Source organism: Musa acuminata, chromosome BXJ2-11 (genome assembly GCF_036884655.1).
Source record: "Musa acuminata AAA Group cultivar baxijiao chromosome BXJ2-11, Cavendish_Baxijiao_AAA, whole genome shotgun sequence".
NCBI classification, from domain to species: Eukaryota; Viridiplantae; Streptophyta; class Magnoliopsida; order Zingiberales; family Musaceae; genus Musa; species Musa acuminata.
The window spans coordinates 24,017,890-24,162,068 of record NC_088348.1 but is presented as its reverse complement, the minus strand read 5'-3'; the positions used below and the strand labels follow the sequence as shown (position 1 = coordinate 24,162,068).

The following is a 144,179-nucleotide window of genomic DNA, read 5'->3' as shown; positions in this document are numbered from 1 at the left end:
GCTAAAAAAATTAAAATCATGCTTATCATTCTAGTAATTTTGAAAATGATCATGAAAATTGCATGTCTTATGATAAATGAATAAAATATTAGAATTAAATCTAGTGATTAATTTCTTGTATGGTATAAATAATTATGTGTATTGTGATGATCTTGTATTGCTTTTTGAGTTTTGTTGGATGGCTTTCACATGAAAATTTTAAGCATAATTGTATAAAATCAATCACATAAAAAGATAAATCAAATCTTTTGTCAAAAGAAACAATAATCTGCGTCATATTGATTTCTGTATTGATTTCCGATTTTGATTGAAAATGATTTATGTCTAACGAAACTATGCATGATGTCTTAACGAAAATGTTAAGAGGTTTGATATCATGCTTAATATGAAATTATGCATACCTTGAAAACTTAAAACCATGTTTTGATGTTATGCCCAAAGTAGTAATACATAATGATCATGCTTAATAAATTTATATTTCAAAATTATGCATGATGATTTTAGTGATTTATGGACTATCAATTTTTATCATAATAAAAGTGGCTTTTTTGATTTTAAATAAGATGGAAGGTTTTCATACAAAAACTTGAGCATATTAATTTGAAATTATGTTTAATGGTTTTATATTTTAAAATTATGAATGATGATTTCTAAGTGATTTATGCCTTATTGAACTTTGTCATAATAAATCTTGTACTTTCGGTTTTAAACATGATACATGTTTTTATTTGGCATGAATGAAATCAATCATATGAATTGAAACACTAAAAAAAGGAAAGCTTTCTCCTTGAAAATTTTCTTTTTCTCTACTCTATCGATTTTCAAAAAGGAGAGATTAATGAATCTATCTATATTTTTTTTTTGAATCTCTTGAAAATGATTTTGATGTGATGATTTGAATTTGAATAAGCTTTATCTTGATTTTTCAAGATTTATGACATGAAATCTTTTATGAATCAAGATCTCTTATTTGATCTCCCATGTTTCTTCTTGTAGTTTACTAAAGAAGAAAATTTCCTAAATGAATCATGATTTTTTTGAATTATAATTTTTATGATTCATAATGAATTGAGAGATTTTATATGCATGAATTAATATTTTGTTTTCCTACAAGATTGAATGAATTCTATCTATATCATGATCTTCGAAGAATTCTTTTCGTTATTTATTTAAGAGAAGATTTGTTAAAATGAATGATGCTTTCTCTTGAATTCTCAGAATTTTAACTTAAAAATTCATTTTATTAATCAAGATTGTCTACTATGATTTTTTTTATTTTCACTATTTCAGTTATTGAAAAAGAATCATAATATGTCTATTGATACTCATGATTTATCTTCACGACCCTTGATATTTTATCTTTCATGATATGATTTTTATGTACAATTCCTTGTATTCATGAAATATTTATCTCATCACCCAATTAATCCTTCTTGATATTCTTTATGTGATGATATGAATGCATGAAATATTCATGAATTTATTTTGATACATACAAATGATAAAAGAGGGAAAAGTTATGATCATGCATGGTAGGATGAAATTTGACAAATTGATATCATCATGATGTGAAATATTTATGATTTGGAATGATGCATGCAATATTTATGCTTTTTATTATAATGATGTATGTGATGTATTGTATATAATGTGTATCATGAATGTTCTAAATGATGAATGTTTGGTATCATGATCAAAATGCTGATAAATACTTAAAAATTTTAATGTTTTAATATCATGTATGATATGTTCATAATGATGATTGATTTATATTTCGGTATCGAGCATGAAAAATGAAATGTAAAGTTTTAAAATTATGTATATTGTAAATTGAAACTATAATAATGCACAAACATATTGAAATAAGGTTGATACTTAACCCTTATCATGATTTGAAGATTATAGTAAAGGAAAATGAATTACACTATTGTATTGTTATTTCCTTCTATTTGACAATGACATAGTGGGAGCAAATTTTGCTAATTTGCTAGCTAGTTTGCATACTTCAAGAAGAAGCAAAAAGCTTGCTCATATCAAAAGATACAAAAATCTTGCCAACTTTCATATGTGTAAAATTTGCTAGCTTACAAATTGCAAGGAGAAGAACTTGATATCTTGAACATCACCAAAAATTTTGCTACTTTGCATGGTGTAAAATTTGCTAGAATTACTTGCTTGTAATCTAAAGAGAAGTAAAAAGTTGCTATCTCAAAAGAAGCAAAAGTGCTATCTTGCCTATCCCAAGAAGCAAAACATGCTAAACTTACACATCTTTAATTTTTGCTAGCTTGCATGATGTAGCACTTGCTAAATTTTCAAGCTTACAAATTATATGATGATAAATGCAATGTTTGACATTGTATCTCGAACACTTGATAGTTGGACTTCTCCTTTTTGTTGATGATAAAGAGGGAGAAGTATGTTGATGTTATGCATGATTTTATCATGACATGTTTGCTTGGATTTTTGAATCCAAGAGTTCTATAGCATATTGATAGGGGGAGTTTGTTTAAACTCCGGGAGTTAAGGTTAATTTTGTCATCAATTGGTTGTCATCATAAAAAAGGGAGAGATTGTTGAATCTCGTATTTTGATGATGAAACCAATTAATAACTATTTATGATTTTAATTTATGTTTTGAGTGATGTAGGATGCTTCGATCAGGATGAGACAATTAAAGCAAGAAAAATCATGTTGGGCCGGAGGAACATATCAGAAGATTAGACATCGGGCCGGTGGATTGGTCGACGTGTCGACAGAAGGCTTCGAGCTATGGATTCGGGCATCGGGCCAAGAAGAGTGGATATTACGCCAAGGATATCGGAGTTGTGGACTCAATTGGCTAATTGGGTAATAGGCCGCAAGAGAGGACAATACGCCGAAGAATCTAACGAAGTGTCGAGGGACCAATGACATGCCAGACAACTTGATTAATGCTTAGTATTAATTATCTAGATTGAAGTGTTTTTTTACATGTGTAGGATTAACTATGATAGCAAGGCATAAAGCAAAATGAAGTCTCAGAGTCAATGACATGATTACGTTGGGAGTTCAAGAGTTCGTCGGAAGTTCTGGAGGAACCAGCCGAGAAGTCTCAGAGCTTGCCAGAGAAGCTTGTCAGAACTCGCCAAGAAGATCATCGTGAAGTCCAGGAGCTTGCCGGGAGTCCACCAGAATATTTCCAAGAGATCGTCGGAAGTTCGCCGAAAGATCGCCGAAAGCTCGCCAGAAGAATAGACATAGGGACTTGTTTAGCTTAGCAAATGTCTTAGGATTTCGTAGTTAGCACATAATTGGGCTTGGATTTGGGCCAACCCAATTAGGGGTCAACTAGGCCCATGTAAGAACTGTGTTGGGACCAATAAGAGGCCCAAACAATGCCCCAAGAAGTCTCACCGTCGTGGCATAGTCTTCGAGACTATGTCAAGCGGTGGTACCGCCAGTAGTTGTACCGCCCTTGGCAGGGTGCTAGGCGGTGGTACCACCCAACACAAGCGGTGGTACCGCCTGTGGCCGGGAAACCCGGGATGAGATGTTTTTAGGCTCCAAGTTTGAATCAACTTGAAGCCTATAAATACCCCTCTTATCCCTAATTAAAAGACACAAGCACAGAAATTCCCTTCTCCACTCTAAATTTAGAATTCTATAAGAGGAGTGTGAGTGCTTGTAATGGTTGTCTCCTAAACCCGTGAAAATGAGAAGAAGGGTGTAAAAGGTGGTTAGTCTTCGCCTATTAAAGGAAGACCGATAATGGATGCTGGTGGCCTCGACGGAAGAGGAATCGGCGAAGTGGATGTAGATCACGACGACCGAACCACTCTAAAATCTGGTTTGCATTTCTTTTAGTAATTTACTTTAACTGCAAACCTCCTTAATTGCTTACTGCCTTCAATTCATTTACGAACATATTTCAAGTTAGGTTTCCGAAGAATTGGTTTTCAACGTACGAAGGTTTTTGAAGACGTAATTTTTACCGCTACTTTAATTCACCCCCCCTCTTAGTGCTGACCCTGATCCTAACAAAATGGACATATAAGACATTATGTTATAATGACATATTCTTCTGCATGAAAATAAGATGAAATTTTTTTTAAAGATTTCTCTCTTTTTTTTTTTTTATGGAGAAGTCCCTTTTCATATTTCTTATTTGGTGTCCTCTTAATCCCCTAACGCTCCTGATTTGACCCTCCAGCAACTCCCAACCGACCTCAATGACTTTATGCTTGGATTTATGATTATTTTTTTGATGCATTCCAAAAAAAATCTTTAAATCATCACTGAATATGGAGATTACTTAGTGATACAAAACTTTTGGAAGATGTACATATTTTATTTGGATATAATTGTTTGGTTATTTTTCTATGCAAGAGATTGAGGATTTGAAAGATTTGGGTGCGTGATGCCTATGTTTAAGTTGGTCTTAGATGACTACAAAATCTTTAGATTACCATCTAATCAGAGAATTATGTCTATTGCACGAGATTGCTGTAGAAACTGCCTTGATCAGTGTCTAACCTATTCGTATTGAAGATCAACAAATCTTGTTTTTCATTTTCTGACAAGTTTTAAGTTAGACTAAATATTGATAAGGCAATTTATATATATATATATTTATATATATATATATATATATATATAGAAGTTTATCCTATGATTTCAAAGATTGTTCATAATTATGACTTAAAATAATTTTATGAATCTATTTTACACTTTTTATTCATTTGGAAAAAAGTATGTAGTCTCTTTACAATTGAGGTGTGATAATTTTGACTCCCTCACTTTTGGTTTGTACTTGTTGTGAATATTTATAGATAACATGTCTAATTTTGACAAGCTTTAAGTGCTAACTTTGCATAGCATTCCGTATGTTTCATGGTTTGACAAAGGTAATTGTCTTGATCAACTTTGATACGAAATATTCTTTTTGAAGTTGGGATAATTATTGCAGAGTATTATAATCCTTTGCATCTATAAAGTTTAATCATGTGAATGAATTCAATGATGCATGACTAAGATACGTGGCAATTAGGCATTTAGATCTAATTGTACATATAATTAGCCCATGACTAAAATAAATCATGGGATATTATTAGCCTAATGTAATGGTGAGATTTTAATTAGCCTTAAACATGATACAGAAAGTTGAGCTACTTGGATATGTTGGATGGATCCTTGATCAATTGAAATGCTATATCTGTAATATATTTATTTTATATATACAAAAAACAGTTTTCCGAGTTTTGAATTTCTAATGTAATATTGAAAATATGTTAAAGGAATTAAGTTTTGAGATACTTCTTGATTTAATTGGGTTATCTAAGGCCAGATTTATTGAATAAGAATTTGGTTAGAATATATTCTATACTCAAATATGTCAAGCTTAGAGCTAGACTTATCCTTTGACTTAGTCAAAGGGTAACATTTAAATTGAGAGCTAAATAAATAATCAATAGAACTTAATCTATACATATTTAGTATCAGAGGAATTAAATAAGTATCGGTTAGTTTGGCTATTTATCTTTTAAAAAAATATATAATTATGAGCAATTTATTCCCAATCAGACTTCTAATCCTGTCAAATTAATTTTTTTTTGCAATAATTTCTTTTTGGCAACAATTGTTTTGTGCAACAATTTTTTACAATGATGCAGACAACAGAGAACAATGACGGTACAAAAGATCAAATCTTGCAAATAATGTTTTCCCGATCCCTTGCAACAAGGTTTTCTGCAACAGTTTTGTTTACAGTGATTCGTACATACTCCATGTCAAATTATATATTTTTAAGCAACAACTTTTCTGGCAACGATTGTTTTGTGCAACAATATCTTTCTTTACAATCATGCGTACGAAAGATCAAGTCTTGCAACATTTTTTCTCCAACGATCTTTTAAAACTATGATGCGTGTAAAACACTATGTTTTGGCGACAATTTGAATGTGACAAGCGTCATTAAAGATAATTCTGGCCAGTTTATTCCCATACCAATCCCCCTCCATGTCATATTGTTGTTTTTTTATCGCAATAATTTTTTTTGGCAACAATATTAGGTGGAAAACACCATGTTGGGAGAATTTTTTTTTAATGTTATGGTAAGTCTAACTAAAGATAATTATGACCAATTAACTATATAATCTCAAATTTTGATGATGAAACCAATTATCAATTGATAAGTGTTTATGATTTAATCTACGTTTTGAGTGACACAAGATGCTTTGATCAGGGAGAGACAACTAAAGTAGGAAGAATCATGTTTGACCGGAGAAACATGTCAGAAGATTGGACGTCAGGCCGAAGGATCGGTCGATGTATTGATAGAAGGCTTCGAGCCATGGATTCGAGCATCGGGCCCAGAAGAGCGGATATTGCACCAAGAATATTGGAGTTGCGGAGGTCAATTGGCCGATTGGGCAATAGGCCGCAAGAGAGGATGATGCGCCGAAGAATCGGACGAAGCGTCGATAGACCAATGATATATCGGACGACATTATTCATGCTTAGTAATAATTGTCTAGATCGAAATGTATTTTTATGTGTGCAGGATTTGTTGAATCTCGTATTTTGAAGATGAAACCACTTGATATGTGTTTATGATTTAAACTGCATTTTGAGCGATGCAGGTCTACTCGATCAGGTTTAGACAGTTGACGCAGGAGGAATTGACGTTGCGTCGGAAGAGATCACGTCAAGATATTGGATGGCTGAATGCTTCGAACGTCGGGCATCGGGCCAAGGAGAGCGAAATTGCGCCAAGGATATCGGGGTTACAGAGGTCAACCGCCGATTGGGCAACAAGCCGCAAGAGAGGACGATGCACCGAAGAATCGGACGAAGCGCCAACCAATGACGTGCCGGGCAACAGAATGTCAATTCGCGTTGTAATAATTGTCTAGATCGGAGTAGAGTTTTAGCTTGTGTGTGCAGGATTAACTACGATAATGACGAAGACATAAAGCAAAACAGAGTGTCGGAGTCAAGCGCGAAGGATTCGTTGGGAGTTCGAGAGTTCGACGGAAGTCCGAAGGTTCATCGGGAATGTTGCCGGAACTAGCCGAGAATGAGTAGGGAGCTTGCCGAAGGGTTTTTCGGAAGCTCACCGGAAGGTTCGTTGGAAGTTCGCGGAGCTCACCGAGAAAGATCGGAGCTTGCCGAAGAAGCTCGTTGGAACTCACCAAGATCAAATCGTGAAGTCTAGGAGCTTGCCGGGAGTCCGCAGAATGATTTTCGAGAGTTTATCGGAAGACCGTCGGAAGTTCGCCGGAAGCTCGCCGGAAGAAGTCTTGACTTACGGACTTTGTAATAGCTTAGAAAATGTCTTTAAATTCGTAGTTAGCATGTTAATTAGGGTTAGGATTAGGTGTTAATCCTATAACCCAAGTAGGGGCCAATTGGGCCCGAGTTCGGATTGGTTTGGGCCAAGTTTGGAGCCCAACCAATGAGCTGATTTGGCCTAGGCGGTGGCACCGCCTAGCACCCGAGAGCTGGGCGGTGACACCTCCTGGGCTGGGCGGTTGCACCGTCCAGCACCTGAGCGCTGGGCGGTGGCACCGCTTGGCTGGGCGGTGGCACCGCCAGCATCGGGAACATAAAAGAATTCAAATTTTTGGAGCCCAAATTTGAATCCTCTTGAGGCCTATAAATACCCCTCAAGTCTCAGCTGAGAATACAACTTTTGTGCAGCAAGTGATTGAGAGAAAAGTCTTAAAAGAGTCTTTGCCTTTCTTGTTTTCAATTTGCTAGAGTTCTCCTCATTCTTTCTTGCTGAAAATTTGTAAGAGGTTGAACTGCTTGTAAAAGGTTGTAAGAGGGGTATTTGCCCTTCCATTTCAAGAGATTTGCTAGTGGAAGGTGGGAGCCTCATCGAAGAGGGGCCTCGCAAGTGGATGTAGGTCATTTGACCGAACCACTCTAAAATCGACATAATCTCTGGTTTGCATTTCATTATTGCTATTTACATTACTGCAAACCTTCTTACATGCTTTAGTTCCTTATTACCTTTGCTGCACAACTTTAAGAATACGCTTTCAAGTTTAGCTTTTCAAGTTCCATTCTTATCGTACGAAAGATTTGTCGAAACCGAAGTTTTAATCCGCTGCACTAATTCACCCCCCCCCCTCTTAGTGCCACTCCGATCCTAACAGTTGGTATCAGAGCCACGTTTTTCTACCTTGGTTTAATACCCAAATAGAAATGGCTCTTTACGACTTTCAAGAGGGTCACTCTCTCATTTGTCCTCCCTTTTTCAATGGGACGGACTACACTTATTGGAAAACTCGAATGAGAGTTTTCTTACTTTCTTTGGATTTGAATTTATGGCACATAGTTGAAAATGGATTTGAAATGTCTTCTCTTCCAATGAACCATTGGAATGATTTGGAGAAGAAGATGTTTTCTTTAAACACAAAGGCTATGAATGCCTTATTTTGTGCTTTGGACAAAAATGAGTTCAATCGGATTTCAACGTGCGAAACGGCTTTTGATATTTGGCGAACACTTGAAATCACGCACGAGGGAACTAGTAGAGTCAAAGACTCGAAAGTTAACATTTTAATATATGATTTCGAGCTTTTTCGAATGAAGCCGAGCGAAACCATTGTTGACATGTACACCCGTTTTACGGATGTCGTCAATGGTTTACAAGCTCTTGGCAAATGTTTCTCAAATTTTGAACTTGTTAGTAAAGTTTTACGATCACTTTCTAAAGCTTGGGAATCAAAAGTAATGGCAATACAAAAAACAAAAGATTTAAATATTTTTCCACTTGAAGAACTTATCAGCTCATTGATGACATATGAAATTGTGCGCAATGCACATGATGAACACAATGAACACTTGAACCACCTTCCAAAAAATAGGAAGGATTTGGAACTCCGGACAAATGAATACCACTTGAGCGATGACTCAAGTGATGAGGACAATGATGAACTTGAACTTCGAACACTAAATATTAATAAGTTTATTAAACAAAAATCTAAAATAAACAATGAACTTGAACGGAGGAAGAGGCCAAAGAAGAGGAAGGCAACCAAGGATGAATCAAAAACTTCCAAAGATGAAACGGCAAATTGGGCTTTGACGAGCTTCGACTACAAGGTAAGTAACTCAACTCTCTTGAATTATTTTGAAATTACTTGATATCTTTCATGAGTGCTTACTTTAGAATAGGAAATAAAAAAATTATTTTTCAAAAATTATATCATGTTTTTCTTTTTAGCATCTTTGAAAAATTAAAAAATTTGATCATGAAAAGTATATTGCTAAGGTTTCATGCATGTTATGTTTTTGAAATGTTGAATGATGTATGCAACATTATGGATGATAGTTATATGATATGTGTTAATGCTTAGGATTAATCCATGCATGTGTATTTTGATGATTTTATGTCATGCATGAGTTTTTGAAGTAAATGTTGATTTGATACTCTCATTTTGGATTAACATGTTTTTGGTCTAATCATTTTTATGATAAATTAAGATGACATTCTGATGATATATTAAGATGACATAGTGCATGTACATCTATATATGAATTTCTTGATAGTCTTTTGATGATAGATGTGATATTATGATGTGTTCGGTCTTGACGGCTTCATGACGAAACTTTTATTTTGATTTTAAAATGATATATGTTTTCACGAAAGACTTGAATACCCTCACATGAAATCAATTGTATGAAATGGAAATGAATTTTCTATCCTATTGAAATTAATGAATTTATTTTACCAATCTTGTGAATTTCATGAAAATAAACATGATGAATATTTTAAAAATAAATGAGTGTATCATGTATTTGGTCTTAATGATTTCTCTTAAACATATTTTTTTGAAATCATACTTGATGATGAATATCAAGATATTAAAAGGATGTTATCATGGAATCATACTTGATGATTTGTTTTATGAAATTTACCTTTCCGTCTTAAATGTCGACACTTGTTTTATTAAAGGTAAAGGAATGCTTATAAGAAGCAAATCACATAAATAGAAATTTATAAAAATGAAATACGATCCTCTATCTTATCGACTTTTCAATAAATCTATGCTTGTCATGTATGAATTTATTGAATGTGATTTTGAGGATGATTTCGGATTTCACAAATGCTTGATTCATACTTATGACATGAGACACATTTTAAATATGAAGCATGTTCAATGCTTCAATCATATTATATCTCCCTTAATTCATTTTGTTCTCCTAGATTTATTTACCAAAGAGGAGAATCTTCCAAAAATAAAATGATGCAAATGAATCACTTATCGATACGTCTTTTTGAAATATCTTTTTAATGTGATGTTGATAATTTGAGATGCCTATTGGAATTCATGGCATAAGATAATTGAATCATTGACTTACTCTAGCTTGAAAATAAATGTTTAAAATCTTGCTTGATTAGCTGTTTTATAAGATTTTGCCTTTATGTCTTGAACTTTCATGCTTAACTTGATTTGGCATATAATGACTAAGGCATACTTAGATGAAAAAGAATCAATTCAAAAATGCTTTTCCCATCGGATCAAGATTAATGATTTCATGATATTTTGTGAATCTCGAAATTGATTTTGATGACTTGATTATGAGTTTCAAGTTACCGATTTGATTTGAATAAGTTTTATTTAAATCATAATCTTGATCTTGTAAAATTGGAATCACAAATAATATCTTTTGGTATTCATGAATTGATACTCACAATATGAAAGTATTGGTATTCATGACTTGAATTTAATTGAAACATTGCATGCTTAAATTAATCATTCTCCTATGTTTCAAAAATTCCTTAAAAGCCTTATGAGATGATTGAAAATTAATTTGCTTTATGATGAATCACGAATCATGACTTGATCTATGATATTGATATATTTTAATCATGATCCTTGGTTGTATAATCCTTTTGCTCTATTAAAAGGATTTATTGAATGAATCATGTCCTTCTTGAATTTTCTTGATATCATGACATGATTTTGTAAGTTGGCTTGTATAATGATTAAAATCTTTTGGCCATCGATTTCTCCCTTCTTTTCGGTAATGACAAAGGGGGAGAAATATATGAATTGATACTATGAGTGCCATATTTGAATGATAAATATATGAATTAATAAGTGCCATATTTAAATTTGAATTATGTTGAGATATCAAAAGAAGCTTGCATCGAAATATATGGAAAATTGATAATCGAAATGCTATGATTGCCATATGCCATGTTTGCATCATATTAAGATATCAAGAACTAGCATTGTAATTTTACTTGCTGATATCTTGTCATATGATGAAATGCTACGAATTGTTGCTAAAATGATGCATGCAACACTTATGCTTTTTATGTGATGTATTGCATATGATGTGTATCATGAATGCTTTAAATGATGAATGTTTGGTATCATGATCAACATGTTGATAAATGCTTGAAAATTTTAATGTTTGAGTATCATGTATGATATGCTTATTAATGATGATTGATTTATTTTTCGGTATCGTGCATGAAAAATAAGGTTATTGAAATTGTGTATGTTTTAATTTGAATATATAATGATGCACAAATAAGAATGATACTTACCTTTGTCATAATGTGAAAATTGATATAAGGGTCTTCCCTTCTTTTTGACAATGACAAAAGGGAGCAAGAATTTCTAGCGTGGACATCATGAAAAGAGGCAAACTAACTAGCTTGCACAATTCAAGATGAAAGCAAAAATTGCACTTCTCAAAAGAGAAGATGCAAATGTAACATGTAAAACATTATCTCTTGCTAGTTTGACATTTTTTGCTAGCTTGTATGTTGCAAAACTTGATCACTTTTTCAAACATTTTGCTAGCTTGCATGATGTAGAACTTGCTATCTTGAACATTACCAAAAGTGCTATCTTGTATGCTATAAAACTTGCATATCTAAAACTTGATAGCTTGAATGTCCTAAGCATGATGCAATACTTGCTAAATTTTCTAGCTTCAAAACTGCATGATGATAAAACTTGATATTATGTTTTTCATGCAATGAGTTGAACTTATATTAAAAACACAAAGAATAGTTGTACTTCTCCTTTTTGTTGATGACAAAGGGGGAGAAGTATGTTGATGACATGATATGCATAAGTTTATGCATATGTTCATGATGATGTGTTGCAAGTATTCATGATGAAAATTGCAATGACTTGAATTCAGTTTGAATTCAGTTTGAATTCAAGGTTCTATCAATATGGCATATTGATAGGGGGAGTTTGTTTAAACTCCCGGAGTTAAGGTTAACTCCGTCATCAAGTGATTGTCATCATCAAAAAGGGGGAGATTGTTGAATCTCGTATTTTGATGATGAAACCACTTGATATGTGTTTATGATTTAAACTGCATTTTGAGCGATGTAGGTCTACTCGATCAGGTTTAGATAGTTGACGCAGGAGGAATTGACGTTGCGCCGGAAGAGATCACGTCAGGATATTGGATGGCTGAATGCTTCGAACGTCGGGCATCGGGCCAAGGAGAGCGAAATTGCGCCAAGGATATCGGGGTTGCAGAGGTCAACCGCCGATTGGGCAACAAGCCGCAAGAGAGGACGATACACCAAAGAATCAGACGAAGCGCCAACCAATGACGTGCCGGGCAATAGAATGTCAATTCGCGTTGTAATAATTGTCTAGATCGGAGTAGAGTTTTAGCTTGTGTGTGCAGGATTAACTACGATAATGACGAAGACATAAAGCAAAACAAAGTGTCGGAGTCAAGCGCGAAGGATTCGTTGGGAGTTCGAGAGTTCGACGGAAGTCCGAAGGTTCGTCGGGAATGTTGCCGGAACTAGCCGAGAATGAGTAGGGAGCTTGCCGAAGGGTTTTTCGGAAGCTCACCGGAAGGTTCGTTGGAAGTTCGCGGAGCTCACCGAGAAAGATCGGAGCTTGCCGAATAAGCTCGTTGGAACTCGCCAAGATCAAATCGTGAAGTCTAGGAGCTTGCCGGGAGTCCGCAGAATGATTTTCAAGAGTTTATCGGAAGACCGTCGGAAGTTCGTCGGAAGCTCGCCGGAAGAAGTCTTGACTTACGGACTTTGTAATAGCTTAGAAAATGTCTTTAAATTCGTAGTTAGTACGTTAATTAGGGTTAGGATTAGGTGTTAATCCTATAACCCAAGTAGGGGCCAATTGGGCCCGAGTTCGGATTGGTTTGGGCCAAGTTTGGAGCCCAACCAGTGAGCTGATTTGGCCTAGGCGGTGGCACCGCCTAGCACCCGAGAGCTAGGCGGTGACACCTCCTGGGCTGGGCGGTTGCACCGTCCAGCACCCGAGCGCTGGGCGGTGGCACCGCCAGCATCGGGAACATAAGAGAATTCAAATTTTTGGAGCCCAAATTTGAATCCTCTTGAGGCCTATATATACCCCTCAAGTCTCAGCTGAGAATACAACTTTTGTGCAGCAAGTGATTGAGAGAAAAGTCTTAGAAGAGTCTTTGCCTTTCTTGTTTTCAATTTGCTAGAGTTCTCCTCATTCTTTCTTGCTGAAAATTTGTAAGAGGTTGAACTGCTTGTAAAAGATTGTAAGAGGGGTATTTGCCCTTCCATTTCAAGAGATTTGCTAGTGGAAGGTGGGAGCCTCATCGAAGAGGGGCCTCGCAAGTGGATGTAGGTCATTTGACCGAACTACTCTAAAATCGACGTAATCTCTGGTTTGCATTTCATTATTGCTATTTACATTACTGCAAACCTTCTTACATGCTTTAGTTCCTTATTACCTTTGCTGCACAACTTTAAGAATACGCTTTCAAGTTTAGCTTTTCAAGTTCCATTCTTATCGTACGAAAGATATGTCGAAACTGAAGTTTTAATCCGCTGCACTAATTCACCCCCCCCCCCCCCCTCTTAGTGCCACTCCGATCCTAGCAGGATTAACTACGATAGCAAGGTATAAAGCAAAATGAAGTCCCGGAGTCAAGAACGCGATTTCGTTGGGAGTTCGAGAGTTCGTCGGAAGTCTGGACGTTCATCGGAAGTTCTACCAGAATTGACCGAGAAGTCCTGGAGCTTGCTAAAGAAGCTCGTCAAAACTTGCCAAGAAGATCGTCGTGAAGTCCAGGAGCTTGCCGAGAGTCCGCCGGAACATTACCAAGAGATCATCGGAAATTCGCTAGAAGATCGCCAGAAGAAACCGGACTTATCTTGCTTAGATTATGTCTTAGGAATCATAGTTATTACATAATTAGACTTATGATTTGGAGGTAATCCCATCAACTCTGTTAGGGGCCAACTGGGCCCGAAAGTGGGCTGGTTTGGGTCAGATTCAAGGTCCAACCAGGGTGCTAAAACCCTAGCTGGCGGTGGCACCGCCTGGGGAACATCACCCCAGGAAATCTGGGCGGTGGTACCACCGGCAGCAATGCTACCAGTAGTGGTACCACCCCTGTTCGGTAGTGGTACCACCCAGTAGCAAATCTTACCGTGGTAGTACCACCCAAGAACGACGGTGGTACCGCCAGTACCCAGGAAACCTGGGATGAGACCTTTTTAGACTCCAAGTTTGAATCAACTTAAAGCCTATAAATACCCCTCTCATCCCTAGTTAACAAACACAAGCATAGAGAGTTTTAAAGTGAGAAAACGCTGTAGAAATCACTTAAGAAATCCCTCATCTAGATCTAACTTTAGAATTCTATTTAGAGAGGAGTGTGTGTGCTTGTAAGGGTTGTCTCCTAAACCCGGTAAAAAGAGAAGAGGGGTGTAAGAAGGAGGTTGATCTTCGCCGATTAAAGGAAGATCGATAGTGGATGTCGATGGCCTCAACGGAAGAGGAATCAGTGAAGTGGATATAGGTCACAATGACCGAACCACTATAAAAAGGTTTGCCTTTACTTCTTGCAATTTACTTTTATAAGCAAACTACCTCTTTTTCTTACTGTGTTTTTACTACACCTACACTCCGTGCACTTTCAAAGTTATTACCTTTACGAAACGATTTTCATAGAAATCAGATTTTATTGTACGAAGGTTTTTCGAACCGACGTAATTTTTATCACTGCACTAATTCACCCCCCCTCTTAGTGCCGACTCGTTCCTAACATAAACTTCTAATTATATTCTCAAAGTCGGCTAATTACATATTAGCTCTTGTCCTTTGACCCTCTTAGCATCGTGGTCCTTGTACCTTAAAAATTTATATTAGATCCTTATAATTATGAAAATAAAATAATACATTTCATTTTTCCTAATATCATTAACTGCACCGACGAAAGATACAACAAGAAACATCACGTGTTGGATTATCGCCGATCGATGGACAAAATAATTATTTTAAATTTTTTATTTCCTTTCATTAATCAACTCTAATTTGATCAAAAATTTAGAGCAACTAGAGGGCCTTGTTGGCCTCTACTGATCTACTATAACGAGTTCTCCTTGGTGGCCAATAAAGTCGACATGTACCCCTCCTTTGTTCCCCCACCCTTTGTCATCGTGATCACTATCCATTGTTGTTCTCTTGACCCTCTTGTTGACAGGGTCTGCACCCAAAGCAATGTCGTAAACGCCTCCTAGACCCTTCACTAGTTAGCCACTAATGCTAAACTTTTGCTCGGCTCTAGTACCCTCCTTGACCCATCACTAAAGGTGGTAGGTTGGAGCTCCTGCCATGAGTCTATCAGGGTGAAGGCCATAAGCCTCATGACTAGCTTCCAAATTGAGAGCTCCACTTTAGGTTTGCGAGGATGATAAGAACATCGTATTTGTCATTGCCAACGAGTTGGTACTTGTGCTAGTCTCCTCAACTCCAATACTAGTACCACCTCTTGTCATGAGATGAGGGAGAAGGCCGCAACAACAATCGCGAGGATCTCAGCTGTGGAGAGTTGCCACCACCTCCTGCTAGTAGAGGGTCTGCCCTTCCTCAACCACCTCTTATGTGTCAAGGAGGTGCAGCAGAGGAGAAGGCCTGAGTGACCCTTCAAACCCTAACACTAATCAAGGAAAACATAATAATCATCGGGTTTTATGGCGGGATCATAGCCCTTCTTGAAATCTATGGCACAAGAATGCTTTCCGTCAAGCCATCATCACTATAATGCTTAAGAACCTCCCAATGGTTCAAGAAATTCGATAAAACTTTCTAGAAAATAATGGTGTTCTTGTCCAAGAAGAATTTGTTGTAGTCGACTAGCAAAATTTAATTTGAATAAAATAAAAAATAAAAAAATAAAAATCAATCATTTTGCCTATCGATTTAGTGTTAATATCATGTGCAACGTTTTCTATCAGTATAATAAATGATGTTAACAAAATAAAATAAATTATTTTACTTTCATAAATCCCCGTCTAAATGTCTGAAGTACATATATGGCAGTCTTAAAAAGGTCAATGATCCCACCCGATGTCATAATTACGAATCCCCTCTCCATCTCAGACGATAAATTGGCCCTCCCCCAAGATATCAAGCAATTCCCGCGATCGAGCGCTTCTCCTCTTCAGCCATTTTTAGCGTTCTGGACTTCCCCTAGGGTTTCCTTCTTCCACCCTCCTCTTCAGAAGGATGATCTAGATCCAGGAGCACTTCGAGGTCCCTCTTATCATCTATCTATCATCTTCTTATTCTTCTTCTGTTGATCTAAAGATACGCATCTTCTCTTATCTTATTCGTCAATATTTCTTTTCGTTATCTCCCTATATGGAAATAATGCAGGTATAATGCTTGTAGTAATGTTTATGGGGGGAAGAAACAGCACGACACTTCAAAAAATTGATCATGGATTTCTTAATTATTGACTTTAATGGAAACAATAGGGGGTAGATCGGTTGCAAAGGTTACAAAGTGGTTCAAGATGTACCAAATTATGTTAACTGATGATCTCCTGAGATTTACATTAGTGATAATGTTAGGATTTTCGTTTGCTTCTTTATGTTATAATTCCTATGTGGAAGGATGTTCCTTAATTGTTGGGTAGTACGTAATGCTTGTACTGATGCATTTTGGGGAAAAAAGTTCAGGCACTTTGAAGAATTGATCATGGATTTCATAGATACTGACTTCATGGAAACATTAGGGAGTAGATTGGTTGCAAGGGTCATGAAGTGTTTCAAGATATACCAAATAATGTTAATAGATGTTCTGCTGAAATTTTCAGGTTCTGGATGTTCGGATTTGCAACATGCTTCATCCTAGGGTTCGTTCACTTAAGATACAATGCTATGCTTAATCACCTATTATGTGCAGTGCCCCCAGAATTATGATGAAACAGCAGATATTTGCAGTTTTAGACATAAAAACAAACTAAATAGGGTCATTCCTATTTATACTGATTTGATTAAGCAACATCAGGAAGAATAAGGGAACATCACGGCTATAAGTTATTATGTATGTGTTTGCGGTGATTAAGATTTTCCATTTTGACTATTAGTTAGTAGTGTCCAGAAGGAATGCAGTGAATATCTATGAAGTACATGTTAGTTAAGTATTCTGTAGATTAGTGTTTTCAAAAGGCATTGGGGTACTCGCTTAGGCGTTTATGTGAGGCGTTTCAATCAAGTGCTGCTTGGGTGCTCGCTTGAGCCCATTCGTCAGGTGCCTTAGGCGAATGCCTGAGCCAAACCGGTTCGACTTCAAGCCTGGGTTGATTGGATGCGTAAGTTGGTTCAATCAAACCATCTAATGTAGTTACCCTAACACCCCCTCTCGTGCCTAACCCAGCGAAAGAAACCAAAAGTGAAAGTGAAACCCTATGTTTGTCGCCTTCGTATGCTCCATTCACCATTGTCGGCAACCTTGTCTGTCGCCTTCATCCGCTTTATTCGTCACCTTCGTATGCTTTGTCCACTACCTGTGTCTATTCACCATTGTAGCTTTGTCCACTACCCCCTTCTTCTGGCATCTTCCTCCACGATCGTTAGTTCTCTTCCTTCTTTGTCCACTCTTTCTCATTTCAATTAACTTGCCCATATTGAGGTGGTGCATTATTACTCTGTTATGAGTTAAAATTGTTTAGCACCATATTGAAAACACTATTAGGAGTTTAATTTGGTAATTTCAATTTTGTGTCATTTTTTTATCATATTTATCAATCGTAATATATATTTTAAATTTTAATATTCGAGTGTGTCTCGCTTCGTTTGAGCTCGCTTAGCGTCTCAGGTGTTTTGGGACCTAGCCCTTCTAAAAACAATGTTGTAGATGATTATTAGGAGCTATAACTAGGGATTGTGGAATATAGAAGTCATCCCAAAAGAACGATCGTTAGCGTTGTGCCATGGGTGAAGATATAATAATGTTTGGCTGGGAGGATGTGGAAATCTGTCTTTGATATTTAGTTGATTTTCATGAGCAGGTGTAATGGGGTTTCTCTGCCTAGATATTAGAAGCAAGTGCATGGTTTTGATGTTGAAACCTTGTTCTTTGTCTCTGCATAGATTTAAATATCTTAAAGATGCTTAACCAACAAAATCAATAGAAAAGCCTGATCATTTCTCTTGGATGCATTTTGCAGTTTTCTTGAGATGGTGCCGTAGATTTACCTTAAGTAGATAATCTCACATAATTGAAATTATTAATGTTTTGGATACTTACTGCATGTTTCTTATGACAAAAGCATTCTGTGGCATCAAGTGGTAATGATCAAGGACATATCTTGCTATTTTTTGTATAGTTTCTGCTGGTTTCACTTTTTTATCATTTGTTGGTACCTGTGATCTTAATGAAGTTTTTTGTTGGCAGAATTTTTATCAGGGTATTTTTGAGGAGCTAAGCAAGTTCAGAAAAATTGAAAGCCTAAATGTTTGTGACAATCTGGCTGATCATTTGGTATTCAACATCCAAGATAATGATGATTGTTTTGGTTTATATTATTTTTACCTTTTTTCTGTGTGTTGTCTGACACGCTTCAGCCTCATTTACAGGTTGGTAATGTATATGCTAAATTCAGGGATGAGGATGATGCTGCAAATATACTAGTCAACCTGAAAGGAAGATATTATGATGGTGGTTTAATATTTAGGTGTTTTATCTCATGCTTAATGCATTTTGTCTCTTGTTTGTTAGTCTATTACTTGTATATCATATAATCTTTTTCCCTTTTTCTCAAATGGGGATTCTATTTGCAGGACATCCTATTATTGTTGATTTCTCCCCCATTATGGATTTCCGTGAAGCTACATGTAGGCAACACAAGGATAATGCGTGTAACTGAGGTGGATTCTGCAATTTTATTCACTTAAAACAAATTAGCTGGTATCTTCTGTACCTATCATCCACTACTTTTTGCTTGGACAATTCTTTAGTTTCTTTTCTGATAATTGTCGTACTATTTCCAGGGAGTTGAGGCAGAAATTATTTGAAAGATATAGAAGGCAGAAAAGAAGCCGAAGTCCTTATGGCTGCCACAACCATGGAGACTATCACCAAGGTGGTGGCAGCCGCCACAGTGAAAGGGATCAGTACTATGAAGGGCAAGGCTGAGGGCCTCGAACCATGTTCACAAGAGGAACCACAACAGAAGCCCTGTCACAGAAGGAAGTGCCGAGTGGAGGGCTAGAATTGAACAGTGGAACAGGGAAAGGGAGCAGGCAGATGATGCTAGGAAGAACACTGAGTCCATCCAGAGTGGTCGGCCGCATCATGACCAGCATCAGCAGGATAAAGATGAAGAGGGTCATCAACCTCTATGGTTTTCTGGTTAGTCTTGTGCTGCTTTGCCCACCATATTCATTCAGTCATACAGAAGTTAGTTTTTATTTATACGACTACTCACCACTTTCCACTGTGCAGGTGGTGTACAGGTCCAAAGTCCTGTTCAGTGGAATATAAAACCTAATTTCTTCGGAGAAATTGAAAACACAGACTGCTGTTTGCCTGCATCATTTGCTTTTAATTTGATTAAACATTGCTTTTTAGTTATTTTGCAATTACAGGGAATAATCAGGATCATATTCATCATTTATGCATATTCTACATATGTTTCCTGTTTAGCCATACTTAGGATCATATTCATCATTCTATTTTAGCAGCATTTGTTATGATCCAAACAAGGACCTACAGCCCTGTATAAAGTAAATGCATGATCAAAAACCAACTTCAAGTGTCGAGGTAAGAAAACGAGTTCGCATAAATATTTGGCTTCTAGTTTTTTTTTTTTGACACAAAAAGAAATCATCCTCAAGCAGGACACTGGAATAATCAATGGACATGCATGTTTATGGAAACTTCTGCCACTTTGACTGGTTTCTCTTTACATTTCAGATTCACTCAGCTTATCTTTTTTCACAAGTTTTGCAGGTCCAGGTATTCCTGTGCATTCTGCGCATCAATCTAGTCTCTTTGTTGTTTATATGAACTCTATTTATAGGACAGGGGCCTACCCGATCGGTGAACTGCATCAGTGGAGGGGCGTGTGAAGGGAGCTCCTCAGTTTCAGTTGGAGATGTTCTTTGTTTCTTTTCCAGAATGCAGGGAGTCGCTTTTTGACTTTTGTTGCAGGAGAATGATTTCTGGTTTTAATCTGATGTTAAAACTAGAGGTACTTGCTATACTTTGTCTAGGGCTTGGTTTCTTTCGAGTATTAAATGTGTTGGACAAAGTTTCATATACCATCTAGAAACAGTTAATAGAAATATTTTGGTGCGTCATCAGATTGATATAGTATCTCTTCTACATTTCTTAAGCTCTGGAAAATAAAGCTACTACGCTTGAAAAGTTTTTAAGAAGCAATTTTTTAGAAAAACTTTAAGCAGCATGAGAAATGTTAAAAGATGATACTTCAATTTACGACTCCTGTTGTCTATATTTCATACTGAGACAAAACCTTCTCCTGTTGGTGCAGAGCTATTTCGTAATGTATATCGGTTAGATATGATTCTAGCGCATGAACGTATACACCCTCGACCTGCAAATTCAATAGCAGGTCAACGATCCTTAAAATTGTTTTTAGTTTTGGCAGAAACTAGTCATATATAAATACCTATAACACTCGATAGATTAAAATCTTAATATATAAATTATTATAATATATAAATATTATAATACTTTTATAAGTTCGGAAATTTGTCAACGTACTCGACACCCGATGAGCAATCGTTTGTAAACTTATGATTGTTTGTTTATCTTCTAAAGTCATTGTTTCTTTTTTCTTATTTTTCTTTCTTGTACACCAATTATTTGCTGAATCGCTTATAAAGATATGCTCTTTGCGAGACATTGGGACTTATCCATTAGCTCATTTTCAAACTACTCAATTTACTTTTTTTACATATCTTTCGGGACCTAAGCGAGGTTATAATTAGGTTGATCCTTTGTGGGCTGATAATGCAATGATGTCTCATGACTTAGACAATTCTAACTAAGTTTGTGATATTGTGGTATTAGAGTAGACAAGCAATTTGAGCAACTAATGAAATTTTGTAATCTCACCATAGTGAAGCACCGTGGCGAATCAAGTAAGATAGGACAAGCAGAACCATTAACCCAAGCAACCATAGGTGGGCTACAAATGCAAATGACGAGCTGCTCAGGAGGAGCATGGTAGCGAAAATGACGGGCTAGAAATTAGATATTCTCCGCGAGCGAAGTATAATCCGGAGTGTCAATCAGGAAAAGAAGCTATAAGAAGAGGCTTATAGCTGTGAAAACCCGCCTTGAAGTAAGTCTAGATGACCTCTACCAAAGCCAACGAAAGCTTCTTGAGGTAGAGAATTTGCAAGAATCTCAAATCGATAAAATCGAGTCTTGAGTAGATCGATTAACGAAAGGCATTAAAGACTCCGTGCAACACCTACATGAAGTCATGATAGAACTCACATCCAGGATTACATTGCTCATAAGGGCTCTTAATGTGGGAGGGCACAACACTGTTGCTCTACCATAAAACTTGAGGGCACCTAAGCCACACTACTATAGGGGTGCCAAGGATACGAAGGAGCTTAAGAATTTTCTATTCAACATGGAATAGTGTTTTCGAGCTATGAGGCTTGATTATGTTGAAACCAAAATTTCAATAGCAACCATGTACCTAAATGAGGATGCAAAACTTTGGTAGCGAACATGTTGGGAAGAGATCTAACAAAGTCGGTGTTTAGTGAACATATAAGAGGACTTGAAGCAGGAGTTGAGAACTCAGTTCCTACCTAGGAACACAAAGTTCGTCACAAGAAGAAAGTTGAGACAACTCTGCCAATCCACTTCCATTTGGGACTACCTAAAGCAATTTTCTGTACTAGTGTTGGACATATAATATATGTTTGAGAAGGACAAGTTGTTCAACTTTCTCTCTCGATGGCTTGAAGTTGTAAGCATAATAGGAACTGCATTGAAGGATTGTCACCTATGTGATTGTGGCAATCATAGCTATGGAAAGACTCACCGACTTTGTTTTATCGGAGGACTCGAGGAAAAAGAAATAATCTTTGAAAAATCACCCATCGAAGTATTCCCAAGAGGAGTCTGAAAGCGAGCAAAAGAAATAGAGTTCCCACAAAGGACCAAGTTTAAATGGCAAGGCTACAAAACCTAATAAATGCTTTTTATGTGGAGGATCGCACATGATGAGGGAGTGCCTACAAAAGCAAGCACTCAATGCATTGATAGCATCAATCCATCCCCACTAGGTCAGATAAGAGTAAGGTCATCACCCTTAGTTTGAGTAGTTCGAAATCTAATAGCGACAATGATGAGTCATAAGGACCCTGGATGAAAGCAATGTGTTTATTGAATGTGTTGTTGGGTCAAGTCGGGGAGAACATAAAGATGAAGCAACAAAAAACAAGAAGTAGTGAATTGATGTACATGGATGTTAAGCTAAATAGCCAAACAACTTGTGCAATTATAGACATGAGCGTTACTCACAATTTCATTATCGATCGAGAAGCAAAACAACTTGGGTTGAACTTAGAGAAGAGCCTAAGTGAAGGTAGTAAACTCGAAAGCTAAGCAGATATTTGATATATCAAAGAGGGTCTTCATCAAAATTGGGACATATAGCGGAAGCCCAAATATGATGGTGGTGTCATTGGATGAGTTCCAAGTGATCCACAGAATGGAGTTTATGCACACAATAAAGTTGGTGTTGATGTCGTTTCTAAACTCCTTATGCTTGATGGGAGGTGATGACCCCTACGTAATTTCTATTTCTCGAGGAGGAACCAAGAACTCATAATAAATATTTATTTTATAATTGAAGAAAGGGATGCAAAAAGGTGAATTAATTTTCATGACCACAGTAAAACTAGTCACTTAATGTGGAGGCCACCCATGAACCTGCTATAGTGGCGAACGTTTTGAAGGAGTTCATTGATGTTATGCCACCCAAGTTGTCGAAAACTCCATTGCCACGAGAAGGCGTGAATCATCGCATCGAGTTGGAGTCGGTAGTGAAGCTTCTGCTAGTCATGAAACTTTATGTAAATCAAGATCGTTCACCATGACTTCTTGCATTTTATTAAAGAAATTATTTATCAAAATGAATCATGTCTCTTGGTGTTCATATGATCTCGTCTTTCATGATATGCTTTTTTTATATATATTTCCTTGTATTCATGAAGTATATCTCATCATCTAATTTTTCTTAATATATTTCATGTGATGATTTGAAAAATGATGTAATGGGAAAAGTTTTGCACATTAAGGGAGTTAGTTTTGCTACCTTGGATAAATTGGTGTAAAACTTACTTGATATGCTTTCAAACACTTGCATTGTTGAATTATTCTCCTTTTTGCCTATGACAAAGGAAAAAAAATTAAATGATGAATGTTTGGTACCAACAATCATGAAGTGATAAATGCTTAAAAATATTAATTTAATGTTTGGTATCATTAATGCTTTAAATGATAAATATTTGGTATCATGATCAAAATGTTAATAAATGCTTAAAAATTTTAATGTCCTAGTATTATGATATGCTCATAGTGATGATTGATTTATTTTTTGGTATTATGCATGAAAAATGAAATGTAAGGTTTTGAAATTATGCATGTTTTAATGATGCACAAACATATTGAATTAAGAATAATACTTTACCTTTGTCATGATTTGAAAATTGATATAAAGGGAAAAAAATTATAACATTGTATTCTTTCCTTCTTTTTGACAATGACAAAGGGGGAGAAAAATTGCTAGCTCAAACATTGCAAAGGAAGCAAAAATTTGCTAGCTTGTAAATTGCATGTAGAAAGAAGTGCTATCTTGCCTATCTCAAAAAGCAAAATATGCTAACTTGCACGTCTAGCAAAATTTACAAACTTGCAAAACTCAAATTTATTGCTAGCTTGCATGTAAAATGATGTAAAATTTTGCTAGCTTGCACTTTGCCGAGGAAGAAAAAAATTGTATTTCTCAAAAGAGAACAAAAAAAATTACTTGCTTGCATGATGATAAAACTTGATATTATGTTTATAATGCAATGATTTGAAATTGCATATATCAAATACTTGATAGTTGCACTTCTCCTTTTGTTGATAACAAAGGGGAAGAAGTATGATGATGCTATGCATGATTTTATGATGACATGTTGCAAATACTCATGATTAAATTTGCTTTGACTAGAATTCAGCTTGAATTCAAGGTTCTATCAATATGACATATTGATAGGGGGAGTTAAGGTTAACTCGATCATCAATTGGTTGTCATCATAAAAAATGGGGAGATTGTTGAATCTCGGATTTTGATAATAAAACCAATTGATATTATTTATGATTTGATCTGTGTTTTGTGTAACGTAAGAAGCTTCGATCAAGGAGAGACAATTAAAGCAGGAAGAATCATATTGGGCCGGAGAAAAATATGTTAGAAGATTAGACGTCGAGCCGAAGGATCGGTCGACGTATCGACAAAAGGCTTTGGGCCATGGATTCGGGCATCGGGCCAAGAAGAGTAGAAATTGTGCCAAGGAAATCGGAGTTACGAAGGTCAACTGGTTGATTGGGCAATAGGCCGTAAGAGATGACAATGCACCGAAGAATCGGACGAAGCATCGATAAACCAATGACATGCTAGACAACACTTGATTAGATTTATAATAATTGTCTAGATCAAAGTGGGTTTTAAGTATGCAGGATTAACTACGATAGCGATCAAGGCATAAAGCAAAATAAGGTCTTAGAGTCAAGAACAAGATTTCGTTGGGAGTTCGAGAGTTCGTCGGAAGCTCGCCAGAAGATCGTCGGAAGAAACCTAGACTTACGGACTTCATTTAGCTTAGTGAATGTCTTAGAATTCATAGTTAGCACATAATTGGGTTGAAATTGAGCCAACTCAATTAGGGGTCAATTGGGCCCAAGATTACGCTATGTCGGGCCAAGTGAAAGGCCCAAATAGTGACCCAACAAGTGGCACAGTCTCCGAGACTATATCAAACAGTGGTACCGCCCAGTGGTAGGGTGTCAAGCGGTGGTACCACCAAGGAGATCGAAAGTTGCGGGAGTCAACATATCGATTACGCAATATATCGAAGGAGAGGATGATACGCCGAAGGACCGGACGAAGCGCCGAAAGAACCAATGACATGCCAGACAACATATGATTCGTGCTTTGTAATAATTTGTCTAGATTGAGTTAGTTTATGTCTCATTGAGTCAGTATTAGGGTGAAACAATGCCAACTCAATTAGGAGGGCCATTGGGCCTAAGTTAGGGTTGAGTTGGGCCGAGTGCAATGCCCACTCGGCCACTTGGAGCCATGCTAGGCGGTGGCACCACCTAAGGTGGGTGGTGGAACCGCTTGAGGCTCAACCTCTCAAGTGGTCCGGGCAGTGGTACCGCCCAGTGTCAGTGTGTCAGGTGGTAGTACTGCTAGACTGGACGGTGGTACCGCCTAGTGTTAGAAAGTATTGGCGATGGTACTGCCAATACCCCGAAAACTGAGGATTAGACACTTTTAGACTCTAAGTTTGAATCCATTTGGAACCTATAAATACCCCTCTCATCTCTGCTCAGAATACACAACAATTGAGAGCAAAACGAAAGGAAAACCCTGTTGTAATCTTGTGATAACTCCTCTCAAACTCTAAGTGTTGGTGAAGTTTAAGAGAGGAGGTAGTGGGGGTGTAAAGGTTCTCTCCTGAGCCTGTCAAAAGGAGAATAGAGTTGTAAGAAGGTGGTTGGTTTTCACCTATTGAAGGAAGACCGTTAATGGATGTTGATGGCCTCAACGGAAGAGGAATCGAGAGTGGATGTATGTCACAACGACTGAACCACTATAAAACTCAATTTGCATTTCTATTTATACAATTTACTTTTACTGCAAACTACTTTACTTTCTCATTACATTCTTACAAACGCTTTCAAGTTAAACACATTTCCGATATCGATTTTCATCGAATGAAAGTTTTTCAAAATCGACGTTTTTATCGTAAGCACTAATTCACCCCCCCTCTTAGGTCGAGTCGATCCTAACAGTCGGTATCAGAGCCTCGTTTCTCTCATTTTGGTTTAACACCCAAGAGAGATAACTTTTTCGACTTTCAAGAGGGTCTTTCAATCGCTTCTATGTTCAATGGGATGGACTACAATTATTGAAAAACTCGGATGAGAGTTTTCTTACTTTCCTTGGACTTTGATTTATGGAATATCATTGAAAACGGATTTCAAATGTCTTCTCTTCCGATGAACGATTAGAATGATTTGGAGAAGAAGACTTTCGTTGAATGCTAAAGCGATGAATGCTTTGTTTTGTGTCTTAGACAAAAACGAATTTAATCGGGTTTCTATTTACGAAACTGTGCATGACATTTAACACACTCTTGAAATCACACACGAAGGCTCTAGTAGAGTTAAAGAATATAAGATAAATCTTTTAATGCATGATTTTAAATTGTTTCGAATGAAGCCAAGCAAAACTATTGTTGACATGTACATCCGTTTTACGGATGTCGTCAATAGTCTAAAAGCACTTGGTAAAAGTTTTCCTAATTTTGAACTTGTTAACAAGATATTAAGATCCTTTCCAAAGAGTGTGATCCTAAAGTAACGACAATTCAAGAAGCCAAGAACTTGAATAACTTTTCGCTCGAAGAACTTATTAGGTTCTTGATGACTTACGAAATGACTTGCAATGCATACGAAGAACTTGAGAACATTCCAAAGAACAAGAAGGATTTGACACTTCGAATAATAGAATACCACTTGAGTGATAACTTAAGTGATCAGATGATGACTTTGAACTTCTCACTATAAAATTTAAAAAGTTCATGAAACAATAATTAAAAAATAAATTTAAATTTAAATTGGATAAAATAACTTGCTATGGACAAGAAGGATTTGACACTTCGAACAATAGAATACCACTTGAGTGATAACTCAAGTGATGATGATGATGATTTTGAACTTCTCACTATAAAATTTAAAAAGTTCATGAAACAATAATTAAAAAATAAAAATAAACTTAAATTGGACAAAACAACTTGCTATGGATGCAATCGACCAAGGCACTTCAAAAGCGAATGTCCACAAATAAAGAAGTTATAAAAGAAGAAAAAAACACTCAATGTAGCTTAGGATGAATCGAGTACATCCGAAGACGAGGAGAAAACCGATGAAGATAAAGTGGCAAACTTCTCTTTGATGGCTCTCGGCAATGAGGTAAATGACTCAACCGAAATGTCTTTACCTTATTATGAAATTACTTGATGCATTTCATGAGTTATTTTTAAATTATTAAAAAAATTATAATTATTAATATAAAAAAAAGATACTTATGCAAACAAACTATGATCTTGATAATGGTTTGTAATGGTTTAAAATTGTGCATGTTATACCTTGAAGACTTGAAACCATGTTTTGGTATCATGCATACCCAAGTAATGATGTTTTAAAAAAATTTTGTTTGGTATCATGCCCAAAGTAATGATGATTTTTGTGATTTATAGCTTATTGATTTTTGTCGTGATGAAATTTACTTTTTCGATTTTAAACGTTGATGCATGTTTTTATTTAGCATAAAAAACTTGGGCATGCTTGTATGAAATCAATCATTTGAATTGAAATAAAATGGGAGAATACATTTTTTCTTGAAAATATCTCTAAAGCTTTTCGATTTTCAATAAGTGATTCTTAGTAATGAATCTATTTTATGTTATCTCTTAAATTAAAAAAGTAATTTTGATGATTTTGATGATTGGATAATTTGAATTTGAATAAGTTTTATCTATATCATGATCTTGAATTCTTAGAATCAAAACTTGATAGTTTCTTTATATTAATCAAAATCCCTCACTTTTTATTCTCGAATAATTTCTTATATTTTATTAAAGAGAATATTTATCAAAATAAATCATGTCTTTTGGTATTCACATGATCTTATCTTTCATGATATGGTTTTTTTTATGTATAATTCCTTGTATTCATGAAGTATATTTCATCACCAAATTTTTCTTGATATCTTTCGTATGATGTCTTGAATATTTACACCCTTATGCTATTCCCCTCTTTTTGCCTATGACAAAGGGAGAGAAAGAATTGCTAGCGTGCACATCTCAAGAAAAACATATTACTAGCTTGTAAAGAAATGCAAAACTTGCAACTTGTACATTTGAAGGGAGAAAGTCTTGCTAGCTTGTGCATCACAAAAATTAGTAAAAAAGTACTAAATTGTACATTGTAAAGAGAAGCAAAAACTTTGCTAAAGTTCATATTCTCAAAAATTTCTAGCTTGAACATTGCAAATGATGTAAAATTTGCCAGCTTCTTACTAGCTTGCATATAGAAAATTGCTAGCTTACTCATCTCAAAAGAGCAACAAAGTTTGCTAGCTTACACATTTTAAGAAGATGCAAAAGTACTATCTTGTCCATCTCAAGAAACAAAGAATTGCTAAACCTGCACATCTCTAGAATTTGCTAACTTGCATGCTCTAAAATGATGCAAAACTTGCTAATTTTCTAGCTTGAATATCACAAAAACTTGCTAGTTATACTTCTTTTTGTTAATGACAAAAGGGGAGAAGATATGATGATGAGTTGGATCATGCATGGAATGATGTATTGAAATTTTGATTATGCAAAATTTTATGATGATATTTCTAAATTTATGTTTCTATCAATATGGCATATTGATAGGGGGAGTTTAGTTTAAACTCCATCATCAATTGGTTGTCATCATCAAAAAGAGGGAGATTGTTGAATCTCGGATTTTGATGATGAAATCAATTGATGAGTTTGTGATCTAATCTGCATTTTGAGTGATGTAGGACTAGCTTCGACTAAGGAGAGGCAAATTGATTGAAGTGGGAGGAATCAGATGTTGGGCCGGAGTGAACATGTCCGAAGATTGGACGTCGGGCCGGAGGATCGATCGACGTGTCGGCAGAAGGTTTCGTGCCGTGAATTCGGGCATCGGGCCGAAGGATCGGACATTGTGCTAAGGAGATCGGAAGTTGTGGGAGTCAACATGTCAATTGGGTAATACCCCGAAGGAGAGGATGATGCGCCGAAGGATCGGACGAAGTGCCGGAAGAACCAATGACATGTCGGACAACATATGATTCGTGCTTTGTAATAATTTGCCTAGATCAAGTTAGTTTAGGTCTAATTGAGTCGGTATTAGGGTGAAACGATACCAACTCAATTTAGGGGTCATTGGGCCTAAGTTAAGGCTGAGTTGGTCCAAATAGAAGACCTACTCGGCCACTTGGAGCCATGCCAAGCGGTGGCACCGCTTAAGGCTCAGCCTCCCAAGTGGTCTGGACGGTGGTACTACCCAAACTGGGCAGTGGTACCGTCGGCCATAAAGGTTGTCGGGTGGTGGTATCGCCAGACTAGGTGGTGGTACCGCCCAATGTTAAAAAGTACTAGCGGTAGTACCGTTGCTAGTCATACGTGCCCTACAAGCCAATGAGTAATGACAGATGACACGCATTCTTTTTGCTTATTATATTTTGACATTTTATCACTTTATATTACTTGTTGTATATATATATATATATATATATATATATATATATATATATATATATATATATATATATATATATATATATATATATATATATATATATATATTGTGATGTTCATGGATCTGTGCAATAGGAATCGGATCGTGATGAGATCACGATAATGAGACAGATTCACCTTCAAACACATACCCTAAATAATCCTAGTCATAGGTTACTCAAAAGAGACATTGAGATAATTGGATAGACTGGTGTGTTGTATATTCGTTCATATGATGGAGGCAGTTGGTCTCATAGCTACTTATGTGGGGACACTAAGGATATAGTGCAGGTGCTAATTATAGAATGAGTTTACTAATTGATCTGCTCACGAAATACTAGATGGTTGACGATGTCTTATTGTCAGACAACGACTCTGTAGTCCTAGTAGTGTATTTGGTCCTTAGACTTAAGACACCAAGGATGTCCTGTATGAGTACTCCACTCTTTGTTGGACTTATAGGTTTGAAGTTCCAAATCTAGTATAACCGGTTATTGGGAGTGGCAGCCAACCTTACGAGGGCTATTGAGTGTCGATAGAGGATCATCCGCTCTCAGTATTATGAGAGAAATATCCTGTGTGTTCTTGCTCAAACAAATCCTTGGTCAAGGTCATTCGGATTGATAGAGAAAGAGTTTTTAGGGAGAATCCGATTAGAGCAAGGCTCGAGGAGAAACCATATGGGCCTGATAGCACCATGCCCAATATATGGTCTCTGGGATATTAGATGGATGAGGGACTATAAATACATGATAAATGAGGACAGATATGTCCAAAGGATTAGATTCCCCTATATCATTTGGGGACTGCGGCGTAGTAGCCTAGTACGTCCACAGTCAATGAGTCGAGTGAATTATTATGGAGATAATAATTCACTGAGCGAGTTCTGATAAGTATGACTCACAGCTAGCTCGATATTGGGCCTAGGGGGTCACACACATATGGTAAGTGTTGCGACGAGTAGAGGTTCGGATATGAGATATCCGCTGGATCCCCTATCTTATTGGATATTCAATAAGCTCTTGAATGAATTATTAGATCTTATATATGAGATACAATAAGAGCTAATAAGAGATTATTGGATAGAGACCCACTAATCTAAGAGGCTTGGGTAATTAGATGGAAATCTAATACCCAATAGGGTAAGATTCATCAGGGTTAACTAGTGGCCTCCATAAATAGGAGGGAACTAAAAGCCCATAGGCTGGGGCTTCTTAGTCGCCATCTCTTATTCTCCTCTCCCCTTCTCCTCCTTAAATAGCAGGCCTAGAGATTTGAGGAGCATCGTTGCAGTCCTGTTATGTGGACCACCGCTATAGAAGAGGACGCTTGACCTCCTTCATCCACTCCTACAGATCTATAAGGATTCAGGGATATACGATCTCCCGATATAACACAACAATCTCACGTGTGGTTTTCTATGTCATGGGTTTTGCGCACCAATCTACGCACGATGACGAACACATATTGGAAAATTTGGGGTTTTTGTTTTATGTTCTTCTGCTACGCATGTGATGTCACTCTTAGATTTCCCAACAACCACCAATACCTCGAAAACCGAGGATGAGACATTTTTTGCTCCAAGTTTGAATTCATTTAGAGCCTATAAATATCCCTCTTATCCCTGCTCAGAATACACAACAACTAAGAGGAAAAAGAAAGGAAAACACAATTGTAATATTGTGAGAACTCTTCTCAAACTCTAAGTGTTAGTGAAGTTTAAGAGAGGAGGTAGTGGGGGTATAAAGGTTCTCTCCTGAGCTTGTCAAAAGGAGAATAGAGTTGTAAGAAGGTGGTCTTCGTCTATTGAAGGAAGACCGTTAGTGGATGACAGTGGCCTCAACGGAAGAGGAATCGGGAGTAATGTAGGTCACGACGACCAAACCACTATAAAACTCGGTTTGTATTTTTATTTGTGCAATTTACCTTTACTGCAAACTGCTTTACTTTCTCATTACATTCTTATGAATGCTTTCAAGTTAAACACATTTTCAATATCGATTTTCATCGAACAAAAGTTTTTCAAAATTGACGTTTTTATCATAAGCATTAATTCACCCCCCGTCTTAGTGCCGACTCGATCCTAACATATATTCAGATATGTCTTACTTACCAACAAGATAAGGATAAGCAATGGTAGCCGATGGGACTTTTAGAGTCGTTGCCCATACTAGAAAGGTCTTGGGAGAGTATTTCCTTGAACTTCATATCAAGCTTGTCGGTAGTACGGGGACTCAAATCACTACTCGTGGTCGATCGATTTTCAAAATATATAACATTCATTGCTACACCTATACACTACTCAATAGAGGAGGCGATCAAGATAATGATAAAGAATGTGGTGAGGTATTGGGAAGTCTCGCATAATATCATCAGCGATTGACACGCGTGGTTCTTGGGACGATTTTGGATTGAGCTATTCAAATTACTATGGTCTAAGTTATACTTCTCCATAAGCCTCCACCCCTATAGTCAAACTAAAAGAATAAATATGCTCCTTAAGTAATATCTTCGGCACTACATGAGTGCCAACCAACATGATTGAATGAAGCTATTGGACATAGCTCAATTCTCCTACAACTTGTTATGGAGCTTTACATCCAATAAGAGCACCTTCAAGATTATTACAGGACAGTAGTCGTAGACTCCTTACACCTTGACGATCGTTTATACTAGGAGTAGCCCTTTAGTATATTACTTTAAAAAGGAATGATATCAAAACACATATATTGTCCGGGCTTACTTGGAGAAAGCAATAAAATAGATGATGAAGTAGACAGATCTGGGAAGCCGACCATCGGAGTTTAAGTTGATGACTTGGTGTCAATGAAGCTCTAACCAGTATCATTCTAATTTTTTAGGCATAAAGTACACAAAGGACCAGTACAAAAGTACGAAGAACCCTTTAATTTTTTGATCAACAACAAGTTTTGTCTTTTCTCCCACCTTTAGAAGCATGATTGCCCACCCAATTATAGTAGGGTAGGCAATGTCTCCTACAAGTTGTAGCTGCCTACGTGGCTCAAAATTTACAATATCTTCCATGTGAGCAACCTGAAAGCCTACCACTTGGATTCGTAAGATTCTTTCCGAAGTGTTTCAACTCATTAACTCTCCCATTAGAGCCTCCTACGAAAAGTGGGCTAAAGTCATTTTAGTTGATTGTAAGACAAAGCTGCCCAATGGAGCAGAGAAGATCAAGTACATGGTAAAGTGGCAAAAACTTCATTGAACAGAAGCTAGTTGGGAGCCTAAAGACACCTTGCAACATGAAGAAGCAATGATCAAAGCCTACCAGCAAGCATCGATAAGAGTGTAAACAGTTTAAGTGGAAGAGAATGTCATGGATGATCGTCGCGCACCCGCAACACCCTTATCAACGAACCGTTCGTCGTATTTTTTTGCTTGTACATATGCTTGACAACATGTTTTGCTTTGTTTTGTGTGTTTTTGTTTGAAAATTATGAACATGAATAGTTTGCAAGGTTATAAAGCGATCGCTCACCAGAATATGTAAAACTACCCAAAAATGGTCTAGTTTTCATGTGTCATGACTTATTTACTATAGGCTTTAATACGAAGAAAAACGTCAAGCACTTCAGCACCCAAAACCCCTTAGGTGGCACCTTGCTAGATGGGGATCTGGAATAGTACTGAGCGTGAATTAGATTCACAAGTTCATAAGTTAAACCTATGGAAACTTGCCAACGCGCCCGACACCCGGTGAGCAATCATTTATAAATTTGTGATTGCTTGTTTGCCTTCTAAAGTTCTTATTTTCTTCTTTCTCTCTTGCACACCAAGTGTTTACTAAATTACTTGTAAAACTGTTCTCTTCATGAGACGTTGAGATTTGTTTGTCATTTGTTTTCAAACTAATCAATTTGTTCTTTTACAAGTCAGTATAGCGAGATTGTAACTAGACTAACCCTTTCTAAATGAATAATGTAAAAGTATCTCGTAACTTAAGAAATTCTAGCTAGTCACGTGATAATATAGCCATGACATTATTCATAAATGTTACACTGACTTACTTCGTACATCATGATGATTACAATTCATATTTAGAAATAAAAATTAGGAAAACTAGTACATGCTAGTATATTCATAAGAGTCCTTGAAGAGATCCAATTAAGAAAACTAGCACAGGCTAGTATATTCATATAGAGTCCTTGAAGAGATCCATTTAGTCAATCAAAGTCATTAGGCATTGTGGCATTGACACCCGTAAGTTCAGAGCCTTGCATATGTCAATTATAAAAATATCAAAAAAATTATAATTTTAAATTTTGATACAATAATAATAATAAAAAAATTATAAATCTTAACTATTTAAGATTAACTGCATGAATCTTTTATTGTTATTATGTAAAAAACTATAAACTTAATTAAATTTAAAATACTTAAATTTTTATTTATAATTTTTATTAAAATATTTTTAGATCTTCCTTGTACCATTAACATTAATCATTTTTATCTTATTTGATTGTCACATCCAAAAATTTCCTAAGCACATATTTATGTCATTTTAAATATTTTTTATCTTATTCTTTATTAAAACGATACCTAATTATTCATGAATAAAAATATTTATTTTTTTATTTTTCCTATTAACTTCACACATCCTTTTCAACATTCTTATCTCATAACATACATTTTTTTTATATATTATTTCTTAACTACCCAATACTTAGATCATAGTTTTAAATTTTGATACATCCTATAAATGAAAGATATACATGAGAACTTAGTGGTGAATGATGATAAAAAAGAATCAATGCCACAACTATAAAATACACCCAGCAGGATATTCAAAATTGAACCAAAGTTCTATGCATGAACTATGTTGAAGAAAATTATGTGTACATTGTGATATCATCTAATCATTGGATGGACCAAGGACAAGAAAAGAGTTATATCTGTTGTAAAACATGAAATAGAATTGAACTTTAAACTGAAGAGTAAAGACGCTAATTCAAAATTTGTTGAATGCAAATGCAAGATCACCTGTAATTGATACAATTGAAGCAGACTTATGTACATGTGGGATCACAAAACGTACACCAGCCGTTTCAAAAATATGCAACTAGCCTTCTATTTGGCACTCGGCATATCAGTATGTAATGGTTGAGGTGGCAGAGGCTTGAGCAGAGATTTTAAGGACTCCATGATACTAGAAAAAGCCGGTCTTTTCCATGGCTCACTGCAGTTCAACAGATCATTTAAGAACAGAAGCAGAATGAAGTATAAGAAGATTAATTGCCAAGGAATTGCACTGTCCACATACTTGGCCCAACAGGACTCAATTATAGCAGCCACCTGTGGATTTACATCACTTGGAATCTCAAGCCTTCTTCCTTTAAAACCAACCGCAGCAACCACCTGTCACATGACAATTTATTTCATATATTGGTAATTTTAATGATGGCACATCTATGTGTCTCAGCACATGTAGAAAAACAGACTTGTATTAAATAAATGCATTTGCTAATCGGCAAGACATTGACAAAGTTCAAATGATTCCAAATTCATCAAACTAAAGCCCTCTAATCGTCAATACCAATGGAATAAAAACAGCTAACCTGAGCAGGATTTAAATTACTCCATGGTTGTTGCAATGTCATAAACTCCCACAAAATCACGCCAAAGCTGTAAACATCAGACTTCTCATTTGATGGTTCATCTCGAAGTACTTCCGGTGCCATCCACTCAGGCTAATGTGAACAAAGACAATCAAAGTTGAAAACCAAAACAACTCAATTAACCTATTGTAAATCAGCCAAATGGATTCAGTTGAAAGCATGTACAACACGAGCAACTTACGGTTCCTGCAAGAGACTTAGATGAGAGAAATGTGTTTGCCTTCAGTCTTGAAAGACCAAAATCACAGACCTGCAGTTCAACAGAAAGCTATCACTGCAGTAGTGGTATACAGAAAAACTAGGTATATACAGTCAATTACAGTAGGATAAACCAAAAAGGAATCCGAGTTTGACAAATTGCATCTGCTTGACATGGCTGTAAAACAAAGAATATGAGATACTGACATAGACAACCTGATAGATGACATGGCACGTATACAAAAATGAGCACATATATTTGCTATTTAATATTAGACCTTATGTAATATCGATGTTCTATGATCATCACACATGAAACTTTATAAGAATCATAACAACCATTTATACAATTAGCAAACATTTACAAAATACCTTAAACATGTATACATAATACCAGTCAAAAGTCAGAATCACATGTATATTGCCAATATTTGACATGTTTTGTAGCCCTTTAAAGATGATACAAGAGCCCTACAAGACACAACTCATTACTTTAGAGAGTAGATGATACAATTCGTCTTAACATGCTTCAAGTACCAACACATGGTGGAAAGTTGCCAACGTGTATAGGCGTAACACTGATATGACGACCATTTTGCAGGATCTCTTAGTATGAAGCAATAAAAGTTTTAAGATAGAAATACCATCTTGGGAAGGAAAAAAGAGATGTCAACAAGCCATAAGCATTCATGACAGAGAATACTAAATAAATAATTTCACAACTGGGTAAAGGCATAATTGTCTATTCTTTTTATCAATGCTAGACAGAGTTTATAGGTAAATTGTTCAAATAGTTTGTCAACACAGACACAGAGTTCAGCAGTCTACCTGTATCATGCACCCATTGGTGCAAATACACATCTTTTGCCAAATGCCAAAAAGGAACATCTATATATTGTTAGCTTCTACCAGCAGGCACATACTATACTGGCACATGAAGCAAGCCTGCAAAATTAAATCCTTCTCTTTCAAGACCTTACACATTCAGATTTGCTGCTCTTACATTTTCTCCACTATCAATTTGATTCATTCTCACAGTTGGTTTTTGCAAGAGATCAAACCTGTTCGAAACTTATCAGAACTACAAGGCCTTTGGAACACCTTTCAGGAGGAAACCTACACCACATTCAGTAATTGATTCATCAAAGAAAGAAAAAAAGAAAAAAGGAGTACCCAGTGCACAAGGCTCCCACCAATACGGGGTCTGGAAAAGGTCAATACATGCAGCTTTACCGTTAAATATTTAAAGAATCTGTTTCCGTGACTCAAACCCTGGTCTCTCATGTCATAAAAGTGCAACCTTATCATTGTACCAAGGCTCGCTCTCATGAAAGAAAGAAATAATAAATCATTTTACCAATCAAGAGAGAACTTATTCTCTTTCTTTGTCAATTATCATCTTTTATAATGAACAGGGCTATACTATGTGTTGCAATTGCATATGATGATGCCAGAGACAAAATATTGCATCTCAGGAATGATAATACGGACTATAGTATGTGTTGCAATTGCATCTGATGATGCCAAAGACAAAATGTTGCATCTCTGGAATGATCATACTCTGTTATCGCTTGTTACAGTTCATTATATATCATCCAAGTAGGACTATTTGCCGGCTGGAAGGAGCTGCAACTTTGCAAACTTTTCTTCCACATATTAGCAGGAATGCAGATGTACATTGAAGATACCAAGCTAATGAATTAATTTTGTAAATTACAAACATAGCATCTCCGTGTCACAAAATAGCATGCATGTCGTAGTTGACCTCTACTGGATAACCTCATTCAGCAACAAAGAAGTAAGATCATAGAAGCTAATACAAATTAACAGAAACAATCTTGTTGATTGGAGCACAATAAGACCACATGAGAAATGGAAAGAAAGCTCAGGTCTGTGGTATCAAGTGAAGTTCTTAGAAATTTAGGGTAGTTAAAAGTTAAAATATCTCTAGGACATTAGCAACAAAGCGATTTGAAACTCGAGATCAAAGCATGGTTTGAAAAACCGCCAGGACCAGTACAAACCAGGTGATAAATAATGGTTCCATGGACAACCGGACCACAAACCAGCCCATTTCAAGCGTTTCAGGTCTGGTTTAGGGTTTTTAATTAAATGGTTAAAATTTCATAACCTCTCTCTATATATATCACCGACAAACCCTTGAGCTAATTTCATAACCTATCTCTCTCTCTCTTTCTCTCTCTCTTTCTCTCTCTCTCTCTCTCTCCTATCTTCTTCCTCATCTTCTTTTTATTCTTCTGTGTTGGTATGTACCAGACTCATACCAGTCTGACCAATGACTGGCACCAGCTCTGGTACCAAAATTTTACACCATGAACAAAAGCATAACTAGAGCCATAGATGTTAATCAGCTTATAATAAGAAATAATTCTGCAACCAAAGTCCAAAATATGTGAATACAATTCTTACTTTCACTGTGTACTTTTTGTCAACGAGAAGATTTGGAGACTTCAAATCTCGATGAACGATAGGAGGATTGCGTTTGTGAAGATAATTCATTCCCTTTGCCTGGAAAAGCAAATACCCATTAATAAATATGTACCCTGCATCACTGCAAAAGATTATTAGATATAAAGTTACCAAAAAAGAAATGGCCTTAGCCTTTCTGATTGCTGTACTTTAAAAATTGTGCTACGCTAAATGCAACTTATGCAAAAAAACTGAAATCTAATTAGGTAAAAAGCATACCACATCAAATGCCATACTTAATCTGCGCCTCTCATCTAGAACTTCCCTTGCTCCATTTCTATGCAAAAGCCGATACAAGCTGCCTCTGAAATTCATCAAAAGAACTTATATGTACTGACTTCACTGAGTAGTTTGATAGATATGATTTTGTGAAATAAATAAAAGCACAAGATGAAGAAAGAGGAAAATACCTTGACAAATATTCAGTGACAATAGATAGGTTCCGTGGCTCGGTAACAGCACCCATGAACAAAACTATATTAGGATGCCTTAGGCTTTTCATTATAGCAACCTAATGTAGAATAATACAATGATCCTGAATCTTAGGTGAAAGATAAAGAAAAAACATTCACATGCTGCAGTAGCATTCTTATGAAGCCCCAAAAAAAATATCTCAATGTACATGTCTATTGGCAATGGTGTTCGCGAACTTCCAGAAAAATGATATTTAACTTATTGCAAGTGATCAGCATCTTAACCCAAATGCAGACAGTCCATTGTATTAAGAGAATCTGATTATTCAACATGTCTAACTATTTAAACCCTTTTCTTATAGAGGGGAAAGGGACTTGCTTTTACACTTCCAGCACTATATCTACATATATTACACCTCTAAACTTCTGATATCAGGAAAGTCCTTTGCTCTCACTGAAACTTTCTAAATTTCTGTCATGGTATGGCCATTTATCCAAGTCTAGAGGTTAAGCAGTTAGTTTTAGAACCTCGCAGCAGCAGTAGTAAGATACCATGTGTTCCTACATGCAACCTCATGATCAATTACATTTCTCTTGCTACAGACAATATTGTTTTTCTCTAAGGTTTTGCCTTCTTTAACATATCTTGATAATGAGCTAAGCATTGAACAGTAATGTGCCATAAACCCACTATATTCAGAGGTAACATTGATTTTTCTGTAACATATGCAGCAGAAAAGTACAGAGATCTGAGTTCAGTCAAATGATTGACTATAATGCTTAAACCAGATTCTAAAAGTCAAAAAAGGATGAAAACAGGAGCACAAGACTGCCCAGCTTATTTAATTAAATTCTTGATTCGAACTGTTGAATCAAAAGGATACATGTGAAAATCACATAGCCAGAACATGTAGTCTTAGCAGTTTATGTGATTAATGACTAAATTCCACCCAGAGACTTCATGCATAATGTACTCATGTTGGAATAATTGATCAAACAAATCATAACAACAAGGGCCTGACCAGGTTATTAGGTAAGCTGATTACTATGACTTATCCTTTTGTAGTCAACAGGCAGCGATAAATTTTATAAAATTTTAAAAAAATCAGTGTGACATTTATCCAGAGCAAACTGTTATATATTTACTTGAGCATACCTCTCTTAAGAACTCTTTTAAGCGCTCAGGATGGAGATCTTGTTCCATAAGTATCTTGACAGCAACATCCTACAGGTAAAAACTATCTCATAGCTTCAAAAGAAGAAATTCTGCTTTTAAATATTCTGAAATAAGATTTTTAAGTTTAAAAACACAAAATATAATGTCTTCAAAATTGAACATAAATTTCAACGTCCATGCTAGGTGACGGACATCACGGGTTAAGAGCAGTATGGGGTCGGAATTGTGTGGCCTTCTGAATGTGCACCACCTAAAAGAACAAATTCTGCTTTTAAAGATTCTGCAATAAGATTTTAAGTTTAAAAACACAAAATTTAATGTCTTCAAAATTGAACATAAGTTCCATCATCTATGCTTCTGAATGTACACCACCTAAGCGTTGAGACATGAAGTACTTCTCTTAGGTAATTGCATGGATTCAGCAAGAGTCATTGAAGCATTGGTGGGAATAGAACCATTTTCACCTTTACTTTCGTAGTATAATTTAAAATTTTATTCTTCTGCAGTTTAAGTGATGCTGCTCAAGGCAGGAACACATTAGCATTGTTAAAGAGATTTGTAAAGCTAATCGTCGATCCAAATAGTTGCGGCAAGTACTGATGATTAATGATCACGTTACAATGGTAATGCTATGTTTGTCTGATAACCATAAAACCATAGGATGTTAAAGCAGCCACTCAATTTACAAATGATAAAGTATTAATATCCACAATAAACATCAATTATCAGTTGTTTATGGCAACAATTAAATTAAAGACTCCACAGACAATATGGCCTAACGTAGCTCATGTTTATGGAACCACTTATGCTGAACTTTGGAAACTGAAAAACAGAAAAGTTTCCTTTATATTAAGCATATAAAACAGTTGATAATCAAAGAACATACCGAACCATGCCATTCAGCACGATGGACAGTTCCAAAAGAACCTGAAAAATAATACAGTTACAAACGAAAACATACAATCTAGTTTCTGCATATGGAATGTGATCATAGAATATAGATAACCAGAAAATAATGTGCATTTACCTGCTCCAATCCTCTCCTTCAGGACCAGTTCACTCCATGGAATATTTAAGTCATCTATGGCAAGGCTTATCTCATTGTTAGGTCTATTATGGCCCTGTTTAGAATCCTTTATAAGCCTGAAATCCTTTTTATCAGCCTTTGGATCAGGAGGAATGATATGGAGAACATCTTTCTGCACAGCTTTTGATGGCACTGGCCGAGCAACCTTTTGAATGTGAGGCAGAGGTAGCTCACAAAGTTCAGTTCCAGTAGCTTCTAGTGGTGAAGATATCACCTCTACAGACTTCTCATCCAAAGGCCTAGAGGAAGATAAGTCCACAACATCTCCTTGAGCAACAAAAGCACCTTAAATAGTACAACATGCAATTTCAGTTGATGCCCCTCACGATATTACTCGCAAGAAATTAGTTGTCATAAAAGCTCATGCTGTTCAATAGATAGTGATCAAAATGGTGACTATCACACAAGTAAATTACCAGCACCATGACTTGTAGTGACCAAGGAACTCTTGAAATTACAATTTAAGCATTTAAATCCAGTCTAATAAACAACGAGAATCAACCACTGAATTCACAGTTAAAGACCTTTGTTCCAATCGTAGCTTTCAAAAGTAAACTTCAAGCATTACATGGATTTTCATTAAATTAAAGTTACAATGAATGGATTGATGTGATTATGCTCGAGTCCACCATAAAATTTTGTAATCAAAGCACCTGATGAATGGCAAGATTTGACTTCAAGTAACAAACAAGCAGTGATGGGCACTCCAATTGAGGGGACGTAAATTGTAATGTGTTAAATAGCTAATTCAACTACAATGGAATGCTTGGATTGCTAGGCACAATGGAATTCACACAAATGTACTACTCAATCCATTAAGCTTCAGTGTTTTCAGAAGAAAAAAAAGATGCATTAGGATAAAGAAGAAGAAATCTCAAGTGAAGAACGTTCAATACTGTACGGACAACACCCAAGCATCGTGACCATTTTAGATTCTCGAGGTTGTTGAACAGTAGTCAAACAAATACTAAATGCATAAGCTCCAACAGTCCCATTGTTACCAGAGATTTGTTGGATAAACAATGTTAGGACATCTGGTTTTCAAGCAATCAATAAAAGCAACATGAACTGGTAGCAGAGTTAAAATACACTGATACATTCAAATCAATGTTTGTGTTATATTCATGGGAGTCACCTGCTGAAGCGTCATTGAAGAAGAGATTAAGTGATTGACAGTCCAGAAGATATTGCTTGGCCAAGGTTCTAAAATTCACAGTTACCTCGGTTGATTTGGCTTTTGGAGGACGCAAAGGTGAAGATATTGAAATGGAATAAGGTCCATTCAGCAAAGAATCAGGTTCACACAGATTTCCTGGGTTCCTAATCAAATCAACTAAATATTCCCTGCCAATAGAGAAATTTTATCAATCAGTTGGCTTATTGAATATCAGTCTAAGATCTGTGAAGGTTGCAGAGTTAGGCACTTAAACAATCTAGTAAATGCTGATACTAGTTGTCATGCAGCATGAACATGCTACAGTGTCTCAAATTAAAATCAGTCACAAGAATATGAGTGTTTGACTGTCTACTAATGTCCATTTTATACAAGGAATTACAGATAATATGAGATAGTGCAGTGAGATCTAACTACTCTAAAGAATCATATAAATGGCAAAAAAAAAAAATAATAATAATAATACATTTGTGACCTGTCATGGACAATCTAGAGTAATAGAAGTTTTGATGAAATTTCAAGAGCTCGTGAACACCATGAAACATTGCAATTTTAGCCACTATATACTTCCTATTTGCACAAATAGACAATATAGTTTCGGTCCCCGATCATAAAACTTATAAAAAGAACAGATTAGGAATATGAATCAGTAGCATAAGAGTGGCGTGGTCATAAAGGACTTGCAAATCAACAAAAATCTGAGTGAGAGATATGTTTATCATTTTAGTTGGCTACTAGAAACCTCAGAATCAGACTCTTAGGAAGTGATTGGTTATGCCATAAACAGTCTGACAATTAATGATCTTAATTCTCAACAGGATCCAGTATCTCACTCAGTCACTAGATATGGAAGGATATGTAAGGTGTCTTTATATCGGAATAAAGATGCCCTTTATGAGTCAGCCTATGTATTTAAGTGGCCACTGAAGCAATTTGAAGGAGATGCTCCAACACTATCAAGGTTACAGTTTCACTTGTATATTTCCCTTTATTTGCAACTCACTCAAATGCAAATTGTTGCTTTGTTGCACTATTCCATGCTGTATCTGGGCCAGTTGTGCAAAAGCAACTCAATTGCATTATGCTGTCGTCATACTGGTCTATTGAAATTGCAAAATTATACATCAAGAAATTCTATGAGGCACCCATCCATGATCAGTGCTGCCATGCCACAGGCACAGTACAGCACAATAAGTATAGGAAGTAATCATTCCACAGACCAAAACTCTCTAAAGTAACAGTTCATAATTAACATAATCACTTGGAAAATAGAGTCTGCACCTTTCAAGACCAAAGCACACCAAACATGAGGAAGCATCACCAGTTTTGCAATATTTGCAGCCTTTGGCAACTCGACATGGCAAATTAATTGTGTCTGCCAACATCTACAGACACAAAAGAAAAACAACAAATTAGAAATTAAAATCATCCCAACAAAATCTTGAGACTCATATGAATTTATTAATAGCAGACGTTTAAGTTAACTTCATGCAATCAAACATACAAAAGGAACACAGAGCATTAGTCACCATTGAAAATGAGAAAACAAATGAAACATACGATGCTTGCTAAAATGATATGTTATGTTCTCAATTAGTCACACAACAAAATTAACTTAAATATGTTTTTGTTTGTGAACAATTAAGAATCACTTTGATAGAGTGCAAAATCAAGAAAGGTAGAGAACGACCTAAGAAAACTTTAATAAAAACTGTACATAAAGATTTAAATAATCTTAACTTAACAAAAGCTACGGTTTTTTATAGATCTCAATGGTGGTAAAAGTTGCATGTAGCTGATCCTAAATGGTTGGGACTTTGCGGCTTTGTTGTTATAACAAAATTAGCTTAAGTGAACCTGAGTTTAGACCTTTCAATTAAAAAGAACTTAATAAGCAAGATTACACAAAAACAATGGTGCCTTGCAAAATCACCTTAAAAAGCAATGCACGATGCCTGCAGAGACCAACTGATAGCTTCCCAATTGGAAGCACAACAGAACCTGAAGTAGCCTTGAGAGTCTCACTGCACTCTTTCCAGCGACGGAGAAGATCCTCTTCATTAAAAGCTGTACCTCTTGTGTAAAGCAAATACATACTCATTATCAAAGAAACAAAAGGATCATATTGGTCATCTACATGTAGGGTGCTGAGAGCAACTTACCCCATGTGGGAGCAGACAAGGCTTGCTAGCTGATCCACCATATCTTTCGGTGTGGCACAGCTGCATGAAAGGCCAGCTACCACGTTTTGTAACTGCCTTAGATCAGGATCATATTGTCTATCTACAAGAGCCACTTCAATCGATGAATCACAGGGGTGAACAGTTTTCAGTGACTCAACTGATGGAATCCGATTCTCTTCTTCCACATCAGCACATAGAGTCCATACAAATGGATCCATTCCCTGAATCAGATAAAAGCCATCCGGAATTTTGTCATGGTATGATAGGCATCCATTTACCTGATGAAAATAAAATAAAAAAGTAAGTACAGTGTCATGTACATGGATCAATATATTCACAGAATTAAAGAGTTTCTGGATTAGACATAAGGAGAGAATATTATTAATAAAAGTGAGCAGCAAGTAGTTATTAACAACTGGATACAGTGCACAAAAGGAAGAGACCTAAGCTATGTCATCAATAAACTGATAAATGGAGAATAACAACTTATAATATGTTTTTTATGGTACCAGCTGCCAGAGAAATCATGTGGATTACATTAATATTTCAAGTTCAAATTAATTGGTAATCCACCTTACATAAAATATTTGCAAAGAATATTTGTGGGAAAAAGAATAGAAATCTTTGATGGTAGTCAATATATGTCGGTTTATTTTCTCACTTGGAAAGCAACATCTGAGAAAATAATCATTTACAGGTTTTAGCAACTGAACAACAACAGAAGCATAAAGCTTGATAGTTATAAATTTATCATTTCCAAGGTCAAGCATGAGAATGCAACAGCAGCACCAAGAGGCCACTAGGTTGTGTGGTTTGTGTTTGTACAGACAATAAATGAGGACCCATATATGTAGGTCATTATGGATAATGCATAAAGGTTCATGAAGGATGACTTCTAAAAATAATGTGCATGTATTTTCAAGAAGAGAAGAAAATGAAAGAATACTACCAATTGATGATCCTCATGGAAAACCTTCTTCGTCGTTCATGTTGGACGATTCTAACAGTGTACTAAACATGTTTGGTCTTTCATTGCTAAAGAGGAGAATTTTTGTGAATGATACTTGAATTAATTAACTAAATTCCAACTGGAGTATTCAAAGCAACAATGTATCCCGACGGATTAATCCCAATCCCACATCGAAAGTGGAAAGACTAAGATTGACTTAAAATGATCCAATAGGTATGCTAACTTGGCATATGCATTTTGGGCTATTGGTTCAGATTCAACGAAGTTAATATATCAATCATGGTTCACCTTATCGGTCTATACTGATGGATCAACCAACTATCGATACAGTACGTACCGACTCATGACATATGGGGGTATACCGATGTACTCCTTGTACTGGTCCCTTGTCGGATCGATATGTACCTAGGCGGTATTGCCGTGGTATAGCGAACCTTGATGCCAATTAACCTATGAGGTCGGACTGTGACAATTGGAATCATGGTCGAAAGATTCTCATGGTGAGAGGCAAAAGGCCCTAGGAAAGGATTATCCATAGATTAGACCGGAGGGCGTGTCACATTGTGGAGCCACCATTGTGCAACCTCACATGCACCATAAGGATGTGATGAATTACTATTGTTAATGAAATCATTACAAACTTGGAGCTCCAACTAGAAAAGTTCCAAATGATAAGCAATTGACTGCACATATGTCTCCATCAAATTCTTGGCCTTTAACAATCTTGATATACTATCAATCATATTAATCTGTGCTATTATTAAACATTGTCTAACAGATTTTGAAGCAGAAGTTGCATCCACGCGTTAATGTGATTCGTTGTGGTGAATGAACATGCCTTGGCAGCTTGGACTATGACAAACTAGCTTCCACTGGGTTCCGAAGTCAAAGTAACTAAACCGTTGAATCTAGTTATTCTGGCACCAAACGGAATCAGATTACGCGAAAAGAACAGAGGGGAGCAAAGAGATGGGGCGGTTATATACGAACCCAGAAGCGATGGGAGATGGTCGTGGGAGAGACGCGTTCCGGAAGCACTGTTTGATCCAAAGCGTCCAAGAAATTGGGGTCGTCCGCACACGCCGCCTCGGAGCAGAGCCGAAGCGCCAGGGCGAGCTGGAGCTGGTACGTCTCCTCGGCCTGCTGCGCCCAGCTCTTGGCCGACGACGACGACGACGCCTCCGCCACGGCTCCGTCCTTCGTCCGGCCCTCGCCCCCTCCGGCAGACGTCGGGGCCGTCATGCGGCTCAAGGCGTCCGCGTCTACGGTCGCGGAGGAGATCGTGGCGGGCACGTAGAAGTCCCCGCCGGAGAGGGAGCTCTCCCCGTAGCTGCTGCCGCTGGACTGCCGCTGCAGCGGCGCGACGGCGGGGGCGATCGACCAGTCGAAGGGGGAGGCGCGGGCGCGGGCCTTGTCGGTGGGCGGTGAGTCGAACTTGGGTGGCGGCGGAGAGTCGTCGGGGGACTGGCTGAGGAGGGAGTAGGTGGATCGCCTCCCGGCCATGTCCATCCCCAAAAGGTAAAGACGGGGATCGGAAGATTGGAGGCTGACTTCACTCGATTATATTCATCTTGTTGTTTTCAGTGGATTTGTTTGTCTCCGGGGGCGGTGGCGGAGGTTGGTAGGGCCGGCGTCGAGGAGCTTCCGTCGATTCTGAGACCCGGAGGCTGGAGAGAGCCGATCGTCTCCGTCTACGCAAATCTCCCACTCCCTCTCCGAGGGCCCCTTCTTTATTATTATTAGACAAAATTACAAATATATCCCTACACGCCACTAAAGTTTAGTACAGTTTAAGTTAGACTCGTACCATTTGTGAACGTGTTGCAAGTATTAAAAACATTAATATTGACTGCAATTGATATTGCACACACAAAAAATGGTACCCATCATCTTATATAGATTATACAATCAGTCAAATTGATTTGATATAATATTTTTAAAATACTATGGCGTCAAAAAAAATACTTTTTTAAAAGATTTGAAACTCGATAATTTTTTTCATATTACTTATCTCCTTCCTGTAAAAGAATATATCGCTTGTATTAGGTAAGGCTTATGGATACTAAGTCAATTTTGATTTATGGGTTGCTGATAAAAAAAATTTTGAATGTAGAAATAAAATAATATATAAAAATAATTTATATGATATTGATTTTATTATCATTATTTTTAAGTTAAAACAATAAGTATCATATCAATATATTAGAGCAAAATATATAATGTTAAATACATTGTTTAGTTGTTACTCTGGGAAGATAATTTTTCGTGTGGTGCCTTTTGTCCAGCGCCTTGGTATATTTTTTATCAGATCATTAACAAAATTAACTACTGTTATTATGTATACATAGTGTCATTGAATCAAGTATTAAGAATATTTTTGATGAATTAATTATAAATAGAAAACATCTACAGAGAAAAATACATATCTTCTGGTGCTTAAAATATATTTTTTATTATATTATAATTTAATTAATATTTTTTTCAAATATAAGCGATGAAGATGGACAATGATTCTAATATTTATAATAATCTGATAAGATTTTTTATCACGGAACGTAAAAATACTTCAAATAAAATTTTGAACTCTCAATTGGTTTGATATATCATCATCAAGCAAATATTTATGATATAAATATATTAGATGAACATTTAGATTATCAAACTTTGTAAATTGATTTGTGTGAAAAAAATAATATATGTAAGAAAATTATTAAATTAAAAGTGTAGGTGAGGCACGTGTTAATTTGACTAGGGTCTGAACTTGATAATCAAGACGACAGACAGGGGTATAATCATCTCTACATAAGTTTTATGTTTATCGGTGTTCCTGATCCGTGATTGGAGACGATCAGGCGTAACCTTTGGTAGTGTTGGATAGCGATCAAATCCATCTAGAGGATAAATTAGGGACGACGGATGACGAGTCTACCTAACTTCGAAGGCCCGTCGAGCTCTCATTGTTCAAGGTCACTTCAAAATTAAATGCCCAAATCAATGCATGTCAAACCATGCAATAAGGCATATAGGAAATACTTATTTTTTGTTTTAATTTGTGAAACACGTTTCTATCTGTCCACAGATTGAAATTTGATGTTATACATCTGTCTATTTTCGTTGCAATCAAATTTGTATAAATTGTAAAATTGTTTTCAGTTTGTAATTCCTATTGCGCAAAGCATAGGATAGCAAAATATTCTACCAAAAATGATTTTGGTTAAGCCATGTTATACATATGATAAATATTTTCATTGGATAATCATTCATCCTAAAAGATTCGGTTATTAAATAAAAACTTAAAACATTTTTTATAAAATTTAGCATTTTCCTTCATGGCATATAGAATTGGAACTCACATGCCATATAAAAAGATTAAAATATTATTTGTTAAAATAAAATATACGATTATGATGACTAAAAATGGTACCATCACATTGAAAAAAAAAAAGAAGCACGTGGTATTTGAAATGTATGAAATATAATGTATTTTGAAGAGAATAACAAGAAACACAAGTCGTGTCTTTTGTTAAGTTAATTTTAGTCTACCAACTGTAATACTATTGACATCGATAGAAGATGTTGATAGAAGATAAAATTTTTTTAACTATATGAGGAAAATCTTTTATTCGGTTGAGAGAAATCTTTCCTTCTAATATGAGAGGGACATGTTAATGTATTTAAGTTTTTTTATTTCTATAATAAAAAAAATTTTAATAATTATTTTTATCATCTATTATTACCTTCATGCGATGTAGGTCAGCATCGAATGCATGACCCCTGTTGTCCATGGTGACGCCATCACGTTGCCTCCATCCACATCCGGTGCGCAATTAATTGGATAACAGTAATGTTACGACCTCGCTCATCAATGCGGCAAAATTTTCTTATATATCGTGTCACGTGATTTGCGGGCACTCGAATGGGCGCCCACAGCGAGCCTCCCGATGTTGGGCCTCCAAAGCCCACGTGGTCGAGAGGGTCGCCGTTGCCATTCTCGAATCTTCCCCGCCCTCTTCGTAGCATATTTACGGCCGCCGTTCTCCTCATTCCCTGTCCGTCCTCGTCCCCTTTGTTATTGTTCTTTCGTCGTCTTCATCCTCCGATCGAACAACGATGTCGGCTTACTTCGGTAAGTACCACGGTAAACGATCCCTCGTTCCATCTCATGTCCTCTGCTTTCTTTGGGGTTAGAGTGGATTATATCTCTCTGACCAAGAAAGGATGTTTTTATATCTCTTCTCCATGTGTCCATTCTTTATTCTCTTTTAGATAGATCGGGTCTCATGGATCTGTTTGGCGATTATATCTCGCTTTCTAATTAGATTTGTTACTGCTCAACTTATCTGTGCTTCTCTGAGATCGAAGCACAAACATGGTATGAAGTGCTAAATATTGATTCCTGGATCGTCTTGTTTCGATCGTATGGAAAATTTGGTGGTTGCTGCCGTATGGATGAAATCCATGAGGTTCGCAACTTTCACGCTTAGTTAGAAATCTGTCTTCCTATTCATCTGAATCCCTAATCATCAAAGTCTTTGATAGTGCATTTGATTCGTATCGAGCAGTTTGTTTGTGGTTAATGTTTCATCATTCACTCATGATCTCATCCCTTCACTCTATCGCTTTCACGTGAAAGTGAAAGCCACACATGTTTTAGAGATGCATCTCAATCCATCTTCATACGTACTAATGCAGGGTGTTTTGCACCTTTATGCCGTAGCTGAGGTGTCAGCATGGCATGGCTCGTCCCGAGTGCGCAAGATCACCAGCATGATCTCTGAGCTGGAGCGTATTGACTTGAAGTCGATCGAAAGGCCGTGACCCAGGTTCGTCGGGTTGCAGGTTGAAGATCACTCCTTTTGTCGTTCATCGGGTTCCTGCATACAGGTCGGTGTCGGAAAGGGACTTCTCGACCCGATCCCTTCGATGCTTAAGCTAGCAAGAGTTGGAGAGGGAGATTTGGAACGTGCGTGTGTGCCAGGTCCTTCCCCAGCATTGTTCCTGAGGGTAGCTTTTATACTTGTTCCTACGTGCGATTGTAGTAGCCTTAATGATCCTTGGTCGTCATCGTACGCGGGTATTTAATACCCGTTGACGTCGCGGGTGGTTGGCCCATATGTGGGGTGCAAGCGTCGTCTGGTCTACTCAATGTAGTCTCGTTCGGTGCTGCTTCCTGCCTTTTGTGTGGCCCGATACATGGTCGCGTCACCCCATATAGCCTGGAGCGAAGTGGGTGCAAAGGGATGGCATCAAACGACTGACTAGCCTCGGGCTCATGATGTTGAGTAGGCTCTGCCCGACACGTTGGCTTAGGGACATCATGCTAAGTCTTCATGCCGTGGTTGAAATATGCTATATCATTCTCTCCCCCCTAAAGGAGTTATGCCACAGGAGAATCGTGGGGCACAAGTTGGGGCTTCTGTGGGTCGGGTCCTCAGTCCCATCGACTGGGTGGATTACCTCGTCGCAAGTTTGGTCTTCGGCAAGGATTGGCTGAGGCATGGTCAGGTGGGCCGGGCAAGGTGTGCTCGGTAGGGATGGCTGATACAGGGTTGGCGAAGGCTAGCTGGGGCGTGGTTTTTTTGTGATCAACTATTTGCAAGGCGGATGGTGTCCCTTCGTTGGGGTGTCTGCTTGTTTTGATTTGGGGCGGTGGATCGTTTGATGTAGGATTGGTTTGATTGCTCTTGAGCGGGATAATGTATTTGTTGGGGAGTTGGGTTCGATCGCGTTGAAGCAAATGAATGGTCCTGTTGGGAAGTTCGGCTCGACCACATTGAAGCAGGAGAATGCACCTGCCGTGAGGTCTATTCAACCGCGTGGAAGCGGGAGAATGCACCTGCCATAAGGTTTGTTCGATCAAGTGGAAGCGGAAGAATGCACCTGTCGTGGGGTTTGGCTTGCTCGTGTTTGAAGCGGAAGAAGGGACCTGCTATGAGGTTTGCTTGATCGTGTTGAGTCGATGGACTGGCCGAGGCGTAGTCGACAAGGGCTGGTTGAAATTTAGTCGGCAAGGGTTGGTCGAAACTTAGTCGCAAGGGCTGGCCGAAACTTAGTCGGCGAGTGCTTGTCGAAACTTGGTTGGCAAGAATTAGTCGAGGCTTAGTCGACGAGGGCTGGTCGAGACTTAGTCGGCATGGATTGGCCAAGGCTTAGTCGGCAAGAGCTAGTCTAGGCTTAGTCAGCGAGGACTGGTTGAGGCTCAGTCGGTGAGGACTGGTCACAGTCGGCGAGGATTGACTGAGACTTAGTCGACAAGGACTGGTTGAGGCTTAGTTGGCGAGGGCTGATCGAGACTTAGTTAGCAAGGATTGGTCGAGGCTTAGTCAGCTAGGATTGGTCGAGACTGGTCGAGACTTAGTCGGCCGGGACTGGCCGAGGCTTAGTCGGCAAGGATTGGCTGAGTCGAGTTGGCAAGGCATCTGTATACGGGAAGCTTCATCTTCATGCGGGAAGTTAAATCTGTGGCAGCTGCTGGCGTGCCCTGACTCTTTTTGATGTGGCATCTTCGTCCTCATGATGAGAATGCTGCGTCGTTGCCCGTTGAGAGGCCAGTTCTGTGGGCATAATGTTTGAATAGTCGCGTCGATTCGTGAGTCCGCGTCTGTTTTTATAAGCTTTGGCTGCAGAGCTTAGCGGACTCTGTCTTCGATTTGGTTTCTCCCATCTGGCGCTTGGGATGTTCTTGGGTCCTTCTGGTACTTTTTGTCTCAATTTTCTCCATTGCTCGGCTGTTCCATCTAGTCTACTCCCAGGATGTCTTCTTCCTCAAACTAGACGGTGACCTCTCCCATGGGGATGCCTTCTTCTGATGACCTCCTTCCTATTGCCTTTCGTCGGACCTCCAAGTGTCGGCGGGGGGCGAAGAAGTCAGCCACTTCCTTGCGGAACGTGGTCGACGTGAGCTCCTCTTCGGGGAGCCAACCCTTCAATGCTCCTTCGATCTCTCAGGACTTCGGGGAGACCCATGATTGCGGTTTCGTGGTAACCTCTTGACAATTGGAGGAGACCCACGATTGCGGTTCTATGGTAACCTCCTGGCAACTGGAGGAGCTATAGGACCGCTTCCAGGTCCCACCAGAGATTATCCTCGCTGTGCCCAGGTCCATCAATTCTGCCGGGGGTTTTGCCTCTCCTTGGATGCTTTAGAGGCGGCCTCGCGTCTCCCCCTTTCTCCCATGGTGGTTGCCTGCTTGGGGTATTGGTGGATTTCGCGGTCTCAAATGGCGCCCAACTCTTATCGTTTCGTGAGGGCTTTCCTCGGGGCCTGTGACCGCACGGGGATGGCGTTGTTTTGCGAGCTGTTCTGCTCGTGCTTTCGGTTGAGCCGAGGATCGAGTAGCTACTACCTGTCTCATAGTGCGGGATTCATAATCAGCGGGGCGAGCTCTTGTGCAAAGGGGTGGAGGGGTCAATACTTCGTTGTCGATGGTGATGGCGACTGGGGCTTCCTTGTAGCGTGGGGGGCGCATATCGTTGATAATGCACTGCCCTCCCTATATGTGGTGGAGGCCAAGAGTCTGGAGAAAATACGAGGGCTTTTTGCCTCAGGGGCCATAGAGCGATAGGAGGTTGTTTGATGGAGGTCGCCTCTTCACCGGCTTCATATGGTATGGCTATTCCTTTTGTTCTTCCACCGCTGCATCTTTTCGATGTGCTTCCGACATTAACATGGTATTCTCCGAGCAAGGGTGGACCTCCGGGTGATGAAGAGACCGTGCCTTTTGACTCCTACCTCTGGACTCGGCGAGGGGATGTCAGCGGGCAAGCAGCCAGCATGGGCTCGAGGTTCCCCCCACGACCCCTCCATCAAAGCCTCCGGGGGTCCTCCTAGAGCAAAGCCGAATCCTTTGGTTAAAATTCCACTTTCTCTAGCGTCTTCTGCTAGGGATCTTGATCCCGCGGTTGTATGGGATCGCGATCCTGTGGTTAGGGCTTTCTTGAGGCCCTTGTCTGATCTGGCCCCTGAGCCTCCGGAAGAAATTGTTGCTAGGCCGGCGCCGTCCTCCTTTCTGGTTGTTGATGTTGCAACGTTTGGGATCATGGCTCCAAGCATGGAGCTGCCTACCGAAGAGGGCCCTCCTCGGGACTTGACTCATCGGACCCATCTCTGGGTCAACGAGTGGCGATGCTTTCACGAGACGAGGCTGCGGCCGAGCCTCTAAGTCTCTAGGAGGAAGCTGCCCCTGAAGGCCTTTCGGTGATCCCTCCCTCCCTTTCATCCAGGGAGGCTTGTGTCAATCTGGAGTCTGCTGCCCGCCCATTCGTTGCCTCTGCTTCCTGGGGCTGGTCCACGTCTCCTAGTGTTTCGCTAAAGCCTCGCTGGGAGGGGCTCACCAAAGACCAGTGGCTTTGGGAGGAGGCTAGAGCGGTAGCCTCCTATTGTTGAGGGTTGCTGAGCCTGGCATTGGCTAGGCTAGTGTATCGTTGCTCGACGGAGGGGTTGGCGGATCTTTGCTTCCGCCATGAAGTCCTGGTGAGAGTGCTTGCTCGGGTGCTTCTGGTTGTTTCCTTCGTTTCCTCTGATTGACTTTGATTTCTCACAGCATTATCATTACATGACGACAGTCGTCGACCCCTTACGGGACGCAGGGGTGCTGATCAGCCAGTTCTCATGAGCCAACGTTGCATTGCGAGCCTAGTCAGAGCGGGCAAAAGAGGAGAAGATGACTGTGAATATTTGAGTCGTAGAGCTATCCTTGCTAAAAAATGATCTGAGTAGTTAAAAAATGAATATAGATCTGAGTAGTTAAAAAATGATTCTTTTTTTCATTTGTTAAAGATTAACTTTCATATTTGATTAAAAAATAATATTTTATAAAATATATAATTTTGATTAAATTAATTTTGATAATTTATCATAAGATCTCATATTAGTATCTTATTTTTACTATATATATATATATATATATATATATCGTAAACTCAAATAAAATCATGAGAAAACAAAATACATCATCGAAATATATCATATTTACAACTAGAAGACGTGTCTCTGGTCAAACCCGAACTTGGGCAATAAATTACGGTGTTTGGGAGTTGAAGTTGAATCAATACGATGGCGATGAAAAGGTTGACTCTTAATGACTGGTGGGTACGAGTAAAGATTCGTGCGTTGACATAGAGATCCTTTCCCATACTTCAAGAGAGTTCCATTAGCGCTAAGGGGGGAATCGGAGGGGAACCGTGTTCCGACGGTCCAGATCGGCCCTTCGCGAAACCTTCAAATAAAACCTCATCTATTCCTCTTCACCCTCTGCAGTTTGCTCTATGCAAAAGCAAAGCCTTATCCACGCCCCAAATCCTACCCCCTGCCACCATGATCATCTCGCCATCGCAAATTAGCGCGGTTATCTCCTATCTCTCCTCCTAAATCCTCTCGCGGACGTAGGTCGGTGTCATTCTCTATTTTCTCTTCTCCGTTCTCCTTTCCTCAAATAAGTGGTATGGTGGTGATGCTTTCTAGGTCTAGCTTCGATTTCCTTGGGTAAATGAGTGTTTTTGCATGTCCTTGGGTAAAATGTGAGGTTTTGGCGGTTCTCGTAGCTGTGCGAGAGCGTTCGTGCATGCGGTGCGAAGAGGGTTTTCGTTGTTATGAGTGAAGCATGGTGTGGATGGACCTGCGCATTTTGTTATTTTTGGTGATTGTCTAAGTGCAAAGATTCATCTTTATTTGATCATGTTTCTGTTTCTTGTCGAAGATCTGTTGCGAGTTTATTCACTGCGTAATTGTAAGTGAAAGAGAAGATAGAGAAAGCAAGGACTTTCACCTAGGTTTGGTGGAGGTGTCGCGACCATGGTGGAACAATTGAGTGTAGTTAGTTGCGTGCAAAAAGAATGAACGTTTTGTGTGTGGGTATGAGTCATCGACTAAGGTACTTCTCTTCGGAAATAGTACCGAAATACCGTGATTTAGAGCATACGGTGCCAAGGTTGATTAAAATTCATGTGCATGATAAAGAATTTTATCTGTCACATGAATCACAATATTAATTCTTTTTTCTATTCAAGCTTTTTCTTTTTCATTTTATCTTTTGTGTTGATTGTTGAAGTGCCTCAATTCTTTGGATCTGCATATGTTGAAACTCTTAGTGTAGCAGGTCCCATTATTTTATCTTGGTGAAAGTTGCTTGTTATAGCTATGCAAAGTATTTCTTGCAAAACATTTGAACTTACCTGTTGGACAGGTCCTCAGAACAAAATCTAGATGTAAAATGTCAAAACTGTCCTGAATCTGGAAATCTCATGTGGTTTGTTAGTGTCTTTAGCTTAAGTTATTGTCACCTGATAAGGTCATTGTTAGATGGCTTTGAAACGATTATATTGGTTATGTGAACTTGAAACTCTCTTTAACTGAGAAAAAGCCTAATTAAATTACTCTTGATACAACAATGCTTGAATCTGCTGATCTTAGTTTTCACCTTGCTGATTGCACTTTGTAATACAACATTTTCTTTAAGATTTAGGAGTTGTTTATGTCTGCCTACATATTCATAGATTGGAACAATCTGTGGATTATCTAGAGTTTTCTTTTTATGTAGCTTCTTTGTAGGTGATGTCATTGTGACAGTATGCCTTCACAGTTTTCTGTTTTGTTTCTAGGTGATAATGTTCCATTCATTTTAATGGCTTCTACTTTTAGCACCATGTCCACAATAGGCTCTTTGGGTGTTGCTACTTGTCTTCATGCCGACAAGACTTCTGTTGAAAAGTTCTCCAAGTTCTCTTCACTTGCTTCCATATCTTCTGGTTCAACAAGCAGCAGAAGGCAGAACTTGCTAATGCAGAAGAGGTGCAATTCTAGGATCAGAGCTATGGCAAAGAGTTGTACTTTAACAAGGATGGCTCTGCCATTAAGAAGCTACAGGTAAGCTTTTGTAAGGGATTCCTACATGTTTATCTGAATCAGAAAATGTTACTTTTTCTTGTGATCCTTTTTTTTAAATGAAAAATAATGCTTATCTGAATCAAAAAATGTTGTTTCTTATTTAAAACCTCCCATACGATGTCTTAATGAACCATAATACCGTTGCATTATTATTGTTCTTCCAATCCCTCCTTTTAATGAATAAAGTTATTTAGGATGTAGGCAATAGTTTACTATATGCAATTAGATGAACTCGACAAACGTCCACACAATAAATGTGATTATAACAATCACATATATGAAGCCTAATCCTGGCCAAACGAATCTGACGATTTGAGTTGGCTTAGTCATAATCACGAGTTTGAACTCAACCTAGGTCAAGGGAAACCTATGGAAACCATTTTTTCATAAAGGGAACCTATTAAAAAATGGTTTTCATATGTTTCCCTCGGCTAGGTTGAGTTCAAACTCGTGATTGACTAAGCCAACTCAAATCGTCGGATTCGTTTGGCTAGGATTTGGTTTCATATCGAGCCGATCGATGCTCAGATTTCTACCTCTTCGTTGCCTTCGGTGAAAGCGCAATTAAGAAGCCCCCTTCTTGTTATCACCCTCGTCCTCACTATCGAATTTACCACTGAAGTAAAGTAAATCCCTCCTACTTGTCTCTTCCATTTTAGTACTTTTGCGCCAAACACTGAAGGCTTGAGTCGTTCTTGATCAAAAGCAGTTCAACACTCGTCTATTAGCCGTCCGAATAATCGCCTAGCGCCTCCTCCTGCCATTGCCTCTCTTGAGCCAGCAATTATAAGTCCTCTCAGTTCATCGCTTACTCTCTTACCCGACCAACTCAGTATAATTATTTATCCTCTCTAACAAAACTTATTGATTATTGATCAAAATGCTTTGAATTTATTATAATCACATTTATCGTGTGGATGTTTGTCGAGTTCATCCAGCTACATATAGTAAACTATTACCTACATCTTGGATAACTTTATCCATTAAACTCGGAGGAGGGATTATTAGAACAACAATAATACAACGGTATTATGGTTTATTAAGACAGTATGAGAGGTTTCAGATAAGAAAACAATATTTTCTGATGCAGATAAATACTATTTCTAATTTTAAAAAAAGAGGATCACAAGAAAAAGAAGGATTTAGATAAGCCCACAATTCACCCAAAAGGAAAAAAAATGACAAATAGTTGGCTAGACTTGTCACAAGCTAGGAAGATAATATCCTTGACAGAATTTAAACAATTAATCAATATGATGTTTACAAAATTTTGACTAGGCACCAACTGGTGAATACTTGACAAACTTTCTTGGTGAAAAGATATCAATTAAACTTCTTTGCATCGATCTCTTGCGCTTGAGACTTTTCACCTTCCTTCCCTTTCATGACTTGCTTTATCCCTTCCTGGTACGCTTATATAAAGCTTTTAAGTGCATCTTTGTATACACATGCTGCATAGCAGGCCTTAATGTCTCCATTCCACCTCAAGTTGCTATTGCAAGATCTCCCAATGTTGATGGTTCTCTTCTTTTAGATGTAGTCTTATCTTGACGAAGTCCACCATCATCATTTGTGACCTTTTTATAGTCATTCGGTCTAAGATCGAGACCAATATCCCGCACCCAACTAGCAACATAAAGTCTAGATGCTTCTTTCAAGACATATCATCGCTCTCTCCATGTGAGTTTCACCAGGAAAGAAGTTTAGTTGATATCTTTTAATCAGAAAAGATTGTCGGGTATTTACCAACTGATGCCTAATCAAGATTTGGTTAACATCATATAGATTAATTGTTTGAAGTATATCAAGGATATAATCTTCCTGGCTTGTCATAGGCCTAGCCAACTATTTGTCATATTTTTTTCCCTCTTGGTGACTTGTGGGCTTATTTGAATCTTTCTTTTTCCTATGATTCTCTTTTTTGAAAATGAAAAATGGTGTTTATCTGAATCAGAAAATATTGCTTTCTTATCTGAAACCTCTTATACTGTCTTAATGGACCATAATGTCGTTGCTTTATTATTGTTATTTCAATCCCTTCTCAGAGTTTAATGGATAAATTTATCTAGGATGTAGGAAATAGTTTACTATGTACAACTGTTTGAACTCAACAAACATCTATATAATAAACATGATTATAACAAATTCAAAGTTATCTAGGATGTAGGCAGCATGTTTGGAGGAGGGTCGGAGGTGAGGGTGTTGGTGGTGGATGACTCCCCAGTGGAGAGAAGCACGGTGGAAGGCTTGCTCAAGAAGAGTGGAGCCATGTTTCAAGGGTGAGGCGAGGCCTGAGCACCTCGTTTCATGTCCAAGCACCTCGCTTCAAAGAGGTGCCGCTTGGGCGTTCGCCCGAGCCCAAGTGTCGGGTGCTTCGGGCGAGCGCCCGGGTTAAGCCAAGCGACCGAACCAGTGTTTTATGTCTGGTTCGGTCTTCGGTGCTTTAGTTGGTTCAATCGAACCAACTAAAGCACCGATATCAGCCTCTCAGCATCCCTCTCGCGACTTCCTCAACCTTAACCCTACTCGCGATTCTGCCGCTGACATTTCCTCTTTGCTGTCGCTGCCTCTGCCTCTATCCGCTGTCGTTGCCATTGTCGCTGCTTGTCATTGCTATCGCTGCTTGTCGCCGATGCTACCGTTGCCATTATTGTTGCTCTCGCTCTTACGCCGCTACTGCTACTGCTTCTCGCATTCAGCAGTCTCAGTCTTACTCTTACACTACGCCCCCGCTACTGTTGCTCGCTGCTACCGCTACCGCCATCGCTGACACTACCGTTGCTGTCGCTGCTTGCCACTATCGTCGCTTCCGCTCCCGCTCCCGCTGCCACTACTCGTCGCCACTGTTACTCTTACTCCCTCTTCTCACATTGACTCGATAGTATACTGTTAACAGTATATTAACAGTATAGTGTTAACTGTCTACCATTAACAATATTTTTTTATTTATTGTTGATTTTTATTTGTTCGAAATTATTGTTATTCTTTTGAATTTTGAGATTTTTTGTTAATGTGATATTGTGATTCTATAAGCTTTTTTAATTTAAGATTATATTTTTATTTAAATAATTATATTTATTAATTATATTATATATTTTTATATTTTAGCGTCTTGCTTCGCTCGGGTGAGCGCCTAGCACCTCAGGCTTTTTTGGGCTTTGGCACCAAACGCTTTTTAAATCACTGCACTAAGATAATTCTGATTTTTCAATATGGAAGCTTGTTTTGTTAAATGTCTTTGAGATTTTCAGCTTTCTTTTTGAGTTGAGATAAAAAAATAGATCACTCTTTTGCAGATGATATAGTGGTCTATATTACTTGTCTTCATTTCATTACAATTTTACATACTCTGTTTCGTTGAGTTATAATTTTGAATGTACATTTATCTATAAAATGTTATTAGCATCATATTTTTTTATGATGCAGACTATATAATGCAGTGGTTATGAAATTGTAATGACTTGAGTCATTTGGACTTTTGAGTGTATGGCCACCCACTTCAATCTGCTTTGGGTTATTATGATGCTATATAATTCCCTCAAGTTGTAAGTTATTCGTTGGTGCTCTTTCTTCTTTGTAACTTTAGTCTCGAAAGTTAAAATGTCTAAATTATATCGTCGGTGATGATGTTCTTAGTAATATCGGTGACTTTGACGACATATGTTGATTGGGATTTTCGTACATTAACTTTCAAGGTATAAATTGGGCACTGATTAGACACTTAAATGGTCTGCCTCTCCTTCGTTTAGAATTTAGTTTTAGATATACATCCTTCCGCTGGTTAAATTTCTATTGGGTTTCTTCCATATATAACCATTATAGATATGCAAATTTGCAATGACACCTTATTGTTAAGATTGAGATTTCAGTAGGTTTTGTAATGCATATGCTTTTTCTTCAATTCTTGGAATTGGTGTGTATTACCTAAGCTAAAATTCATTTGAAATGTGAAAAGGAATCTAGAAGGGACTAAAGTATGAGATCTACACAACAATGTTCGCAATACCGTACCGTACCGGTATTTCGACCTGGGCTCGGTACCGGTACGGTATGGTATATCGAGCGGTACACCCAGGTGTATCGAGTACTGTAGCATTGCTACAGTGCTACAGTAACTGCTACAGTGCTCGGACCGGTAACAGTCGGTCCGCGTATCGAAAATCTGTCGGACCAGTACGTACCGCCCGTACCGGGCGGTACGGCTCGGTACGGCAAACCCTGCTACACAAGTTATCCTCTAGGATCAATCTCAGACCCATAGCTAATTAATCCACTCAATCATTTTAAGAACATAGTTTTGAATCGATGCCCCCTTAGTCCATCCTTGCGTGTAAGAGACTCTTGGATAGATGAGTCATTCCCTCTTCCTCAAACAATTTGCGAAGATGAAGGATTGATCTAGCATTTATCTTTTCATGTTGTCTCTATAAATCGGGAGTCATAGAGGCCAACATGCAACATTGAGCTAGAGTAGAATCATCTACATACTTCATGCAGCAAGCAATTTCTTCCTCACTTGCCCTTTTCCCAAGCTCGGGCATTATCTCATCAAGGACATATGCGATTTTTTCCACTGAGAATAATTCTCAAATTGTAGAGGTTGTAGAGCCAATCCACATAGTTCGAACCAGTGAGACAGTTGACATCAAGTATGCAACGTAAGGGGTTTGGAAGTGATATTTTTTTAGAAAAATAAAGATGTAGTAGAAAATTAATAACAAGCAGACTTTTTTATTTTTAAAAAATTAAGATATGAACTTTTATCTTAAGAAGCTCTCGTTATTTTCTCGCGAAACACCCAACATCCTCTGGCATATGAATAAAAAATTTTAGTAGATTTCTAACATGGATTTGAATCTAATTGGCATCTTGGCATGACCTCGAGGGGCTTAACCAATCATACTAAGCCCAAAGAGTGGGGAATTATTGTCAATCATAACTCCTTGCTATTCTCGTCTTGTTAGGTCTCCAAATCATCATGGCCTTGAGGGATTCGTCAACCATGATGCTCAGTTAAGTTAATACCATCATTACAAAATAAGTGTGATTCGATGATATACCCTCTAGGGACTCGACCAAGTGTATCATGTCCTCACATCACCGGTGAAATCTCTATATGATAGGCGAAATCTTAAAACTCAATATAGGTAAGCCTCGAGGGACTCGACCAACTCAGCCCATATTGAAAAATAATTTTCGCCTTTAATGATGGAAGGTCACATGGGTCAATCTCATTATCTCACATTTACTAACCTAATATTATTACTAGAGGAATTTTTTGATTTGATTTGATCTCAGCTAAATATAACACGTCACACACACACACACATATACACATATATATATATATATGTATATATATATATATATATGTATGTATATATATATACCTAGTAGGTGCAGAAATGAATATATATTGTATATATATAAATATTCACATCAGATGATCATGGACCAGGAATTAGCATGATCATGCCTGTGCCAAAAGGCTTAATCGCAAAAAAAAGAAAAACTTTGTGTCTTAGCCAGGGTCTGCAGTACCGAACTGTACCGCCCGGTACGGGCGGTACGTACCGGTCCGACTGGTTGCCGGTATGCGGACCACCTGTTACCGGTCAGAGTGCACTGTAGCAGTGCTACTGTACTCAGCACACCTGAGTGTACCGCTCGGTACACCTGGGTGTACCGCTCGGTATACCGTACCGGTATCGAGCCCAGGTCGAAATACCAGTACGGTACGGTATTGCGAACCTTGGTCTTAGCATATCTCTATGCCCAATGATCTTTCGTCTTGTCCTCATCGATCCCATTGGCAACTCCACGCTCCTGTCGTACATTGTCGTGCAATTACAATTTAATTACAGATATGCAGGCCCAAAATGTATATTTTATACAAATAAGAAACCTTGATCTCATCGAGGGGAGGTACAATTTGAGGGAGATACAATTTTGTTATAGGTTGGATTTAATGAGAGAGAGGAGGCTCGCAGGCCCTAATAAATCACCACATGCATACATACACAAGCATCCACACATGGTCCATGATCATCCGCTCACAACATACATCGCATGTATGTATGTATATGTATATATACATATACATACATATATATATACATATACATACATATATATGTATACATATATATATATATATATATAGTATATATATGTATACATGTATACATATATATGTATGTATATGTATATATACACATACATACATACATGTATACATATATATATAGTATATATACATATATAAAAGGCGAACTAGGCGATAATTAATTAAACTCTTTAATTAATTTTAGGTTAATTGTTAATCCCCATTGAAAAACCCTAGCGGCCAAAGTGACCATCGTCAAGAAACCCTAATTACCGGGTAACCTTGGTCGCTAGGAATTTTTACATGAGTCTTTTTTATTTGTTGTTGGCCACAAGTGGTTCGACGGGGTGACTGTGTCAGCATGTGAGTGGTGATGGATTTGTATGTCGTGGTGGGCTCTCTGCTATTATACAACTGACCACCGATGTTATAAGTCCCTTCAATTTCACTCTCTTTGAACGGAGTTGTGTGCGTTGCCCTGTACAATCTACCTAGTTCCTTTGGAAATTGACTTCGTTTAACATGTCTATCCACTTCTCATGTGCTATACTTATGAGGAGTGTCGATGTCCGTGCACCTTGTGTGTCCTTGAACGATGGACGACAATGCAATCGGGATAGGAGTGGGGGCTGCTTTCAAACTTCGAAGTAATACTTGATTGGTTAAACTATATATCGTGGCTCGAGAGACCGGCCGAGCCCACTCGGCCCAGGTTGAGTTCAAACTCATGATTATGACTAAGCCAACTCAAATCACTAAAGTCGTTTGGGCAGGATTAGGCTTCATATCGAGTTGATGGTGCTTATATTTCTACCTCTCCACTGCCTTCGATAACAGCGCGGTCAAGAAGCCCCCTCCTTGTCGTCACCCTCGTCCTCACCATCGAATTTACCACTGAAGTGAAGTAAACCCATCCTCCTCCTCACTCGATCAGAAGTAGTTCAACACTCGCCTCTTAGTCGCCCAAATAATCGCCTGGCGCCTCCTCCCGCCATTGCCTCTCTTGGGTCAGCAACTACTGGTCCTCTCAGTTCATCACCCGCCCGCCTACCTGACCAACTCAGTATAATTATTTATCCTCTCTAACAAGACTTATTGATTATTGATTGAGATGCTTTGAATTTGTTATAATCACGTTTATCATGTAGATGCTTGTTAAGTTCATCCAGCTGCATATAGTAAACTATTGCTTGCATCCTAGATAACTTTATCCATTAAACTATGAGGAGGGATTGGAAGAACAACAATAATGTGACAGTATTATGGTTTATTAAGACATAGTATGGAAGGTTTCAAATAAGAAAATACTATTTTCTTCTCTTATGTTGATAAAGATTATGTCCCCTAAGCTTAAACTTTATATTAGGTTTTGGAAGAGGAGCCCTGTTGTTTGCTTTTTATTTACCACATATTATGAAGCATTATATGTTACTGTAATCTCTTGCTTCTTCTAGCCTTATATCCAAGGAGGAAAAATAAAATCACTTTTGGAGGTTTTAGTAATTTTTACTAGATTTAAGAAGAATATTAATATGAAGATAACATTTTAGAAATATTCTGTAAGAATAGACACACATCAGGTGAAACTACTTGCCGCTCATGATTTAGATTCGATCTTTGTGGGAGATAACAGTTGAATGCTGTTGTGGGTTGTTGTTGTGGATGGTGATTTTGACATTTGTACTGAATGCTACTAAAGCCGTCTAGTTGGCTAACATTTATTGGTCCAAATGGTAAAAGTTGCAGAACTTGGTTCAGTCTGCATGAGATTGTATAAGCAGAACTTTGTAAAATCCTTTGAGATGCGTAAAAGAAATATGTGGTATTGGAAGGCCTTCAAGTGATGTCCTCTATACCTTTTGGAGTAAGGAGTTTTTTTTTTTTTGGGAGTAGCAACATTTTAAGATTACTTTGCATGTTGATTTATTCTTATTTCTTGGTCTATGTTTCATTACATTGTTATCTTGCCTACCAAGACGAATGAAATAGGTGCAGTAGAAATGTGATGCTTAATATTTTGCTTTTGCATTGATGTAGGTTCATTGAGTTGAGATAGATCAGGATGAAGCTGAGGGTGGTATGTAGGAAACTATATGATTATGTTTGCTATGATCTAAAGGAAATTGCTTTTCCTTCCTCTCTGCCTGATCCCCCACGTATCAAGAAACGAAGGAAACTCACATGGAGAGAGTGATGGTGTGTCTTGAAGGAAGCATCAAGACTTTATGCTGCTAGCTGGGTGCGGGATATTGGTCCCGATCTTAGACCGAATGACTATAAAAAGGTCACAAATGACGATGGTGGAAGTCATCAAGATAAGACTACATCTGAAAGAAGAGAACCATCAACATTGGAAGATCTTGCAGTGGCAGCTCGAGGTGGAATGGAGACATTAAGGCCTGCTTTGCAGCGTGTGTATATGATGCGTGCCTCAACATACAGAGATACACTAAAAAGCTTTATTCAAGGGTACCATGAAGGGATAAAGCAAGTCATGGAAGGGAAGAAAGGTGAAAAGTCTCAGGCGCAAGAGAACAATGCAAAGAAGTCCAATTGATATCTTGTCACCAAGAAAGTTTGTTAGGTATTCACCGGCTGGTGCCCAGTCGAAATTTTGTAAACATCATATAGATTAATTCTTTTAATTCTATCGATGATATTATCTTTTTTAGCTTGTGATACGTCTAGCCAACTATTTGTGATATATTTTTTCCTTCTGGGTGAATTGTAGGTTTATCTGAATCTTTTTTTTTCTTGTGATCCTCGTTTTTAAAAATGAAAAATTTTAAGATACATTTTACAATTAATTGTTCAAACTTGTGTTTGTTGGATTCCTCTTGTTTGTATCAGTCGGCATCATTTGCTGAGATTGCATGCCACAGATGTGCCAGATACACTGGGTGTCTCATTCAAGCTCTTCCTACCTTATGCATTCATGATGTCTGTATCATCATCGACAATTTATTTCTTGCTTAACCTGTGGAACAATCTTAGAACCTCTTTTCCACAGTATAGGCTACAACCTTTGCACAATTCAGGTTTGTTTTCCTATAGAGTAGTATGGTTATGCTCTTCTGTTATTCAACCAAATAAAGAAATATAAGCAAGAAAAATAAGACAATAAGCATGATTTTAGCGATATAAATAACATACTTATGACCGACTTAACCATAGAAAAACTTACACAAAAAATTGCAGAGAAGTGTGTGTGACAGTGCTTGCACGAGTTCTGCAGAGAAATGTGTGCTACAAAAGAAAAGCCTAGATGAAGTATGACACTAACTTGTAGAGCAGGCTGAGCAGCAACATTAGCAAATAAGGATCTTATATATTAGTTAATATACATACATGTCTTAGTTTACTAATATGCTTTTAGGTCTTTGATCATGTATTGGTATGTCAAGTATTTTACTAGTGTCTTCGTCCAAGATGGATATAGAAATAATTTTGGAACACTCATGCTTCATAGGTATCTCTATTTTTCATGGGTAATGGGGCTGAAAGGATACGTTATTTATCCTTTTTCCTTATTTCAATAGTGTCATCCTTTCATCTCTATATTTACTTGTTATCTGAAATCTAAATTCTGAATCAATAAGTTCTAGAGTTCTCACTGTGAACTTGTCTTCTACCGCAGTCTTCTCACTGTCAGCTTTTCGTCTATAGAAGGAAGGGCACAGATTATGCAAAATTTACTGTGAACTTGTCTTCTCACTATGAGCTTTTCGTCCCGGCGAGCCTTAGTGGCGGCGGCATTGACCCTGTCAAGAAGGGCTTGGGGGTTGGGGGAAGGATTCGGCTGAGGAAAGAATGGGTTCTGGAGGTAGGGCAAAATGGGAGGTTGGAGGAAGCAAGGGTTCAGGAAGGGGTTTGGTGGGAGGTTTGGAGGGTTTACATGGCCTTGAAGACTGCCGGGAAAGGCGAAGTTTAAATTCTGACGCCCCTGCCGCTAGAGCGGTTATACGGCGGCGGCGGCCGATACATGACGCCGATGGTGAAGAAAGCGCTCCCAAGGGGTAAAAGAGAAGCGGGAGAGAGTAACCATGAGAAATAGTTTGTACGGGATTAAGAGATTAATAATTTATAAATTTACTAAATAAGTCAATATGTCAACGTCGCTTTGGCCGAGTGGTTAAGGCGTGTGCCTGCTAAGTACATGGGGTTTCCCCGCGAGAGTTCGAATCTCTCAGGCGACGTTTAATATCTTTTTTGTTTTCTTACGTATCAAACAAAAATGCCAAGTAATTAATCCGAATCTCTCATGTGACGTTTAATTTTTTTTTCTTATATATCAAACAAAAATGTCAAGTAATTAATCCGATATCAGTCGATTGGCCAACAAATCCAACATAAAGAAAATAATTTCGAAGATATAAAATAATAATTTAGAACAACCAAATTATTATTTATTATTTTAAATATTTATTTTTTCCTGATACGCTCTTATTGTCAAACAAAAATGCCATGATATCATATGGTATAAACCCAACATAAAGGAAAGAATACATTTTTAAGAAAATAAAATAATAATTAAATTATTTTATTAAAATTATAAATGCAACAACAATAACACACCACAATATCTTAAGTAGGTTATTACACAAATTTCATTTGTAAATGTTAAAAAGTGTATAAAATAATATCCATAGTTAATTTTATGATATTAAATTTTTATATATAGTTTTAAATTTTATAATCCTTCTATCACCTCTTGCAGTATTAGTAGTAATTGTCATATATATCTTCTATTACATATTCTTATTATTTTAAATAATTTTTTATTAATTTATCATATATCAATCATAATTACATATAATAATTTATGAGCAACAAAATAGAGAAATCTATGGGAGACATCACATGCGGAAGAACATAAAACAAAAACCCCAAATTTTTCAAAAAGGTGTTCATCGTCTTGCGAAGATTGATGCGTAAAAACCCGCAAAACTTAAATCCATATGTGAGATAGATATGTTTTACTTAGAGAAATCGTATATTCCTAAATCCCTATGAATATGTAGGAGATGATGAAGGAGGTCAAACACCCTCCTCTCTAACGATAATCTACATAATAGGGCTGCGACGACGCTCCCAAAATTGCTGCCTAAATCTCCACACCTGCTATTTGAGAAGGAGAAGGGGAGAGGAGAGTAGGAGGTGTTGGGAAATCTTGGGGGCGACATCACATGTACAACAGAAAAATAAAAAATAAAATTCTCAATTCTCAAAGATATGTTCGTCGTCGTTCGAAGATTGGTGTGCAATAATCGTGAAAAGTAAAACTGCGTATGAGATAGATTTTGTTACCTAGGGAGATCATATATCCCTAAATTCCTACAGATCTCTAGGAGAGGGTGAAGGAGGTCAAGCGCCATCCTCTATAGTAGTGATCTATATGGTAGGGCTACGACGATGCTCCTCAAAACTCCGGCCTACTCTGAGGTAGATAAGGGGAGGAGAATAGGAGAGGCAACCAAAAAGCTCTAGCTTATTAACCACTAGTTCTCTCATATTTATAGAGGTCCCCTATCAACTTAATCCTAATATATCCTCCCCTATTGGGTATTGGATTTTCATCCAACTATCCAAGCCTCTTAGATTAGTGGATCTCTATCCATAGGATCCAATAATTTAGGGGCTTATTGGATATCCAATAAGATAGGGGCTCCGACGGATATCTCATATCCGAACCTCTACTCATCACAATGTCTACCATATATGTGTGACACTCTAGGATCAATATTGAGCTGGTCGTGAGTTATACCTGTCAGAACTCCTTCTAGCTCAGTGAATTATTATCTTCATAATAATTCACTCGACTCATCGAATGCGGACGTACTAGGCCACTACGTCATAGTCCCCAGACGATACAAGAGAATCCAATCTTGGACCTGTCTATCCTAAGTTACCATGTACCTATAGTCCCTCATCTATCTAATATCCCAGAAACCGTATACTGGGCATGGTGCTGTCAGACCCATATCGTTTCTATTCGAGTTTTGCTCTAATCGGATTCTCCCAAAGAACTCTTTCTCTCTCAATCCGAATAACCCTAGCCAAGGATTTGTTTGAACAAAAACATATGGGACATTCCTCTCATGACATGGAGAGTAGATGATCCTCTATCGATACTCAATAGCCCTCGTAAGGTTGACTACCACTCTTGAAGACCGGTTGTGCTAGATTTGGGACATCCAAACCTATAAGTCTGATATCAAAGAGTGGAGCACTCATACAGGGCATCCTTTATGTCTCAAGTCTAAGGACCAGATACACCATTGAGACTACGGAATCGCTATCTAACAATAAGGCATTATCAACCATCCAGCATTCCGTAAGCAGATCAATCAGTGAACTCATTCCCCAATGAGCACTTGTATTATATCCCTAGTGTCCCTACACGGGCAACTATGATACTAGTTGTATCCATCATATGGATAGGTATACAACACACCAGTTTGTCTAGTTATCTCGATGTCCCTCTCGAGTAACCTATGGCCGAGATTATTTAGGATCTGTATTTAAAGGTGAATCGGTCTCATTATAATGATCTCGTTGCGATCTGATTCTCATTATCTCATCACAATCTGATTCCCATTACATAGATCCTAGGACATCACTATATATATATATATATATATATATATATATATATATATATATATATATATATATATATATATATAAAGTGATAAAATATCAAAATATAATAAGCAAAAAAGTTCCGTGTCAAATCACACATATCATCACTCATGTGATTGGCTTGTTGGGCACCTATGACTAGTAGGAGGTGGCAACCAAGAAGCTTACGACCCATGGGTATTTGGTTCTCTCCTATTTATAGAGGTCCCCTGTGCTAGTCATGAGTGCCCTACAAGCCAATCACGTGAGTGATGACACGTGTAACATGACACACAATCTTTATTATTATTATTATTATTATTATTATTATTATTATTATTTCTCACTTTATATTGCTTGTTGTATAAATATATTGTGATGTCTATGGATCTGTGCAATGAGAATCAGATCGTGATGAGATCACAATAATGAGACTGATTCACCTTTAAACACAAATCCTAAATAATCCTAGTCATAGGTTACTCGAGAGGGACATCGAGATAACAAGACAGAAAAGTGTATTATATACCCTGTCCATATGATGGAGGCGGCTAGTCTCATAGCTGCTTATATGGGGACACTAAGGATATAGTACAAGTGCTCATTGGAGAATGAATTCACTGATTGATCTATTCATGGAATACTGGATGGTTGATGATACCTTGCTATACTGTAGTAGTGCTACAGTACTACAGTAGAGAGAAAGAAATATTTTAAATTAAGTGTACCACTCGGTACGCCCTGGTATACCACTCGGTACATGATACCGTACCATACCGAGCCAACCTCGAAATACTGGTACAGTATGATATTGTATACCTTGGTTCCAAGTACTTGATATTCTCGTGGCAGTGACTCCTGTCCTGTGACTCATTTCTTTTCCAATTGGATCTTTGTCCCTTGATTGTGCTGGTGATGTTTGCAATGCAATCTTAGTTGTTATTTTGAGAATGTACAACAATATAAGAACAAAGAAGTATGTCATCATTCTATTTTCTGCATTGATATGTCGGCGCATATGGCATGTAAGATTGGTTTCTCTTGTACAAACTTTTGATTTCACCATATGTGTGACTCTGCTTCCTCATTTCTCAATCAGATGTTGAAGTCTACAGAAGTCGGACGAGTGATTCTGAACTCGGTTTGTCTAATATAAGATGTTGGGCTGAATCATGTGGTTCTTAACCGAAACCATTTGAGTAGGTTGGTTTTTGCTGAATCTGGTCAAATTTGTGCAATTTCAACTGTTTGGTTGAAATTTTATACCAAGTAATTTTGCTCATAATCAAGCAGACAGCACACTGGTTTGGGCTCAGGCCAGTATGTAATTTCATTATGGATGAAATTACTTGTGAAGTAATTTCATGCCAAAAATTACATCCACAGGAACACAGATAAATGAAGTTCATGGCCATTGTTTCTGTGCTTTTTCAAATGGAACGGGCAGATTGTGGCATTATTGAAGAGATTCATACAACATAGCACCACTTCTGGATAAAATGAGCAAATTTTAACATAGTTACAACACACTAACACAGCACGTAACTGTCTAATAGTTTAGATAGTTTAATTAATATGTGATATCTGATGAGTTTAACTTGATGCTGGGCATGTTAGATTTATACCATTATCTTGTATGTGTGATACTCTATTTATTAAGTCAACATTCTTTGCTTGCATCCTGCATTTCCTTGATATAAAAATATCATTTTAGAGAACTGTTGCTATTTGCTTGTTTTAAGTTGAACAGAATTGAATGGGCACTTGCAGTCATACTATTTATAATGCCTAACATTTAAATTTACATCTTTTATATTTTGAAGATAGAAGTTTGTTCTAAATGCAGTTTTATTTTCATCAGGCTATGCATGCTGCTCGAATGTATATTGCAGAGACTTCTCCAACTCAGATACGAGGCAGACATCTCTCTCTGAAAGAGTTCTTCATTGTCTTTGGGATGCTTGTAAGTATAAATATACTGGTGTGTCAAAAATATGTGGGCTTGGATATGTAAATGCTCATTGTTTTGCCATACTTGCAGTTGGGATATATCTCTGGCAGCATCTATGTTGATTTGATTGGTGGATGGCGTTATATGCATGCCACTAGTGCTCCTATATGTCCCTAATCATGGGCATAGGAATGTGGTGGTTACCACCATCACCTCGTTGGCTGCTTTTGTGCGCCATACAGGGTAAAGGAAGCCTGCCACATGTGAAAGAAGTTGCCATTACCTGTCTGTGTCGTTTGAGAGTGTAGCTTTTAGTAGTTCAGCTTCAGAACAAGTTGACTTGATTTTGGATGAGCTGTCATATGTGGATCAGGAAAAACAAGCTGAGGCAACGTCGCGAAGCTGGGCGGATTGGATGTCAAGATCGTCACGGTGCCGGAGGAGCCCAAGTTAGACGCCCACAAGTTCGTCCTCTTCAACAATCTCATTTCGAGTGATCCCAATGACGCCCCGAGGCCTATCATCCGTCAGACCAACACCGCCGCGATACTCTTCTCCTCCGGCACCACTGGGGCCAGCAAAGGGGTTGTTCTTATGCACAGGAACCTTATTGCTACGGTGGAGCTTTTTGTTCGACTCGAAGCTTCACTGTATAGTAGTGAGAGCTGGAGGAATGTTTACCTCACAGCCATCCCCATGTTCCATGTGTATGGTCTTTCCCTCTTCTCCATGGGGCTCCTGTCGTTGGGATCCACCATTGTGGTGATGAGAAAGTTCGATGTGGAGGAGGCAGTTCGAGCTATCGATGCGTTTAAGGTCACTCATTTTCCTACTGTCCCACCGATAATGACCGCCCTGATAAGGGCCAAGGGTGCCACGGGCTGCCGATTACAGTCCCTCGTGCAGGTTTCATGTGGAGCGGCTCCGATTGCCCCAAAAACTATTCATGACTTCTTGAAGGCATTTCCTCATGTTGATTTCATTCAGGTGAGACTAGTTATTTAATCATCTTTGATGATCGCTCTTCCTATCGTTAGATTTTACATGGCACCCTCAAGTTTTTGATATTTGATTAAGACAAGTACGAGATTTGGAGCTTTGGTTTTATGAATCATAGATCAAAGTTAATTTGTTTACTTGCTCTGCGTCTTGGGTTTTGAGCACCCATGTGGTCACATCTCTTTGCATTTAATGTTGCATCTCGTAGATAATTCTTTGTTCTATTTTATGCAAAATTGATGCAAATGCAACTTGTATTGATGCATAAAAAGGCATGTTGTGGTAGTGTTACTCTTCTTCAATATGGACATCCGTTTGTGTCCTTTTTCTTCAATATGAAAATTCCTCTCAAGTCTTTCCATTCCTGTAGGTTGCATGAAGCATAATCTCCAGAATCATTAGTTTATATTTTTACTGTAGATTCATTCTACTATGGAAATCTATGTGCTTGTAGCAACTTCCTGTAAATTACTAACTCAGGATGTGAATGGCTTCGACACAGGTGAGTTGCATACTCATATAGGGTGAATGGTGTGCGTATAATCTGGAGTCCATCATGCACCAAAGGAAAAAAGTTTGAAAGATGCTTATCTATATCCTAAATGACTAGAACTTAACATCTTTAATGAGTATCTATTCAAAGAGAGATGAAACCATAAACACATAAATTTATGAAGACCAAATGGCCACTTTATTGTTTACCATCCATGTGAATATCTGAATCTAATATTTTAAATTCTAGTTTAATTGAATCTAACATCCAAATTTGAATTGGATATTTGTATACAGATCCATGCTTGGTGTGAGAATTATATTTGTAATTGACATTATGAAACAAGTATAAAATGTGGAAGTGGATGTATTATTATCTTTTTCTAAATATCCCTGCCTTTGGGAAAATGATGGGCAAAGTAGATCTCTGTTTCTTACATAGCATCCGCTGAGCCTTCTTATTTTTGATACGTGAGTGGTGATTTTAATAAATTCATAATGTATATTGGACTTCTGATTTGGTATGTTTTCTGGTATTCAGAAGTAGCGCATCATGACATTAGCACTTGACTTATCCTCATGCTTGGGTCGTACCAATAATAGCATTATGCTGGCATAATGCTTGTGCCAGGTTGGCATAGATTTTGTGCTAAATTTGTGCCAACTGGCATGGTTGTGACTGCATGTAGCCAGCTTCTAGGCTGCCACCATAACTTAAAACTTTAAGGCGTTTACATATTTGTTGACTTTCATTTAATGGGTATTATTGTTTTATATAATTTTATTGCAGGGGTATGGCTCGACAGAATCTGCTGCAGTAGGAACTCGTGGTTTCAATACAACAAATTGTAAAAGGCATATTTCTGTGGGATTGCTAGCTCCAAACATGCAAGCTAAAATTATTGATTTAGAGACAGGGTCTTGTTTGCCTCCTGGTACAAGTGGAGAGCTGTTGCTTCATGGATCAGCCATTATGAAAGGTAAACTTAAAAATAGTTACAGCAGCCTAAGCTTCTAAGCTTTTATTTGGGCATGTTTTGGAAAAATTTGTTTGGCTGCATCTAATCTTACTGTGGAAGCGTTTTGTTATCCTGCTCTTTAAGGCCATTTGATTTGCATCTATTTCGTTGATTGTTTTGTTAATTTCTAGATCCCATACCAAGGCCTGTGTATTTCATCTTCATCCTGATCTTCTAAAATATTGCATTGATTTAATTGGCAATGGAAAAGATAGATCTTATAAATGCAGACAAGACTGTAGTTGCTTCTCGTCAGAAGATTAAATGGTTATAATTAATCTCGAATGAGTTTGACTTGGTTCAGGTTCATGAATGGAAAATCACTTGATCCAGGTTGATTTGAAATTATGAAGAATGCAACTGTATAAGATGGCAGACTATATACAATATTATGCATATGAAGAAGCATATTTTTACTGCTATTCAGGATGAGAGCCCGTGGATTACAAACTTACGCCTCTGCCACAAGGGCCAAGCAGAAATGGAAACTAAATTACGGACATTCACCAAGTATGTTTAGGTCCGTGCCCTGAGAATTCTTGCCATGGCAAAGGATGGGCAACTGCCATATGAAACTAACATTTTCACATAAATATACTAACTTACCAATTTATGATCATCACAATTATGTGGAGGTATGCTTGAGTTAGTGTTGAGTTGCAATCTAGAGAATTTATTGGATATCATGCAGATTAAAGATGCTGACCATTTAGGTAATTCTGTATAGTGTATATTATTTCCTGGCATGGCCTGTAGTGATTCTGTACACCACTGATTGTATACCTGGCTATAAAACAGCCTTTTTAGTTTGACAATATGATGCTGAATAAGTGCAATTATCTTCACTATAGTTAATATCGTGAAGAAACTACATGGAAGATAGGTCAGATTGATATTTCTGATGTTTGGCTTCTCATTCGTGTGTAAGAATTAGCCCTATTACTTTCTGAAACACATTGTGCACTTTCATTAAGGCGAACCAATGCAGATCAAAGTGGCTCAAGTATTTTTTCGTTTTTCTGTCTACCAAACTTGTGTCGTATATATATCTTTATATAGGTGATTGTATGTTGCTTAAGTGTTGCAGCGGAAACATGTATAGTTGTAGTGACGATTGCTAGAATAAGCCCCCTTTATTTTCTTTGCCATCAGTTCCAAATATCAACTTCCAATTGTATAACCATTGATATCAAAACTTAACAGGCTACTTAAATGATGATAATGCAACTTCATCAGCAATCATCGAGGATGGTTGGTTAAAAACAAGGGATATTGCATACTTTGATGGAGATGGATACTTGTATATATTGGACCGTCTGAAAGAGACCATCAAATACAAAGGATTTCAGGTATATCCAATTCTCATACTCATGATGCAAAAAGAGGGCTGATAAGTAATGTGCTGTTCTTCAGTATATGCCTTATTTTACTATGAGAAAATAGGAACATTTGGGAGATTTCAAGAAGTATTCATTAATAATTAAAATATCAAACCGAAATGTTAAAAGAAAAGAAGCCATATACAAGTCTGCTTGAGCCTTATTACATGATCATGTTTGCCTGTTGCAACTTTCTGCAGTATCTCTGTAAATTTCTTGTATGACATCTCTCTTGCAGATAGCACCAGCTGATTTGGAAGCCTTGTTGATTGCACATCCTGACATCGTGGATGTTGCAGTGACAGCGTAAGCTTTACAAGTTCAACAAAGAACCCAGAGATTCTTAATGCGTGCATCTTTCGCTGCTTTTATCCTAATATTATCCTATGACTTCTGGAGGGCTAAGAACGAAGAAGCTGGGGAGATACCAGTGGCATTTGTAGTTACGAGGTCAGGAAGCAAGCGTTCATCCACTGATGTTATCGAGTTTGTGGCAAAGCAGGTATCCACATTAATTGCATCAGTTCCTTTTTCACTTGAAAACCATAAATCTTTTAAAAAACTTTTAGAGATCAAAGGGTAAAATAAATCTTCTGTCCTTAATGCCATATTTATCTAGAGATCACTGATGCCTGAAGCCTGATTAATCCTCCAGAAAAGCACGTGACAATTGTGGGTTAGCGTAAACAGATTAGCGTACGTTGATGGTCTGTCAATGACACCCGACATGGTGCCTCCCTACAGCCATAATGAATAGAATCTTGTCTTTAGTTGATCTATTTAGTCTCAAGCATATAAATAAAGGAAAACCTTCAATAGCACATCCAAATTAACACAATCGTTTGACCCTTAGAATGCACATGTAAGCAGTCTTCTGCCAGTTCTTTCAAGGTTGACTTCTGGTTCATCTGATCCTGATCGAGGCTCTGGAACTTAATAATAACAGATGCTTACGAAACTATCTCCTGTATCTTAAATTGAGATGTATCTTTGGGACCATGACCTAAGTTCAAGTAATATTTTGACTCTTTGAATCCAGATCTCAATATTCTTTTACATCGTCTTCTGTTGATGTTTGTTCTAGGTGACTCCCTTTAAGAAGGTTAGAGAGGTGGTCTTCGTCAACTCGATTCCCCGATCACCAGCAGGGAAGACATTAAGAAGGAAACTGCGAGACACTTTAGCTGCTTCAAGGATGTAATTCGACTGCAGGACAGAAAAGTTAACTTTATTGGTTCATATCGTTTAATATCCACAGTTTCCTTTCTCAAATTTATGCATCTTTATCAAAATTATTTTTGCAGAGAATAAATAATATAATTCTACATGATTTCCAAGCAGATGCTGAGGCTGTGGTCTCATGTTTCCAGAATAATCTTTCGACAGCTTCGCATTCGTTGTGTTGGCTCGCCAAAGAGGAATTATTTCAGAGACGTTCGATTCGTGGATCTTACATGGTCATCACGTGTCCAGCACGCGTGTATCACCGGATCGAGTCGGTTGGGAGAAGTTGGAAGGGCTGACGTATGGCATCTTGCTATTACTAAACTAAGAGAGGCAATAAAATCGAATGACAAAAGTATCGTCAAATCACTAAACACTCAATCATGTGTTTTTTAGCATACGACAATAAGATTTCTCTTAAAAGAAAAAAAAAAAAAAGGATCATACCAGAATTGATATTACTGACTTATAATGAGCGAAATATATTGATCCGATAAGGAATCCTTATACCACAAAATTAATCAAAGTCGAAAAAAGATATATTATTATTCTTTTCTAATTTAGATTATTTTTATTAAAATTATATTAAAATTATATTTATTTCTAACTTAAAAATTTTAATCTAATTTTATTTATTTTTAGATAATTTTAAAATTATTTTTGAATTTTATATATCTCGATAGATACCATATTGGTTGATACACGTAACCGAAATTATAAATCTTGGATCATACAAAGTAAAATTTTTAGAGGTGAGAATTGAATCGTTGCATGATGATTCATCAAATGAAGGGACTAATAATTGCCTCATAAAATTTAGAGGTTATTTCGGTAAATTCAATAGGAAAAAGACATATCTTCGATCGTTGATTGATTTATTTGCAGAGAGGCATGCCATCGGCACTCTTTCCTCGATCTCCGCCTCCTCCAGCTTGCTTCTCTCCGTACCGTGGTTCTCGTGACGGGAATCGTCCGGCTAGGACAGGTGGGCTCGTGAACGTCTCCGATGGCGCGGTTACCTCGTAGGCGGCAAGGCGGTGTGCCCAAGGAAGGCGGCTCCGGCGACGGTCGCGTGCCGCCCACCAAGTCGGCCGAGGAATCCTCGGCGTCGACTGTGTCCCCACGCGATCCGCCGGAGCCCGAGAAGGAACCCCCGTTGGATAGGCCGGTCCGCGTCTACGCCGACGGGATCTACGATCTTTTCCACTTTGGGCATGCTCGAGCTCTTGAACAAGCCAAGAAATTGTGCGTCCTCTTTCCCGTTTCATTTGGTTTTATTACACATATATTCCTTACATGTATACATTTTCTGGAATCTTGATGATTGTTGGTCAAGAATTTCGAAGTTCTGGTTAAAAGAATTAGATTGTGGTGCAAAACCTTAATGGCATTGGAATCGAAACTAGATCATATATGCGTCGTAAGGCATCACGAGCATGATGGAATCATAGAGCCATGTTCTTCTTTAGTTTGATTTCTGTCATAAATTAAGATTCAGTTTAAATAAAGAGCGTCTTTGTGATTAATTCTTGTGAATGCATCACACGCTTGGGCACGTGTTCCTTCCTTCGGTGCCGCTGAATGATTTGATTTAGTGCTTTGACATGGGGATCCTGTTTCCTAACCCCGAGTCAAAAGTCAGTAAAGTCCACTTGTGTGATTTGGAACAAGATACCATGCGAAGAGATTTGCAATCCTAATTTGTTAATTGCTTGTGTTTAAAGTAATGGTGGCAGAGATTTTGTTTGTAGATTGGACATTTCTTGCAGTTAAGAGCAAAGCTTTTTCTTTTTGCTGCAGAATATGATATTGTGAGTGAACTTAGTTTTTCTCTGGAACCTATGATGATTATAGGGCCGTAAAAGGGTTGGATTATGATCAGCCAGTACATGATGTGAATCAGATCTGATTCAACCAAATAATCCAGTGAATTTGCTAAAAACTTGTCCAATCGACACCTTGAACTCCTACCCAAAAAATCAATCTGAAAACCTGATTGTAAACTAACATTGAGAAATTGCTTATACTTGATCAAGTTCTGAATTGAGATATTAACAGGTGTTGTTCATTTGTTGAATCTGATTAGATCAGCAATGGCTTGGGTTGACGTCGATGCACCTCTTTTCGGAATATTAATTGATCTCCAATCAGAATGTTGGTTCAAAATGTTTATCCATATTTGTCTTGGATCTGATTGGCTTTAGAATGGATTGAATTATGTCTTATCTTTATACAACCCTATGTGAAAATATATATCCTGGAGGAGTTGGTTTAAATTTTCTTTCCTTTATTTTAAACGTTGATTAGAATCTGTATTTTAGGTAATTGTATTAGCTGAAAAGCCAAGTATAAGGCCTTTGATTACTGTGAAGTTCTGTCTGTAGTTCAGTAATATCTTTAATAAACCTCTTCAACAATCAGAACTTCGATTATTCATTATTTTGGTAAATTTGAGGATGAGCTCCACTTCCATAATTTTTTAACAAATAATAAATGCTTTTACACTGTGCACTTTCCTGGTATAAGTGTAGGGGCAACAAAATAGTACTTGGATGGTTTCCACAGATGGAAAAATGATCATCTTCTTATTTTTGTTGATCTCTGGACTTATGGAGTTCTTATGTAACATCTAGCCAGTATAAGGTATTATATTGTTAGTTATAATTTTCGGCTGCAAGTATTGATAAGCTTTTATGCTAAAGAAATAATGCTCCCTCTTTTTGTACAGATTACTGAAATATTATGCTGCATTGGTTGATTTGACTTTATCTATAATATTCTAACTTGAGCATTTTTGTATCATTTAATCAGGCTCTAAATATTATTCTTGTGCTCAAAAGTTTTTCCAGTTTCCTAGATTACCACCTTCTTAAGCTTTGATAGCAGAAAAGTTCTTAAGCTGTAATTTTTTCTCCCTGAACAAAGTGTATAGCGAGTTCATTTTGGTCAAGAAAATGAATGGAAAGTCAAACAGAGAGATAAAGCCATAGAATTTGTCTTTTCTCTCCATCTAAGATTCTGTTATTCTTTCAAAATCTTATTGCTTATGAATTGTAATTATGCTGAGACATGGTTTCTAATGAACTATCTTGCTTAAATTGACATGTTCTTTTTTTCAGATTCCCAAACACTTATTTACTTGTGGGTGTCTGCAATGATGAAATTACTCATAGATATAAGGGGAAAACAGTCATGAATGAATCTGAGCGTTATGAATCTCTCCGTCACTGTAGGTTTGTACTCTGAAATCCTTTTTACTTGTAGTGGGAAACTTTTGGTTTACTGGTGAATTACTTCTGCTGCTTTTTTTATCTTTCGGTGATGTAAATCTAGTCAAACAAATAATGGTTTTTTTGATATTTGTAGACAACCATGTAAATTCTATTTCATAAGAAAGCAAAAAAAAGGTACTTTTCGTTATTCAATGTAATCTTTGATGTTGTTTCTTATCTCCCCCATTAAACACAATTATGAGTCAGAAGTCATATAAGAAATGCTTCTTAGGTAAAATTAGCCACATCCTTCTGACATTACTAGGACAGAAAATTATTCTCTTAATAAAGAAATAACAAACTGAAGCTTTGTAACCATTGCTCTCTGACTAACCTACATGGGAGAGACAACAGACTATAAAGAAACAGATTTAACAGATAGTTGATTTAAATTTGGAATTTTTCATTATTGTTGAATATCAAAATGGCTCTTTAGTCTAATGCTATTATGCTATGATGCTCGTAAGAAATTGGATGCTTATTAAATCAAATATTATATTGTGTAACAAGTTATTTTATTTGGAGTTGCCTTTTTCCTACTCAGTTTAATACATATTACAGAAAATAGTTACCACAGTACTTGTCGACCTAAACAAAAAGTTATTTCCAGATTTTGCTGTTACTTTTGTTGATTATTGGTCATGTATACCTCATGAGCCTGTGTTTTTTTGCATATCAGGAACAAATTACGTCACTTTCTTATTATTAATTTGATACTATAATGATACAATAGCAACAACAACATACCGTAATATCCCAATTGTTTTGGGTTGTGGCTGCATGAATCTTTCGCTGCTATTGAGCTCTGTACAAAGCATCCTCCATAAATCAAAATTGATGATCTGATGATCAGCTATTAAATCCTTTCCAGTTACAATATCTTAGTTAAAGGTAGTGTTAGTGATCTTAGAGCAGCGTCAAGATCAGCGTCATCACCAAGCTTTTGCCTTTATTTGAAAAAAATTCTGATCATGCTGGTGAATTAACAATTACTTTTAATTAGTGATTAATTGCATGATTTGCTTTCTTTCCTTTATCATGTTCTTGTTTTGTGTCTACTCTTGTTTGCTTCATTTGTCATGGTATGTCATTTGACTTGTATTATAAGTCAGACTGCTGATTTTGTGAACTCTTTAGTGTAATAACTAGTCGTACGTGAGTTCTGTCGGTATGTCAAGTTACATGTTGGCATATGCTTTAGCTTTGATGCGAATGAGCTCTCATGTAAATTACTAAAATCAGACAAAATGAATTTAGCTAAAGTGCTGTGTAATTTATGTTTTTCATCACATTTACAGCTGAAATATTGTACTTACTTAATTGTAGGTGGGTAGATGAAGTTATTCCTAATGCTCCATGGGTTATCACAAAGGAGTTCCTCAACAAACACAAGATTGACTACGTTGCTCATGACGCCCTTCCGTAAGATATATAATTCCTTTCTGAAGCTGCGAGTTATCAAAAAAATATTTCAAATTTATAATTTCTTTATTAATAGATCCACATACTTGTTGGTTTTTTGATAGTATAGGCTATAGCCAGCTCATAATACATTATATGGGTACTTTCTATAATTGTCCATGAATTCACGTGTCTTGGTTATTTTTAGATTAGTCAATGCGGTCCTATGCTCCTATGTAACAATTCTTGAATTTTGTAAATACATTGGAAGAATATAAGCTTTACTCATCTGATTTATCAAAATATTTTGATCAAGCAAAGGTTGGATTTGTCGAATTGCTGAAATGGTGCATTTTTTACTCTCACCTATAGTACCTAGGCAAAACTGGACTTACTATTCTTTTAATTGTTTATTGTTTGTGCTGTTTCTCAACTTAATCATCCAAAAAGGTCAATTTCTATGGAGTTTCAAGTCCTTGGTATTGGCCATTGTTAGCGTAAGTCCCACCTGTCCAATTGGTAAAAACTAGTTTAGATGTAGACTTTGTTGTTATATCATGTGCCCCACAGTTCCGTTATCAAAATAGTCTTTTGCAGATATGCAGATGCAAGTGGATCTGGCAATGACATATATGAATATGTTAGTTCTCTTGTTGGAATTTATGATCTTATGCCATTTTGATTTCAGTTATTTGAAGACCCACACATTCATTAAACAATCAGAATTACATTTTCTTGTAGGTCAAGTCCATTGGGAAATTTAAAGAAACAAAACGGACAGATGGGATATCAACCTCAGACATCATAATGAGTATTTTGAAAGATTACAACAAGTATGTTATGCGTAACTTAGCTAGAGGGTATACAAGGAAGGACCTCGGTGTGAGCTACGTGAAGGCATGATATTGCTCTTGAATTGTTGCCTTTAATTGAATGAATATATCTCTTGTCATTTTTGCCAATCTCTGCCATCTTTATTCCTTCTTGTCATTCTACCTTATTGCTACCAGGAGAAGCAACTGAGAGTGAACATGGGCATAACTAAATTGCGTGAGAAAGTGAAAGAACAGCAGGAAAAGGTATGCTGAAGGTTTAGTTATCTGGTATGATCCAAATCATAGCTCTCTGTGGTCCTTAGTTCTAGATCTCAGGTTGCCAAGTTCTTGCTCCTTCCATTCAATGATCTGCTTTGATGTGATATCAGAGGAATATGTTGTTTTCTTATTCTTCTTTTTGAATGCACATAAATCATAAAGGACAAGGAAAATAAGTTAATCCAACCAACATTTGTCGTCAAGAGCTTGCTGTTGCATGTTATGATCGATTTCATCGAAGCACATGTTGAATCCTAGTAAATAAATCATAATTGTTATTCAAGAATTCCATCTGGATTTAAAAACATATGGCGGTTGAAGACAAAAGCCTGATTTATGCATGCCATCATCATCTGAAATCTCTGCCTTCTCTTTCTTATCAGGACATTTTTTTCCTTTGATAAATCTGTTTTATAATGAGAGTTATAATCACCAGCCTTATGTAGTAATTTGTAATATTCTATCCTTAGTATGTAATTTTCAAAGACCAAAATTGAAATATCTATCTAATATTTTTGAAGATAGACACTTCACAATCACGCAAGAAAAAAACTATATTCTTTTATGTGATTATTTAGTGTTGATTTTCAATTTGTAATGGTATTAATTGATATATTGCTCCCTGCAGTTACATACAGTAGCAAAAACTGCTGGGTTGCATCAAGATGAGTGGGTTGAAAATGCGGACCGCTGGGTCGCAGGATTTCTTGGGAAGTTTGAGGAAGGATGTCATATCATGGTGAGTTGTCAGATCTGAAATTTCTAATAATTTCTGGATGTGATTATAAAACATATTCTTCATGGGAATTGGCATTCGCATGTCGACAAATACCTTATGGATTTAGCAAAATAGTTTTATGTGTTCCCTCCATCCGACCAGTAGATTAATGTCTAGTTGGGTAACAATAACAGGAGACGGCCATCAGAGACCGAATTCAAGAGAGACTCAAAAGGCAGTCGAGCAAAGAGATGAATGCCAACCTTCTGCAAGAACCAGTCGCTTCATGACATATCGGATAAGTAACTGTACTACTATCATGCTCCTTAGTATTGTGCTTTTCCTCCTATTCATAGACTATCACTGCTAAAGCGGTTAGAGTCGATTGCCAGTACATCAAAAGTATGCCAGGAGACAGCTGAATGGCTTTTCCACTTTGTGGTTTTTTGCTGTTGGATATAGTGAAGTTGGATGATCACCACGGCATGGGAATGAATCATGTTTCAGGTTGTGTCGTTACCAAACTGGCTTGCAGATTGTACGTATGTGTGCTGGACTTTGAACCTTCTATTTGCTTCAAGTACTCTTAGGATCCACTGATGGAATATTTTACATTGTCCTATTATTATGGAAGTCATTTCCAGCATGCCAAATGGATTCACTGATGGAATATTTTGTGTTATCATCTGTAGCGCTTAAAAATCTCGTCGCAAAATCAAGCGGAACACAATTTTTTCCTATTTGACCTGATGATGATTATCTTGACAATTAATCTCGATTGCTCGTGCTTTGTGATGTTCAAAAATGCTTGATAATTGCCTTTAGGTACGTTCCGATTGATTGATTGCACGTCTTGCAGCACGCCGTGTACGTGCCGGGCATTTCGTCGAACAGCGGGAACGCTGACGCACAGCAGGAGGTCGGCGGCCGACTTCATCGAGCCGGACTCAAACGTATTTTGCGACGGCGAGAGCTTTCCGAAGCCAACGAATCGGATGTGAACTTGAGGGCTTCGATGACGCCTGAGAGCATGCGGTAACGGGCATCGTGTCGCACTGCTATGGTGTATGTTAATCGTTAGTACTAGAGTATGCTCACCGTCCGTGAGAATAAGATGTCGCAGTTACGACGATTCGTAGCGATTTAATTTTCTTGGGGGCAGTTCATGCACTCAGTGGGAGTCGGTAAGAGTCCGTAACCGTCCTGCGGATCTCCAGCGTCCTTCGAATCCAGAATAAGCCCGGCTGCTATCGGGCCCATTAAGAAGAATGAGGTATGGAAACCGCCTCGTGATCTTACCGCCAGCCACTAGGTACCTGAAACACCTCAAAAAAAAAAAAAAATAAATCTTTGCAAAATCGTTCAATCTTATGTTACCTTATTCTGCCCTGCGGTGATCAGACTCTTGTGTTGCCTATCCTGCGATTGTAACAGCGTCGAGTAAGCTGGTGCACGCGGAACCAGTCTCGCTCGGTTTCCTCTGCAGAGCTCTCGTCGACTTCTACCTCTAACTTCGCCAACATTGGCCGCTTCGCCGTAGATTGGAACCTTCAACCTACCAGACAACCTAATATACCATCAGGTCTACTTCATGGCAGGTATGCAGAACACACGCTTATATCGTAAGGTGTGCTTTTTATTTGATTCCATAACGATGCGTCTCGACAACTCGTCATCCATGCTAGAAGAATGCGTCAATCTCGGAACCACCGGCGACAAAGCTCCTCATGCATCCTCCTCCCCGTAGGCGGAGAAAGCAGTCAAGTGATGGAGTGGACCTCGAAGCCACATTCTCCTAAATCAGCCACAGAGCTTCCGGCGCCTGTCCAGCCTCGTAGTGGCAGCGCATGACCGTGTTCCTGCTCGCCGGTCATTTCGTCGAACACCTGGATCGCCGAGGCAAAGAGCTTCTTTGCCAGGGCGGTGTGAACGAACTTGCCGCAGCGAACGAATAGGAAGTGAATGCGTTCTGCTCACCGTCCCTCGAGAATAAGTAAGCACAAATTGGTCGATTTCGCAACCATTTTTTCGAGTTAGTTCAGGCACCCAGTGGGAGGCGGTAAGCGTATAGCGAGGTTTCCAGATATTCGACGTGACGTCATTCAATCGGGGCCGGATCAAACCGGTCCGACCCAATTGCATAAGAAAAAAGCCCGACCGCCATCCGAGAACGGGCCGCAGATTCTAACAGGCTGGGCCCATAACGAAGCAGAAGGTCTGCACACCTTTCAAATCCTTACCGCAATCCACCCGGTGCCTAAACTGCCTCCAAAAAAATTAAATCTTGGCAAAATCATTAAATTTACGTCATCTTATTCTGACATACGGTGATCAGACTCCAGTTACACAATTAAGCTTCATGCAACAGTGATAGCGCGATGAAAGCGGTTCACGCTGAACCTTTCTCTCTCGGCCTACACGAGGATAAACCCTCCTCTGCAGAGCTCTCGGCCGCTTCTGCCTCTCGTTCCACCTCCTCCACCCTGGCCAAGTACTTCGCCGCCATTGGCTGTTTCCACCCATGGGAGCCATACGCCATGATCGCACAAGTCCGGGAGACGATATCCGTCACAGATAACTCGTCAAAAGATGCTCTCGCTTCTCCAATGGCTCCACAGTTGGCACACATATGAACAAGAGAACACCATCGTGTCATTGCTCTGCTATCCTCGGAGAATGTCCGCCACTATGTCAACCTCCAAGCATCCAAATGTGGCAAACGTGCTGACGATTGCAGACTTCGTGAATCCTCCTTCCCGTACGCGAGAAGAGCACATCTTTTCATCTCCGTAAACAGCTACATAAGCTTCCGACGCCAGTCCAGTGTTACGGTGGCACGGTCATGACCATGTTCCCGCACGTCCTGTACGTACAGGTCATTGCGTCGACAAGCTGCGACGCCGGCGCATGAAAGCAAAGCGACGGCGTTTCGCGTCGCACACGCTTACCAAAGAGCTTCGAATGACGAAGGCAGGAGAGAAACCAGACTTCATTAGGCCGCCGTGAATGGACTCGCAATGGCGGCGATAGCTTTCCTAAGCCAACCGAATAAGATGTGGTTTCGAGAGCTTCGATGATGCCCGACATTCTCGGCAACAGCTACTATAACTCTCGAGTCTGCTCACCATTCGTGAGACTAAGACGACGCAATTTGGACGATTTCGCAAGGATTTGGTTTTTTTTGGAGGCAGTTCATGCACCCAGTCGGAGGCGGTAAGAATACCGTCAGTCTCCAGATCCTCAACGTCCTTCGTATCCAACCCTGGTCCAACTAGTTCGGCCCATTCGTATCAGAAATGCCCGATCGCTACCCCAACCCGGGCCGTGAGTTCAAACAAGCTGGGCCGATAGGGTCTGGAAACCTCTTCGGAAGCTTACCGCAAGCCACAGGGCGCTTGAACTGCCTCCAAAAAAATTAAATCTTGGCAAAATCATCAAATTTACGTTATCTTATTCTGACCTGCGGTGATCAGACTCTAGTAACTTGCTAAAGCACTGAAGCTTCGTGCAACAGTAACAGCGTGGAGAAAGCTCGTGCGCGTCGAATCCATCTCGCTCGGCCGACACAATGACATCCTCTTCTGCACTGCAGAGCTCTCATCGGCTTCTACCTCCTCCTCCTCCTCCTCCTCCACCCACGCCGAGTACGTAGATTTGAACCTTCAACCCACTAGAGACGTAAGGTGCTCGACCAAATGCGCCTACGAAGTCGATTTGTTCGTTGTTTTTGCCTACTTAGAAGTGTGCATGGAATTCCCTCCTTCAAAAGGTGATGTATTGTTTCCAATGTTTTGCCCACTTAATGAACGCTCTTACTCCAAATCTGGACCAAGATTGATCCGGCAAACGTGATCATCTCCTGATGCATCCTCCATCACATAGAGCGGAGAAAGCAGTCACGTACGTGATGGAACGGGGCTCAAAACCACACCATTTCATCTCCTTACTACGCCGGTGCAGTCTCATAGTGGCAGGGCGTGACCGTGTTCCTGCACGCCGCCTCCGTGCCGGTCATTTCGTCAAACAGCTGGAACGCGAACGCAGAGCGAAGCGACGGCACCGACCAAAGAGCTTTAAATGACAGCGTCCAGGAGATGAATCCGGCTTCATCAGGAAGGGGTGATAGAACTGGTAGTGGCGAGAGCTTTCGGAAGCCAACGATCGGACGAGGTCTTCGACGATGCCTGTGATCCCCTGGCAAAGACGGTGCCGCACTGTCATTGATACATGAGTGAAGTAATACTGGAGTCTCGTTACCTTTAGTGCGAATAAGACGTTGCAGTTTGGACGATTTCGCAACGATTTAATTCTTTTGGAGGCAGTTCATGCACCCAGCGGGAGGCAGCGGTAAGAGAACCGGAGAGTCTTCGGATCTTCGACGTCCCCCGAATCGCACCCAACCGCGGCCGCGGGTTCGACAGGCCGGCATCATTAAGAAGCATAAGGTATGGAAACCGATTTGTAAGCTTACCGCCAGCCACCGAGTGCCTGAACTGCCTCCAAAAAAAAATAAATCTTGTCAAAATTGTCCAATTGATGTTGTCTTATTCTGACTGGCGGTGATCAGGCTCTTCTGCTGTCTGAAATAATTATGATTCCTGCAACAGTAATAATAGCGCGGATCACCCGTGAAGTGCTCGACGAAATGCACCTACGAACTTGCCTTTTCTCTCGTTGCAAGACGATGTCTCGTTTTCATTGTTTCACCCAGTTACTAATGCTGTGACATTGAACAAAGCTTAGCTGTGTCATGGAGTGGGGTTTAGATCACGAAAGAAGCTCTGAAGCCTTGGCAGAGCTTACATCTTTGGATGGTTAGAATGATTGGAAGGATATAGTGAGCGCAGCATGCTACCCATGCGGGCATTTCGTCGAACAGCATGATCGCCGACGCAAAGCGACGGCATGGTGCCGACCACGGACGTAAGGAGAGGCTGGCGTCAATGATACTGCCGTTAGGAGAGCTTCTTCGATGATGCCCGAGAGCTTCTTCGATGATGCCCGAGAGCTTCCTATGACGGGCGTCGTGTCAGTGTTAATTATGTCGACATAATGTGACAGGTTTTCTGTGAAGCGGCCATGGCGAATACATTGGCACTACAGTCTGCTCGCTGCAAACAGAATACGATAAAAATAGTCGGATGATTCAGCGACGTTTTAATTGTTTTGTTTTTTGGAGGCGGTAAAGATCTTCCATGTCTTTCTATATGGATGGGGTCGGGCCTTGGCATCCTTGCGGGAAACGAGGCAGATACCATTTGCGCGGCAGAGCCCAAATAGAAGAGGAAATCTGGAAACCCAGTATTAGTCTTTACCGGCAGAAATTGGGTGCATAAACAGCCCAAAAATATAATAAATCCTGACAAAATCATCCAATTTACGTCATACAACCCTTTAAAAGTACGAAATTATGGTTTTTTTAAAATATTAATTTACCCAATTTAAGCTGAATTTTCCTTAACTTTAGGATTAAAAACCACTTAAATATTATTGTAAAATATTTTTTTTGAGATTTTAAGGATATTAAAATATACTACATACAAGTGGAATATTAGATGTATGCCATAATCAAAGTCAAAATGGTATTCCTATTCTGCCCTATAAAATAACGAGGGTAAGTCTTTGTCATTTGGAAGGATTCCAGAAAGAAAACTATTCGTGGAGTTATTTACTAATCCTTTTTACCTTTTTGATTTCTCCTAAACATAATCATGAAGAATGAATTATGAATTTTTTTAATCTATTATTCTTTCTCATTTGTTAGCAACATTTGCTTTATGTGACGATAAAGTAAGATAAATACTGTTTAAAAAATAATACAAAAACATGGATACATGAAAATTTTCTAAAATCAATAAATTGCTGCAATGTTCAAGAACAGCAATATTTGAAAAAGAAGACATGGGTCATCCCATATCAGAAAGGTGACCAATTTATCTACTGTACATCTTGTTCATAATGAGACATTGAACCTTTGTGTTGCTTGATAGGAAAGAGAAGAAATGCCAAAATTTTGGCAAGACAATACCCGTGGCAATCAAAATCCTTGTTTCATCTCATAACAAGGAATCTCATTGACACTTTCATATTTTTCGATATAGAACATACAAGTGAAGCAAAAAGAACAAGCACTTGCAACCCAATCGGAAACATTGAAACAACCGAGAATCTAGGAAGGATCAGTGTACACAAACTTATCAAAACAAATAAGAAGTCAATGGAGAATCTGGTCCTATGGGATCACAAAGTCAAACTTTGAGTTATTGTGCTAAATATAACAAATTCATAGATAGTAGCCAACATTTGGGCAAAAAATGTCTAACTTCAGGCTTTTTAGGCAGTTTTTTCAGGAACAACACCAATGGCTACTTTTGACATGGACAGTTTAAGGACACATTCTTTTCTTTTATTGGAGTGCTTTGATTGGTATTTGCTAGAATTGGATGGTGAGTTCCTCAAGTCTCCTCCCCTTCAAACCTTTAAATTAGTTTTGCTGCACAAGTTCATGTATAGCTTTCTCCCCCTCTTCCTCTATTCTTCTTCTTTCTTCTTCTGCTCATTATAATCTTTCTCCATGATCAGGAGATGTGTCAAACTTTATCAGATTATCTTCCCAACATCATCCCCTGAAAAGATCAGGAGTTGTGTCAAGACCTCACTCAGGCTCTTGACCCAAAGGAATCACCACAGCAATGCATCTTCGTTTGCATGGGAAAAACCTTGCTCCGGGTGGATCAAGTTGAACTTTGACGGAGCTTCCAAGTGCAAATTCAGCAACGCCGGGTGTGCCGGGACCACGAAGGGCTGTTCATGCTGGGATACGCTGAATGCATTGGGGGGGCGACGAGCTCCGTTGCAGAGTTAGCTGCTTGCAAACGAGGCCTCAAGCTGGCCTTGCAGAACGGGTGGCATAGTATCTGGATCGAAGGCAATGCAAAGACGGTGTTGGATGTTTTCATGAACGAGGTGTGATTGAAGTCCAAGGAAGATCTAAGAATTGTGAGAGAGATTAGGGTGCTGATTCCACAGCTGAATGCCTTCAGTGTATCCCATATATACAGGCAAGGGAACAGAGTTGCTCATGAGTTTGCCAAGCTGGGATACCGATATCAAAAGCCACAAATTTAGCTTGACATTCCCCCCAATGAAGTACAGCGACTTCTTCACCATGATGCTGAATCTAAAGCCATTATTCTTAAGAAGTAGATTTCTCTAAAGATGCTTCCTGCATTTCAGTAAGATTAGTCTTGAGTCAAACTCGGTCGAGACCATCACATTAGAGATTGAACACTAATGTAAAACAAAAGTAACTTAAAAGATTAAGCTGTTAAGCTATGGGTGAAATTTTAATCATTTAGCTTTTTCAACCCTTAGCAATATATGGCTGTGATTTAATTTTCTTTCAATCTTCATCCTATACATAAATATTTTCCTAACATCTACTTGTTCATGTGTGAATTCATCTATCTTCCCCTTATCCATAGGTTTTAAGTCAATTATGATTTGACATATTATCTGGCTCACTTTGCTACAATTAACATCTAAATTTATTTTACTCATTTCTTTTATCAATCTTGGGTCTGATGAGTTTGAGCCAAACTAGGTCAAGACTACCATATATGAGATCGGATACTAATGAGAACAATGTGCTATTAAGTTATAACTCAAACATAACTAAATATTACCCATTTCTTCAAATCCTTAGAAATGTGAAACTATTATTTAGTCTTTATCCAATCTTTATCTCACATATGAATATTTTTCTAATAGTATATTACCTAGTTGAAGAGGACGCAATGCCTTCAAGAGAATCCTGCTTCCAAAGAGTTTACTTGAGATTTTGAACTTAGTTAAAATCAAACAAAACTTACAAGGGGTAATTCAATAGATTTTTAAGCACTTATGCAACCTCTATTGCATTGTGCTTTAGTAGATTAGATTTCGAATGCTACTACTCAAACACCTCAATGCCATAGATCTTCCAATCATATCTGTCTACAAGTGTGTATGGGAAGGTATTGAAAAGTTCCATGTGCAAGAAATCTCACCTACCATCATGATCATTATATCCACCACCACCAAATGCTGCCAGGAGCATTACTCTTAACAAAAAATTACAGTCATCTCCACTGCTGACATTTTCACCACCATAAGCATAAATTCACATGTTAGTTGGACAAATAGAGGAGGGACAACTCTGAAATTTGAAATATTACACATTTTTATATTTTTTATGGAGAATAAATTGGAAAACAAAGATGAAATTAAACGCATCCTAAATGCTTCTTGGGTATCATAAGCTATTACTCTAATCGAACCCTCTGTCCCACACCAGCAAATCAGCATACCGGTCTTCTTACATAGCCCAGATGATTGTAGGTTTTGCTCCCTGAGCAGAGAGGATATCAACCATGTGTTTCTAATGTGGCTTTTCCTTACAGATACAGAGATCCATTTTCGATGTTTCTAATACATTTGATGAACCTGCTAACTTCAGTTCCTTCTGGAATAACGAGACAAGAAGACATTTTATCAAGAATCATCAATTTGTTAAGATATAAATCAATATATTATGGTTCATCTAATGACTTAAACTTTTAAATGATATGATGATAGTAAAAAAATAGATATGGAATGTTCAAATCATATCTATGCATGCATTAAAAGGGAAAATGTGTCTCTTTGACTCTCACGTGCTTTGTTTGAGTCAGTCTACCACCGTTATGTGAGGATGAGCATTAAGAATATAGCTCATAAAATCATGTCTCAAATACTGGATTAAATTTTTAGATGAAACAACAAATGTAGCTTAAGAGGCTTGAGAAAAAGAAAAAGATGAATCGTTACTAACCTGGCGAGTAAGTAAGAAGTCAGTCTTGACATGCTCTCTTTGTCATGTTCACATGATAGATCCAAAGAGCTCTCTCTTCATCTGTTCAATGTGGTTTCTCTATTTTGCAATCGGCAAATTGCTTTCACCACGCTCCACTTTCCAATATATTCAGTATATTGCTATCCTGTCCTTCAAGAAAAAGTATCAACTGCTAAGAACTGAAACCAGATCTCATTACTCTTTTTTTTTTTGGTAGAAAAACTAGAAATATTTACTTTGTTCAAAAACCATAACTTTGCATGTAGAATTCCCTCATCTGCTGCCAACTTTCTTCCACCAGGATAAGAGACATGCTGCTAAAAGGTACTCGTGCACATCCATTAGTCCCACTTATGACTGAAACCTAGTCCCTTTGTTTAATGCACAAGGAGAGGCATGCTACCTGGTCTTCATCACTGAGAAATTGCACAAAAATCATGGACATGCCAGGACACCATATCTGCTTCCGCTCGCCAACAAACTACCTTTATCTTGGGTTAGTAATTTGAGTCAAATGGTTCGATCCTCCTAGGTCATGGCAGTCTTAGCTGCATTTCCTCAAACAAATGAAGTGCTGCATTTCTTCAAACAACTTGGAAGCCCAACTCCGCCTGACCACACACGCGACAGACACATGTATAAATGAAGTGCTGCATTTCCTCGAACGACTTCTAGTCCAACCCCACCTGACCACACACGACATACATATATATCATTGAGGTGCCACATTTCCTCGAACACCTTCAAGGCCAACCCCACCTGACCACACGGCATAAATGTTAAGGTGCCTCGAACACCTTCAAGCCCAACTCTCACTCGACCACACATGGCGCACATTTTTATCAATGAAGCGCCGCATTTCCTCGAACAACTTCAAGCCCAACGCCACCTGACCACAGACGGCATATATATTTATCGATGCAGTGCCGCAAGCATATCAATCAAGAGTCCTGGAGAACACAGTCATCTTGATGCCGTTGCTCCTCAAGTGGCCATGGCAGCAATTCCCCTGCCCCAAGGGCCCTCCACAGAACGAGGTTGCGCCCCACGCTGCCGCGCACAAACATGCGGTTACTTCCCAGAGTGGGTAAATGACGGCACTTTGACTTCACAAGTCAAACGGCTCCACCAGGCCATTAATGACGCCACAACCCTCACCGACTGGTCACTCTCCGGTGATCTTACCACGACCTTATGATATCATCATTAATGATATTAACAATGTACATTATATCGTTATCGAACAGAAATCTTTAAAAATCTATCATGCAAAATCTTCTTGCCGATATAGAATTTATATTCGGTCAGACTAATTTTTGTGGCTTCGATTTTGATCATTCATATGAATTGTTTTTCAATTTCATAATAATTATTCTCAATACAAAAGATCAATTTTTAGTAATTTGAATTTCGGTCAATGCAACCTTATTTTAATAAATTATTTTTTTTAAAAATTGTCACATAATAATGAATAAAATACTGAAACACAGGGGTAAGTTAAGAAGACGGTGATTGGATCTGGCTGACCAATAACTATGCCGGTGCCACCGCAGCCATCCACCCACCGAATCTCTCTCAGTCTCTCGCTCTCTTAAAAGAAGGTTACCGGACTCCAAAACTGACCGTTGAGCTTACGAAGCCCAGCGCAGTGGCTTCTTTTCCGTACCCCCGGTGGCGCGATTCATACCACTGCGATCTGGTCCCCCGCCGGCGATTGAGAAGGAGCAGGACTCTGGTAGCCGATCTGGGAGGTGTTCGCCATGGCGTTAGCCGAAGTCAAGGCGGGGGCGGAGGGGAAGGGGTGGGGGATTTTCCGGCTGCCTTTCTTCGGCGGCGGGGGTGGAGGTGATGGAGGATCGTCGTCCAACTCTTCGTCGACGTTCATTTTGACGCATAACCACCATTACCGATCGTCGGGGCAGTTGGAGGGAGGGGCGGCGGCGGCGCAGGCCGGAAGGCGCAGCTCCGGCGCCAGCTCGGTCTCGTCGGTTGCCAGGTCGCTGCTGCCCACCAGACGCCGCCTTCGGCTCGATCCGCCCACCAAGCTCTACTTCCCTTGTGAGTGCTTGCTCTGGTAACTATTTCATGGGTTCTTGTTGTCGGATTTTTCAATCTTTTTTCGTTAGATGTCGTTTGAAGCTTAGAAAGGAGTGATCTTTTTCTCTTTTTTATTGGGTGTTCGCGGATCTCGAGACTTTTTGGGGGCTGAATTGGCCAAAAATTGTGGCTTTTGCTTCTGATTTGGGCCCTTCTTTCTCGTAAAAGTACTTTTGGTGGCTACTGTTTAAATTTAGGTAATAAAAGGTGGATTAACTTCTAAATTTGTAGATTTGTTCTTTCGATCCATTATCTCAGATGCGAGTTATGGAGATTCAAAGTACCCTAACTTTGGGTCTCTTTCTATGGATCGTAATACAATTTAGACATATTACACCATTAAATTCTGTAGTTTTACAGCAAAGTTGTTTTCTTTTTCTCTCCTGGGATACCAATTTCTGATTGTTATAGCCATTTGCTAATTCGATACTTTCTTATGATCTGTTGTTATAATATTAATTGCTGTAATATTAGGCTTCCTTTTCTGTCTCTCGTTAACCTTGGTTGTTACAGAATGATTCAGTTGCTTAGGTTTGGGTTTTGACGTTTGCTTCTTTCCCCTAAAACTTTATGCCTGATTACCTGACAAAAGGTTCTTTAATGTGTTCAAGTAAACAGATTGTAGTATGGTTTTCTACCGTTGGATATTAGTCAATAAGGTTGCTCCTTTTTTCTTGTCTGTGTTATGCTTTTGAGTATTGTTTTTTTTCCTTATGTTATTCTAATGTCTTCTTGTTTGGCCAACAAAAACTGTGATGGTCTAATGAAATTAAATATAGCTTCTGCTTCTAGTTTGAGAATTCTTTTTGAGAAGCTGTCTGTCAGAGAATATATGCCGGGGTGTTCTGTGATTAACCTTCTAGTTTATATGGTTTCTTTGTTGAAGATGAACCTGGAAAACAGGTGCGAAGTGCAATCAGGATTAAGAACACCAGCAAGTCGCATGTGGCATTTAAGGTGTGTGCGATCTTTCATCTTATTCTAGCTATTACCTGTTTTCTGACTTATTTCTAAGTAGTAATACACAGTCTTCAGCTTAATATATGTTCTTTGTAATAATTAATTCTTCTAAAAGATTTTTTATGTTTTTCATTGAGCATGATGTTTCTGTTTGAAATATCAACTAAAGTTACAATGGCCTACCTTTTTCCATGTTTCTTTTACTTTTTCTAAAATATTCTTGGGCAAATTTTGATTATTCTAAGTGGATTTAGTTTCAAACAACTGCACCAAAGAGCTGTTTCATGCGTCCTCCTGGAGGTATACTCTCCCCAGGGGAGAGTATCATTGCTACTGGTAAATTTTTTTTCCTCCTTATGTTATTCTTAAATGATTTCTCTAACGGATGCAATAATCAGCTCATATCGAGGATGTACTTTTTAAAAAAAACTTCCACCCCGGTGGCAGTTTTCAAGTTTGTTGAGCAACCAGAGAATAATGAAAAGCCAATGAATCAAAAGAGCAAGGTTAAGTTCAAGATTGTTAGCTTGAAGGTGAATGGTCCTATGGAATATGTACCAGAGCTAGTAAGTCTATTTTTATCTCTTCCTTTCAGCTTGATTCCATATGTCTGTTTCTCTATGGCTGAGCTTGTGTTCCATTTTGCCAAAACTTGAAATTTTAGTTTAATCTAAATCAACTCATCATTAAATATGAAAATTTGGCTGGTTTTAACTGGATATGGCTTAATCCATTTTGGGTCTCATTTCACCAGTCTATTAAAAGTTTAATACAGAATATCTTTTTCTAGAGCAACTCTTCCAGAGGATTCTATCATTCAATTTTTTTTTCCACTGTTGCTTCAAATGTGTGGTTATGTTGAAATCAAGAAAAAAAAAGCATCCATGGTTATGTTGAAATTCTATGCTCTTCCACACCATGGAGGATATCTCTACTAACTTATTAGCTATTTTAGTTATCTAGTGATACACTATGTTCGGAGCCCCTTCTAGTTATCTAACAAATTCATATTTCAGCAAACCTTGGTGTAACATGGAAAAATAAATGTGAACAATGTGAAGTAATGCAATTATTTAAGTGCACAGATATGTGATAAACTTATGGACTTTATATTACAAACTTTATCATGAGAAATATCATCTACCTATTTCATAAGTGAATAGTGTGTTCAATTTGAGTATATTTTTTATATTTTCATTTTTTATCACACAGGTGTATAGAACACAGAACTGTTTGTCCATCCAAAAGTTCTTTTTGTTTCAGAATTCTGTTGAGTATGTTGAAAATTCTATGAGAGTACCAGAGCTTCTCAAAAGTGCTCGATGAGAATGATGCTTTGTAATAGGCATCTTCACTCAGTTTATTAACTTAATGTCAAACCTGCAAATGTTCATCAGCTTTTTCTGTTTCTGTGCCAAAATGTCATGTGAAGCTATTGCTGTTATATACCTGTTCAACAGTTTGATGAGCAGAAAGATCAGGTTGCAGTAGAGCAAATTCTGAGGGTTGTCTTCCTGGACCCAGATCACCCCTGCCCTGTAAGCCAATCGCACACACAGTAATTGTTCTTATCATGGACTAGTAGATGACTTGTGGTGTAAATTGCAATATACTTTTTTGAAGCAAATGGAGAAGCTGAAGAGGCAACTGGCTGAGGCTGAGGCCGCACTGGAGGCACGCAAGAAGCCCCCTGAAGACACAAGTCCTCGGATTGTTGGAGGACTGGTTATTGATGAATGGGTAATACTCTTTTTCCTTGCTATTTGGCTTCTATGCATTTTCTACTTTCAAATGAGCATTTTTTCCAGTTCCCTTCCTTTTTATTTTCAGAAAGAAAGAAGAGAACGATATCTTGCTCAGCAGCAGCAGGTGGAAGGGGTTGATTCAGTTTGAAGTATGATTCCTTTTGTCGATGTAGCTCTTGTATCTTCTTTTGCTTGTGTTGTATTGTATGATCTGTTTTGTTTAAGAGAAAGAACATGTCATTTGTCCCGCCATAATGTTCAAGACTGTGAGGAGGGCGAAATAATGGAGTTCACACATCATGATCTCTTTTGGATTTGGAAATATTGTACTTGAATGAGGATATCATGCCGTTGTAATGAGAATCAAATTGTGATGAGATCACAATAATGAAATCGATTTGCTTTTAAACACAAATCCTAAATAATCCCGATCATAGGTTACTCGAGAAGGACATTGAGATAACCGGACAAACTAGTGTACTGTATACCCGTCCAGCTGCTCGTATGGGGACACTATGGATACAGTACAAGTGCTCATTAAAGAATGAGTTCATTGATTTATCTGCTTACGAAATATTGGATGTTTGATTATACCTCATTGTTAGCCAATGATTTCATCTAAGTGGTGTATCTAGTCCTTAGACTTGAGATACCAAGGATGCCCTGTATGAGTACTCTACCCTTTGATACTAGACTTATAGGTCTGTAGGTTCCAAATCTAGCACAACCGATCATCGAGAGTGGTAGCCAAACTTATAAGTACAATTGAGTATCAATAGAGGATTATCTACTCTCGGTATCATGAGAAAATATCATATGTGTTCTTGTTCAAACAAATCCCTAGCCAGTGTTATTCAAATTGAGAGAGAAAGAGTTCTTTGGGAGAATTCGATTAAAGCAAGACTCGAGTAGAAACCGAATGGGTCTGACAACACCATACCCGGTATACGGTCTTTGGGATATTAGATGAATGAGTGACTATAGGTACATGGTAACTGAGGATAGATAGGTCCAATGGATTGGATTCTTCTGTATCGTCTATGGACTGCGACGTAGTGACATAGTACATCCGTAGTCGATGAGTCGAGTGAATTATTATGGAGATAGTAATTTACTATGCTAGAAGGAGTTCCAACAAGTATGACTTATGACCAACTCGATATTGGGTCTAGAGGGTCACACACATATGGTAGGCGTTGCGATGAGTAGAGGTTCATATATGAAATATTTGTTGGAGCTCCTATCTTATTGGATATCCAATAAGCCCCTGAATTATTGAATCATATGGATAAGATCTAATAAGATCTAATAAGAGATTATTGGATAGATATACACTAATCTAAGATGCTTGGGTTGTTGGATGAAGATCCAATACCCAATAGGGCAAGATCCATTAGGGTTAAGTTAAGATGATACCTCTATAAATAGGAGGGAATCAATGGTTCATAGGCTAGAGCCTTTTTGGGTTGCCTCTCTTATTCTCCTCCACTTCTCCTCAGATAGTAGACTTGGAGTTTTGAATAGCATCGTCGCAATCCTATTGTGTGGATCACCGCTAAAGATGACACTTGACCTCCTTAACCCTCTCATAGAGATCTGCAGGGATTAAGAGATATACGATCTCCCTAAGGAATACAATATTTCATATATGTAGTTTTAAGTTTCACGATTTTTGCGCACCAATCTTCACACGACGATGAACACATCTTTTGAAAAATTAGAGATTTTGTTTTTTATGTTCTTCCACTACGCATGTGATGTCGCCCCCTAGATTTCTATACAATAGTATCAGAGCCAGGTTGTTCATGTAATAGATTAATTTTGAACTGCATGTGTTGTGTTTTAGGAAGACTTTTGTCATCAAAATTATTAACGCAAAAGGTGAGAGAGGGCAGCAACTGTTGCTGCCCTCGTAGGTTGGCCAATGGCTGCTTGCAGTCTTTGGCCGAGGCTTGGCCACCTGGTGTAGGTGGCCGGCGGGCAGCAATTGGTCGCTTGCGGCCAACAGCCTTTAGCCCGTAAGCAAGGAACCACATGGGCGGCCTGCTCGCATTGGCGGGCAGCATCGGTAGCACCCGCGGGCAAAGGCGCCATAGGGCAACGCGCTTGCGGGCATTTTGCTCACGAGCATAGCCACCCGCGGGGGCGGCAGTGCCCGCAGGGTCAGCGTCACCTGTAGGCATAACGCTCGCGAGCGAGCCGCCGTCGGCAGATGGACATGAAATCCACATTGCTCAATGGCAACCTCGAGGATGAGGTGTATATGATACAACCTGAGGGATTTGTATTCAAGGACTGCCTAGATAAGGTGTGCAGGTTGCTTAGGTCCATTTATGGACTAAAGCAAGCTTCCCGAAGTTGGAACATAAGATTTGATGAGGTAATTAGATCTTATGACTTCGTTAAGAACGAAGATGAGCCTTGTGTGTATAAGAAGGTAAGTGGGAGTGCTATCACCTTCTAGGTGTTATATGTGGATGACATCCTGATAATTGGGAATGATGTAAGAATGCTATCCACAGTAAATACTTGGTTTTTTAGACACTTTTCCATGAAGGACTCAGGGAAAGCATCGTATATCTTCGGGATTTGGATCTATAGAGATAGATCCAAGAGGATACTTAACTTGTCCCAGTTCAGGTACATAAACACCATTGTCAAAAGGTTTGGCATAAAAAATTCTAAGAGAGGTCTCATACTGATAAGACATATGGGCTTTCACTTTCTAGGAGTATGTCTCCAAAGACTTTTGAAGAAAGGGTGAACATAGATAGGATATCCTATGCCTCAGCGATAGAGTCTATTATGTATGTCATGCTATGTACCAGGTCTTATATAGTGTATGTTCTGAGTGTCACGAGCAGGTATTAGGCGGATCCAGACTTGGAGCACTAAAAAGTAATAAAGTATATCCTTAAGTACTTAAGAAGGACTATGTATCTTTTACTAGTATATAGAGGTAGTAGCCTCGGGATTAAAGACTACACAGACTCGAGTTTCCAGTCCGATATTGATGATAGCAAGTCGAATTCGGGATATGTGTATACCTTGAATAAAGGAGCAGTATGCTGGAAAGAGTTCTAAGCAAGATACTACTACTGACTCGACCATAGAGGCGGAGTAAATTGCTGCAATAGAGGAACAAAGGAGGGAGTCTAGATAAAAAAGTTCATCACAGATCTAGGAGTCGTGTTAGGTAGAGAGAAGCTGATTCCCTTATATTACGACAACTACGGGACGATTGCTTAAATAATGGAACCTAGGTCTCATCAGAAATGTTCTAAGGAGATTCCAACTTAATAAAGATATCGTGACCCAAGAAGATGTAGCAGTCGAAAGAGTTCCATCCGAAGATAACATTGTAGATCCATTGACAAAGCCGTTGTCTCAGATTGTCTTTGAGCATCATAAGAGTCTGATGGGGATCAAACACATAGGTGATTGACTTTAGGTCAAGTAGGAGATTGCTAGTCATATGTGCCCTGCAAGCCAATCACGTGAGTGATGACATGTGTGATTTGATACGTAATCTTTTTGCTTATTATTATTTGACATTTTATCACCTTATATTGCTTATTGGTTGAATATATTGTGATGTCCATGGATCTGTGCAATAGGAATCGGATCGTGATGAGATCACGATAATGAGACCGATTCACATTTAAACACAGATCCTAAATAATCCCGATCATATGTTACTAGAGAGGGACATCGAGATAACCGGATAGATTAGTGTACTATATACCCGTCCATATCATAGCTGCTCGTGTGGGGACACTAGGGATACAATACAAGTGCTCATTGGAGAATGAGTTCATTGATTGATCCGCTTATGGAATGCTGGATGGTTGATGATACCTTATTGTTAGACAACGATTCTGTAGTCCTAGTGGTGTATCTGGTCCATAGACTTGAGATACCAAGGATGTCATGTATGAGTACTCCACTCTTTAATACCAGACTTATAGGTCTAGAAGTTTCAGATCTAGCATAGTCGATCATCGGGAGTGGTAGCCAACCTTACGAGGACTATTGAGTGTCGATAGAGAATTATCCACTCTTGGTGTTATGAGAGGAATATCTCATATATTCTTGCTCAGACAAATCTCTAACCAGGGTCATTCGGATTGTGAGAGAAGGAGTTCTCCAAGAGAGCTGCTTACGCGCAAGCACAAGAGGCCGACCGCCCACAAGCTGAGTCGCATGCATGTAGGCACTACACTTGTAGCGCAAACGACGACACTCGCGGGCGTTGCCTGCAAACACAACACCCGCAACCATGCTCGCCTGCTGGCTAGTGCCTCGCAGGGGCCGCCGCCGCTTGCGCGCGGGCACTATGCCCGCACGTAGAGGCGTCTGATACTGTTGGGCCCGCGTGCAAACTGCCAGTATCGGCGGTAGCCTGCGCACGAGTATTGCGCCCACAGCGACGCCTACGGGTGCTGCGCCCACAAACAAAGGCGTCGTAGGGCAGTGGGGCCTATCACCTACGGGGCGCCCACCTATAGGGGCGGTGCCCTCGCCCTCCCACCGTAGAGCGCCACTACCGGTAGGGTGGCGACGACCGCAGAAAGTAGGGGAGAAAGGGATTAGGGCATTTTGGGCTAAAAGATAATTTTGCTTATCGAAATTTCAGAAATTTTATATTCTATCATTTGTTCAAATTATAAAAATACTCCTCATAATTCAAAATATTCCTTACATGCCCTTGATTTCAGATAATATTAATTAATTAAAAAGTTTAATTGATTATTATTTTTATTATTATTTAGTAGTCCTATATGATGATGATGTATATATGTGATGTATGATATGTGGGCGGATGATCGTGGACCGTGTGATGATGTGTGTACTTGTGATTATTATTATTGGGGTCTGCAAGACTTTATTTTTTTCTCATTTATTGTCGGGCCTACGTGCCTATGATTATGTTGTAATTACACGAGGAGGCATAACGGGAGTGTGGAAGTGATAGTAGGACCCACGAGGTCGAGACGAATGATCGCGATACATGGAGATGCGTCGAGATGCCGATGGAACCGACGAGGACGAGATGAACGATCACATGGTTTGAAGAAGCACCATTGCACACATAGATCTTGATTGAGTGATTAGGCCCACTAGCTCAGGTCTGATCACATTTGGTTGTGGTCCATGGTGATCTAGTGTGATTGCTTGTACACCTACTATATATATATATATATATATATATATATATATGCATGTGATGTAGATATATATTAAATATGTATGTGTGTGATATCATATAGGAGACCAAATAAAATAAACCCCTCTCTCGATAATATTATGTCGGTAAATATGAGGCAATTAGATTGACCCACATGACCTTCCATCGTTATAGGTAGAGACCGATTCTCGATGTAGGTTGATTTGGTCGTGTCCCTCAAGGCTTACCTATATCATGATTCGCTATCTTGCCTACGACATAGAGATGTCATCGGTGACTCGAGGACATGGTATGCTTGGTCGAGTCCCTCAAGGGTATATCATCGAATCAGACTAATCTTATAACGATGGTATTTACTTAACCGGACATTATGGTTGGTCGAGTCCCTTAAGACCATGGTGGTTCGGAGGCCGAACATGATGGGAATCATAAGGAGTTGTGATCGGTAAGAGTTGCATACCTTTTGGGTTTATTATGATTGGTCGAGTCCCTCGAGATTACACTAAGACGCTGATTGGATCCCAATCCTTACTAGAAGTCTACCGAAGACTTCCGTTTCACGTGCTGAGGGTGTCGTGTGACTTGTTAGTAAAATAGTAGGAGCAGATTAAGATAGAAGTTCATATCTTGATTGTTTATTTTTTGTAAATCTGTATATTATTTATTTCTATTGCATCTTTATTTTCAGAAAATATCACTTTCAAATCCCTTACGTGGTATACTTGATGTCAACCACCTCACTAGTCCAAATTATATGGATTGGCTTCGCAACTTAAGAATTGTTCTCATGACGGAGAAAATCGCATAATCCTAGATATAATATGCCTACGCCGGACGAAGGGGCAAGCGAGGATGAGATCGCATGCTACGTGAACTACATTGATGACTCCTCCACTCTTGCTCCATGTTACATGTTGGGCTATATGACTCCTAAGTTATAGAGATAGCATGAAAAGATGGATGCCAGATTCATTCTCCTACATGTTTGCAAACTGTTTGAGGAATAGGGAAGGACTCAACAATATGAGATATCCAAGAGCCTCTTTCGCGCTAGGATGATTGAGGGAGCACCGGTTCAAAACCATGTCCTAAAGATGATTGAGTGGATAGAGAAACTCATAGGCATATGAATGGTCCTAGAGGATAACCTATGTGTGGATCTTGTGCTTCAATCCCTACCATATTCCTTTTCATAGTTCATAATGAATTTTAATATGAACAAGCTTGAGGTGACTCTCCTTGAGCTTCTCAATATGTTGAGGGAGGCAGAGCGCACTATCAAGAAAGAAAAGCTAGTTCTCTATATTAGTGAGACTAGAAAGAAAAGGAAAGCAGAAAAGTCCCTTAAGAAGGGCAAGGGCATGGGCAGACCAGGCAAAGCAAATGTTGCTAAGAAAGACCTGACAAAGAACAAAAGCTAGTGCTTCTACTATGGCAAAGATGGGCACTAGAAGAGGAACTGCAAAGAGTACCTTACAGAGAGGGCGAAAGGGAAGCTTGGAGAAACTTCAGGTACATTAATGATCAGTCTCCATTTGTCAGACTCTTATGATAACACATAGGTATTGGATACTGGTAGTGCTTATCATATTTGTAATTTGTTGCAGGTTCTAGCAAGACCTAGGAGATTGGAGAGAGGCGAGATGGACCTCAAGATGGGCAATGGAGCAAAAGTTGCTATAGTATGAGTTGTCAAGGTCACCCTACATCTGCTTGGTGGAGCTATTATTGCATTGGATGCATGCTACTTTATTCATTCTATTATCAAAAATATTATTTCTATTTCATGACAGTTAGTGAATATAAATTAATTTTTGAGAACAATGATAGTTCAATATTATTATATGATGAGATCATTACTAGAGGAACATTGCATAATGGTTTGTTTATGCTAGACGCTACTCCATATATTATGAATATAAGTGTGTCCAAAAGGAAACGAGATGAGGTGAATAATGCATACTAGTGGCATTGTAGGCTAGGTCACATCCATGAGGGAAGAATTCAAAAGTTGCTAAAGGATGAATATCTAGATCCATTCGACTATAAGTTATCTACAACTTACGAGCCTTGCCATCGTGAAAAACTGACCAACTCTCTATTTAATGGAACTAGAAAGAGAGCCACTGAGCTGTTGGAACTCATACATAGTGATGTATGTGGACCTATGTCAACTCATGTCATTGGTGGCTACTCCTACTTTATTAGCTTTATTGATGATTTCTCAAGGTATAGACATGTGTACTTAATGAAGTACAAGTCCGAGGCCTTTGAAAAATTCAGAGAGTATTAGAATGAAATGGAGACCAATGCTGGAAAGAGTATCAAGACTCTTCAATTAGATCAAGGAGGTGAGTACTTGAGTATAGAGTTTACCCAGTTCCTTAAGGACCATGAGATTCTATCCCAATGGACACCTCCTTATACACCTCAGCTCAATGGTATATCTGAAAGGAGGAATCGTACACTATTAGACATTGTACGGTCTATGATGAGTTTCACGGACCTACCCATCTCATTTTGGGGATACGCCCTAGAGACTACAACTTACATTCTGAATAGAATTCCAACTAAGTCGGTAGTGTCTACACCATATGAGATATGAAAAGAGAAAAAAATCCGATCTTAAGGTTGTTAAGATTTGGGGCTGCCCTACCTACGTTAAAAGACAACCCCTATAAGTTGAAATCGAGGACGGAGAGGTGCAAGTTCTTGGGATACCCCTTAGGAAACTTGTGGGTATTATTTCTATCATCCCGAGGACCAAAAGGTCTTTGTAGCCAAGAGAGCGGTGTTCCTTGAGAAGGAACACATTCTTGGCGGAGATAATGGGAGCATGATAGAGTTAAGTGAGGTTGGAGAACCTAGCTCAAGCACCACTCCATAGCCTGAGTCTGTTCAGGTACCTAACACACAAGTTCTAACTTTATGTAGGTCTTGTAGAGTATCCCATCCTCCTGAGAGATATGTGGGATATATTGAAGGAGAGGATATTAAGAATATTGATCATCAGACCTATGAGGAGGCTATTGTGAGTAAAGATTTCGGGAAATGACAAAAAGCTATGAATTCTGAGATGAATTCCATGTACTCTAATAATATTTAGAATATAGTTGATGCACCAGAGGGTATTGTACCCATCAGTTGCAAGTGGATCTTTAAAAGGAACATCAAAGTAGATGGAAAGGTAGAGACCTATAAAACAAGGCTAGTGGCTAAAGGATCGTCAAAGGCAATATGTTGACTATGAAGAAACCTTCTCTCCCGTAGCCATGTTAAAATCCATCCAAATTCTATTGGCTGTTGCAGCACACTATGATTATGAGATCTAGCAAATTGATATGAAAATCATATTCTTTAATAGTAACCTCAAGGAGGAGGTATATATGATACAACTTGAGTGATTCGTGTCCAAGGACTACCCAGATAAGGTGTACAAGTTGCTTAGGTCCATTTATGGACTACAGTAAGCTTCCCGAAGTTGAAACATAAGTTGATGAGGCAATAAGATCTTATGACTTCATTAAGAACAAAGATTAGCCTTATGTGTATAGGAAGGTAAGTAGGAGCGCTATCACCTTCTTGGTATTATATGTTGATGACATCTTGATCATTGGGAATGATGTAGGAATGCTATCCATAGTAAATACTTAGTTCCCTAGACACTTTTCTATGAAGGACTTAGGGGAAGCATCCTATATCTTGTGGATTCAGATTTATAGAAATAGATCCAAGAGGATACTTTGCTTCTCCTAGTCCAAGTACGTAGACACCATTGTCAAAAGGTTTGACATGAAAAATTTTAATAGAGGTCTCATACTGATGAGACATGGGATATCATTTCTATGAGTATATCCCCAAAGACTCCTAAAGAAAGGATGAACATAGATAGGATACCCTATGCCTTAGCGATAGGTCTATCATGTATGTCAGGCTATGTACTAGGCCTAATATAGCGCATGCTCTGAGTGTCACGAGCATGTATAAGGCGGAACCAGGCTTGGAGCACTAGAAATTAGTAAAATGTATCTTTAAGTACTTGAGAAGGATTAAGGATCTTTTACTAGTATATAGAGGTAGTAGCCTTAGGGTTGAAGGCTACATAGACTCGAGTTTTTAATCTGATGTCGATAATAGCAAGTCGAATTTGGGGTATGTGTATATCCTGAATGGAGGAGCAGTATGCTAGAAAGAATTCCAAGCAAGATACTACTGCTGACTCGACCACAAAGGTAAAGTACATTGCTGCAATAAAGAAAACAAAGGAGGGAGTCTAGATAAAGAAGTTCATCACATATCTAGGAGTCGTGCAAGGCAACAAGGAGCTGATTCCCTTATATTGCGACAACTACAAGGTGATTGCTCAAATAACGGAACCTATGTCTCATCAGAAGTGTTCTGAGGAGTTCTAGCTTATTAGAGATATCGTGACCCGAGGAGATGTAGCAGTCGAAAGAGTTCCATCCAAAGATAATATCGTAGATCCACTAATAAAGCCATTATCTCATATTGTCTTTGAGCATCACAGGAGTCTGATGGGGATCAGACACATAGGTGATTGGCTTTAGGTCAAATGAGAAATTGCTACTCATATGTGCCTTGCAAGCCAATCACATGAGTGATGGCATGTGTGACTTGACATGTAGTCTTTTTACTTATCATTATTTGGTATTTTATCACCTTATATTGTATATTGCTTGAATATATTGTGATGTCCATGGATTTGTGCAATGAGAATTGGATCGTGATGAAATCACGACAATGAGATCGATTCACCTTATAAACATAGATCCTAAATAATCCCGGTCATAGGTTACTCGACAGGGACATCGAGATAACCGGACAGACTGATGTGCTGTATATTCATCCATATGATAGATACAGTTGGTCTTATAGCTACTCGTGTGGGGATACTAAGGATACAATACATGTGCTCATTGGAGAATGAGTTGATTGATTGATTTGCTTATGGAATGTATGATGATTGATAATGCCTTATTGTCAAACAATGATTCTGTAGTCCTAATGGGGTATTTGGTTCTTAGACTTGAGATACTAAGGATGCCATATATGAGTACTCTACTCTTTGATACTGGACTTATAGGTCTGGAGGTTCCAGATCTAGCATAGCCGGTCATCGGGAGTAGTAATCAACCTTATAAGGACTCTTGAGTATTGATGGAGGATCATCCACTCTTGGTGCCATGAGAGAAATCTCTCATGTATTTTTGCTCAGATAAATCCCTAGCTAAGGTCATTCGGATTGATAGAGAAAGAGTTCTCCAAGAGACTCCGATTAGAGCGAGACTCGAGCAGAAATTATATAGATCTGACAACACCATGCCCGGTATACGGTCTCTAGGATATTAGATGGATGAGGGAATATAGGTACATGATAACTAAGGACAGACATGTTCAATGGATTGGATTTCCCTATATCGTTTGGGGACTGCGGCGTAGTAGCATAGTACATCCGCAGTCGATGAGTCGAGTGAATTATTATGAAGATAATAATTCACTAAGCCAGAAGGAGTTCTGATAGGTATGACTCATGGCTAGCTCAATATTGGGCCTAGAGAGTCACACACATATAGTAGGCGTTGAAATAAGTAGAGGTTCGGATATGAGATATCTGCCAGAGCCCCTATTTTATTGGATGTCTAATAAGCTCCTGAATTATTGGATCATATGGATGAGATCTAATAAGAGTCATCGAGAGATTATTGGATGGAGATACACTAATCTAAGAAGCTTGGGTAGTTAGATGGAGATCCAATACCCAATAGGGTATGATCTATTATGGTTAAGTTGATAGGGCACCTCTATAAATAGGAGGGAATTAATGGTTCATAGGTTATAGCCTTTTGGGGTTGCCTCTCCTATTCTCCTCCTCTTCTCCTTCTCAGATAACAGGCTTGGAGATTTGAGGAACATCATCGTAGCCCTACTGTGTGGATCACCGCTAGAGAGGACGCTTGACCTCCTTCACCCTCTCCTAGAGATCTGTAGGGATTTAAGGATATACGATCTCCCTAGGTAACACAATCTTTCATTTATGCAGTTTTAAGTTTCGTAGATTTTGCGCACTAATTTTCTCACGACGAAGAACATATCTTTGGAAATTTAGGGTTTTGTTTTTATATTCTTCCGCTATGCAAGTGATGTCGCCCCATAGATTTCCCAACAAAAGATAGGCACCGGAAGAGGAACTGTAAATAGTACGTTGCAGAGAGGGTGAAATGGAAGCTTAAAGAAGCTTCAGGTACATTTATGATTGATCTCCAATTGTTAGATTTTTTTGATAGTACATTGGTATTGGATACCGGTATAGCTTATCATATTTGCAATTTGTTGTAGATTTTGACAAAGTCTTAGAGATTCAAAAGAGGAACATTGCATAATAATTTATTTATGCTAAACACTGCTTTGTATATCATAAATGTAAGTGTGTCCAAGAGGAAATGAGATGAGGTGAATAGTGCATACTTGTGGCATTGTAGGCTAGGTCACATCCACGAGGGAAGGATTCAAAAGTTGCTAAAAGATGAATATTTATATCCATTTAACTATGAGTCATATGCAACTTACGAGTCTTGCCTTCATAGAAAACTGATCAACTCTCCATTTAGTGGAACTGGAGAGAGAGTCATTGAGCTGTTGGAACTCATACATAGTGATGCATATAGATCCATGTCAACTCATGCCATTAGTGGTTACTCCTGCTTTATTATCTTTACTGATGATTTCTCAAGGTATAGACATGTCTACTTGATAAAGTACAAGTCTAAGGCCTTTGAGAAATTTAGAGAGTATAAGAATGAAGTGGAGAATCAGATTGGAAAGAGTATCAAGACTCTTCGATCAGATCGAGAAGGTAAGTACTTGAGTACAAAGTTTACCTAATTCCTCAAGAACTATAGGATTCTATCCCAATATACCTCCTTATACACCTCAGCTCAATGGTATACCTGAAAGGAGGAATCATACACTATTAGACATGGTGTGGTCCATGATGAGTTTTGCTGACCTACCCATCTCATTTTGAGGATACGTCCTAGAGATCACAGCTTACCTTCTGAATAGAGTTCCAACTAAATTGGTAGTGTCTATACCATATAAGATATGAAAAGGAAAAAAATCTGATCTCAAGATTGTTAAGATTTAGGACTGCCCTGCCCACGTGATATGAATGAGCAAGTTAATTATAATTCTGCTAAGGATCCTTTAACTATTCATGGAGGACCAATGACAAGAGGTAAAACTAAAAGGATGAAAGAAGCCTTAACTTATTTAGTGGAAGGTATTTGGAATGAGCAAGTTGGTCAAAACATGGTCAAAGTTCTATGGATACAAGAAGAGCCTAAAATGATCAACCTGATTCAAATAAATGCACATCATGAAGAGAATGTCCAGTCTTGAGAGAAGGATGTATTTTTAGCCCATTTTGAAGATTAAAGGTCATTCAGTCATATTTGACTATATTAGAAATTATAGGCTTATTCATGAATAATCATTCAAATCAATTCAAGGCAGATTCATGAGTAATCTACATTTATGCATTAGGAATATGAATGTTATTTAGTGTATTTAATGGATTCATTCCCTTTGTACTTGACCTTTGTACTATATAAACAAGGCCGACTCCCTTTGTAAGGAGGACAATTCAGAAGTATATTCAACTTTCAACATCGGTGAGTATTTTATTTTTAAGTTCTTGCATGAACTTTGGAACTTATCAAGCTTTTCTGTTTATGGCGTTCAAAACCCAAAAATCTTTGTTTTTCCTTTTAACTTATAAAGCTTCTTAGTTTGTGGCGTTTTAAGGGAATCAAAGTGCTATTCTAATTACTTCATCAAATTTCATTGATAAAGTGATTAGAATAGTTTCCCTAACTTCAATCTTGAACGATCCGTCTTGTTTCAATTCGTTGGAGGGGGTCAATTTGCATTCCATATGTATCATAACTCTTTAGCTATCAGGGTGTATGATTGCTAAGTTGATGACTTCCATCATTTGGTATTAGAGCTCAGCTCAAGTTTGATGTTTGCATATCCATTTATTTGCTATCTTTTAGATTTTCCTTTTCTCTTCTTCGTCTTCTTTTTGCACAATATCTATAATCATTGTTCTTCCTTCATCTTCATTGTTGTGCTTCTTGTGTTATTACTATTCTTCTTTGTCATTCCGTACTTTATAGTATATAAAAAAAAAAGAAGATCAAGAAGTCAAAAAAAAAAAAGAAAGAGAAAGAAAATCAAAGGTAAAAAAAAAGAAGAGGGAAAATCAAAGGTTAAAAAAAAAAAGAGATCAGAATTATAAAAAAAAAATTGTGGATTCAAGGATTTCTTGCAAATTATAGAATTTTATCTTTGTTCATTTGAAGTCCTATTTCGGTTTGGAAATCTTTCTTCATTCAAAAAAAAAATTCCTTTGTTCAATTGATATTTGAATTCTAGTCTTTGCTTATGATTAAAGTGCATTACATACACATTTAAATTGACCTCTCTTTTGTTTGCTTTTAAACCTACCTAATTTCACTATTTTTGAATTGCCATAATCTGAATTGTTTGTTTAGGTATCTTAGTTGATCTAAGAACTCAAATAACAAAACAAGAGAGGTAAAAGGCAAGAGTGGTCAGATCAGTATCGAGAAAAGCCAAAAATTATGTGAAACACGAGTGAAGTGAATCAAATCTAGAGTGAAACACGCGAGGGAGTGTTGGTGAGGTTGTTCTAACTTTGTTTTTTAGGTTGTATACATGTCTAAAGAGAAAGAAGCGAGTTCTTCATCAAATGATATTTTAGTTCAAGCAATGCAGCAACAATTTGAACGTATATTCAAAGTGATGGAAGATGTAAGAGATTATCTAGAAAGGCATGATGAGGCAATTAATAGATTGCAAGGTGAACCACGGCATGGGAGACAACCAACCTTTGTCAATGATGAATATGATGGTGGTGATGACATGGATGATGATCAAGTTACTCTAATTGGTCAATATGTTAATCCTAGGAGACAAACCAGGAGAGGACGTTTTGATGGTGTGGATAGAAACATAGGCAGTATCAAAATGAAAATTCCTTCTTTTTAAGGAAAGAATAATCCATATGCTTATTTGGAGTGGGAACGAAAAGTGGAGATGATCTTTGAATGTCACAATTACTCCGAAGAGAAAAAGGTAAAATTAGCCGCTATTGAATTTTTTATTATGCTATTGGTTGGTGGGATCAATTGTGTAAAGACAGGCGTAAAAATGGTGAAAGGCCCATGGAGACTTGGTTGGAGATGAAACAAATCATGAGGAGGAGATTTGTCCCTAGCTATTACTATAGGGATTTATATCAACGGTTGCAAACCTTGACACAAGGTTCCATGAGTGTTGATGAGTATCACAATGAGATAGAGATAGCCATGATAAGGGCTAGTGTGGAGGAAGACCGTGAGGCCACCATGGCTCGATTCCTGAGTGGATTAAATAAGAACATTGCTGATCTTGTAGAGTTACAACATTATGTGGAGATTGAGGACATGGTGAATGTGACCATGAAGATTAGAGGCAACTCGAATGAAAAGGCACAAGGTATGATTCAAAACCTTATTCGAGTTCTTCTTCTTCTTGGAAACCAAATTGGAGTAAAAAGGATGAAAAACCCATTGTTAAGCCTAAAATTGATGAAACTAAAGGCAGGAATGAATCAGGCAGTAAGGGTAAAGGTGAGAATCTACCTAATCAAACTAGAGGTATTAAATGTTTTAAGTGCCTTGAGCATGGACATGTGGCACGTGAATGTCCTAATAAGAGAGTTATGATCATGAGGGATGGAATTATGAAATCTGAAAGTGAGAGAGAGGATGATGATGACATTCTAAGGATGCTAGTGATGTAGAGTATGCTAAAGGTGAAAATCTAATTGTTCAACGCACACTTAGTTTGCAAAATAAAAATGATGAACATGGTGAACAACGTGAAAATCTATTTCATACTTATTGTTTGATTGCTAACAAGTTGTGTAATGCGATTATTGATAGTGGAAGTTGTACAAATGTGGCAAGCACCTTGCTAGTGGAGATACTGAAATTATCTACTATTAAGCATCCAAAACCTTACAAATTACAATGGTTGAATGATAGTGGTGTAGTATAGGTAAATCGGCAAGTATTAGTTTCTTTTTCAATTGGTATATATAAGGATGAAGTTTGGTGTGATGTGGTACCTATGTATGCTGGTCATATGTTGTTGGGGAGACCTTGGCAATATGATCGAAGGGTAATACATGATGGGTTCAAGAATCGTTATTCTTTGATCATGGATGGATAGAAATATAAGCTTGGACCTTTGTCTCCAAAGATAATTTTTGAAGACCAAATGCGCATAAAACAATAATATGAGGAGCTTAAGTCTTCATTAACTAGAAGTTTGGGGAGAGAATAAGAAAGAGAAAAAAAAGAAAATGGTGAGTTGAGTGGTAAAAATGAGAGTATTGGGAAACACAAGGGGAGAGAAAACAAGGAGAGCTTGAGTGAAAGAAAAATGAGTGTTTATGCCAAAATGAGTGACGTGAAGAAAGCCTTAACTATGAGGCAACCCTTACTTGTACTTTTGTACAAGGATGTTTTGGTTGCTTCTAACAAAATTGATAAGAGTTTGCCTAGTGTTATTGTTGATCTTTTGTAGGAAATTGAGGATCTCTTTCCCGAAGAAGTTCCTAATGGTTTACCACAAATTAGAGGAATTGAGCATCAAATTGATTTCGTTCCAAGTGCAAACATACCAAATAAGCCAGCATATAGATGCAACCCCGAAGAGACCAAGGAAATCCAAAAGTAAGTAAGTGAGCTTATGAAAAAGGGGTATGTGCGAGAAGGCATGAGTCCATGTGCCGTTCCTATTCTATTGGTGCCTAAGAAGGATGGATCTTGGAGAATATGTGTTGACTGCCAAGCCATCAACAAAATCACGATAAAGTATAGACATCCTATTCCTAGGCTAGATGATATGTTGGATGAATTGCATGGTTCTTGTGTGTTTTCAAAAATTGATTTAAGATCTGGATATCATCAAATAAGAATGCACGAGGGTGATGAATGGAAAACTGTTTTCAAAACTAAATATGGTTGATACGAATGGTTGGTTATGCCTTTTGGCCTAACTAATGTACCTAGTACTTTCATGAGATTGATGAATCATATTTTACGTGCTTACATTAGAAAGTTTGTAGTTGTTTATATTAATGATATACTTGTGTATAGCAAAAGTTTAAATGAGCATATAACATATTTAAAAGCTGTTTTTGATGTGCTTAGAAAAGAAAAGTTATATGCTAATATAAAGAAACTCACTTTTTGCACTAATGAAATTACTTTTCTTGGATATGTTGTTAATGATAAAGGAATACATGTTGATAAAGAAAAAGTGAAAGTAATTAGGGAATGACCAAAACCTACTAGTGTTAGTGATGTTAGAAGTTTTCATGGTCTTGTTAGCTTTTATAGAAGATTCATTAAGGATTTTTCTATAATTGCTGCATCATTAACTGAATGCATAAAAAAGAATATGATATTTAGATGGGTGAAAAACAAGATTATGCTTTTAACTTGCTTAAAGACAAACTCAGTTCAGCATCTTTACTTGTTTTACTAAACTTTGCTAAAATTTTTGAGATTGAGTGTGATGTGAGTGGAATAGGAATTGGAGGAGTCTTAATGCAAGAAGGCAGACTCATTGCGTTCTTTAGTGAGAAGCTAAGTGGAGCAAGTCTTAACTACCCGATATATGACAAGGAGTTTTACGCTTCGGTAAGAGTGTTAGAGACTTGGCAGCACTATCTTTGGTACAAGAAATTCATTATACACACCGATCATGAGTCCTTGAAATATCTCAAAGGACAAGGGAAGTTAAACCGTAGGCATGCAAAATGGGTAGAGTTTATTGAATCCTTTCCATATATCATCAAGTATAAACAAGGTAAGGAAAATGTGGTTGCCGATGCTCTTTCTAGAAGGTATGCTCTAATTTCTCAACTTGATGCAAAATTATTGGGTTTTGAGTATATTAAAAATTTATACAATTCTGATCATAATTTTGCTAATGTTTATGGGGCATGTGAGAAAGGGGGTTTTGACAAGTTCTTCAAGCATGATGGTTTTCTTTTCAAAGAAAATAACTTGTGTGTTCCTCAATGTTCAATGAGAGAATTACTTGTGAGAGAGGCATATAGTGGAGGTTTAATGGGGCATTTTGGGGTTAGAAAAACTTTAGATGTGTTAAGTGATCATTTCTTTTGGCCGCACGTAAAAAGAGATGTTGAGAGATTGTGTGAGAAATGTATTACTTGTAAACAAGCTAACTCTAAAGTAATGCCTCATGCATTGTATACTCCTCTTCCTATAACTAGTGAACCTTGGGTTGATATATCCATGGACTTTGTTTTAGGTTTACCAAGGTCAAAAGGAGGGAGAGATTCTATTTTTGTTGTTGTTGACAGGTTTAGCAAGATAGCACATTTCATTCCTTGCCACAAAACAGATGATGCAACATATGTTGCGGGGCTGTTCTTCAAAGAAATTGTAAGATTACATGGCATTCTAAAGACAATTATGAGTGATAGAGATGTGAAGTTCCTTAGCCACTTTTGGAAAACACTTTGGAGCAAGTTGGGTACAAGGCTGTTGTATTTAACCACTTGTCATCCACAAACAGATGGACAAACGAAGGTAGTAAATCGAACTTTATCAACACTTTTGAGGGCCATAATTCAAAAGAATTTAAAAAATTGGAAGGAATGTTTACCATATATGGAGTTTGCTTATAATAGAAGTGTGCATGCTACAACAAACCATTCCCCATTTGAAGTTGTGTATGGGTTCAATCCATTAACTCCTATGGATTTGCTACCTTTACCATTGGAAAAGGCCAATTTAGATGGTAAGTAAAAAACTGATCTTGTCAAAGCGTTACATGAAAGAGTCCGGACACAAATTGAAAAGAAAACTCTATAATATGAGAAACAACACAACAAAAGCCGAAAGCAAGTAGTATTTGAACTTGGTGATTGGGTTTGGGTACACTTGAGCAAGGAAAGATTTCCTAACCAAAGGAAGTATAAACTAATGCCAAGAGGAGATGGTCCATTTCGAGTCTTTCAAAAACTAAATGACAATGCATACAAGCTGGAACTACCAAGTGAATATGGCAATGTTAGTGCAACCTTCAATGTTTCTGATTTATCATTATTTAATGCAGGTGATGAAGGTGCTGATTCGAGGATGAATCCTTTCGAGGAAAGGGGGAATGATATGAATGAGCAAGTTGATTATAATTCTGCTAAGGATCCTTTAACTATTCATGGAGGACCAATGACAAGAGCTAAAACTAAAAGGATGAAAGAAGCCTTAACTTGTTTAGTGGAAGACATTTGGAAGGAGCAAGCTGGTCAAAACATGGTCAAGATTCTATGGATACAAGAAGAGCCTAAAATGGTCAACCTGATTCAAATAAATCCACATCATGAAGAGAAAGTCTAGTCTTAAGAGAAGGATGTATTTTTAGCCTATTTTAAAGAATAAAGGTCATTCAGCCATATTAGACCATATTAGGAATTATGGGCTTATTCATGAATAATTATTCAAATCAATTCAAGGCAGATTCATGAGTAATCTATATTAATGCATTAGGAATATGAATGTCATTTAGTGTATTTAATGGATTCATTCCTTTTGTACTTGGCCTTTGTACTATATAAACAAGGCCGACTCCCTTTGTAAGGAGGACAGTTCAGAAGTATATTCAACTTTCAACACCGATGAGTGTTTTGTTTTTAAGTTCTTGCATGAACTTTGGAACTTATCAAGCTTTTCTGATTGTGGCGTTCAAAACCCAAAAATCTTTATTTTTCCTTTCAACTTATCAAGCTTCTTAATTTGTGATGTTTTAAGGGAATCAAAGTGCTATTCTAATTACTTCAACAAATTTCGTTGATAAAATGATTAGAATAGTTTCCCTAACTTCAATCTTGAACGATCCGTCTTATTTCAATTCGTTGAAGGTGTTAGGATCGGAGCGGCACTAAGAGGGGGGGGTGAATTAGTGCAGCGGATTAAAACTTCGGTTTTAGAAAAATCTTTCGTACGATAAGAACGGAACTTGAAAAGCTTAACTCGAAAGTGTATTCTTAAAGTTGCGCAGCAAAGGTAATAAGGAACTAAAGCATGTAAGAAGGTTTGTAGTAATGTAAATAGCAATAATGAAATGCAAACCAGAGATTACGCAAATTTTAGAGTGGTTCGGTCAAATGACCTACATCCACTTGCGAGGCCCCTCTTCGATGAGGCTCCCACCTTCCACTAGCAAATCTCTTGAAATGGAAGGGTAAATACCCCTCTTACAACCTTTTACAAGCAGTTCAACCTCTTACAAATTTTCAATAAGAAAGAAGGAGGAGAACTCTCTAGCAAATTGAAAACAAGACTTGCTAAGACTTTCTAAGACTTTTCTCTCAATCAAATTCTTCTCAAAAGTTCTTATCTCAGCTGAGATTTGAGGGGTATTTATAGGCCTCAAGAGGATTCAAATTTGGGCTCCAAAATTTGAATTCTCTTTGGGTTCCCAATGCTGGCGGTGCCATCGCCCAGCCAAGCGGTGCCACCGCCCAGCGCTCGGGTGCTGGACGGTGCAACCGCCCAGCCCAGGAGGTGTCACCGCCCAGCTCTCGGGTGCTGGGCGGTGCCACCGCCCAGCTAGGCGGTGCCACCGCCTGGCTCTCCGATTTCACTGGTTTGGCTTAATTTTAGCCCAAACCATATCTGATTTTGGGCCCAATTGGCCCCTAACCAGGATATAGGATTATCTCTTAATCCTAATCCTAATTACAAGTGAACTACATAACAAAAAACACATCCTAAGCAAGCTTTCAACCGCGAACGTCGAGTCTTGTTTCGGCGAGCTTTCCGACGAACTTCTTCCGACGGACTCCCAGCAAGCTCCCGAACTTGTGATGACTTTAACGAGTAGCCGAGCCTTCTCGGTGATCTCCGTGAACCTCCGACGATCTCTTCGGCGAACTTCCGAAAATTCCGACAGGTTCCCGATTTCTTCTCGATTGGTTCCGGCAACATCTCCGATGATTCTTCGGACTCTTAAACGTCCATCGAACTTGACTCCGGTATACTTGCTTTGTGTTTTCTGGTTACCGTAGTTAATCCTGCACACTTAGCTCAATAATATGGATTAGATCAATTAACCCATCAATTGATTTTATCATCAAAATCCGAGATTCAACAATCTCCCCCTTTTTGATGATGACAATCAATTGATGACGAAGTTAAACATAACTCCCCCTATCTATATGCCATATTTTGAGAAGATGAAAACACTTGAATTTCATCCATTGAATTCAAGCATAAACCGATAAGTTCTAACCGTAGAACTTATCGTTATTCTCATTAAGCAATAGTAAATGCGAAACTTCGATGAAAATCATAAGTCAAATGATATGGGACGATTTTTACTACGATAGGAGATAAAGATTTTCAACATGAATTTCATGATATGGATGTAAGGCATGCTTTCAATATGATCAATCAATCTTGTGATATTCTCAAGGATTTTGCAAGGCATTTTGCAAGGCATATAAGACATTCATACAAGCTTTTGTAATTTATATAAGTCATGCTATTAAAATGGTACAAATCATCACTTTTCTCCCCCTTTGTCATCAACAAAAAGGGAATGAGACTTGAAGCACATAATTTGTGATTATAACATTGATCATACAAAAATTTTATCATCCAAAATTAAGTATGCTAAAATATTTATGTCGAGTTCATCATAAAGGAAAATTCAACATTCATCCATTTTATCAAATCTCTTCTTTCTATAATCAAAAGTTGTAGGTGTACAAGGAAGAGATCGTGATTAAAAAATTCAAGTAGTAACTCCAATAAGTCAAGATCATAATTCGAATACAAACTCATTTAAATTCAAATTGTCAACTTGAAACTCATAATCAAGCCATCAAAATCAATTTCGAGATTCATAAAATCATTAATCTTGATCAAATGGGAGCGGTGTTTGACTCAAGATAGGATAAGATAATTTAATAAGTCATTTAGAATCGAAAGAGAAGGATTAGATTCACCGAGGAACGGAGAGAGAATGAAAAACTTTACGGAAAATCCATTTAAACACATTTATTCTTTAGGACAATTCAACATACCTAATTCCCTTCTAATGAATTCAAATTGGTCTTCGTTCAAAGCTTTTGTAAATATATCTGCTAATTGATGCTTTGTGTCAATGAATTCTAGAACAACATCATTGTTAAGGACATGATCGCGTATGAAATGATGCCTAACGTCGATGTGCTTGGTTCTAGAGTGCTGAATTGGATTTTTAGTAAGACATATGGCACTAGTATTATCACATTTTATGGGAATGTTTTTAAAGTGAATTCCATAGTCTTCTAATGTATTTTTCATCCAAATAACTTGTGCACAACATGCACTTGCAGCAATGTATTCGGCTTCCGCCGTAGATAGTGCAACTGAATTTTGTTTCTTGGAAGTCCAAGAAACAAGTGCATGTCCTAAAAATTGGCATGTTCCGGATGTACTTTTTCTATCTATCCTGCATCCGCCAAAATCGGCATCTGCATAAGCTATTAGATCGAATTTTTCAGATTTTGGATACCACAATCCTAAATTTGGAGTTCCTTTAAGATACCTAAATATTCTTTTAACACTCTTAAGATGAGATAATTTAGGATTAGATTGAAACCTAGTGCAAAGTCCTACACTAAACATAATATCCGGTCTAGTCGCGGTGAGGTAGAGTAGACTACCTATCATTCCCCTATATGTTTTTTGATCGAAATTTTCACTATTTTCATCTATATCTAACTTAGTCGCAGTGCTCATAGGGGTGTTTATTGCTTTTGAATTATCCATGTTAAATCGTTTTAACAATTCTAATGTATATTTGGATTGGTTAAGAAATATACCATCACTAAGTTGTTTGATTTGTAATCCTAAAAAGAAAGTTAATTCACCCATTAAACTCATTTCAAATTCATGACTCATACATTTGGCAAATGATTCACATAGTGATTCATCCGAAGAGCCAAAAATAATATCGTCAACATAAATTTGCACAATAAGAAAATTATTTTCCAAATGTTTAATAAACAATGTAGTATCAACCTTGCCTTTGGTAAAATTATTTAAAATAAGAAAGGAACTAAGCCTTTCATACCAAGCTCTAGGAGCTTGTTTCAAGCCATAGAGAGCTTTAGTCAATTTGAATACATGATTAGGAAGAAGAGAATTTTCAAATCCGGGAGGTTGTTCGACATATACTTTTTCGGAAATAAAACCATTCAAGAAAGCACTTTTGACATCCATTTGAAATAGTTTAAAATTATTACTACTAGCATAGGCAAGGAGCATCCTTATGGCTTCTAATCGAGCCACGGGAGCGAAGGTTTCTTCGTAATCGATACCTTCTTCTTGGTTGAAACCTTTGGCCACTAATCTAGCCTTGTTTCTAACCACGATACCATTTTCGTCTTGCTTGTTTCTAAAGACCCACTTAGTACCTATGACTAAGTGGTCACTTGGTCTAGGAACAAGCTTCCATACCTCATTCCTCTCAAATTGGTTCAATTCTTCTTGCATTGCAATGACCCAAAAATCATCTTTTAAGGCTTCGTCAATGCATTTAGGTTCAATTTGAGAAAGGAAAGCGGCGTTGGCACAAAAATTCTTGAAAGAAGAATGAGTTTGAACCCCTTTTGTTGTATCTCCTATAATTAGCTCCTTTGGATGAGCATCTACATACTTCCATTCTTTGGGTAAAGAAATTTCGGAAGAAGATGCATTCAAATGGCTATTTTGAGGAGGGGGTTCGTTTAAATTCAAATTATCAAAACCAATATCATCATCAAAATCATTTTTCTTTAAATCAGAAAATTCATTAAAAACTACATGGATAGACTCTTCTATTACTAAGGTCCTTTTGTTAAAGACACGGAAGGCCTTAGAAACGGAGGAGTAACCAAGAAAAATGCCTTCATCGGATTTAGCATCAAATTTACCTAGGGCATCCTTTTCATTTAAAATGAAGCATTTACAACCAAAAACTTTAAAATAAGAAATATTTGGTTTTTTGTTATTCCATAATTCATAGGGAGTTTTTGATAGAGATGGTCTTATTAGGACTCTATTCATGATATAACAAGCCGTATTTACGGCTTCGGCCCAAAAATATTTGTGTAAACTATGTTCATTTAACATAGTTCTTGCCATTTCTTGTAGGTTTCTATTTTTCCTTTCAACTACTCCATTTTGTTGAGATTTCTTGGAGTTGAGAAGTTGTGATTGTACCCATTAACTTCGTAAAAATTTTGAAAGTCACGGTTTTGAAATTCACCACCGTGATCACTCCGAATTGATGAGATCATGAAGCCTTTTTCGTTTTGAGTGAGTTTACAAAATTTAGAGAAACACTTGAAGCAATCACTTTTGTGAGCTAAGAAATAGGTCCAAGTGTATCTAGAGTAGTCATCCACAATAACAAAAGCATATTTGCTTCCACCTAGACTTGTTGTATCAATTGGTCCAAATAAGTCCAAATGGATCAATTGTAATGGTCTAGTGGTGCTAATTTGATTTTTTGGTTTGAAGCTTGTTTTTATTTGTTTGCCTAGTTGACATGCATCGCATACCTTATCCTTAATAAACTTCATATTCGGAATCCCTCGTACTAATTCTTGAGATGAGATTTTAGATATTGTTTTCATGCTTGCATGACCTAATCTCCTATGCCAAAGCCAAGCATTATCATTTACGGCGGAGAAACACATTTCATTACTTAGTTCATCAAGATTGATGGTATATACATTATTTTGTTTTAAAGCAATCATACTCATGTTATGATTTGGTTTTTCAATAATGCACATATTTGATTCAAATCTAACGATATAACCTTTATCGCATAGTTGACTAATACTCAAGAGATTGTGTTTCAATCCATCAACTAGTAAAATATCATCAATGGAAAAACTAAATTTGTTACCAATAGTTCCCTTGCCAATGATTTTGCTTTTGTTGTTGTCTCTGAAGGTCACGTACCCTTCTTCTTTGCTAGTGAGCATAGAGAAATGAGATGGATCTCCAGTCATATGTCTTGAGCATCCACTATCGAGATACCATCTCTTGCTCCTAGCTTGTGGGTTTGTCTACAAAAGAGGATGATTTTTAGGTACCCATTTGATTTTGGGTGCCTCAAAAATTGACCCACTAACTTTGTTATTTATTATTGAATCCTTTATAGTTCCTTTAGGAACCCATATTAATTTTTGTGAACTAATTTTCCTAAATGGACATTTGTAGGCAATATGTCCGGATTTGCAACAGAAGTTGCATTTTATATAAGAGGAAACATGTAATGTAGGTCCTTTTATGAAAGTGGTAGGATTTTGATGTAATCCTTTTACAAATCCAATTCCATTTCTATTTGCGATGTGACCCTTGTGTGCAAGGATCATATCTAATCCTTTGCTACCAACCTTAAACTTGTTTAAGGTTTCCTTAAGAAGCAAATTTTCATTTTTTATTACTTCTAAATGCTCACACTTAGAGCATAGAGGAGTTTGAAGACTATCAAACTTATTTTGTAGCAAAGCATGCTCTTTCTTTAAGATACTTAACTTCTTGCTAACAGTTCTACATTCATCAAATAATTCATGAAAAGCGATAGAGAGTTCTTCAAAAGATAAATCTTCATTAAATAAATCACATACCTCTTCTCCTAAAGCCATTAGCGCGTAATGAGCAACTTGCTCGGTGTTGGACTCCTCTTCTTCGGACGCACTTGAATCATCCCACGTTGCCTTGAGCGCCTTCTTCTTTGATGTTCTCTTCTTGGCTTGAGGACAATCGTTCTTGTAGTGTCCCGGTTTTTTGCATTCATAGCAAATCACTTGGTCCTTCTTTTGTTCAAATTTGTTTTTTGTATTATTTTTAAATTTGTTCTTTCTTAAGTATTTCTTAAATTTTTGAGTCAAAAGTGCAATGTCATTGTCACTGTCCTCATCACTTGATGTTCCTTTCAAGTGGTTTTCTTGTGATTTGAGTGCCATATCCTTCCTGTTCTTTGGAAGGGGGTTCTCGAGCTCGTCGTGAGCTTGACATGTCATTTCGTAGGTCATTAGAGACCCAATGAGTTCTTTAAGAGGGAATGCTTTAAGGTCTTTGGCCTCTTGAATGGCCGTAACTTTTGGATCCCAACTTTTAGGGAGAGATCTTAAGATTTTAGTTACTAGTTCAAAGTTAGTAAAATCTTTACCAAGAGCTTTGAGTCCATTGATGACATCCGTAAACCGGGTGTACATGTCTCTGATGGACTCACTTGGTTTCATTCGGAAAAGTTCGTAAGAGTGCACAAGGATGTTGATTTTGGACTCTTTCACTCGGCTAGTGCCTTCATGAGTGACCTCAAGAGTTCTCCAAATATCAAAGGCCGAATCACAAATTGAAACACGATTAAATTCATTTTTGTCTAGTGCACAAAACAAGGCATTCATAGCCTTTGCATTTAAAGCAAAAACCTTCTTCTCCGATTCATTTCATTCGCTCATCGGAAGAGAAGATTTTTGAAATCCGTTTTTAACAATAGACCAAAGCTCAAAGTCCATAGAAATGAGGAAGATCCTCATGCGAGTCTTCCAATATGTGTAATCCGACCCATTAAACAAAGGTGGTCGTGCAATAGAGTGGCCCTCTTGCATGCCGGAGTAAGCCATCTCTCTTGGGTATTAAACCAAATATGAGAGATAACCTCGCTCTGATACCACTTGTTAGGATCGGAGCGGCACTAAGAGGGGGGGGGGGTGAATTAGTGCAGCGGATTAAAACTTCGGTTTTAGAAAAATCTTTCGTACGATAAGAACAGAACTTGAAAAGCTTAACTCGAAAGTGTATTCTTAAAGTTGCGCAGCAAAGGTAATAAGGAACTAAAGCATGTAAGAAGGTTTGCAGTAATGTAAATAGCAATAATGAAATGCAAACTAGAGATTACGCCGATTTTAGAGTGGTTCGGTCAAATGACCTACATCCATTTGCGAGGCCCCTCTTCGATGAGGCTCCCACCTTCCACTAGCAAATCTCTTGAAATGGAAGGGTAAATACCCCTCTTACAACCTTTTACAAGCAGTTCAACCTCTTACAAATTTTCAATAAGAAAGAAGGAGGAGAACTCTCTAGCAAATTGAAAACAAGACTTGCTAAGACTTTCTAAGACTTTTCTCTCAATCAAATGCTTCTCAAAAGTTCTTATCTCAGCTGAGATTTGAGGGGTATTTATAGGCCTCAAGAGGATTCAAATTTGGGCTCCAAAATTTGGGCTCCAAAATTTGAATTCTCTTTGGGTTCCCGATGCTGGCGGTGCCACCGCCCAGCCAAGCGGTGCCACCGCCCAGCGCTCGGGTGCTGGACGGTGCAACCGCCCAGCCCAGGAGGTGTCATCGCCCAGCTCTCGGGTGCTCGGCGGTGCCACCGCCTGGCTCTCCGATTTCACTGGTTTGGCTTAATTTTAGCCCAAACCATATCTGATTTTGGGCCCAGTTGGCCCCTAACCAGGATATAGGATTATCTCTTAATCCTAATCCTAATTACAAGTGAACTACATAACAAAAAACACATCCTAAGCAAGCTTTCAACCGCGAACGTCGAGTCTTGTTTCGGCGAGCTTTCCGACGACCTTCTTCCGACGGACTCCCAGCAAGCTCCCGAACTTGTGATGATTTTAACGAGTAGCCGAGCCTTCTCGGTGATCTCCGTGAACCTCCGACGATCTCTTCGGCGAACTTCCAAAAATTCCGACAGGTTCCCGATTTCTTCTCGATTGGTTCCGGCAACATCTCCGACGATTCTTCGGACTCTTAAACGTCCATCGAACTTGACTCCGGTATACTTGCTTTGTGTTTTCTGGTTATCGTAGTTAATCCTGCACACTTAGCTCAATAATATGGATTAGATCAATTAACCCATCAATTGATTTTATCATCAAAATCCGAGATTCAACAGAAGGGGGTCAATTTGCATTCCATATATATTGTAACTCTTTAGCTATCAGGTTGTATGGTTGCTAAGTTGATGATGTCCATCACCATGTCAAAAGACACAACCCCGATAAGTTGGAATCGAGGACGGAGCGGTGCAAGTTCGTGGGATACCCCAAGAAAACTTGTGGGTATTATTTCTATCTTCTCAAGGTCCAAAAGTTCTTTGTAGCCAAGAGAGCGGTGTTCCTTGAGAAGAAACATATTCTTGGCGGAGATAGTGGGAGCTTGATAGAGTTGAGCGAAGTTGGAGAACCTAGCTCAAGCACCACTCTACAGCCCAAGTCTGTTCAGGTACCTAGCACACAAGTTCTGACTTTACGTAGGTCTGGTAAAGTATCACATCTTCCTAAGAGATATATGAGACATATTAAAGAAGAGGATGTTGAGGATATTGATTATCAGACCTACGAGGAGGCTACTACGAGTATAGACTTTAGGAAGTGATAAAAAATTATAAATTCTGAGATGGATTCCATGTACTCTAATAAGGTTTGGAACCTAGTTGATGCACCCGAAAGTATTATACCCATCGGTTGTAAGTGGATCTTCAAAAAGAAGATCGGAGTAGATGGAAAGGTAGAGACCTATAAAGCAAGGCTAGTGGCTAAGAGGTATTGCCAAAGGCAATGTGTTGACTATGACGAAACCTTCTCACCCGTAGTCATGTTAAAATCTATCTGAATTCTATTAGCTATTGCAACACACTATATTTATGAGATCTGGCAGATAGACGTGAAAATCGTATTCCTCAATGGCAACCTCAAGGAGGAGGTGTATATGATACAGCCCATGAGATTCTTATCCAAGGACTGCCTAGATAAGGTGTGTAGGTTATTTAGGTCTATTTATGGACTAAAGCAAGCTTTTCGAAGTTAAACATAAGATTTGATGAGGCAATCAGATCTTATGACTTCGTTAAGAACAAAGATAAGCCTTGTGTGTTTAGAAAGGTAAGTGGGAGTGCTATCACCTTCTTGGTGTTATATATGGATGACATCCTGATCATTGGGAATGATGAAGGAATGCTATCTACATTAAAGGCTTGGTTATCTAGACACTTCTCCATGAAGGACTTAGGGGAAACATCCTATATCTTAGGGATTTCAGATCTATAGAGATAGATCCAAGAAGATGCTTGGCTTGTCCCAGTCCAGGTATATAGACACCATTATCAAAAGGTTTGGCATTAAAAATTCCAAGAGAGGTCCCATACCAATGAGACATGGGATATCGCTTTCTAGGAGTATGTCCCTAAAGACTCCTGAAAAAAGGGCCAACATAGATAAGATACCCGATGCCTTAGCAATGGGGTCTATCATGTATGTCATGCTATGTACCAGGCTTGATATAGCGCATACTTTGAGTGTCACGAGCAGGTATCAGGTGAATCCAAGCTTAGAGCACTGGAAAGCAATAAAGTGTATCTTTAAGTACTTGAGAAGGACTAAGGATCTTTTACTAGTATATGAAGATAGTAGCCTCAAGGTTTAAGGCTATATAGACTCAAGTTTTCAGTCTGATATCGATGATAGTAAGTCGAATTCGGGATATGTGTACACCCTAAATGAAGGAGCAGTGTACTGGAAGATTTCCAAGCAAGATACTACTGCTGACTCGATCATAGAGGCAGAGTATATTGCTGCAACAAAGGTAGCAAAGGCAGCAAAGGAGGAAGTATAGATGAAAAAGTTCATCACAGATCTAGGAGTCGTGTCGGGCAATGAGGAGCCGATTCCCTTATATTGCAATAAAAATGGGGTGATTGCTCAAATGAGGGAACCCGAGTCTCATCAGAAGTGTTCTGAGGAGGTTCTAGCTTATTAGAGATATCATGACCCGAGAAGATGTAGTAGTGGAAAGAGTTTCATCCGAAGATAACATCACAAATCTACTGACAAGGTTATTTCATATTGTTGTTGAGCATCACAAGGGTCTGATGGGGATCAAACATATAGGTGATTGGCTTTAGTCAAGTGGGAGATTGCTAGTCATAGGTGCCCTGCAAGCCAATCACGTGAGTGATAGCACATGTGACTTGACACGTAGTCTTTTTGCTTATTATTATTTGATATTTTATCATTTTATATTGTCTATTGCTTTAATATATTGTGATGTCTATGGATCTGTGCAATGGGAATCTGATCGTGATGAGATCACGATAATGAGTCCGATTCGCCTTTAAACATAGATCCTAAATAATCCTAGTCATAGGTTACTCGAGAAGGACATTGAGATAACTGGATAGACATATGTGCTATATATCCATCCATATGATAGATATAGCTAGTCTCATAACTGCTCATGTGGGGACACTAGGGATACAGTACAGGTGCTTATTGGAGAATGAGTTTACTGATTGATCCGCTTATGGAATGCTGGATGGTTGATGATGTCTCATTGTTAGATAGTGATTCTGTAGTCCTAGTAATGTATCTGGTCCTTAGACTTGAGATGATAGGAAAGGGGTCGGCACTAAGAGGGGGGGGGGGGGGGTGAATTAGTACAATGGTAAATTACGTCGGTTTCATAAAACTCTTTCATACGATAAAATTGAATTTGGAAATGCTTAACTTTGAAAGCGTATGTAAGAGAGTAGTGGATGTAAAGAGCAAGTAAGGAGGTTTGCAGATAAAATAAATTGCTCAAAGAAATGCAAACCAGATTTTAGAGTGGTTCGATCGTCGTGACCTATATCCACTTCGCTGATTCCTTTTCCGTCGAGACCATCGTTATCCACTATCGGTCTTCCTTCAATAGGTGAAGACCAACCACCTTTTACACCCCTCTTCTCCTTTTTACAAGTTTAGGAGTCAACCTTTATAAGCACACACTCCTCCTAAACAGAATTCTAAACTTAGACTATAGGAGGGGATTTCTCTAGTGATTGCAATAGTGTTTTCTCACTTTTAAATACTTTATGCTTGTGTCTTTTAACCAGGGATGAGAGGGGTATTTATAGGCTTCAAGTTGATTCAAACTTAGAGCTTAAAAACATCTCATCTCGGGTTACCTGGGTCCGGGCGGTACCACCGGCAGTGTTAGTCTAACACTGACATTGCACTGGGTGGTACCACCGTCTAGTCTGGCGATACCACCGCATGACACTAGGCGGTACCACCGCCCAGACTGGTGATACCACTGCCTAAAGCCTCTCAGAGGCTATGTCTGGGTGGTACCACTGCTTAGACCGACGGTACCACCGCCTAGACCGACGGTACCACTACTTGACACAGTCTCGGAGACTGTCCCACGACGGTTTCACATCTTGGGGCATTGTTTGGGTTTTTTTATTGGCCCCAACATAGTTCTTACATGGGCCCAACTGGCCCATAATTGGGTTGGCCCAATTCCAAACCCAATTACGTGCTAACTACGAAATCTAAGACATACTTAAGCTAAACAAGTCCATAAGTCTTGGTTTCTTCCGGCGATCTTCCGACGATCTCTCGGCAATGTTCCAGCGGACTCCTGGCAAGCTCCTGGACTTCACGACGATCTTCTTGGCAAGTTTTGATGAGCTTTTCTGGCAAGCTCCGAGACTTCTCGGTTGGTTCCGACAGAACTTTCGACGAATGTCCGGACTTCCGACAAACTCTCGAACTCCCAACGAAATCACGTCCTTGACTCCGGGACTACATTTTGCTTCATGCCTTGCGATTATAGTTAATCATGTATATGTAAAACATACTTCGATCTAAACAATTAATACTAAGCATTAATTATGTTGTCCAGCATGTCATTAGTCCCTCGACGCTTCGTCCGATTCCTCGACGCTTCGTCCGATTCTTCGGCGCATCATCCTCTCTTACGGGCTATTGCCCAACCGACCAGTTGACTCCGCAACTCCAATATCCATGGCACAATATCTACTCTTCTTGGCCCGATGCCTGAATCCATGGCCCGAAGCTTTCTATTGATACGTCGATTGATCCTTCGGCCCGACGTCTAATCTTCTGACATGTTTTCCTCCAGCCCAACATGATTCTTCCTACTTTAATTGTCTCATCCTGATTGAAGCATCCTGCATCACTAAAAATGTAGATCAAATTATAAACACTTATCAATTGGTTTCATCATCAAAATTTGAGATTCAACAATCTCCCCCTTTTTGATGATGACAACCAATTGATGATGGAGTTAACCTTAACTCCCGGAGTTTAAACAAACTCGCCCTATCAATATGTCATATTGATAGAACCTTGAATTCAAGCTGAATTAAAGTCATTACAAATTTCATCATGAATATTTGCAACACGTCATCATGCATTACATGATCATACTTCCCCGCCTTTGTCATCAACAAAAAGGCGAAGTTCCAACTATCAAGTGTTTGGGATATAAATTCAAATCATTGCATGAAAAACATAATATCAAGTTTTATCATCATGCAATTTGTAAGCTAAAAAATTTAGCAAGTGTTACATCATGCAAGCTATCAAGTTTTAGATATGCAAGGTAGTAAGATAGCAAGTTTACAATATACAAGCTAGCAAAAATTTTGAAAGCAAATGCAAGATAGCTTTCTTGTTGAAGTGTGTAAGCTAGCGATTCTTGCTTCAATTTGCAAGTTGTAAGTTTTGCTTCTTGAGTTTGGCAAGATAGTGATGTTCAAGATAGCAAGCTCTTTCTTCTCTTTTGAAAAGTGTCATTTTTGCTTCCTTTGCAAAGTGCAAGCTAGCAAAATTTTATAAAATTTTAAAACATGCAAGCTAGCTATTTTTGCTTCCTTTTGCAATATGCAATTTGCAAGTTTTGCATCTTGAGCTACCAATTTTTTTCTTCCCCTTTGTTATTGTCAAAAAGAAGGGACGAATACAATGTTGTAATTCTTTTCCCTTTACAATAATTTTTAAATCGTTATAAAGATAAAGAATTCATTCTTATTTCAAAATGACATAATTGAGATAAACCTTGAATTCAAATCAAAGCAATTTCAATCATCATATGCAATACATCACATACATCAACATAATAAAAAACATAAGAATTACATGCATCATTCCAAATCATAAATATTTCACATCATGATGGTATCAATTTGTCAAATTACATCCTGCCATGCATGATCATAACTTTTCTCCCTTTTATCATTGTAAATAAAAAAGAATAAGGGAAGAACATAATAGTGTAAAATATTTCAATCATTTCAAGACATTCGTGCCATAAATACAAAAAAATCATGTCATTAAAGATAAGATCACTTAAATACCAAAATACATGATTCATGTAGTTAATCTCTTCTTTAAATAAAATACCAAGAAGAATCGTAGGAGAACGATTAATGAAAAATCTTGATTCATAATAAATCTTAATTTGTAAATATCAAGGAATCAAGATCCTGATTTGGATAAAAATTTATTCAAATTTAAATTATCAAAAACATTTTCAAAGTCCAAGAGATTTGCAAAAATGATACAAATGAATTCATCAAAATCAATAAGATAGAGAAAAATAATTTTCAAGAAAAATGTTTTCCTCTTTTTAATTGTTTCAATTCATATGATTTTATTTTATTTACGCCAAATAAAAATATGTATCATGTTTAAAACTGAATGTGTAAGATTTATTACGACAAAGATTAATAAGGCATAAATCACCCAAAAATAATCATTACTTCAAATCATCATGCATAATTTCAAAAGATAAATTTATTAAGCACGATCATTATGCATCATTACATTATTTCATCAAGCATGATTTTATAAAGTATTTTCAATAATACAGAAATCATTAAGATACACATTATTATTAAAACATCTAGCATGATTTAAGTCTAACATTTTGTTCCTTTATCATAACACATGTAATTTTCATGATTATTTTCAAAATTACTAGATAAGCATGATTCCTAATTTTTTATATTTTCATTTATTAAACATGTATTTAAAAAAAAATAATTCTTCTAAATTAAAAACAACTCATGAAAAGCATCATGTAATTTCAAAATAAACTAAGGGCATTTTGATTACCTCATCGTCGAAAGCCGTTAAGGCGTAGGTTGCCACCTCGCCTTTCTTCTTCTTCAATTTGTTTTTATTTTTTGATTCTTGCTTTAAGTACTTTTTAAGTTTTATTGTGAGAAGTTCAAGTTTATCATCACTTGAGCTTTCGCTCGAGTGGTCTTCTTTTGTTCGATGTGTCAAATCCTTTCTGTTCTTTGGAAGGTGGTTCTCAAGTTTATCATGTTCAACATGTGTCATAAAACTCATTTCATAGGTCTTTAAAAACCCTATTAGTTCTTTGAGTGGAAAACGGTTCAAATCCTTGGCCTCTTGTATGGCCATTACTTTAGAGTCTTAAGTTTCATAAAGTGAGCGTAAAACTTTTTTGACAAGTTCAAAATTCGAAAAATATTTGCCAAGAGCTTTTAAACCATTGACGACATCCGTAAAACGGGTGTACATGTCAACAATGGTTTCGCTCGGCTTCATTCAAAAAAGTTCAAATTCATACATTAAAAAGTTGATTTTCGAATCTTTAACTTTGCTAGTGCCTTCATGTGTGATTTCAAGAGTGCGCCATTTGTCAAAAGTCGTTTCGCATATAGAAACTCGATTAAACTCGGTTTTGTCTAAGGCGCAAAATAAGGCATTCATAGCTTTTGCATTTAGAGAAAAAGTCTTCTTCTCCAAATCATTCCAATGGTTCATTAGAAGAGAAGACCTTTGAAAACCAAATTCAACTATTTGCCATAAATTAAGATTCAATGAAAGCAAGAAAACTCTCATTCGAGTTTTTCAATAATTGTAGTCCGTCTCATTGAAAAAGGGAGGACAAATGAGAGAGTGACCCTCTTGAAAGCCAAAAAAGCTATTTCTCTTTGGGTGTTAAACCAAATGAGAAAACGAGGCTCTGATACCAATTGTTAGGAAAGAGGTCGACACTAAGAGAAGGGGGGGGGGGGGGGGGGGGTGAATTAGTGTAGCGGTAAATTACGTCAATTTTATAAAACTCTTTCGTATGATAAAACCAAACTTGGAAATGCTTAACTTTGAAAGTGTATATAAGAGAGTAGTGGATATAAAGAGCAAGTAAGGAGGTTTACAGTTAAAATAAATTGCTCAAAGAAATGCAAACTAGATATTAGAGTGGTTCAGTCGTCGTGACCTACATCCTCTTCGTCGATTCCTCTTCCATCGAGTCTACCGATATCCACTATCGGTCTTCCTTTAATAGGCGAAGACCAACCAACTTTTACACCCGGCTTCTCCTTTTCACAGGTTTAGGAGTCAAGCTTTACAAGCACACACTCCTCCTAAACAGAATTCTAAACTTAGACTATAGGAGGGGATTTCTTTAGTGATTGCAATAGTGTTTTCTCACTTTTAAATACTCTGTGCTTGTGTCTTTTAACTGGGGATAAGAGGGGTATTTATAGGCTTCAAGTTGATTCAAACATTGAGCCTAAAAACATCTCATCCCGGGTTTCCTAAGTCCGGGTGGTATCACCACCTGTACTGGGCAGTACCATCGCCTATGTCAATTGACACTGATACTGCACTATGCGGTACCACCGCCTAGTCTGGCGGTACCACCACCTGACACTAGGCGTTACCACCGCCCAAACTGGTAGTACCACTGCCTACAGCCTCTCGGACGTTGTGTTTGGGCGGTACCACTATTAGGATCAAGAGCACTAAGAGGGGGGGGGGGTGGTGTGTGGGTGAATTAGTGCAGCGGAAAACTTTCGACGTTTAAAACTACGTTCGTACGATGAAATCATTTCCAACGTAAAACCGTTTTCGGTAACTTAACTTGAAAGTGAGTTCGTAAATGAGTGCAGCAAAAGTAATGAGGAAGTAAAGCACATATGGAGGTTTGCAGTAAGGTAAGCAGCAAGAATAAATGCAAACCAGAGAAGATGAGAGTTTATAGTGGTTCGGTCAATTGTGACCTACATCCACTCCTCCGATTCCTCTTCCGTCGAGGCCACCGGCATCCACTAACGATCTTCCTTTACTAGGCGAAGATCAACCTCCTTCTTACATCCCTCTTCTCCTTTTACCGGGTTTAGGAGACAACCCTTACAAGCACTCACTCTCCTCTCTTAAATAGAATTCTAACACTTAAACTAGAGGAGGGAAATTCTAGAGATTGCAGCAGCGTTTTCTCTCTTTTAATCTCTTTGTGCTTGTGTGTTTTACCCAGGGATGGGAGGGGTATTTATAGGCTCCAAACTGGTTTGAATTTGGAGCTCAAAAATGTCATCTCCCGAATTTTCAGGGTCCTAGCGGTACCACCTCCTGACTGGGGCGGTACAACCGCCTGGCAGCTTGGAGACTGAGCCTCTAGGCAGTGCCACCGCCTGATAGGGGTAGTTGCACTGCCTGGCAGAGCTCGGAGACCGCCCAGTCTCGCTCGGAGACTGAGCCCAAGCGGTGCCACCGCCTGCCTAGGGTGGTTGCACCGCCCAGTCTTGCAGAGCCCAGGCAGTGCCACCACCTGACCTAGGCGGTTGCACCACCCAGCTTTCCTGGGAGACCATCTCTTGGGCGGTGCCACCGCCGACCCTGGCGGTGCCAACGCTTGGCAGGAATTCTGGTCCGAATGGGTTGATCCATTTGGCCTAATTTGGGTCTGTCAAGGGTCCAATTGCCCCCAGATTAAGTTAATGGGATCACCTCCCATTCTTAACTTAATCTACATGCTAACTACGATATTTCTTAAGACATTTACTGCAACTTGCTCCGGTGCGTCAATCGCTTCTTCCGGCGAGTTTTCGGCGAACTTCCGTCGATCATCCGATGAACCCTCGGTGATGCTCCTACGGACTTCCGGCAAACTCCTGGACTTGTGATGATCCACTTGGCGATTTCCGATGAGCTTCTTTTGGCAAGCTCTTGGACTTCTCGGATTTGTTCCCGCAGGACCTCCGATGACCGTCCGGACTTCCGTCGAACTCTCGAACTCCCAACGTGATCATGGTCTTGACTCCGGCGCAACTCGTGCTACATGTCTTAGTTCCATCGTAGTTAGTCCTGCACATGTAAAACAAAACTTCGATCGAGACAATTAATCCTAAGCAATTAACCAAGTTGTCCGGCATGTTATTGGTCCCTCGACGCTTCGTCCGATTCTTCGGCTCATCATCCTCTCCTGTGGCCTATTGCCTAATCGGCCAGTTGACTCCGCAACTCCGATATCCTTGGCACAATACCCGCTCTTCTTGGCTCGATGCCCAAGTCCACGGCCTGAAGCCTTCTATCGATATGTCGACCGATCCACCACATCCAATCTTCTGACATGTTCCTCCGGCACAACATGATTTTCCTGTTTTAATTGTCTCATCCTGATCGAAGCATCCTGCATCACTTAAAACGTAGATTAAATCATAAACATATATCAAGTGGTTTCATCATCAAAATACGAGATTCAACAACCACCACCCAGACCGACGGTACCACCGCCTGATATCTTGGAGACTGTGCCACGATGGTGTCACCTCTTGGGGCACTGTTTAGGCCTTTTCATTGGGCCCAACATAGTTCTTACATGGGCCCAATTGGCCCATAATTGGGTTGGCCCAATTCTAAACCCAATTACATGCTAACTACAAAATCTAAGACATACTTAAGCTAAACAAGTCCGTAAGTCTTGGTTTCTTCCGGTGAGCTTCCGACGATCTTCCGGTGAACTTCCGATGATCTCTCGGCAATGTTCCAGCGGACTCCCAGCAAGCTCTTAGACTTCATGATGATCAGTTTGGTGAGTTCCGATGAGCTTCTCTAGCAAACTCCGAGACTTCTCGGCTGGTTCCGACAGAACTTCCGATGAACGTCCGGACTTCCAACGAACTCTTGAACTCCCAACGAAATCGCATCCTTGACTCCGAGACTTCATTTTGCTTCATGCCTTTCTATCGTAGTTAATCATGCACATGTAAAATGCACTTTGATTAGATAATTAATTCTAAACTTTAATCATGTTGTCCGACATGTCATTGGTCCCTCGACGCTTCGTCCGATTCTTCGGCGCATCGTCCTCTCTTGCGGCCTATTGCCCAATCGGCCAATTGACTCTGCAACTCCGATATCCTTGCCGCAATATCCACTCTTCTTGGCCCAATGCCCGAATCCATGGCCCGAAGCTTTCTATCGATACATCGACCGATCCTCCGGCCTAACCTCTAATCTTCTGACATGTTTTCCTTCGGCCCAACATGATTCTTTCTGCTTTAATTGTCTCATCCTGATTGAAACATCCCGCGTCACTACAAATACAAATTAAATCATAAACACTTATCAATTGGTTTCATCATCAAAATCCGAGATTCAACAATCTCCCCCTTTTTGATGATGACAACCAATTGATAACGGAGTTAACCTTAACTCCCGGGGTTTAAACAAACTCCCCCTATCAATATGCCATATTGATAGAACCTTGAATTCAAGCTGAATTCAAGTCATTACAAATTTCATCATGAATATTTACAAAACGTCATCATGCATTATATGATCATACTTCTCCCCCTTTGTCATCAACAAAAAGAAGAAGTTCCAACTATCAAGTGTTTGAGATATAAATTCAAATCATTGTATGAAAAACATAATATCAAGTTTTATCATCATGCAATTTGTAAGCTAGAAAATTTAGCAAGTGCTACATCATACAAGCTATGATGTTTTAGATATGCTAGGTAGTAAGATAACAAGTTTACAACATACAAGCTAGCAAAAATTTCGAAAGCAAATGCAAGATAGCTTTCTTGTTAAAGTGTGTAAGCTAGCGATTCTTGCTTCCTATTGCAATGTGCAAGTTGCAAGTTTTGCTTCTTGAGTTTGACAAGATAGTGATGTTCAAGATAGCAAGCTCTTTCTTCTCTTTTGAGAAGTGTCATTTTTGCTTCCTTTATAAAGTGTAAGCTAGCAAAATTTTACAAAATTTTAGAACATGCAAGCCAGCTATTTTTGCTTCCTTTTGCAATTTGCAAGTTGCAAAATTTGCATCTTGAGCAAGCAATTTTTTTCTCTCCTTTTTTATTGTCAAAAAGAAGGGAAGAATACAATGTTGTATTTCTTTTCCCCTTACAACAATTTTCAAATCATGACAAAGGTAAAAAATTCATTCTTATTTCAAAATAACATAATTGAGATAAACCTTGAATTCAAATCAAAGAGATTTCAATCATCATATGCAATACATCACATACATCATCATAATAAAAAGCATAAAAATTACATGCATCATTCCAAATCATAAATATTTCACATCATGATGGTATCAATTTGTCAAATTCCATCCTACCATGCATGATCATAACTTTTCCCCCTTTTATCATTGTAAATAAGAAAGAATAAGGGTAGAACATAATAGTGTAAAATATTTCAATCATTTCAAGACATTCATGCCATAAATATAAAGAAATCATGTCATCGAAGATAAGACCACTTAAATACCAAAAGACATGATTTATATAGTTAATATCTTCTTTAAATAAAATACCAAGAAGAATCGTAGGAGAACGATTAATGAAAAATCTTGATTCATAATAAATCCTAATTTGTAAATATCAATAAATCAAGATCATGATTTGGATAAAAATATATTCAAATTTAAATTATCAAAATTATTTTCAAAGTCCAAGAGATTTGCAAAGATGATACAAATGGATTCATCAAAATCAATAAGATAGAGAAAAATAATTTTCAAGAAAAATACTTTCCTCTTTTTATTTATTTCAAATCATATGATTTTATTTTATTTATGACAAATAAAAATATGTATCATGTTTAAAACTGAACATGCAAGATTTATTACGACAAAGATCAATAAGGCATAAATCACCCAAAAATAATCATTACTTCAAATCATCATGCATAATTTCAAAAGATAAATTTATTAAGCACGATCATTATGCATCATTACATTATTTCATCAAGCATGATTTCATAAAGTGTTTTCAATAATACGGAAATCATTAAGATACACATTATTATTAAAACATCTAGCATGATTTAAGTCTAACATTTTGTTCCTTTATCATAACATGTGTAATTTTCATGATTATTTTCAAAATTACTAGATAAGCATGATTCCTAATTTTTTATATTTTCATTTATTAAACATGTAATTTTTTTAAAATATAATTTTTCTAAATTAAAAATAACTCATGAAAAGCATCATGTAATTTCGAAATAAACTAAGGGCATTTTGATTACCTCATCGTCGAAAGCTGTTAAGGTGTAGTTTGTCATCTCGCCTTTGTTGATTTTCTCCTCGTCTTTGGAGGAGCTCGTTTCATCCCAAAGTACTTTCTTCTTCTTCAATTTGTTTTTATTTTTTGATTCTTGCTTTAAGTACTTTTTAAGTTTTATTCTGAGAAGTTCAAGTTCAAAATCACTTGAGCTTTCGCTCGAATGGTCTTATTTTGTTTGATGTGTCAAATCCTTCCTATTCTTTGGAAGGTGGTTCTCAAATTCATCATGTTCAACATGTGTCATAAAACTCATTTCATAGGCCTTTAAATACCCTATTGGTTCTTCGAGTGAAAAACGATTCAAATCCTTGGCCTCTTGTATGGCCGTTACTTTAGAGTCCCAAGTTTTAGAAAGTGAGCGTAAAACTTTGTTGACAAGTTTAAGATTCGAAAAACATTTCCCAAAAGCTTTTAAACCATTGACGACAACCGTAAAACGGGTGTACATGCAACAATGGTTTCGCTCGGTTTCATTCTAAAATGTTCAAAATCATGCATTAAAAAGTTAATTTTTGAATCTTTAACTTTGCTGATGCCTTAATGTGTGATTTCGAGAGTGCACCATTTGTCAAAAGTCATTTCGCACATAGAAACTCGATTAAACTCGGTTTTGTCTAAGACGTAAAATAATGCATTCATAACCTTTGCATTTAGAGAAAAAGTCTTCTCCAAATCATTCCAATGGTTCATTAGAAGAGAAAACCTTTGAAAACCAAATTCGACTATGTGCCATAAATTGAGATTCAATGAAAGTACGAAAACTCTCATTCGAGTTTTCCAATAAGTATAGTTCGTCCCATTGAAAAAGGGAGGATGAATGAGAGAGTGACACTCTTGAAAGCCGAAAAGAGCCATTTCTCTTTGGGTGTTAAACCAAATGAGAAAACGAGGCTCTGATACCAATTGTTAGGAAAGAGGTCTGCACTAAGAGGGGGGGGGGGTTGTGAATTAGTGCAGCGGTAAATTTCGTCAATTTCATAAAACTCTTTCGTACGATAAAATCGAACTTGGAAATGCTTAACTTTAAAAGCATACGTAAGAGAGTAGTGGATGTAAAGAGTAAGTAAGGAGGTTTGTGCTCAAGCGAAGGAACCTAGGTCTCATCAGAAATTTAAACATGTTTTGAGGAGGTTCCACCTTATCAGAGAGATCGTAACCCGAGGAGATGTAGTAGTGGAAAGAGTTCCATCCGAAGATAACATTGCATATCCAATGCCAAAGCCGTTGTCTTAGATTATCTTTGAGCATCACAAGGGTTTGATGGGGATCAAACACATAGGTGATTGGCTTTAGGTCAAGTGGGAGATTGCTACTCATAGGTGCCCAGCAAGCCAATCATGTGAGTGATGGCACGTGTGAATTGATAAAGAATCTTTTTGCTTATTATATTTTACAATATATCACTTTATAACTATCGCATATATGCATATATATATTGTGATATTATTGGATTTAAGCAATGGGAATCGGATCGTGATGAGATCACGAAAATAAGATCGATTCACCTTTAAACACATATCCTAAATAATCCCGGTCATAGGTTACTCGAGAGGGACATCATGATAACCGGACAGACTGGTGTGCTGTATACCCATCCATATTATGGATGCAGCTAATCTCATAACTGCTCGTGTAGGGACACTAGGGATACAGTACAGGTGCTCATTGGAGAATGAGTTCACTGATTGATCTGCTTATAGAATGCTGGATGGTTGATAATGCCTTATTGTCAGACAACGATTCCGTAGTCCTAGTGGTATATCTGGTCCTTAAACTTGAGACACCAAGGATGTCCTATATGAGTGCTCCACTCTTTGATACCATACATAGGTTTGGTTGTCCCAGATCTAGAACAACTGGTCATTGGGAGTGGTAGTCGACCTTACGAGGGCTATCGAGTGTCGATAGAGGATCATCCACTCTCGGTATCATGAGAGGAATATTCCATGTGTTCTTGCTCAAACAAATCCCTAGCCAGGGTTATTCGGGTTGAGAGAGAAAGAGTTCTCCGAGAGAATCTGATTAGAGTGAGACTCGAGTAGAAACCATATGGGTCTGACAGCACCATGCTCGATATACAGTCTCTGGGATATTAGATGGATGAGGGACTATAGGTACACGGTAACTAGGGACAGACAGATCCAATGGATTGGATTCCCCTATATCGTCTGGGGACTACGGCGTAATGGCCTAGTATATCCGTAGTCGATGAGTCGAGTGAATTATTACAGAGACAATAATTCATTGAGTTAGAAGGAGTTCTGACAGGTATGACTCACGGCTAGTTCGATATTGAGCCTAGAGGGTCACACACATATGGTAGGCATTGCGATTAGTAGAGGTTCGGATATGAGATATCCAACGAAACCCTTGTCTTATTGGATATCCAATAAGCCCCTGAATTATTGGATCCCATAGACGAGATCCATTAAGAGCCCATGAGAGATTATTGGATAAAGATCCACTAATCTAAAAGGGCTTGGGTTATTGGATGTAGATCCAATACCCACTACGGGAGGATCCATTAGGTTTTGACAGGGGACCTCTATAAATAGGAGGGATTTAGAGCCTTATAGGCTAGAGCCTTTACTTGCCTCTCCTATTCTCCTTCTCCTCTCCACCTCAGAGCAGGCTTTGAGTTTTGAGGAGCATCATCGCAGCCCTGCTGTGTGGATCACCACTAGAGAGGAGGACGCTTGACCTCCTTCACCCTCTCCTAAAGATCTGCAAGGAAACATGGATATACGATCTCCCTAGGTAACACAATATACTCTATACGTAGTTTTTTAGTTTTGTGGATTTTTCGCACCAATCTTAGTATAACGACGAACATCTCTTTGGGAATCGAGGATTTTGTTTTCTTGTTCTTTCGTTGCGCATCTGATGTCGCCCCCCAAGATTTCCCAACAATGGTATCAGAACCAGGTTGTTCATGTGAATGATTAGTTTTGAACTACATGTGTTGTGTTTAGGAAGAATTTTGATGTCAAAATCGTTGACGCAAAAACAAAGAAGGGCAGCAATAGTTGCTGCCCTCTATCTACATGCTTGTAGCCACCTGCAACGGTAGCCGCAGCCAGGCAACACAGTGTCGGTGCATGCGCAAGCGCTATGTCTGTAGTAGGCTTGCAGCTGGTGGGGCTAGCAGCCAGCCGGCAGAGGTACCGCAGGGCAGCGGCGTCTGCGGTCGCTGCTCACGCGGGGTGACGCACCGCAGGGCAGCAATGCTTGTGGCCACTGCTCCTGCGGGCAAAAACCTTGGCGAGGCAGCACCGCCTGCGGGCGCTGCCTCGTGGGCAGAACCGCCCGCGGAAGGGGCGGTGCCCCGACCCCGTTGCACCTGCCGCTGTCGGTAGGGTGGCGGCGGCAGCAGCAGCGCGAAGAGGGAGAGGGGCTTAGGGTTTTTGGGTAAAAAGATAGTTTTGCCCCTATGAATTTGATAAATTCCAATTTCTATCTTTTGTCCAAATTATGAAAATACCCCTATGAATTCAGAAATTCCCTATATTGTTAGGATCAAGAGCACTAGGGGGGGGGTGTGTGAATTAGTGCAGTGAAAATTTTTTGATGATTTAAAACTTCGTTCGTACGTTGAAATCCGATTCCGCTGTAAAAGTCGTTTCGTGCAGATAATAACTTTGAAAGCTTACGGAAACGTATTTGATGTAAAGTATGGAAGGCAGTTTGCTGTTAAGATAGAAATCAGAATGTAAGCGCAAACTGAAATATGATGTTCGTATGATAAAATCGATTTTCGTCTTAATGCCGATTCGAAAAATACTTAACTAAGAAACACGTTCGTAAATGAACAGAAGGCAATAAGCTACTGAGGAGGTTCCCAGTAAAGATAAGATGCTCAAAGTAAATGTAAACCGAGATTTAGAGTGGTTCGGTCAATCTTGACCTACATCCAATTTTGGCTTCCTCCACCAACGAGGTCACCGACGTCCACTAGAGGCCTTCCTTCAATAGGCGAAGGCCAACCACCCTTTTACAGTTCACTCCTTTTGACGGGCTTAGGAGACAACCCTTGCAAGCAAACTTTTCTCTCCTCTCTTGAAAGATTAAAACTTGGAAGAAAAGAGGGAGGAGAACTTCTAGACTTTACAACACTTTTGAGCCCTAAAATCATAGAGTAAGATCAAGTTTTCGGTGGTTTGGGTTACCCTTTCATTGCTGAAAGGGTGGGGTATTTATAGGCCCCAAACCAGTTTATATTCCGAGCTCAAAACTATCATCTCCCGGTATTCTGGGGTTTGGCGATTGCTGTTAGGATCAAGAACACTAAGAGGGGGGGGGGGGGGGGGGGGTGAATTAGTGCAATGGAAATCTTTCTGCGATTAATAAAAACTGCGTTCGTACGATAAAAGCGATTTCGGTGTGAAAGCTGATTCTAAGATTATTTTAACTTAAGATCAAGCGAGATAACGTTAAAGTAAATCTATAAAGGTAGTTTGCAGTTATAATGGAAATCAGAATATAAGCGCAAACTGAAATACGACGTTCGTACTATAAAAGCGATTTGCGTCTAAACGCTGATTCGGAAAGCACTGAACTTTGAAACACGTTCGTAAAAGCACAGAAGGCAGTAAGCTATTGAGGAGGTTTGCAGTAAAGATAAGATGCTCAAAATAAATGCAAACCGAGATTTAGAGTGGTTCGGTCAATCTTGACCTACTCCACTTTTGGCTTCCTCCACCGACGAGGTCACCGACGAGGTCACCGACGTCAACTAGAGGCCTTCCTTCAATAGGCGAAGGCCAACCACCCTTTTACAGTTTCACTCCTTTTGACGGGCTTAGGAGACAACCCTTACAGAATTTTCTCTCCTCTCTTTAAGGCACAGAACTTGGAAGCAAAGAGGAAGAAGAACTTTTGGCCTTTACAATAATTTTGAACTCTAAAAATCATAGAACAAGATCAGGATTTTGGTGTATATTCTGTATGCTTTCAGTGCTGAATGGGTGAGGTATTTATAGGCCCCAACCCAGTTTGAATTTGGAGCTCATGGACTTCTCGGATTCGTTCCCACAGAACCTCCGACGATTGTTCGAACTTCCGTCGAACTCTCGAACTCCCAACGTGATCATTGTCTTGACTCTGGCGCAACTCCTGCTTCATATCTTACTTTCATCGTAGTTAATCCTGCACACTTATCTCAACATATAGATTAGATAACAAATGACAATTGACTTCATCATCAAAATCCGAGATTCAACAATCTCCCCCTTTTTGATGATAACAATCAATTGATAATGGAGTTAACCTTAACTCCCCTTGTCTATATGTCATACTTGAGATAAGTCATTCTTGAATTACCTTTGAATTCAAGAGACATATTGATAAGTTAAAATCATTTAAACTTATCAATACTCCCATCATGATTCCCATCATGATGTTTCTCTCTGAAGATGATGTCAAGGCTTGACATTCATTTTCAAATTTACATAACAAGTTTGAATGATGGTAATAGTAGCAATTCATCATATTGTAAGATATCAACATGTAAAACTGCGAAGTAAGATTTTGATATCATTACATGATACAACCAAGGCATAATGCAAATTATAGTAATCATAGCATCAATTCATATATCTCTTGGTGATGCAAGCATGGCATTATATATTTCTCGATGATGCAAGCATGACATTAATACTCATATATTTCTCCCCCTTTGTCATCAACAAAAAGCATGGTAATTGTGATAGCAGGAGAACAATAAGCGAATTTTGAGCATAAGCGTGATAGTTGTTCATGCCTTTACATGTTATTTTCCAAGTATATAAAGGAAGGCATGATACATAGATTGCTTTGAATACTTCTTCCTTTTTATTTATTATAATCTTTTTGCATGAAGAAGGAAGGCTATTTGTGATACCAGCTATTTGTGAGTTTACTTTGAGTGAAGTTAAAACCGATGAGAGATTAAATCATGCTTCATTTTTACAAGGATCAAGATATGTATGTGAAACAAATCTTTGCAAGTAAAAACACTATCATTCATATTTCAAGATGGAATTCATAAGTAGGAATCATTTCATCAAATCCATTTCAGAAAAATATTTTTCATATAATAAGTGTATGAGAAAATCCGATTTTTAGGATACCCATCGTTAAGCGAATTCGAAAATGAAATTAACACTTTCATTCATTCGGACAAGACAATGTTATTGATTTTCAAATACAATCATGAAGACAAAGCATGCTTATTGTTATGGAAATTTTTGTATTCAACACATAATTTCCAACATATTATTTAGGCATGTAATGGCAATCAAGTGATTTGATCATTCAATAAAGTCCGAAAGATAATTTTAACTAGTTTATGTATACGGACACATCAACATTCCTAATTCTCTTCTTATGAAATCAAATTGTTCTTCATTTAGAGGTTTTGTAAAAATATCAGCTAGTTGATGTTTAATATTATGGCAATATAATGACGCATCAACTGCATTGGTATATCATTTTCATAAATCATATTTATCATGGAAACCGAGACACAAGGTTTTAAAAAATATTTAGTTTCGATGTAAAATCCGACAGTGAGTAACGAGATTAAACAATGAGTGATGTATGTAACTCTGCTCACAAATAAATACATCAGGTAACCAGATCAAAGATCAAGGCACAAGGCATTGAGATCATAGTGAGTAACATAAAGAGTTTACAATACACATATAAGCTCATTCAGGAGGTGGAAAATTAAAATGCCTAAATAAAGAGTCAAATTGTCGATGAATTTGCTGCAGCTCAGATAGGATTTGATCTTGTCGATGTTCAAGCTGTTCTTGTCTTTGTTCAAATCGGTCCATCCGAATCCCAATATCTTCGACAGATGATGTATGCGCTTGCTGAAATGAGTGTGTTTCCTCAAAGGGACAGATCGGAGGAGATTGAGTACCCCTAAAGACTGGTGTTTCCGGTTCTGGTTCAGGTTGAGGGGGATCGATTCTTCTAGGCATTCTAACCCAGTTACCGTTTCTATAAATACATCTTAATCGGTGAAGTAGATTTTTGTTCATTATGCTAAACCTATCTACTTTTATTACTTCTTCTTCCGGTGGTATTTGAATATCGTAGGCTTTTAGTATTCTAGTGATTATTGTTGAATCTCGTATTTTGATGATGAAACTACTTGATATATGTTTATGATTTAATCTGCGTTTTGAGTGACGCAGGATGCTTCGATCAGGATGAGACAATTAAAGCAGGAAAATCATGTTGTGCTGGAGGAACATGTCAGAAGATTGGACGTCGGGCCGGTGGATCGGTCGACGTATCGACAGAAGGCTTCGGGCCGTGGACTCGGGCATTGGGCCAAGAAGAGCGGGTATTGTGCCAAGGATATCGGAGTTGCGGAGTCAACTGGCCGATTGGGCAATAGGCTGCAGGAGAGGACGATGCGCCGAAGAATCGGACGAAGCGTCGAGGGACCAATGACATGCCGGACAACTTGGTTAATTGCTTAGGATTAATTGTCTCGATCGAAGTTTTGTTTTACATGTGCAGGATTAACTACGATGGAAGTAAGACATGCAGTAGGAGTTGCGCCGGAGTCATGACAATGATCACGTTGGGAGTTCGAGAGCTCGACGGAAGTTCGGATAGTCGTCGGAGGTTCTACGGGAACAAATCCGAGAAGTCCATAAGCTTGCCAAAGAAGCTCGTCAGAACTCGCCAAGTGTATCGTCGCAAGTCCAGGAGTTTGCCGGAAGTCCGCAGGAGAATCACCGAGGGTTCATCGGATGATCGACGGAAGTTCGCCGGAAACTCGCCGGAAGAAGCGATTGATGCACCGGAGCAAGCTACAGAAATTGTCTTAGGATTTATCGTAGTTAGCACAATGATTAAGTTGGAAATGGGAGGTGATCCCATTAGCTTAATCTTGGGGCAACTGGGCCCCTGAAAAACCCAATTTGGGCCGAATGGATCTACCCATTCGGACCCTGATTGCTGTGGGAGGTGCAACTGCCCAAGCCAGGAGGTAGCACCGCCTGGGCTAAGTCTCGCAGGGAGACTGGGCGGTGCAACCGCCCCAGCCAGGAGGTGGCACCGCTTGGGCTCAGTCTCCAAGCGAGACTGGGCGGTGCAACCTCTCCTGACAGGAGGTGGCACCGCTTGAGCTCAGTTTTCGAGCTCTGCTAGGCGGTGCAACCGTCCCAGTCAGGAGGTGCAACCGCCTGAGCTCAGTCTTCGAGCTCTGGCAGAGAGGTGCAACCGCCCCTGACAGAGGTGGCGTCGCCCAGAGGCTCAGTCTTCGAGCTCTGCCAGGCGGTGCAACAGCCCCAGTGAGGAGGTGCAACCGCCTGATCCCGGAATTCCGGGAATTGACAGTTTTGAGCTCCAAATTTCAACTGGATTGGGGCCTATAAATACCCCACCCATTCAGCACTGAAAGGTAGCAACTAACACTCGAAATCTTGATATCTTTATGTGATTCTTAGAGCTCAAAATTGTTGTAAAGGCCAAAAGTTCTCCTCCCTCTGTTCTTCAAAGTTTTGAGTTGTAAAGAGAGGAGAGAAAATTTCTGTAAGGGTTGTCTCCTAAGCCCGTCAAAAGGAGTGAAACTGTAAAAGGGTGGTTGGCCTTCGCCTATTGAAGGAAGGCCTCTAATTGACGTCGGTGACCTCGTCGGTGGAG

At 38.4% G+C, this 144,179-nt stretch overlaps 5 protein-coding genes, 3 long non-coding RNA genes, 1 other non-coding gene and 1 pseudogene across 16 annotated transcripts; 8 read left to right on the top strand and 2 right to left on the bottom strand.

Moving 5' to 3' along the window:
* The first annotated feature begins 16,094 nt into the window (after positions 1 to 16,094).
* LOC135627322 (uncharacterized) lies at positions 16,095 to 20,575 on the top strand. Its single transcript, XR_010492586.1, has 6 exons — positions 16,095 to 16,520; positions 18,669 to 18,755; positions 18,851 to 18,948; positions 19,055 to 19,181; positions 19,265 to 19,625; positions 19,719 to 20,575. It is a non-coding gene; the product is annotated as an uncharacterized LOC135627322 (long non-coding RNA).
* A 14,105-nt stretch (positions 20,576 to 34,680) lies between these two features.
* LOC103971472 (serine/threonine-protein kinase CTR1) lies at positions 34,681 to 46,916 on the bottom strand. Of its 4 annotated transcripts, none has more exons than XM_065131653.1 (15): positions 46,188 to 46,916; positions 44,207 to 44,505; positions 43,978 to 44,119; positions 43,326 to 43,429; positions 42,006 to 42,214; positions 40,811 to 41,155; positions 40,670 to 40,710; positions 39,763 to 39,831; positions 38,604 to 38,704; positions 38,413 to 38,497; positions 38,134 to 38,232; positions 35,687 to 35,755; positions 35,446 to 35,577; positions 35,151 to 35,245; positions 34,681 to 35,066 (listed from the first exon to the last, which is right to left on the bottom strand). In XM_065131653.1, the coding sequence occupies exons 1-15, from the start codon at positions 46,704 to 46,706 to the stop codon at positions 34,958 to 34,960; spliced, it is 2,418 nt and encodes an 805-aa protein (XP_064987725.1). In that variant the 5' UTR covers positions 46,707 to 46,916; the 3' UTR covers positions 34,681 to 34,957. The 4 variants fall into 4 exon arrangements, 2 of the variants coding, with proteins under 2 accessions (XP_064987725.1, XP_064987726.1); XR_010492334.1 differs by lacking the exons at positions 34,681 to 35,066; positions 35,151 to 35,245 and adding exons at positions 36,532 to 36,648; positions 36,765 to 36,819 and having other exon boundaries at positions 35,508 to 35,577; XM_065131654.1 differs by lacking the exon at positions 42,006 to 42,214 and having other exon boundaries at positions 40,811 to 41,109.
* A 2,216-nt stretch (positions 46,917 to 49,132) lies between these two features.
* Positions 49,133 to 64,859, top strand: LOC103971386 (uncharacterized). 2 transcript variants are annotated; one of them, XM_065131652.1, is made up of 4 exons: positions 49,138 to 49,323; positions 55,797 to 56,061; positions 59,509 to 59,627; positions 64,226 to 64,859. In XM_065131652.1, the coding sequence occupies exons 1-3, from the start codon at positions 49,308 to 49,310 to the stop codon at positions 59,537 to 59,539; spliced, it is 312 nt and encodes a 103-aa protein (XP_064987724.1). In that variant the 5' UTR covers positions 49,138 to 49,307; the 3' UTR covers positions 59,540 to 59,627; positions 64,226 to 64,859. The 2 variants fall into 2 exon arrangements, with proteins under 2 accessions (XP_018675622.2, XP_064987724.1); XM_018820077.2 differs by lacking the exon at positions 59,509 to 59,627 and having other exon boundaries at positions 49,133 to 49,323; positions 55,837 to 56,061.
* A 1,443-nt stretch (positions 64,860 to 66,302) lies between these two features.
* Positions 66,303 to 66,384, top strand: TRNAS-GCU (transfer RNA serine (anticodon GCU)). The gene has a single exon. It is a non-coding gene; the product is annotated as a tRNA-Ser (tRNA).
* Positions 66,385 to 70,927: 4,543 nt separating this feature from the next.
* On the top strand, positions 70,928 to 75,987 carry LOC135626520 (4-coumarate--CoA ligase-like 3). The gene is made up of 6 exons (XM_065131892.1): positions 70,928 to 71,747; positions 73,042 to 73,231; positions 74,474 to 74,619; positions 74,888 to 74,955; positions 75,049 to 75,151; positions 75,734 to 75,987. Exons 1-6 carry the CDS (start codon positions 71,355 to 71,357, stop codon positions 75,848 to 75,850), a joined length of 1,017 nt encoding a protein of 338 aa, XP_064987964.1. The 5' UTR covers positions 70,928 to 71,354; the 3' UTR covers positions 75,851 to 75,987.
* Positions 75,988 to 76,757: 770 nt separating this feature from the next.
* LOC103971388 (choline-phosphate cytidylyltransferase 2) lies at positions 76,758 to 83,004 on the top strand. Its single transcript, XM_009385394.3, has 8 exons — positions 76,758 to 77,118; positions 78,993 to 79,106; positions 80,472 to 80,567; positions 81,144 to 81,186; positions 81,288 to 81,443; positions 81,557 to 81,625; positions 82,269 to 82,379; positions 82,553 to 83,004. The coding sequence occupies exons 1-8, from the start codon at positions 76,880 to 76,882 to the stop codon at positions 82,646 to 82,648; spliced, it is 924 nt and encodes a 307-aa protein (XP_009383669.2). The 5' UTR covers positions 76,758 to 76,879; the 3' UTR covers positions 82,649 to 83,004.
* A 2,768-nt stretch (positions 83,005 to 85,772) lies between these two features.
* LOC135627155 (uncharacterized) lies at positions 85,773 to 86,883 on the top strand. The gene is made up of 2 exons (XR_010492541.1): positions 85,773 to 86,127; positions 86,241 to 86,883. It is a non-coding gene; the product is annotated as an uncharacterized LOC135627155 (long non-coding RNA).
* A 3,625-nt stretch (positions 86,884 to 90,508) lies between these two features.
* Positions 90,509 to 92,415, bottom strand: LOC135627480 (uncharacterized). The gene is made up of 2 exons (XR_010492623.1): positions 91,210 to 92,415; positions 90,509 to 90,861 (listed from the first exon to the last, which is right to left on the bottom strand). It is a non-coding gene; the product is annotated as an uncharacterized LOC135627480 (long non-coding RNA).
* Positions 92,416 to 92,785: 370 nt separating this feature from the next.
* On the top strand, positions 92,786 to 96,337 carry LOC135627333 (vesicle-associated protein 4-2-like). 4 transcript variants are annotated; one of them, XM_065133398.1, is made up of 7 exons: positions 92,789 to 93,288; positions 94,214 to 94,284; positions 94,542 to 94,623; positions 94,735 to 94,853; positions 95,748 to 95,825; positions 95,911 to 96,027; positions 96,118 to 96,337. In XM_065133398.1, exons 1-7 carry the CDS (start codon positions 92,991 to 92,993, stop codon positions 96,178 to 96,180), a joined length of 828 nt encoding a protein of 275 aa, XP_064989470.1. In that variant the 5' UTR covers positions 92,789 to 92,990; the 3' UTR covers positions 96,181 to 96,337. The 4 variants fall into 4 exon arrangements, 3 of the variants coding, with proteins under 3 accessions (XP_064989471.1, XP_064989469.1, XP_064989470.1); XR_010492590.1 differs by lacking the exon at positions 96,118 to 96,337 and having other exon boundaries at positions 92,786 to 93,288; positions 95,500 to 95,825; XM_065133399.1 differs by lacking the exon at positions 94,542 to 94,623 and having other exon boundaries at positions 92,786 to 93,288; positions 94,686 to 94,853.
* A 13,643-nt stretch (positions 96,338 to 109,980) lies between these two features.
* LOC135627550 (uncharacterized) lies at positions 109,981 to 114,746 on the top strand (annotated as a pseudogene).
* Positions 114,747 to 144,179: the final 29,433 nt, after the last annotated feature.

What these genes read in the sequence shown, in the direction of transcription:
- LOC103971472 (XM_065131653.1), bottom strand. Translation starts at nt 46,706, where the DNA reads ATGGACATGGCCGGGAGGCGATCCACCTACTCCCTCCTCAGCCAGTCC. An exon ending in GTCACTGAATATTTGTCAAG is followed by an intron (nt 38,498 to 38,603) that starts GTATTTTCCTCT and finishes GATGAATTTCAG; the next exon opens with AGGCAGCTTGTATCGGCTTT. An exon ending in ACAAAAAGTACACAGTGAAA is followed by an intron (nt 35,756 to 38,133) that starts GTAAGAATTGTA and finishes GTTGAACTGCAG; the next exon opens with GTCTGTGATTTTGGTCTTTC.
- LOC135627333 (XM_065133397.1), top strand. Translation starts at nt 92,991, where the DNA reads ATGGCGTTAGCCGAAGTCAAGGCGGGGGCGGAGGGGAAGGGGTGGGGG. An exon ending in CACCAAGCTCTACTTCCCTT is followed by an intron (nt 93,289 to 94,213) that starts GTGAGTGCTTGC and finishes TCTTTGTTGAAG; the next exon opens with ATGAACCTGGAAAACAGGTG. An exon ending in AGTCGCATGTGGCATTTAAG is followed by an intron (nt 94,285 to 94,541) that starts GTGTGTGCGATC and finishes AAGTGGATTTAG; the next exon opens with TTTCAAACAACTGCACCAAA.
- LOC135626520 (XM_065131892.1), top strand. Translation starts at nt 71,355, where the DNA reads ATGCACAGGAACCTTATTGCTACGGTGGAGCTTTTTGTTCGACTCGAA. An exon ending in TGGATCAGCCATTATGAAAG is followed by an intron (nt 73,232 to 74,473) that starts GTAAACTTAAAA and finishes AAAACTTAACAG; the next exon opens with GCTACTTAAATGATGATAAT. An exon ending in TCGAGTTTGTGGCAAAGCAG is followed by an intron (nt 75,152 to 75,733) that starts GTATCCACATTA and finishes TGTTTGTTCTAG; the next exon opens with GTGACTCCCTTTAAGAAGGT.
- LOC103971386 (XM_018820077.2), top strand. Translation starts at nt 49,139, where the DNA reads ATGTTGGGCCTCCAAAGCCCACGTGGTCGAGAGGGTCGCCGTTGCCAT. An exon ending in AACGATGTCGGCTTACTTCG is followed by an intron (nt 49,324 to 55,836) that starts GTAAGTACCACG and finishes TTCTACTTTTAG; the next exon opens with CACCATGTCCACAATAGGCT.
- LOC103971388 (XM_009385394.3), top strand. Translation starts at nt 76,880, where the DNA reads ATGGCGCGGTTACCTCGTAGGCGGCAAGGCGGTGTGCCCAAGGAAGGC. An exon ending in GCAATGACATATATGAATAT is followed by an intron (nt 81,187 to 81,287) that starts GTTAGTTCTCTT and finishes ATTTTCTTGTAG; the next exon opens with GTCAAGTCCATTGGGAAATT. An exon ending in TCGGTGTGAGCTACGTGAAG is followed by an intron (nt 81,444 to 81,556) that starts GCATGATATTGC and finishes TATTGCTACCAG; the next exon opens with GAGAAGCAACTGAGAGTGAA.